The following is a 144179-nucleotide window of genomic DNA, read 5'->3' as shown; positions in this document are numbered from 1 at the left end:
AAAGTTCAAAAGGCTGTGTTTCTGTAGTCAATCAGGTGCTCAAAGTTGGCTGCCTCGCACTTTGGCATCATCTCCCGCTACACAGAGCATCCAAACACAGATGGAGTCACATGGAAGCAGAGTTGGCGGTTACAGATACCATGTGACAGAGTGTCATCACTGTGCATGTGTCACACTCGCAGTTCTGGCTCCTGATGCCCTCACCTGTGTTTTTTGTTTGCCAAATTGGAAATTAGGTGTATACATCTGTTTCACTGCAGCAACATGGATAGAAAAATCCAAGTGCCCCGTGGACCCATGACCAGCTGAGCACAGAACAAGTGATTAAATGACAACCTTTGCCTCCGAAAATTACCGTGAATTGTTGAACTAATCCGCAAAGAGTGTACATGTAAATGTAGCTGTGTGTCATCATAAGGGATTCAGTCTGAACAAGTGCTGTCCTAACTCACCTTCTGTCCCACAGAATAAATAAAGACCTTCTCATCAATGGCCACACTGTGGTCAAAGATCTCTGCTGTTCTGCCTCATAATGAGGAACAGTTTCCACTGCAGTTCAGCGACAAAGTAGAGTCAAGTGTAGTGGAAATGCTGAAACGGTCTAGGCTGCAGCTGTACAGCGACTCTACAAGCGCCAGCCGAATGCTTAATGCTCAGATCATTTTGGATTTTTCATGGGAGAAACTCAACATGGGAACATGGCGCCATGTGGACAAAGAATGGAGACGGGTTTATTCGTACGGCTGCCTGTTCAAAGTAGGCGCTCTGTGTCGTGAAGACCCGTCAGCAGACGAGGTCCTGCAAGCTGTGAGGACTTGTGACATGGGTTTACTCATGGGTGCAGCCATCATGGATAATATACTTCAGGTTATTGTTCAGATTCTGCAAGATGAAGTAAGAAAGTCCACTAAAGAAGAAGAAGAAAATGACCATGCTGAGGCCAAGGTCAGTGGTCTTTTCATTTAAAACACACACACACACACACACACATGAGTTTGTCACTTTAGTTTATCAAAAGTTATTAGTTACCTCAAAAGTGGTGTAAAAGAATTAAAGTGGGGATAGTAAACTGATGCTTTGGTAAGATTTTTGTTTAATGACACTTTTTTAACATTGTTTTCCTAAAATTCTTGAGGCTTAAAAATAATTGCTGAAGCACATTTATTATCACATTTGCATTATCATTTATTATCATAAAATAGGATGTGAAGTGCTGGTTTTAAGGTGACCTCTGGCACCTTTGTCTTCAAAGGTATGCCGACTTATCCATGGACATAGTAGTTACGTGGTGCAGCCACAGCCTAGATTCTCGATGATTCAAAGTTTGCAACAAACAGTAACTGATTACTTTCAGAATAAGCTTCTCTGAAGTTTAAGAGAAGTATTTCCTTTGTCGTCCTTCATCTTGTTGCACAACATCAGATGCCACTGAAGATAAAGAGCAGCAAACACTCACACGTTAGATCACTTTATTTAGATGCCATCAAATGGAGATGGAGTGTTTTAGAGGACAGTTAGCAGGATCTTTCATGATTACATGTTTTAATTCTCTTGATATCTTCAAATATCTTTTTTTGCCAAACCAACAGTCCAAAACCTAATAATACTGAACATAGAAAGAAAGAAAGAAAGAAAGAAAGAAAGAAAGAAAGAAAGAAAGAAACTCAATCCCCAGTTTGGGCATTTTAGCTTGTCAAAATGACTTAAACAATACATTTTTCAGACAATCGACTCGACGATTTATGGACTTATCATTTCAGCTCTACTATAGTGAAATATAATCACAGACACAGTTTTTCGCTTTATTTACCCCCTTAAAGCTCTTAATTTCAGAACCGAATTAAAGACTTGACAAACCCTTGTTGTTTTGGCATCATTGACAGAGAATAAAGATGGAGAGCCCACGTGTTCCTGTGATCAAAGAAGAGTTGGCAGTTCCCAGGATAAAGTGTCCTTCACTGGAGAGCTTTAACACAAACTACCTGCTCCCCCTCAAACCAGTGATTTTAGAGGGGATCATTGAGCACTGGCCCGCCCTCAACCAACACCCCTGGAGGTTTGTTTTCTTTAGTGTATGTTCTTATTCAATTATAGAGTGCCATTTGTTTTGTCCAGAGGACATCACCATGGCTATTAGGAACCCATTTATCATTGTAAGTGTGTTAAACTCATTTAGTCAAACTCTCTACCAAAGGTCTGCCAGAAAATTATCGATTAGTTTTAAAATCTTAGTCACAAGGTTACAGCTTAAAGTACATTTTCATTTATAAAACAACTCACTGGATTATTATTAGCATGTACGTCAGTAGTCCTCCATCAGGGTTAAACACAAGTCTAGCCATGGAATCGGACTGATTCACACTTGTGACACCAGCTGAGTGCACTCATCTAGCTGAGAGGACAGAAAACCTGCAGGACTCTGCTACTGAAACACCACTGGCATGTAACATACAATTCACATCAGGTTGTTACCAGGCAATATGACATCTAGTGTAAGTTTCAGTCCTAATTGCCTTCAAATGGGGGAACAACACAAATTGAACTGAATTATTTTTTTAGACTTTTACTCGCCAACATCCCTGTCTCTAATGTCTGACACCAGAGTCTGATATATCAGCCTCTCAGTTCAAGATTATCCTTCACTGTCCTCCCTCTCACTGCTGACTTCTGACAGCTGACTATTTGCTCTGACATCTGACATACGTACAGCATACAGCATGTGACGCTCAGCTCTGGACGAGGAGGAGGAGGAGGAGGGCATACAGAAGTGCACACCTGACACATTTTGAGCAGTGCTAGAATTCTAAATGGCCTTTTTTTTTGTGTGTGAATGATGCTGTTGTATAACAGTAATGTTTTTTGTTTTGTTTTTTCACTCCCGCAAAGCATAGAATACTTGAGGTCTGTTGCTGGCTGTCGGACTGTTCCTGTTGAGGTGGGATCCAGGTACACAGATGAGGAATGGTCACAGACACTGCTTACGGTCAATGAATTCATTGATCGATACATTTTGAATAAAGTAAGTGCATCCTCATCAAGTCTTGCTGCATTGTTAACATGAACAAAGAAATATCTCCATGTGATTTCTAACACAGGATTTTGATTTTAATTTTCTCTGTCGATCAAAAATCACCCAGGATGGAGAAAAAGGTGTGGGTTACCTCGCTCAACACCAGCTTTTTGATCAGGTAGGGTATTGTCTTTTCTGTCATAATTATGGATGTAATATTTTTTTATATTGTTAGTTCACTAATTCAGCTTGTATTTTTATTTTTTATGGACAATTTAATTCTCCTTATTTCCAGTTGTCAAACTCACACCGCATTGCTTTGCACAGTATTGACTTTTCATTCCTAATTTTACCGTACAAGTCAATAAATTGTCTGGAATGAACTTTACATAAAGGGCATCTTGTCAAGCTTAAAGTTGGGTATTTCAGGCTGTTTGATAGATCAAAATGAGGCCAAATGCAGATTTTTCACACTACATCCTCATCCTTCAGGAATCACATGCAATCCAGCTCGTCATGTGTTAAATATATGTATCTAGGAACTGATACTAAAATGCTAATTTGAGGTTTTCCTTCAGATAATTAACACATCTTAATTACAATTTGTGATCCTTTCTTATGAATAAGTATTTAATACCTTACTGTTAATAAGAATAATAACCAAAAGTTGTATTGTAATTTCCCTTGCAGGTTTAATAAAGTATAAATTATTATTTAATTAGTATATATATGGATTTATATATTAGTAACGGTATATATTGTTTTATTTAATTTTTCACTTCATTATATTTTAATATAAAATGTTTATATATGTTCTATGTGTGTGTAATGTGAAGAAGACTGTGAAGACTCTAAATGTAATTGTACAACCCTGTGTTATAAAATGACAAATAGGTGAACCTTGTAACTGGCCGGATGATGGCACTGGATGAAAAGTTACAGGCTTCACCAATTTATCCTTAAGGGGACCATAAATGACTGTACCACATTTCATGATCATCCATCCAATAGTTGATATATTTCAGTCTGGCCCAAAGTGATGGACACACTGACAGACCAACATTGCTGTCCATAGAGCCATGCGCTTTAAAGCGTGGCTAAAAATACTTAAAATTCTATGAGCAAAAAGAAACAAAATAATAAGTATTTTAGGTTACTTGCTGGGAAACAACATAGTATAATTTAGTCAGCGAGTCTTAAATGTCCTCCTGATGTGATTTTGTTTGTTTGATGTTACCTTAGATACCAGAGCTGAAGGAAGACATCCGCCCTCCTGATTATTGCTACCTTGGCGAAGGAGATGAAGACGACATTACTGTAAATGCGTGGTTTGGGCCCGGAGGTACTGTGTCTCCTCTTCACCAAGACCCTCAGCAGAACTTCCTGGCTCAGGTAACGATATCCAGGCTGTTTCATGAATCCAGTTAGTGTTAAAGATCTGTCCCGCGATAACAGTTTGTTTACCACGTGGGATTTCCCTCTGTATATACATCAGGTTGTGGGAAGCAAATACATTCGCCTATATTCCCCAGAGGACACAGACAAGCTGTACCCTCATCAATCACAGCTCCTTCATAACACCAGTCAGGTGGGATTGGCAGTCCATAGAGATAGTACATGTTGAGCCTGCAAATATATGCAGCATTTCCAATTTCTGACGCCTTCCATGCAGGTGGAGGTGGAGAATCCAGACACAGAACGCTTCCCCGAGTTTGCCAAGGCTCCGCATCTGGAATGTGTGTTACAGCCTGGAGACGTGCTGTTCATCCCCGTCCGACACTGGCATTATGTTCGATCCCTAGAGCTCAGCTTCTCTGTCAGCTTCTGGTGGTCATGACTGCAGATCCATAATAAAAAGTTATTACAATTTGAGCTTGTTTTCTGCTTCTGTGGAGGGAAATCAATTTGGAGTTTTTAACTAATGCCAAGCTATTTCTCATAAATTTGAGGACAACCGCTGATCACACAAACCTTTGATCCATGAACAATGAACACACACTGCTGAGTGATTAGCTTAATTGTGCTGCTGATGATTGCAACAACATCTATTGTGTGGAAAGCTAACAGCAGGGGGAAAAAAATAAATGAGCAGTTAAAACTGTTTGTGCTCATTTCATCCTGCTTATAATTACGTAGAGTTGTTAGTCATCTAATTTGATAGGATATGTTTCTCTTTTCAAATTGGCATATTTAATTGTGTACTCAACCTTATTCCTACAACTATCCTCAGATGTATGATTTTCATAATTCATGGAAATGAGGCAAGTCTTCAAATTTAATAACCGAGTGAGCTACAGGTACAAAGATGTGGTAATAAACAAGGCTATGTGGTTAAACTGACAGTCGGAGGCAATCAAGCAGGTCACAGATGGAAATTAATAAATTAAATGAATCAATCCCCTGGGACAGGCAGACTTTGAAATTAAAACCGCCTCATTGGTTAAGTACCCTGACAGTAAAACTCTTGTCGAGCACCAAAAACACAACACCTGACTGCAGCACTTCATTTCACATTTCAGACCTCTGACGAGCCCCAGTCATGTATCCGGTAGGTCCATTTCAATCAAGCCCTCTAATTAGAGCCATGAAGTATGTGAGGATGTGACCAAATTAAATAGATCACCGATGTACACATGTGAGCTGCTTTTCAGCCAAATTCACAGTCAGCTGAAGTAGTCAAGGGAAATCAAGGCAGGATACTTCTGAGGAGAAGAGAATTGTGAGTAAGTAAACACAACAGCCCAAGAAAGTGGAATTACATTTTTTTTTTTACATTGATTTAGAAACAATGGGTAAGAGTTTGAGTATGAACAAAGAAAGTAAAGTCTAAAATGGCTCTTTTTTTTAGGGCAAGTACCCCTTAGCTGAGCAACGACCCCCTACTATACCATATAGGCTATTGTATAACATTGAGTGGCATTTTAAACTGGCCTATAGGGCAGCCTAAAGCCTTTACATACAGTACCTTTTTATGATGCATATACTAAGCTATTAAAATAATAATTGACATATTCATATATTTAGACATCATGTTTAAATGTATGTGGCACAGTGAATCATTAAGCTTAACTGTACTGTATCTGTGGATGGCTACATTAGTGGCTTCGTTACAGGCCAGTAAGCCTATTATCACAAATAGGCCGATTTAGCTAATAATATGGGTGATTCATATTTGTTATATTTTCACACATATTTTAATTTTTAAAAAAAATATTTCATAAAATAATCAAACAATAATGTAGTGGTGCCCCCACTGCAGTAAGTCTCAGGACCCTCCTAGGGGTCCCGGACCTCCTGTTGAAGATCTTTGGTTTAAAACTTGAGAAAGTGACTAAAACAAACTCAACAAAACAAATAATGGGTTTAAATAGTCTAAATTCATGAGGAGTTGCTTTGTTGTTTTCTCAAAGTGCTTGTAAATGTGATACTTGTTCTCATAAATGTACATTAATGATGAATAGTTAATAGGTTTACTGATCTTGACAGCTTTCATGATAGTGCTGCAGATACAAGTGTAAAGTTTGTATTTACTTATGTATTACATGTTGTGATTTTTAATTGAGAAACATTGTGGAATAATAGCTGATGCAATAGACCTGCCCGTGTTCAGGTAATAGACTTATCCACAACTAGTTACTTTCCTTATGAGGTTATCTAAACTAATAATATGAAACCTGGCAGAGTTTAATTCTGTGAGTAAATCCTGTATACTTCACTTAGCCCATCAGTGGCTTGTTGTTGTCAAGCATGTGGCACAATTGACTTAAGATCACACAAAACTGCTTACTCTCATTATAATGTAATCAATACTCAATTACCAGTGAAGTAGTGTGGGACCTCTGGGCCTTATAACCCTTTCTCTTCCAACTAGACCTTTTCCTCCTGCTCCTCTTTTGATTAATGGCCTCATGGATTTTCAAATAAATCTGGCAAATCAGGATTCAAACCTGCAGATTCATCTTGTTTTGTGGTGCAATAAACATTGGCTACATTATGGTGAGTAAAACCCCCAATCCGTGGTGTAAAAAGAACGGTTCCAGGTGTTTCCTTTCTGAAGGGAACATTAAAGCTGTTCTGTAACTCAGTTCAGTCAAGGAGCATAACATGTAAGTGTGGACCCTCAAATTGTCTGGTTTACAGGTCAAAGGCAACTTAACCTATAAGCATGACCTCAGGTAATATTCCTCTATATTAATATTTATCCATAGGTTGAACCTTTTGTCAGTTGTTTTCAGTGGCCTTGACTGTGTTTTACAGCTACACCATGGGAACTAAGTGTTTAAATGCTACATAATACAGTATTCAATTCCTGAAAAATGCATGACACTTTATTAATCAAAGATTCACAAAATTAGGAGAACAACACTGACAATATGCAACATTTACAAATCAAGTTAAGAACAATGATTGTCAGGCATTAATTAGTTGATGATACAATATTGCATTATTTTCTCTCATCTATTTTTATCAAACTGTCAATCATTCTGACAAACTATGAACAGCCTTAAAAATAACAGTTTTAGATACATCAGATATTTTCAACAACACTGCCTTAATAACAAACCTGAGCTGGAAGCAATGCAAATAAGTGTGAAATAAGGTGAGTGGTTATTTTTGTGTAGCAGTGCAGTAGAAAAATGATGTTAATGATTAACAATGATACTGTGTAGTGTTGGGTTATTAGAACAGACAGTGCAAGGTACGATCCAGGCTGATTGACAACCATGTAATGCTATTCAATTGTTCTCTTCAGGCAACTCGGTTTCAGTTCTTGCAACAATTCAAATCCTATTTTAAGTGTAAATGTTATCCAGATGTGTATGTATGTATGTATGCATGTATGTATGTGTGTATGTATGTACTATGTGTGTGTGTGTGTGTGTATATGTATGTATGTATGTACTGTGTATGTATGTGTGTGTATATGTATGTATGTATGTATGTATATCTGTATGTATGTGTGTATGTGTGTGTATGTATGTATGAATGACCTACAGTGTGTTATATTAAAAGATTTTAGAATAACCCCTCGTGAAATGAAAAAGACAGGATTGTTTATCTGATGGCTGTAGTTCCTCCCAAGGAACAATCGATGCTGATACACAAATGTCTTCTTTCTAATATTCCTGCAAATCTACCAAGAAGTTCTGCATCCTCTCCACCACGAAGAAGCACAGCGTTCCAGAGAAGCCCAGGGTGACCATCAGCAGGAGCTGCCACTTCAACAGGAGGTAACCGCTGTAGAAGAACGCCACTGCTGCAAAAACTGACTGACAAAGGAGAATAGAATTTAAGAGTTTTAAGTTCAGCCAACAAAACCAATGGTCGTTGGCCAGGAAGTACATGACGTTGACTAGAAGAAATTGTACAAGTTTAATAACTGAACTTGTTTTGTGCAATTCATTAGATTTACAATCGGCAAATGGCATCTTCTGTTTATTAGACAACATGCTTATTGTTATTATTATATATATTGTTATTGTTAGTTAAGTATAAGTAGTAGTAGTAGTAAGTATTATTTGTTTTTATATACTATATCTGAATTACTGTCATGTTTATATGCAACTGAAATCGCATTCCTTTTTGTAGATACAAATTATGTTAAAGAGTATTTTAAATGGAAGAACTTTCTGCTTTATGAAAGACTTGATCTATATAGATAGATACCAGATCGGTATTCAGTCAAATTAATGCAAAACTAGGGAGACATTTTTTTAATCGAGAACACAGGACAAGTGATTTACAAAGCACATGTGCTGTAACAGACAAAAAATACTTCTTAATTTCATTTGGACTTTTAGAAAATACCACAATTTCTAGGGCTTATTTCTTGTTAGAGACACATTTTTCGGCAAACACAAAGGGGAGATTAGGAGGCGTATGTGGGTCTTGTTCTTTTCCTTTTTAATGGGGCTTCAGGTGAATTTATTTCATACTTGACAAGCAACATTTTAGCCCAGCTTTGCTCAGCTCTGATAACAATGCCTGAGAATTGGCAACTCGGGATTACCTGGATGAATTTGAAGATGGCAAAAGCAGGCGTGCTTTGTCCAGCATAAACACAGCCTAATATGCTGTAAAGCTGTGTGTTGAAACAACTGTCCCCAAGTCCAAGCAAGAAGCTGCACAGCAGGGCAATGGATACACTGAGAGAGAAAATATAGTTCTTATTAAAACAAAACAGAATTGGAACTGGCCTTCTTCGTGTTCACTCTTCTTTATTGTTAAAGTTTTGCCTACCTTGGAGTTAGATATGGTTTATGTTGGGTGGTGGTACTAAAGACAACTGGGGCATCGTCTGGGATGTTGAGGAAGATCAAATAGACAGCAACAAAATGGACAACCATTCCCAGAAACACAACAGAGGTCCGTCTGAAGCGATTGTTCTTACACAACAATCCAAACAAGCCTCCACCTGATGATAAAGAACATATTTTTGAATTCAGTGACTTTCAATCACCTAAACAAGCTCTGATCGAGGAATATAAACTTACCCACAATTTCTCCAATGCCTACCACAATCCCAGAGATCCCAATCAAGCCTTTGGCTGCTTCTCCAAATTGTGTAGTTGCTCCGATACATGTCCCATACACTCCGCTGTAGAAAGATAGCTCCAGGCCTGCAGAACAAGAAGGGCACGCTGTAGCTGCAAGCCTTCACTGGAGGCTTAGATATACCATACATTAATGTATTCTCCATGTGACTCACCACTGTATGCCATGCAGGGACTCAGGAGCAGTATCGTTTTAGTCTTCAGAAGTTGCAGAATGGTTTCTGAACAAGAGGACACACAATACACTGATTTGAATTGCTAATAAATACATATTATATATGCCTAACACTTTTATACCTTTTTCACGTGGATTGAGCTCTGATAAAAATGCAGACGTTGTGTGACAATTTCATAAGACTCTAAATAAGCCAAAAAGCCACATCTGAATGCAGGTGGGGGGAAAAAACCAAAGAGAATGTCACCCAGGCGGTTTTAAAAGAAGAAATCCCACTAGGTTTGTTTATATATGCCTGGATGCCCTCTCTTGACATAAATCAGCGTGCATCTTCGATAAACCCGATACCTTTGAGGCAGGTATACACACGTCTACATGCACACAAGATACTCGCAAGACAAAGAACAATCTGATCATCCAAACAACTTCAGACTGCATTGAAGGTGGATGTAAGTGTAGCACAGTTCCCTGTTGACAAACCGAGATATAATCTGAAACAGGCAGTTTCTACGTACTCTCCAGAAGAGTTGTATCCACATGAAAGACATTTTGACCTGAAGAAAAACAAAACTGCCTGTGACTGCCTGCTAGTTTCAGACTAAGAGCAGTGAAGTGTGGAGAACTAGAGCTTACCGGCGGTATGCCAAATAACTGAGACAAGAGGGAAATAACAAACATTTCTGTTACGTATTTTGTGCCTTTTTCTGTTATTTGTATATCAACTGTGAAAAATCTTAGATGATACAAATTTACACTGCAAGGATGAAAATGCAGTATCACCTCTATTGCATGTGCAGTTTTAGCCATGCTAGCAGCTGAAATACAATGTTTTTGATACAGACGTCATCGCTTCGTCTAGCACCACCCACAAGTTAAAGTTTTCACTTATCCAGTGTAACATGTCAACATTTACTGGGTGGAATTTGAAATTTGGTAAACACATTCATGTTCCCCTTTAGGATGAAGTGAAATAACTTTTCCAATTGCTAATTGGAAAATGTTAGCACGTTAACACACTAAGAGCTGCTAGAACAGCTGTCCCAAATCTATTCTACATACTAATTTTATACAGTAAATTCTACATTGCAGGTAGTATACAAGTAAATCAACATACTTTCCATTTTATACTTACATAAGATGATACAATATGTGCAACACAAACTGACTTTGGAACATCAATGCAAGATGAATTTCACAAACACACATCATAATGTTTTTTTCTACAATTTTACAAGTTTTTTAGTTTTCTGAGATCTTTTTGGAGTTGTTTCCCAATGGATTTGGGACACACCATTAGTCTTGTTAATACATATAGTTCTTTTTTTTTATTATATTATTATATATATAAATAATAGGACTTACTGAATTCTGACTTGGCATCCTGCATGGCAGTGTTTGCTCTGTGCTTATACCTAAACAACAGAAAATAAATCAATTTTAACTTTGACAAGGCCGAAATGAATTAATGGAAGTAAACTGCACACACAAACAATGACAGACCTCCCTTATGGTGACAGGTGAAGTGATTTACAAATCAAAGACATTGTAGCTGCATAAAGACCAAAAGGATTCCTGACAATCCCAACACACTGCAAAATAAGGTGTTTTTCACAGTAAATGATGGCTCCCTATAGTATTCTTTGTTATTCTGTTGGAATCATGCACACACTCAAACTCAGCCAATAAGCAAGGATCAAATACCTGCATCTAGGAGATACTACAAACCGTTTCTAAACATAAACTTCTGCCACATGACAGACACAAACAGGCTTAGAGAATGAGTTTGGTCCCAAATGAACACACTAACAAGATTTTGATACAATCTACTAATTTCAGTCATATGTTTTTCACAAAGCTGATTTTCTTAGTGTTAAAATGTCCTGCATATGCCCTTGCATCAGGGCCAGGAAACTTTTTACATGACTTTCAGAAGTCTTTGATGACAGCTATATTTATCTCAAAATGTGTCCATATTCAAGCCATAAAAAAATGAAATAATGTTGAGGATCTTGGTGGAGAATTTGGGGACTTTAACTGCAGTCACTCTCAAAGAAAAGTCTACGTCCCTGCTGCCCCAAATCTGCCTGATTGCACCCTACTTGCTTGGTCCGGTGTTAGCCAGACTACCCTACTTGTATAAAGTGCTATGATTAGGCTTGACTTGAGAGAAAGTGATAGTCATTTTTGTGAAGGACCTCCTGCAGAACTGCAATGGTAAGTCATCATGAAAACTCTTGCAAAATTCAAGGTTGGTTATTCGAAAAAATAATACTTATTTATTATTAATGATAATAATAATAATAACAATAATAATAATAATAATAATAACAATAATAATAATAATAATAATAATGTAATAGTAAATAAATATATATGTGGTTTGGTTATAGCTTATAATTGGATGAAAGGTAAATTCGGTTCACTTTAATATGTTTGTATATGTTGCATAAACATAGTCTACTTTCACTTTTTATTCATCACTTGAGGTTCGTACCCTCTTTGTCCTTTTTCAGTAGTGGTTCAGGCATTTCTATATATTCTAAGTGATTTTAACAGCAGTGAAAAAGGTGTAATTATCTAAAGGGTATTCATTTACATCACAGTAGTTGAGAGCAGCGCCTGCCCTTCCTCTTCAGAGAGCATCTCGTCTTCATGACGGCTCTTTCTCAACACCAGGAAGCTGAGTGTGCCGAGTATGGAGGTGACCAACAGGGACAGAAAAATGTTTTTCCTGCTGCTGTCTGAAATGGGAAGATTAAAATAAGTCGCTTAATTAAAATACACAAGATATATTAACAACATTAAGCTAGGAGCATATTCAGAATAACCAATCACTCATATAATCCTCTTGGTATTTTGCTTTCATCATCATGCTACATTTTGCTATTATAGCCATGACAGTACTTAATACTCAATTTTAAACTGATATCTTACCTGATACCTCTGTTTTTCCATTCCAGTCGAAATAAATGTAAAGATTGCCAAACAGCATGCTGTAAATGAGTTGAAATAGGTTAATCAAGTGATTAAATGACAGACGTCAAGGAAGGGGGAAAAAAGTTTCAAAATTATATTTTTCGATGCCTCGTCAAACCTGTTTTTTTTACTTTTTGGGTAATTTGACAAAACAATTCCACCTAAAGGTCAATTTAGCAGCTAACCTAGAGCTTTCAATCGTCTCGTATTAAGTTGATCACTGTTTACACTGTAAACCCAGATTTAGTTGTAATTAAATGTTTTAATGGTCACTATTTATTCTTTCATGTTTTGTTAAAAACCATATTCATTACTAAATCTCATTAGTTGTTTGTAATATTCAGCTTAAGTATGCATATAAGTAAGTATGTATATATCTATATATTTATCTTTATTTATCTGTAGTTTATTGTTGTTTACTGTTTGTTTACTTTTTGTAAAAAATATTTAGCTAAAAGTTTATTGTCATTGTTATGCTTATACTGTATTTTTTTCTATACTGTATTTTTTTATACCTCTTTATGTAAAGAGTGTTTTGTATGCTGCTGAAATCTGCTGCTGGAAATCTAATTTCCTTGCGGGAGTCATCCCAAAAGGATCAATAAAGAGAAGTCTAAGTCTAAGTGCACAGATCATATTAGTAAGCAGAGATAACTAAGGATGTTAAGTTTCTGTATGGGAGGGTCATTTGAACTGTTCTGCGCTGAAGCAATGCAAAGGCTCATGGGAAAAAATGTATATATGCTCTGAATGTTTTCCTAGTTAAAGTGTGTTTTAATAATGTTCTGGTAATGTTTTGGATGTGCATTGATGTTATCTGGGTTTTGGTTTTGTATGGTTGATTTAGTGTTCATGTTTATCTACATTTCTTATTGTACCATGACCGAGACCCAGGGCGGGGACTGATGGGCTCTGGGCAGTGGCAAATGTTCAATAGCAAGTGCACAGATTGGAATTTCAGTAATTCTGGCTCCTGAGTGAAATTTTCCATGCAGTACAATGCATTGGGAAGTTACAATTTCTGATGTGTGTTGTTATTTTTGTGGTTTTTGGAACAAATGTATTGAATACATTGTTCTTAAAATCAGATTGTCAGAAAGGAAAACATTTTTTATAAAGACAAATTATTTCTGTAGTAGTGATAACTAACTTAATGTTTTATATTTGTTATGTTTCTTTGCATGCTTAAAGCTACAGTGCGTAGTTTCTGTCTCTCCTATGAGGAATTCTAAGTAATGACCACAAAACTGTCTGCGCATCCACATGATACAAGCCTTCCGTGATCGCGCACGACCCCCAACCCTTCTCCACGCAGTTGCTAGTAACCAAGGAGGACACGGAGGTTTAAAAAAAATGATGGACTCTTCAGAAGAGGTAATTATCTTCACTGGATTATCTGCGTGAGAAAGTCGCCGGACGACATAGTCATACTGAGAAATACAGAGAGAGTTTTGTGAAGCTCATAGTCTTAATTAGCTTTGTATAAACTCATTTGGCAATGACTTAAATGTAACGGATGTTCATTAATATAACAAAGTTACACACTAAAGCTTTAACTTGATATGCTTATTTAGAAAATAATTAATGTAATGATTTTTAGTAATGACTACTAATTACTGTTGATTTGTCTACTGCAGCAACTTACCGCTCTGTAATAATACAACTTGACCTGTTAAGTTTCACCTTGTGTAAAAACTTAGATGGTTCAAGGCAACGGTTTTCCACGCAAATTTAAAGTCAAATAATTTGGAATAACAATGTATGATCTTTATCAGCAGACAGAATTTGCTCTGTGTCATGGAATTATAAATGTTCAAATTTCCAATTCTTTTAAGCACTTTAAGGATGAAGATCTTGATTGAAAGCCCAAAGCAGCTACTACTAAACTATAGAACAAATGTTGTTCCCTACAAATGTTGCGGCCACCACAATCGAGGAGCAGATAAATCATTCCTTAAAAGTGTATCTTAATTGGAGCAATAATGTCTGAGATTTTAAGTTCTAGTTAAACGTTCAAACATTTAATTGTAATGCCCTCTGTGCAATTCGTTGTGTAGAACAAGTCTGATGTGAATCACACCTCTGGTGTAGGACTCTGGAGCTTTCACAGCTTCAAAATTTGACCTTTAATTAAAGTGATTGCATTAGGACAACTAGTGGAATTAAAAGAAACAGTGCTTATACAGTGCTATCTGAAATGTCATCTGACAAATCATGTTTGACAGACAGAAAAAGAAGATTGTAAACAAGAAGAAAGAAACAAGGACTGTACTTTTTGGTGGTTGGATCAAACGCTGACTTTCTAAACACAACAATCTGCATTTCTGCCTTTGAGGATGCTTCTTTCATATTTTAAGCTGTTAATTTGTCTTTCATGGTGAACCGGGCAGTCCTGTAAAATGCTGTGATCTATTTTTGTCTTTAATTGCATTTCACCTAAACTTCAAAACGTAGATGAGCAATTAGTCAGTCCCAAAGCCTCAGTGAAGAATAACAGAGTTTATTCATTAAAGATAACAGTAACTGCATTCTGTATGTGTGTGTGTGTGTGTGTGTGTGTGTGTGTGTGTGTGTGTGTGTGCGTGCGTGCGTGCGTGCGTGCGTGCGTGTGTGCGTGCGTGTGTGTGTCGGCAGGCTGAGACGAACTGATTCATAAGTTTACTGTGGCATGGATCACCACTGCAGAGTCAGCTTAGCATTGCCCTTTTGTGCGCTTTGGAGCAGGTGACCCCCAATGTAATTATTATACTAATTAAATTTGCATATTTTAACAGATACCAATTCCGTTGTCCAAGCCAGTGTGCAAGAGCTGTGGGCCAAATTCAAGAGATGAAATGGCCAAAACCTGCAGAATCTCTTAATATGTTTTAACTAATAACTCACTGACAGATATTGTAACATGATTTATTAAATCTATTCTAAATAAAGCGTACATTAATATCTTGTCATGCTAAAAAATACAGACCTGACAGTATTTTGGCTGCTGCAGTGTAGCTATATCACTGATCAACTGAAATACTTGCATCAAACAAAAAGAGGAAGAAAAGATGGTGATGATGAATTGTGTTTTATGCACTGTATGTAATGATGGGAAGAAATAATATAATGCAGGGTACTTTAATAGCAACCTTTGGTTGGTTTAGGAAGCAAATTAGGAGGAGTTTTAGGTTCTCAAATAAAAAAATGAATATTTAATTCACTTAAGGCTTCAGGGAAGTCTTTTTCAGAGAATCACATACAGTATAATCTAAGTATCAAAATGCAGTGTGGTTTAAATGAAGTAATGCCTGGAGGTAATGGTCTTGGGGCAGTGGTGGCCTAAAGGTTAAAGAAGCGAGCTTGTGACCAGGAGGTCGTCGGTTCAATCCCCAGACCGACAGGATAAAAGAAAGAGAGAGCAGTACTGCTTCCAGATATGAATGTGTAACTGTGTGAATGTGATAGGTTGTCGTTGCAAATGAGAATTTGTTCTCAATCGACTTACCTGGATAAATAAAAGTTCAATTAAAAAAATAACATTGTAACATTACTGTGTCAGTACTCAGTAGCTGCATACCTGCACTGTAGGAGAGCCCAGAACATCCCTGTGTTCCTGTTGATGGTGGAAGCCTCAGAGTTTTCCACCAGAAAGTGTCCCTGAGCTGTCCAGAGCACTGTAGGAAAGTAAGTGAGTGAGGTCATTTGAGAGAAAAAAAAAAAAGTTAATTGCCCACACAAAGTGAAAAATTATCTTCATGTGTTGGTAAGTTATGCACCTAAACCCTGGGACATGATAAAAAATCATGACACCACAATGATTTGAGGCCGCTTTGAAAACAGCCCCAAATCATTTTTCTTTATTTTTCCAGTAAATGCTCAACAGAGTGCTGCTTTCTCAGTATTTTCACTAACATCTATGAGCAAACTCAAAGTGCTGCGCGCTATTTACAGAAACAGCTCCTAACCCATTTAAGGTCTAATTTGGGATACTGTTTATACACATCAACACATCCCAGTCATGATAATCCCTGTATGCATGATTAAACACTATTTGTAACACAGAAACTGAGCTTGAATAGGCTGTAAAAACAACAGAAACCAAGTTGAAGTAGCCCATTTATGTGTACTTTTTGGTAAATGGGATGTGAGGGTGCCAAACCAAAAAATGGAAACCTGCCTATTCTGAATAAAAACAGGTATACAAATAAACTGTAAGCTAGAACTGAAACAATGAGTTATATTATTATCACATGATATTTTGATAACTGACTCATTGTTTCTGTACATTTTTAAGAACAAATGTTCAACTTCTCAAATGTGAGGTTTTGATGCTTTTCTTGATAGTCTTCGGGTTTTGGAAACAAAAGAAAACATTTGAAGACGTCACCTTCAGCTCTGGGAAATTATAATCAGCATGTTTTGTTTACTACTTTCTGGCATTTTAAAGACAAAACGGTTAATCGAGAAAATAACCATCGGATAAATCAATAATGAAATAAGCGTTAGTTGCTGTAAGCAACAATAAGCAAAATAAAACTCCAGATTTCTCTTTTTAATTAGAGTAAATGTGACTGATAGGCTATTAATACAATAAAATATCTCCATTAATCATTAGTCATTATAACTCAGGTTTCAGGTCTGGATCATGAGGTAGAGTAGGGACAATAAATGAAAATAGAGAATGCTCCAGAACCAAAAGAGAGTTGTCTAAAATGAATTTACTCCAATTTTTCCTTTAAAGTTTACTGATCACCACCTTAACTATAATGCTGGTGCAAACATTTAAAAAAAAAAGTTACAGTAGTAGCTTCAACATTATTGTAACCAAATATAAAAACTAATTTCAAATCTGGTAAAGGAACTTACTGGCTGCTCCTATGCCGATCAGTACAGAGGTTAGGTAAAAGGACCATGCTGAAGGGATGATGAACACAGCAATGTACCCACTAGACAGAAAACATTTAGAACAGCAATGAGCAACATGTTTCAGCTTCAGCATCTTTGTCAACATCCTGTAGGTAATTACCTCGACAATGTTTACCTGTAAAGAAGGCCACTCAAAAACATAGTCATTTTTGGTCCAATTACTGCAACGACTGTTGGCGCGAGTAAATTGGAGAACGAAAATACCCCATAGATTATTCCAAGACTGTAAAGGAGGCAAAGATAAGTATTATTTAATGTTTTACTTTAAAATGCACATGTTTATTAAAATGAACATGTTATTCTTCATCCTGAGTTGAGGATGTGTACATGCATGACCTACCTGTGGTAGCCACTCCCAGTGAAAGTATCAGTCTGCAGGCTTTTCACTACAGTTTGCTAAAATGAGATGGAAGCACAGGGTTAGACTGGACAAAACGAGGCTTAATTATGTCCTCAAGTCATCCATCTGGTTTGATAATTTCACTGACCATTGAATACAATTAGAAACACGAGGTGCGCCTGACATTGGCTGGTTTCCTGCGCATTATACATCTTCGGTTGGAACTTTTTAGATTAAACGTTTTAATAACAAAATGTGCATACAAAACCAAAAGCAGTAGTTTTATGCTTTATTGTTCTCTGCATAAAGGTATCTAGCAGTCAAATTATTCGGGATAAATTATACAAATAGGCCTAAAGTACACTAAAATAGAATTTTTGTGTGTGTACATTTACAGATATGTGTAAAAGCAGAATGGGGTTATCTTTGAGTTTTAAATGCGTTTTACATAGCTGAGGGACAGGAAATCTGTTCCATTCATTAATAGATCTCAGCTCAGTGTCTTCTGCAGGCTTTCGGAAAATAAGCTTTTCGAGCAACAACAAACACATGTGACTATACAGTAGCTATAAGAAACACAGGTTTGGATGTGTAAAAACTCAGTAATAAAGTTGAACTTACTTCAACGTTCCCACAGGTGGTGAAGGCGGTAAAAATTAACAAAAATCCCACACCCAAAATCACAACGTTGAAAGTCCTTCTGTCTGCCATGGTGTGTTCTTACTCGCCCTAGCAATACATGTATTAAATATAAACTTGCCACTGGTAATGTTGTGCTGTCGACTCATTGGAACTAAACATCTAGGAAAGACTCTCATACGGATTAATTAACGACTGGGATAAACGAAACCCATTTTAACAAAGTCGCGCCACTAAAGTTGACTTTACTAACTGTTAAGTTACAGTTTAATGCGCAAACCGCATGAAGGACAGAAGTGTAGCGGAGAGTGTGGGACACAGATAGCCACAGTGTAGCACTGTTATAAGGGCACTTCCCTTCTATCATACTAAGTACGCATGACAACTTGTGACTTTAATTACAGGCTTTTTTTTGCGATCTTCCTTGTTCTTCTTCGACTTCTTCGTCATGATGGTTTTCCCTCACTCTCTCCTGCTTCTTCTTCTTCTTTGGCAATTTGCGGTCATGTACACTCATTTAGCTGCTGCTGCCTTCCAGAGGTAACCAGGAGGAATATTCTCCCATGAAAAGCAAAACTGTCTTTTAATATCCGCCTGCTGTCAGTGGTGGAAAGTAACTAAGTACTACATTTACTCACGTAGCCTACAACTCACGTAAGTGCAATTTTGAGTCACTGTACTTGACTACTTCCGTTTTCTGCTTCTTTATAGGCCTGCTCCACTACAATTCTGAGGAAAATATTGTAGGCTACTTCTTCCTCCACTACTACTTAGTTAATACATTTAGTATTACATTAATATAAGATAAGACTTTATTGATCCCTTAGTGAAATTCACAAACTATTCTGCTGCTATATAGCTGTTTGTATGTCTGCCATGCCAAACGTCATCAGAGACACCACCATTTTTCACAAGAGCACAAATAAATAAAATAAATTACCAAATGAAGCACTACTATAATCTGTCTATGTTTCCAATTAATACACTGAAAAAAAACCTGCCTAATATAAATCAAACCTTATCTTGAAAAATAGTTATTTTTCCCCTCATCTCTCAGGCTTTCTCCAGGTAAATAGCTGATGATGCATATGTGAACCACCAACTCAATCTTTGTGCATCATCCATATTAACTAAATCAATATCTGTTTTTATCCTATTTAACAAAATAAATCCAGATACAACATGAGCCTCTCATTAAGTAGAACCCAGACTGTGCTCATAAGGCTGATTCCTCTGTAATGTAATGGCATCCTTGGGTCCTCACTGGTGGTTTTTGGTATTAGGTTTATAATAGACAACATATTTTACCAGATTCAAAACATGTTTAAAATAATTTGGGTGATTTTAATATCTCAAGTCCAGTTGCTTTCCCCAGTTTTACTTTATTGATAGCCATTTGAACTTCATTATAATAGTGAGATCCTTATTTAAGGTCCTCACTTACGCAATATTCTCTCTTTAATATTTGGCTTTCTTACCTTTTTCCTTTAACATACTTCTTAATGATACCATTCATCAAAATCTGAAGTATCACTGGAAAATCTCTGAGACAACCAGTCACAGTATTGCCATCTGGCCCCAGCACCTCCATTTTCCTATTTATTAATTTCAGACCAAATTCTCTGTGGACTTGATGTTTGAATTTTCTATCTTTAAATCTTCTTTTTCTTCTTTATTTGTTTAACACCTGTTCTGTTTGAAAGTGCCTTTTGTATTCTGTCAAACATATCTGTTCTTAAAAACTTCTAAGAATGTCTTCTCTTCTACGATTGTCTCCAGCTTTACCATCAACTTCTCTTTCTTCTTTAATCAATTTGCAGAAACTACAATACCAATTATCTAGATTTTCTTGTTCTCTAAGCCATTAGTCATTCTTCAATTTCAGGAAAGATTGTTGTAAATCAGAAGATAAGAAGTTAGCTGGTAAAGTCCTACTGACTTTCTTTTTTGCTGAAGTAATGGAGTTACTGTCCTGAGGGGCCACATAATAAGCCTCAGTCTTTATTAGAAGTTTTAACGAAAGTAAAGAATGATTTGGAACTCTGCATCTTTCTCCAATTAGATCCATACAGTTTGCAAACTTAATTAATTGGTTTGGAGTCAGCTAATACTTCAAAGAAGTCACGTTGTAAGCAGTCATATGATGCAAGTATAAAGTCAACCACAGCTTTAACCCTCACAGATATAGCTGTAATAACCATTCGTGAGGGGGGGGGCACACCCTTCCATTAACAATACATAACTTTAGAAATTCAATCATTGACTATGCTTACAAAAGTCCCCATGTTTACAAAATCATCCAAAGAATCTCCGGAGGGAACCTCATCCACTTCTTTAAAATAATTAAAAGCAGCTATCCTGCTATTGAAATCTGCCTCAGCACCTGAACATAAATAAATTTGACTCAGAAGATGGTTAACGAAAAACGAAGCAACTTTTCCTCATGCTGACGTCATATATATATATATATATATATATATATATATATATATATATATATATATATATATATATTAATACATCAATAAAAGGCTATAATTCAAAATTATTCTGAAATGGGCCATTCTGCATAAAGTATACTTTTACTTTTGGTATAGCTACTTTAAGTGTATTTTGATACTAAAATGTTTGTATTCTTACTTATATTTCTACACTGTGGTATTGCTACTTTTACTTAAGTCGAAGAGCTGAGTATACTTCATCCACCACTGGTTTGTGTTTATTGCACAGGGTATAATGTTAAGAAACATTATTAGGGCCTGAGCGCCAACAGCGGCGAAGGCCCTATTGAAACTGAAAGAATTATTATTCCTTCGTCCGGCAAATGAATCGCCTTTTTGAGGGACTTAACATACTCAGAAACTCACCAAAATTGGCGGACGCATCAATTCTGGTGAAATTGTACGTATTATAAGAGTTTCGGGAATAGGCGCACAAAAATGGCTCACTAGCACCCCCTACAAAACGTAAAAAATTGAGCCCCTGCAGTACATTTAACGTAGACTCACGAAACTTGGTAGACATATGAAGCATATCAAGTCATACAAAAAACGTCATTGGAGCTATACCCTAAACCCAACAGGAAGTCCGCCATTTTTAATTGAATGTTCGAAATTAGTGTGATTTTGGCCATTTCCACGTCATACTTTAACGTACTCCTCCTAGAGATTTCATTCAATCAACTTCAAATTTGGTCTGTGCCATCTTAAGATGTTAAAGATGAAAAGTTGTTAAAAGAAAAACTTTTCGTCATAGGGCATGGCCGTGGCGGGGCAGCCATTTTGTGCGTTTCACCATCGAAACAGGAAGTGGGTGTAACTTGAGTGTACATTGTCCAATTGGCTCAAAACTTTTCAGGATTCATAAAAGTCCAACCCTGACGACATCTAAAGGCCGATATTTACTCAAAGTCATAGCGCCCCCTAGTGGCAACAGGAAGTAGGCCTAAAAGTCAAGGTGCCATACTTTAACAAACTCCTCCTAGAGATTTCATCCGATGGACTTCAAATTCAGTCTGTGTCATCTAAAGACCTTAAAGATGAAAAGTTAATTAAAGAAAAACTTTTTGTCAAACGGTGTGGGCGTGGCGTGGCGGCCATTTTGAGTGTTTAGCGATGAACAAGAAAGTGGCTGTAACTACAGTGTCATATCTGCGATCAACAAGAGTCCAGGCCTGAGGACATATACAGGCCAAAATTGACTTCTAGTCAAAGGAAATCAGCCTTATTTGACAAACATCATCCGATTTACATGAAACTTATAATGTGTGGTCTACATGTGATACTGAGCCGCCCCCTATACGTTAACCACGCCCACTTACTCATACCACGCCCCCTTTCATAACATTTTAACCGTTTAAGGTAAGAGTCTTGTGTGAGGTGTCATTGAACTCAGCAGAGAGTTCCTTCTTCATTGGTGAGGGTTTGGCCCGCCCCCTATGCTTAAGCAACGCCCCCTTTAATAACTGGTGACCCGTTTAAGGTAGAGTCTTGTGGTGTCATTGAACTCAGCAGGGAGTTCCCTTTTCACTGGTGACGATTTGCAGTGTCTGAGTGCCGCGCAAATGCAAGGTCACAAGGAGCAGCGTCCGCCAGTAACCCCGATGCGTGCAGAGGCGCGAGGGCCTGTCCAACGCTGCTTGCAGCTTTAATTTCTATTGCACTGTTGCACAAAGTGCTTCACAATTAATTAAACCACATCTAAGTGATGTCATTTCATGTGTTTTTATTATTAAATTCATTTCAGTCTCATTGATTGACTGGTAATGGAAATTCCATGACCAAGCTTATACTAACTCATTCAAAAGCTGTAATTATAACCACATGCCTGCAGTTCCCATGAGAAGAGACTCATAAAACAATGGTGAATACAATGATCATAAAAAGAGCAATAAGGAAAATCATGCCAAATTAACAGTAAAGTAATTGGAATGAGAGATGAGAAGTTCAGGTCATATGAGTCCATTAACGAATCTGGAATTGTTCAACCTGCATATTATATCATTCTTTTTGGTCTATTTGTCCCCATTTTTCTGGCACAATTATCAGATTCTTATAATTAAGTGTACAAAAAGAGAGCCAGTTTGTTCTCTAGCCCTCCAGTGAATTTGAAGTAGGCTTATAAACTGAGGGAAGGGGGTTACATACAATATAAAGGAAGAAGAAAAACTCAACCAATAGCCATTGAGTAAACTGCCACCTCTCGGTGTCTACTCATGGATGTATTGCTCCATGGATGTATAAAAAAAACTCAGCTCTTGCTGCCACAACAACAAAGACGTTTAGCAAAGCGAGAGGATTAACTACGACTCACTTCCGTGTTTGCCAAAAAAAATCCCGTATGTTGCTACATTACCATCTATGTACATTACACAGTTCGTGTTTTCAATTCTTACAACGAAAACCTTTGTTTTGCGCCAGACTTAATTGATTTGACCACATTATATTGAGACATTATTTGCTTAATCATAAAGACAACTGCATTAGTGAAAAACAACTTTATTTTCACTCTGTCTTCCTGTCCACCGGCTAACTGAAACTACAAATGTTTTAACGTTGTAACGGTAAGTATAGCTATAACGTTACATGTTATGCCATGCTTTGTCTTGTTTGCATTGTTGTCACACGTAAATGTGCGCTTGAACCTTAATATTTACAGTCAATGGCTTGAACACGACTTTCGTTGTAGTCGACTTTTGCTTCCTGAATATCAGACTCATCCTGCTCTCTGTAACGGTACTCTCTTTGCCTCAACCTACAACAGATTGTACACAATCATCATGGCGACCCAGGATGGTGGGTATTGAGAAAATACAGCAGTGTTTCTTTCACATCTTTACATTGAACCTAAACACTGTTGATGGGATAACATATGTTTGGAATTTACATGTTAATATATAACGCTATTAATGCAGTGTAATGTAAATGTACGTCTCTCTGTAACGTTATAATTTAACGTTAAACGTTCACCAGTGTTGTAGCTAGCTAACGTCAACGATTGCTAACAGCAGTCAAATTTAGCTAGATTTGTGGATGACTCAAGTTAATGTTAGAAGATTTAACCACTGTTTTGTTTTAACTGGTTTACTTTTGCTGTTAAGGAGCTAACTAAATATGGTTAGGTTATGAATTGTAACGACGAAGGAACGATACCAACAAACAGTTTGTTACGTTAACGTGACCAGTTTAACGTTAAGGCCAACCGTCTTAGCTAGCTACAACATACAGCTAGCTACAACATACAGTAAAAGTATTTTTATTCAAGAACCATGTCTGTTTTAGGATTAGACGTGGTTCGCTTTTATTTATTCCTTCACTCAACACACAAGTAAGAAATGCTACCTAGATAAAAAAATTGTTTTTAAAAAAGTCAGCCATTCATGGAAAGAGCTAGAAAAACGGGGGAGGGAAAAAAAGCGAAACTAGACTTTATTACATACTTTTAAACAGTTTACTTATAGTTACATTTACATGCGTTAGTTATTGTGTGTGAAGGTATATGGGAAAATGCTTATGAAACAAATATAATTTATTTTTTGCTTCGAAAGAGAACCATGAGAATTGTAATTGTGTTGAACGAGCCATCCAGGTCCAGACACATATTGTCTCCTGATCATTTTAATATTTGTTCGTTAGCCACAGTCATTAAATATTGGCATTTGCTGTGTGAAATAGAATTTCTGCTCTAATGTTTTGTTTCATGAAAGAGTATTCATTGTTAAATATGGCAGTGGACTTGGTTATTATTTCTGACAAGGTGGTCCACCTCCAGTATAAAATGCTGCAGAAAACACTTGTGAGTACCAATATAAGAAATCATTGTATTTCAGTTAAAGGGGTGAATTGATGGAACGTGATGAACTGAAAAGTTGTAGCACACTTTTGTGTGTGTGTGTGTGTGTGTCTCTCTCATTACTGTTTCACAGTTTAAATTCAACCGTCACTTAATTTGGCTGTATTTTATTGTGATTGCTAAACAAAAGAAAGAACAGATAGGATTCTTAGAAACACAGATATTAGTCTTGTATTTCAGAATATCTGCATCTATGTGGGACATACTATTTTGAGAACTAATAACTTTGCACTGAAGTTCATTGAATGGATCCAAATCAATGTTTTCATACTCTTCCAGGAAGTGAAGAAGTCATAATGGAAACTGAGGCAAAGCCAAAAGAAGCCGAGCCACTCTGTGAGGATGCTGAAAAAGTTGACACAGAAACTACGTCATACACAGATGCGGGAGACGCCACAACTCAGGACTCTAGTATTAGCAATGGGGACGACGCAGACGGTGAACAGGAGATGGTAGACTTGAAGATTATCTGGAACAAGAATAAATATGATCTGAAAATTCCTGTTGATAACACCGGAGCCCAACTAAAAGAGAGGATTCACTCACTCACTGGTAAGAACACACAGTAGTTCACCTTCAATTCAAAGTGAAAGAAGCTGTCTAGAGTGAAGAGCAAAGCTTAAAAATAAATGCTCTCCTATGTATTCCTAGGTCTTCCACCTGCAATGCAGAAAGTGATGTACAAAGGATTGCTTCCAGAGGACAAGACACTACGTGAAATAAAGATTACAAATGGTGCAAAAATAATGGTGGTAGGATCTACAATAAATGATGTATTAGCTGTGAATACACCCAAAGAGGCTGTTCAGCAGGAAGTTAAGGCTGAAGAAAACAAGAAAGAGCCTTTATGCAGTCAAAAGGTAAGATTAATGGCATTCTTGCAAAGTAGAGTAAAATATGTATGGAGTTTTGTGATATTAACCTGGCACTGTTATTTCAGCAACACAGGAAAGTTTTGGACAAAGGTAAACCTGATGACATAATGCCATCTATTAAAGGAACAAAGGTAAGATCAGACAAGGGAGGTCAGTCCCTGTTTTTGTTTGTCTTGTGTTGACTGCCACAGCAGTTCAAAGCTGTTTTCACAGATGTATGTCAACTATATGATTTTAATACGAGGCATGAAGACTCACTTTTTTTTTTTTTCTTCCCGCTAACAGGAACGATTACCAACAGTGCCTTTATCCGGAATGTTTAACAAGTCCGGAGGAAAAGTTAGACTCACATTCAAACTGGAGCAGGATCAGCTGTGGATCGGAACAAAGGGTAGGATTACAGTCGGCCTTATTTTTTGCTAAATTCACTGCAACACAAAGATAACGACTATTAAAAATGTCTTCATTTTTGTGTGTGTTCATCTCTACAGAGAGAACAGAGAAAGTCCCAATGGGCTCCATTAAAAACGTAGTGTCTGAACCCATCGAAGGCCATGAGGACTATCACATGATGGTGAGTGTTCTTGCTGCTACTTGCATGTCAGACTTATCTGTTTTATGAAAGGTTGTAATGCCACATGCTAAGGTAATAAGGTGAGGTGTCTAGGGAACAGCTAAAGAACAGACTCGATATGTTTGTTGTGGTGTGAAATGTTTAGTTTGGTTATTTTTGTCTATAAAAGGTGTTTTTATTGTTGAGTGAATAGTGCATGTTGAGTGAGTGTCGCTGTAGTATGTGTGCATCTGAGTGATGGGGCTCGTCGTTTGCTGTTTTGGGCTCTGCCGTGGAGCGGGAAATGTCAGCACTTTCTCTAGATTAACCTTTCTCTCAGGGGCGGACTGGGACCAAAATTCAGCCCTGGCACTGTAGTCACTCCAGCCCACATTACCATACAGCCCCACCCACGGACACGTGCATTCACTAATTCAATTTGTGTGCAGATGGTGAAATAATATAAGCAGTACCTTATGTAACAGATTTTTAAACATTTAATATAAGTAACTGGCAAACAATGCTTACTACTTTTTAAAGAGCACACGTTTCTAACAAATGTACACATACTGTCTGTTGATGCCGTTTGTGCTCAGAATTGGCCTTTGGGGGAACACATAAAGCAGGGGGGTCTGGGGGTCTTCCCCCAGGACATTTTGAGGGTAAAAGACTTCAATTCCTGCATTCTAATACATTTTTGGGCACCAATTTATGGTAACAATGTCTATATTTATGGCAGGGAAATCACAAAATTCTGGTGGCAGGTAACAACTTAAAATACTAAATATAATGGAATATTATTATATTCAGTAGTTCAGTAAGGGGGCTTTCACATCCGGAACATGGGCAGGATACAACAACATTTGACCCCAAGGTCCAGTTGTTTAATTAGCATGAACAGGGCTTTATGGTCATTTTTTTTCCCCAAGGAGCACGTTTGAAAAATGTAGGATTGACTTACATAGGCTACTGCTAAATTGTACAATAACACAATCATGTTATGGATACAAAAAGTGTAATGTTTTCTATATTCTATTGCTCAAAAATGATCAGTGATGTTGAGACTACAGTGTAACGGACCACCACAGTTCATGCATACATGTGAACCGCGGATTAATTGCAGAGTTTAACCTACATAGTGTAAAACGTGACACTACGTGAATGGGGGCACAGCAGAAAGACGGAGCAGAACAACGCTGCTTGTTCAGGGTTTTCATGTGTACTCCTATAGGCCTACACATCAGGCGTTAAAACCAACTGTACCAAAACACTGAACTGGACTACTATTTAACGCGCCAACGAGACGTTTTTAACCAGTAATGAAACTGTCTCAATTTAATACGGATGCCGTCAGACGGCCGCGCAGACGGACAGCAGTCAGAGCTCTGGGTGAGCTCTCTGCCCGTCAGCAGCGGCTTCTCACTGCTGCAGCCGGTCCCCCAGAGCAAGTGCTTGATTTTGACTGAATGTCCCAATTTGAGTAACTTCTGATTGGGTTGGTCGGCCCATCTCGGGACCAGCCCGGCCGTTGCCGACTGGCCAAATGCTTAATATTTATTATTATTAATATTATTATTATAACCATAGTGAAATGGTGCAAGCGATAAAAACCCATCCTCTGCGCTGTCGGCCTGTAAAGACAATTTATTTGTGTATTAAAAAAAAATAAAAAATCTGACCGGCCCACATTAAAAAAAATGGTCCGGCCCCTCTGGCATTTGCCAGAGTTGCCAGATGGCCAATCCGCCCCTGCTTTCTCTCTAAAGGAAGCGGTGTCCTTCTTTGTCAGTGAAATGGAAATCCCAGAGATCTCTTTTTAAGAGAACTAAATAAAGTGTCATTATAACAGCATAAAGACTATAAGGTTAAGGAGAATGTAGTAAAGCTCAGTGGATGATTCTGTCAGTTGAATAACTCATGTGTTTTTGAACTTGATGTTTTGATGAATGGGAGGTAAACAAGACCAGAAAGTCATCTGATAACTTTAAATGTAGTAAAAGCTGACAGTATAATGCTGTGGATGTCATGTCAATGTCAAGTGCATTTAAGCAAAAAGGCTGATCATGAAATTTTAAATGTGAGATAATTTCCATTTGTCCTTGCTTCCTTGTTGTTGAGGTGTTCTACCACCCCACACTGACTTAAACGTATACATTAGAGAGATCGGCCTGTGGAGCCAAATAAAAATGTGTGAGAGTTTATTCCTGCACAGTTCAGCTGTCTTTCATGGTCACAGTGCACACACTGGACCGATACAGTCCAAGTGCAGAATAGTGGAATTACAATGACATTGATTTGTGTTGTAGAATGACATTTGATGCCAGCTATTTGCTCAAATCATGTTCCTGCATCACTGAGGAGTTGATAATGTACAGTATGAGGAGGAGTAGATGGAAGAGGAGCTTTTCCTCTAAAACGGCAAGCCCATAATTGATATCAATGATCCACCCTGTTTACTTTAACTTTTCAAATTGAAAAGAATGAGGTATGAAGTAATTCATTATTTTTTGCATTTCAGAATGGCTTTTGGAGTGATTAGGTGGGCTGTAATATACTGCAAAGGAATGTGTCTTTTTAATTGAAAGGTGTTATTAGAGGCAGTATATTACACACAGCTATCTGGTCTTTGGATGTTTGATTTGTTTGTAGAATATGTGAGCATCTGTAAAATCATTAAATGTGCTTAACATTTTTTTTTTCCCACTTTCGTAGGCTTTTCAGTTAGGTCCAACAGAAGCGTCTCAATATTGGGTCTACTGGGTGCCTGTCCAGTTTGTCGATGCAATCAAAGACACAGTCCTTGGAAAATGGCAGTATTTCTAATGTGCCTCTTTTTTTGAACTGGGATTGAGAGGAGGAGCCAATGAAAATGAAACTGGAGTCAACAGTGAGGCTTAAGGAACTTCTTGGAATTCATTCGAAGGAAACGGACAGATGCCTGTGGACTAATCATATTGTTTTTAGGCTAAAAGTGCACTATGTGGCAGCACATTTCTCAGCCCTGTTGATCATTCAAGGTTTTCAGCAAATCCAAGGGAAAATGATGAAACAATTGTACAGAAATTGCTAACACTTTTCTTCAGTTATTCTTAAAGAAATAAAACTTATTTAATGAAATGAATGCACTAGAGCATTGATGTTGTCTGTCTGTGTTCAGTGTTGTATCCTCCCAAACGTTGTCAACATTTATTTTTTTTATTTACTTTGTTAGAGACCAACGTTTTGCACATTTGAACAATGCCGGTCTTCCCCGTCTCTAGTCTAGTCTCAGCTCAAACTCTAGTAGTATGGGGTCTTTGAGTGAACAGCAACAGGTCCTCCCACAAATAGTGGATTAGATTGAGGTCTGGACTTGGCCACCCCAGGACTTTAACATTGGCCTTTTAACGGGTTGTTGTTGCCCAAGTAGCAGTTCCCTTGCAGACTGCAGCATATTTTCCTGCAGGGTTTCTCTCTATTTAAAGGGCCTTCCAATCCTGCTGTGATGTGGTGTTGGGCTAATATTAAACATAGCTTTTAGTATGATGGGCAAAATGCTTTATCTTAGTCCATAGAACTGTTTCCATATACCCTACATTAAATTATTTTTTTCAGCAGAACACCTAAACTTAGGAAATGATAATGGCTAAAAAAAAAAGAAGAATAAGCATATACACGTTTTTATTTTTTTCATATAAACTAAACTGTTTCCCTGTTCATTACTGAGGTAAGTAAAAAAAATCCTGTATCACAAGCTGCAGACTGATGGGAATTAACCAATAACAGTTCAATATGTTCCTATTTCTCTAAACACATGGATTAAAACTAATTTTAATAAAAATAATTGTATTGAAGTCAAAATCAAACATGAATTCAAAATGTAAAGCCATGGGTTGTAACGGTTGTTATCGTTGAATTTGCATGTCATATATGGCAATGGTTGAAAATGATAGAACTGTAGGAAGTAAAAAAAAAACGTGTTTATAAGCCTGACCTTCCTACACTAAAACGGTCAGTGTGTGTGATTCTTAATGCACAACTTATCCAAAAATACTCCTGTATCATTCACAAAATGATTCTCAAAAAGGAATTGTACCGTGGGCAGCTCCACGGTGTATGTTTGACAGTCAGAGACTGAGAGAATGCTTTTACTCTGAAGGATCATAGACCGGAAGTGAATGTATTGCTTCCGTGGAACACGCCCACAACTTCCAGTATAACATTAGTGGCGGGACCAGAGAGAGACGCTGACGCGGGTAACGCAAACTTTCCCGTACTTGGACAACCGTTAAACGGTAGCATTTGGTAATGTACAAAACGGCGACAACAACCGTAGAAAGGAAACGCCCACCTCCGGTTAAAATATTGTCCGGTCAGCTGAGGACGGCAGAGAGCCGGGGGACAGCCGACATCGGGGATGGGTGTGTTATCAAGCTGGGCAGGGGCCGCTTTCTGCTGGTCTCACTGGTGTGGATGCAGGGAACTGTACTGGAGGTCCAGCTGGACGGAAACACCGTGCTGCTGATGGATGAGACGGGAACCTTTGCTGTTCAAGGCGTCAACAACATCCCCAAAGGGAAACCATGTTTGTCCCAAGGTAAAGTTGGTTTCTGATTTGATCAATAAATCAGATTAAGACAGTTGTATGTTTCAGGTGTGTTATATGCAGGGTTCAAAATTAGCACCATTTACTAGCCAAATGCTGGTAAAATATGCAAGTGGCTGGTAGATTCGCTTCACTCACCAGCCAAAAAAAACAATGGTAATCTATTAAAGTGGCTGGTCAAACTTGAACATTCACTAGCCATTTGGCTGGTGGATGAAAAAGTAAATTTTGAACCCTCGTTATATGTGTTTCACTTTTCTACAAAAATACACCAGGCTCAGATTGAGGAAAAAAAAAAAAAATACAAAGGTCACGTCTTCGAATGTAATGTTTTGTCTAACCAACAATCCCAAACCTAAAAATAATTAAATTTTTAATAAAACAAAATAGAAAAAGCCTTACAAATCAGCTAGAAGCAGAGAATATTTGGCATTGTTTTCTTGAAAAATGACTTGATCATTATCAAAATAGTTGATTATTTTTCTATCCATACCAATTGATTAATCGACTGATGTTGCAGCTCTAAAATATCTTTATCTTAAAAATTGCACCGGGCCTATGACTATCTGGATGTGCCTGGTTCTTATGTAAGGATCATGTTTTTTTATTTTTTTATTTAACACCATCCAGCCCCTCATACTGAGAGACAAGCTCGTAAGTATAGGGGTGGCCCCCTCCTTGACCACCTGGATAGTGGACTACTTAACATCAAGGCTGCAGTTTGTCAAGTTGGGGAAGTGTGTTTCTGGGTCGCTAGAATGCAGTACGGGGGCTCCACAGGGGACGGTTCTGGCTCCATTTCTGTTCACTTTGTGTACATTTGACTTTAAGTACAACTCTTCCAGTCCTGCCACATCCAGAAGTACTCGGATGATACGGCCACTGTTGTGGCATGTGTGCGAGGTGGCCGGGAGGAGGAGTACAGGGACCTTGTGGAGGACTTTTGTGACTGGAGCAATAGGAACTGCCTCCTGAACACCACCAAGACTAAAGAGATGGTGGTGGATTTTAGGAAGTCAAAGCCAACCTGCCAGCCGGTCTGCATAAAGGGGGAGGCCATTGAGGTTGTGCAGGACCTACAAGTACTTGGGTGTACTCCTGGACAGCAGGCTTGACTGGTCCGTTAATACAGATGCTCTGTATAAAAAGGGGCAGAGCCGTCTCTTCTTCCTCAGATGGCTCGGATCTTTTGACATTTGTAGCGACTTGCTGCACGTTTGCACGTGCATGTTTTATCAGACTGTGGTGGCGAGTGTCCTGTTTTGTGGTGCAGTTTGTTGGGGAGGCAACGTGACGGACAAGAACAGCAGATCACTCGACAAGCTGGTCAAAAAGGTAAGCTCAGTGCTGGGCAGAAGACTGGACTCGCTGAGAACTGTATTAGAGGGGCGTGCATGCAACAAACTGTATGCCATAATAGGTAATGACAACCACCCCCTCTACAACATCCTGGCTGGACAGAGGAGCAGTTACAGTGATCGACTGCTCTCGCTGCACTGTAGGACAGAGAGGTTCAGGAGATCCTTTGTCTCCACAGGCATCAGCCTTTTAACACCAACTAAACACGCGTGTGTGATGTATGGGGATGTGTGTTTATGTGTGAGCTGCTGGACACTCAAATTTCCCCACTGAGATGAATAAAGTATCTATCTATCAACTGACATAATACGTATGTTTTTGTGTATAGCGGGCCTGTGTCAAAAACATGGGGTGTCAATCGGTGCTTGAATTCGTCTTTCTTTTTGGCCCAGGGTAAAACACAAACGACTTCACTGATTTTCCTCTTTCCAGATCTTGTAAAACGAGATAAATCCAGGTCTAGATAAAAGCTGTACTTGGACCAGTTGAACATAAATGAAATATCCAATTTATTTATTAAAAAAATGTGATCTGTCATCCAGAACACATTGGACCTAGATCTGGATTTGGAACGCAGCCATTGTTCGTGTTACACCTCCACTAAACAAGCAAAATCGTCTGCTTTGAGAAAGGTCTGTTAGGCCTCATGGATGGTATAACACTGCAAATTCATAAGCTTAAAATACGACGCATCAGGTGGTTTGTTTAGTTGAAATGTTTTTACCTTCCACCACTACAAATTCTGTATGGTTTATCTTACTATTTAGTGTTAGAATCAGACCAATGTCTATTATTTAAGAATTCTTTTTTTTCCTGTTATATCTATATGGATCTCTACCACACTCAGACATGAGAATTGCAAATTGTGTGCTTAAAGCAGGAACAGTAATCTTAAAAAACAATGAGTGCACATGAATACCTCTCTGAAAAACAGCCACGTCTCCCCATATCACCGTCCTTGTTTCCTTGAATCTATTGTCACTGAACAATTGGCCTCCTGCTGCTGTTTTTACAGGCAAATATGTCATGGTGATGGGCGTCATCCAGGCCATCTCCCCGGAGCCAGTCATCCGTGCAGTGAAGATGGCAGACCTCTCTGAGCTCGCTGCGCATCACAGGCAGATGTGGAAGCTGGAGGTGGAGGACCTGCAGCAGGTGCTGGCCTGAATGCAAAACTGTTGGTGCAAACATCGCCTCGCTGGTGGCAGGATGACCTGCTCCTGTCATATCCAGCTGGACCATTCTAGTGATTCTTGACAAATGGAGAAAGGAAAAAAAAAAAACTACCTCACAGGACTGAACAGCGGATTCTGACTGGAAGATATTAATGCAATAGTGACAAAGACTTAGACATGCGAAAACTGACTTGTATTTTTGCATACAGTATTTACACAGTGAAGTAAATAAGAGAAGTTGTTTTTCCACTTGGCTCCTACTCAAGGAGTCTTATAGAAAAGAAGTGGAGCTGCAGGCCTCTTATTGCCTCTAAAAATGATCTGCCGTCACTCGGGGAGAAAAATGACATCCAGATAAGGGGGCATCTTGGATTGTTAACTTAATGTAGGAAGCGTCTTGTCAGATTATACCACTAGCATCATCTGTTATAATTTGGCATTTAATTAGCGTAGATATAAGATGGTTATACAAATATTAAATAAAGATGACTTAGATTTTCAAGTACTCCACCTACTTTTCTCTACTAAAAACATATAGATCATTATGCGTACTGTAACAGGATTAACAAATTAAGATTGTTGTTAAAACATGTTTTTCAAGAACAACATATTAAACTCCATCTTGATTTCAGCAGAAAACAATTAAATCACATTGCAAAAATGTTATCAAAGTTAATTTCTGCCTGTGACAGACTGTGGTGGAATGTAACAAAGTGAATTTACTCAAGTACAACTTGAGTTATTTGTACTGTACTAGAGTACTTCCATTTCATTGTACTTTATTCTTACACTTAGGGCTGGGTATCGCAAAAAAATGTTTGATACTGGCACCGATACCAATACCGTGATTTTTGATACCGGTTCCTGAACAATACTTTTTTTGATACCAATTTTATCAAATCCATTTCAACAAAAAGAAATTACATTACACATTATGGCAAAAATCTTATTTTTCAGTACCTACTACGTGAGTCCCGTTTCTGTGCGTAACGTAGTCTTTTCGTGCATGCCTCTACAACGTAACGTTAGACAGCCAATCAGCAGCATTTTTAGAGCTTGGTAGAAGCATGCTGCATTCTTATTGGCTCCCTGACAATGATTAGATTTACTCCCTAGGTTTTGAAATTTGCTATTGAATGATGAGGCATTTTTAGGTTACTCGATACTAAGGCAATTCGGTCAGTGCCTTAAATTCATTCTTTACCCAGCCCTACTTACACTTGTGGAAAATGTACTTTTTACTCAAATACAATTGACAGCTGTAGTTACTTTAAAGATTTTACATACAAAATGAGCTCATAAAATAGGAACGGTTATAAACTGTGTATAAAATTAGCTTCACCCCCACCAACTACAAGTTAAACGCTGCTTACGTGTTATTTTATGTCAATTTTCTCAGTGATAAATTAACAGTCACAGAATACTTTATAATTTAAGTACTTTGCTAATCCCTATATCAAGGTGTTAAATACAGGACTTTTCCTTGTAATGAAGAATGTCTACAGTTTGGTATTACTTTAAATTACCTAGAAGATCTGAATACTTACCCCCACTGGTTACAGATGTGTAAATAATAAAACAGCAGTTTAACGCAGATTAAGAAAAGAAGCTTTATTTGGTGTGGTGCCCGTTACACTGGTAACACTATTAGATAAATGGAAAGGGAAAATGACCTATGCTGACCGATTAAAATAAGAGTCAACTGAACTCTCAATTTAAGTATTCCATACTTAAAACATATTTAAAGTAAAAGGTCATTAACATATACAAACTGCTTATGAGACGAAATTACTTTGTCAACTGTATCTGAACACATCTCTGATCAAGGTTCACACATGCTATTTTCAGCACCATTTTCAGATATTCTAATGAATGGCGCATAGCAAAGCTTACAAGTGTCTCCCACTCATTTAGTTGTTAACAACACTTCTGTAGTTCAGATGAGCGTAATCCAGCAGCCAATCAGAGGGCCGGTCCTGAACCCGCTCTTTAAAATCATGCTGTGATCAGGCAGTTTCCTGTGCACCTAGGTGGCCCTCAGGGATCACCTGACTCTAGACTGTTTGAATACTGCATTATTTGCAACTGAGCGTGAATATTGTCATCACATCATTATATAATGTCTTTAAGCAGAAAACTGTATTTTCCAAAGTCATTGTCATTTGGTGCTATAAGATGGTCTTTTCTGGCTTTGGCAAGTTTCATCAAAAGGAATTCCCGGCGCTCCATCCACTCTTTTAGTTCCTGCTCCCCGTGTGCCAGCTTACACAACTCATCCTCTGTGCATGTGCCTTTGAGGAACCTATCAGAATACAAAATGAAAAGGTCAACCATAAAAAACCACTGGACTCCCGACTGGTAACCAGAGACATAGTGTGTTCCGTGGCTAATAATCTTACCTCTCACAAACTTTGAAAGTTCCTGTGGGAAACCGATACTGCCAGCAGTTCTGATCATCCTCAGAGTTGAAAACTCTGTCTTTGTGTTTTTCTGACGTTATATGCTGCTGCCACTGCTTCTCACTGTTGCAGTTTTTACCACACAGCCAACAGTGATTCCCAGCCTACGAAAACACATGGAGCCATCTCATGTAAACAAATGACTTATCACCATCCGTTTGTTAATCATTTAAAGTAGGGCTGGGCGATATGGAGAAAATCAAACATCACGATATTAAGACGATATTGTAGGGTTGACTATTGGTGCTTTCACAATATATTTACATAATGAAATTTCTGATAAACAATCACTAATGTGGATATAATGACTAAGTGGGTAAAGACAAGACCTAGGGAGAACTTGGAAAGGTCTGGCAAGTTCAGAAAATGGAATTACTTTACTGTTATGCAGCCATTAAAACCAGAAAAAGACAGCACTTATGCCATATTGCGATATCCAAAATCTAAGATGACGATAGATATATTATTGAGATACTGCCCAGCCCAAATTCAAAGTTGTCGCATCCACAGATTCCAACTACTAAATGATTAGCTACCACAAAAAAGCAATGCACCACCGCAGCTTAGGAGTCTGTTTGTGTCACCAGATAAAAACAGTGGGTCATGTTTGCTGGGCTTTTAAACTCACCACTTCTTCAGCGTAGTCTGTTGGCATGTGGATCTGTTTGCCATTCTCTCTGACAGAGTTATTGGAGGTCTCCTCACCCCAGCCAGGCTTCTGGGACTGCAGCCACTGCTCATAAAGCTGATCCATATCTGGAACTAAACAAGGGGATAAACACGCGTGATTACTGTTGGTGGATCACACACCAATTACGTTCTACTAATTAATTACTACCAAGTTAAGAGAGCCCATCTCCTCGACATAACTCACTGTTGTTTTCCTTCATGTAGGTCCAAAGGTCTCTTTCTTCTACACTGTGGGCAAATGTGCAATTGCCAATGTACTGACACTTTTTGCCAGCCGTCACGTGCATGCAAATCTAAAAGGAAAAATAACATTTGGTGACCATTGCAGGAGATTAGTTTGATTCAGAAACGCACAGAACAAAACGACCATGGAGCAGAAAAATGTTTGGCACGTACCTCAAATTGAGATGGGATGGGTTTTTTGGTTGGAAGTGGTCTAACTGTTGTCCACTTTTTCCTTTCATGGGAACTTACAAGCACCACACGCCTGTCTTTTGCCCACCTGAGACAGAAAGACGGAGAGTGTGTGGTGATGTATTGGATGGCACCGGTTCACTTATCAATTCACCTCCGGTCTACAGGTCATGTGTTCAAGTCTTAGTAATACTCACGTGTGTCTCGCCTTGGCTGAGCAATACTTCTTGTTTTTGTCAGCTTCACTTAGTTGGCCATTTCTCCAACACTGGCCACAAACAAACATCATCTTCAGATTCGGAGGCCCGAACCTCCTCTGTGCACTGGAAAGCTGCTGATGAAATATGAAGGACTGGTTGAAATCTTTGTGATTAACACAAAGCAACAGTGAGACAACTAGAGGATTTAGCCAGAATATACACCAATTAACCCTCCTGTTGTCTTCGGGTCAAATTTGACCCGTTTTCAAAGTTTCTATATCAGAACATTTGGGTTTCTTTCAAGCAAATTGCCCAAAAGTAACAGAAGGTTCCATGAAACGCTCTTCACAAGTCAAATTTAGGAATCAGTTCACTACTTTTATTGAATTTTGGGTGTTTCATTTAATTTGACAGCATTATTCTGACTTAACTTTGACACTCTGTGATTATCCATTACACCCTCTGATCTTAATTAGTCAATAATTCATACTTCCTGCTTTTTTAACTCAAGTTAGATATAATTTTATATAGGCTACAAGAGGTTTGACTATAATTAAAAAAAAAAAAAAAAAGAATAAATAGCGATAATAAATTGTTGTTAGTGTATACTGGTGGTAGTGGGAAAAAGCACAGAAAATGTTGAGGAAAAAAAAACACTGAAGAAGAGACAAAAAAAGTTTTTAAAAAGCGGCAAAATAAGTGACAAAAAAAGTGTTACTTTTAAAATTTGAGCCGGAAGGAGGACAAGGGTTAAGTGATTTTGTTTTAACCCAGGCAAAATCAAATCCGAGGAAACGGCTTGATAAATGTATATAATCAGACCTTTCTACAAATACACAATACCACTAACAAACAACACTATATTTAATTTAATCAGATCAGAAAAATATATACATTACTGAAGTCAAAGCCAACTGAAGGTAACCTCAGAGCGACAAGAAATTAGGACATGCTAGCAGCAAGCAAACATGAGAAATCAGTGAACAGAGTCCTGGTGTTGGGCTTACCTGGGCTCCCTGCAACGAAGCTGTTGCATTCCAAAACTTCTTCGCCTCTTGGACAATACTTTCATGAGTGATACCTATATGATAAAAAAAATAAACCAAGGGTAAATAATATTAAATTCATTGACAAAGGTGTTGTTTTGGAAGAACTGTGTTCCTAGGTACAAAGCCATCCAGTCCTTGGGAGAGTACTTTAAAAAGCTTACCGAGCTCGTGCTGCATCATCCAGACCTTCAGCTCGATGAGGCTATGGGCGTAGAAGCAGTCGTCCTCTCTCACGCAGCCGTAGCGCACTTCATGGCGACACAGATCCAGCTGGCACTGAGGACTCAACGGTCTGATTTTGGAATAACGGACTGTGTTCTCCTTCAAAATGTGGACCAGGCACCTAAGAGACAGACAATGTCCAGACGTTTAGTTTATCCTGCTCTTATTCCCTCATATTTGCACAAGGTCTTGTGTGCTTTGGTAGATAACTTATACACTATAAATTCATAAGCTAAATGAGGGTGAAATGACTTACTTATGATCCTCAAAGTCATGCTTAGTCACTGGATGAGAGCAAAGTGATGAGTCATCTTTGTTGGTTTTGCTGATTATTCTGGGTTTATGGTCAAAGCACACCTGCAAATTGAAGGTTTTTAATATTCTATAAAAACAGCAGATTTACTACAGCAATGGCTACATTTGCTGCAAAATAACAAGAATATTCCATCAAATATCACTCTAAAACTAACAATAGATCAAAGTATACCAGCTACTAATGAGCAAGAAAGCAAGAAACAACAACAGAAGCAAACAATTAAACTCCAATGAAAAGCACAGCATTGCATTCATTACATTAACATTTTTGTATTTATTGGCCTTATATTTCAATTTTGCTCTGGGTAAAGTGAAACCAGTGACTATAAATGTACATATGTATAAATGTAAGAAACATCTTTGAAGGTAAATATCTATTTACAATGAGACAAGCATATTTTCTCTTCTCCTCACACTGGAATAAAAAAAAACAATGCTGCCAATGGGCGTCATTGACAAAAACAGGTTCCAGCAGCGGCAGCACTATACAGTTATTGTTATAAATTAAATGCACGCCACCACAACACTCTGAGGTCATTAGTTTTGAAATTAAATAAATACTCACTCCACAGAGAAACATGAATATCCCATGATGCTCCTGTAAGATCTTGGGGACAGTCAACCTGATGTTGGAGTTGGGCCCATAAGGATCGAAGAGTAGCTCTCTAGAGATGAACCCTTTCCGCTCCAGAGTCCAAACATCAATCTCTTCCTGGCAGTATGCAAATGTGCAGTGGCCAGGGTACAGGCACTCTTTTCCAATAGCCACCTCTGAAACAGCACATGTAACATTTTGCTATCAGCAGATATCCACACACGACTTGTGTGTGCAACAGCGTAAGTGTAAAAAGTACCATAAACTAAGTGACAGCAGCTCTGCAAATGCTCCTCAAATAATGTGAATATTTACGTGTATGCTTAACACATAAGGTTATGTAGGGAAATATAAACCAAAGAGGAAGTCATGGGGAAAATGTAGCCATGCTTAGGGAACTATTTTTTTTTAAACCAATAACCTGTATTACAAAAAAAATGCCATCTATTTTTTTTCTCCAGGAAAATCAAACTAATGGGATTTGTAGTTTCATATAACAAAAAAAATAAAATATAAAAGGCAAAAGCAGGAAAGCGAGGAAATTTACAGATATATAAAGGTTACCTTTGCAAATGTAATAAGGTCCAACATATTGGGTTTTTGTTGGTCTGGGCCGAATGAGCTTCCACGATTTGTCTGGTGAATGTTTGATTCTGCCAAGTAAAGCGTCCTTTCTGCATTTATGCTCTTCTGTATGAAGTGTGTAATCCAACACACCGGGCCCTGTGGATATAAAAATAGATACCGGTAAACAAACAGATTCTCTCTCACACACACACACTCACTCTCTCTCACACACACACACACCTCACCAGTTTTAATGTAGCAGGCTGAGCACGCTTGTTTGAATTCATGTGTTTCAGCTAAGGGGTTCTTTGCCAAGTCTACAGCAGCAGGAAGACCCTTCACTTCAGGCATACCCACAGCCATTCCCATTGGGGTTTCATTATTGTTCAGCTGGTTAAGATGAAATATGAATTATGACAAAGTAAAAGCCTGTAACAATATCTAGGCTGGCAATAATAAATACAAAACAATTACCTGTGGAATGAATGAATTCTGAGCATAATCTGTCAGTTTAACAGAGGGGAGAAAAAGGGTAATGTATTGGTCAGCTGATATTTATGTATCGATACTGATCAACTCTTATTTGAAACAAAGTAAAGCCCTGTGATTAAGCAGGCCAGGTAACAAAGTAGCCTACCTGTTTTATAGTCGTTCATGGTGAGACTATCCAGGGAGTCCAGTGCTGGGGAGAGGGCGTCAAAAGTGTCCATACCAAAATATGTACTTGACCCCGACTTGTGATACAGCGGGGGCAGAGTTACGGTGCACTGCTGGGTACTGCTGTGGAGAAATGGGTTGATGTGAGATGGCATCAGGAATGAACTCGACATGGAACTGCCCGAGGCAATACTGGTTGGCAGAGGGAGAGGCCCCTTCATTGTGGGTATAACCTGAAGGAAGAGACAAACAAGAGTCACACTTGAGCTCAGATATCGACACATTGTCACATCGCCGTATCCGTTCACTAACCATGGCTGACTCCGGGCCAGCTTGGTCCAGTAGATCATCTAGGTCGTCCCCAATGATGTCTGCGTCAAAATCTTGACTTGTTTCAAGCATCATACAAGGCTTGCTGGTTCTGCACCCATTAACAAATGTGGGCACGGGAAGGGGGACCGACGTGGATACAGATACAGGCTTGGGAACGGACTCGAAGCCTGGCGGCTCAGACAGGGACACAGACGAGATACTGTTTTTGGGAAGAAGTTCATCCACCACTGCTTCATTTAGAGCTGGGTGCACTGCCACTGGAGCTTGGCTTGGAGCTGGGGCAAGAGCCAAAACACTGCTATCCTGGGTTAGCTGAGGCACTTCTGAAAACACATCAGGGAGAAAATATAAGGAGCCACTTTTTTTCTTTTCTTAAATTGACAAATCAAAGCTGTATTAAGCCTTAAACTTACCAATTTCTATATCTTCAACTGAAGGCGAGCCATGGGAAAACTGAATGCAGAAGAAATGTATTAAACAATGTATTATAGGTGAGTATAGATATATATTTTGTCATATACATTTTAGATCGCTTTGATTACCTTGTCACATGATGCATCCTGATAATTTGATCCTCGCAAAACGTTCAAGGCAGGCTGTTAAAACAGAATTAGCTTCATTAAATCATGACTTTCTTCTTTTTATAGCAAGACAGCCCTCGATGTATGTGCAAAAACGGTCAAAATTTTCCGAAAGCCATAAATCTGAGAGTCAGACTATAACATATGTAAAAAAAGAAAAAAACAGGGTGGGCGGGGGACGACTTCCAACTCACTTTGACACTTGTCTATTTTTTTTTCAGTAAATAAGCCAAGTCTCATGACGATATGAGACGGTTCCTGAGACACACGTACCTTACTCCTTACATAAGCTTTACGGATTTTCAATCCCAAAAGTTTGGCAAGGTCCTGAGTCAGCTGTGTGACACTGGTATCCTGGGGAAACAATACAAATTGACAGTGTTTATTCAAACACAATCACTGCCTTTGATCGTTGTTCATTTTCATTAACGGATTATTTTCTGCTTTCCTTAATATATTGTATCAAAAGTATTTTTTTTCTTTTTCATCTGCAAGGATTTTATTTTGCGCATACGTATTTTTGTGAAACTTGCTTTTATGAATCAAGACTTGTGCATGCATTTCAGCAACCTTTTAAAAAGGTGCAACACACCCCTAAAGTGCGGTTGTTGGCTGCCTTTGAAACAGCAGTATTTTATCATATTGGAGATGAAGAGAGGTCGTCTAAGTTGTCGTTCCTGCAACAACATATCCAGGATGATACTCCTCTCCATATATAGTATCATAAAGTGTGCATATATAGTATAATTCAGTGTTTTTTTGCAAAAAGAATTAAAAAAAATTGGCCAGTGCAACAGCAGAAAAGTCTCTTAAACCTTAAATTAAATGTGGCTGCTTATTACACTGAAGTTGGACTGACATCAGTTTTACTTAAATTTGTCTGAAAATGTCTCAATTTAAACTAAAGATAGCGCACTAACAGTCACACAAATATGAACACTCACACAACAATGAACTGAGTGTCAGGCAACACGCCAGAAACATCAAGACTCCACTGGACGTGCTGTTCCTTCAGGCAGCCTGGTCAGCATTTCAATTTGCTTAATTTTTGTCAAATTTGCAGAGACATAAAAGTGAGTGGCTCTCCTGCACATGTGGATAGTCAACATACAACACGCAGATGTTACACCTTACCTGAGGCACTGCTAGAGAGCATTTGGCAACAGCCTCATAGGCCTCTTGATGTCTCCCCATCTCCTTCAAGGATTTTGCTTTTCTGTACAGCGCTTTGTAGTTCCCCTCGTTCAACTGGAGAGCCTTTTCACAGTCTTCTAATGCTTGGTCATACAGTCCCTAAAAACAAGATATGTCCCAGAGTTAGGAAAGCCATATTTAACCATTGTGTTGTAGTGAACAGAGAACATAGAAACCGCAGTTTGATCATAAATTGACTTCACATGTTCAGTGAGTTGAGTCAGGTATGGGTGTGTTTTCCCTGAAGAAAGTAGAATGTTTCTTGTATTGCCATGTAACATGACGAACACCGACATGAAAGAGGAACTGAATTTTGCTGTGAAAGCATTAATCATTCCCAAATGGGGATTTTCTAAGTGGATCTTGAGTTTCTAGACTGATTTTTAGATTTCTGAAGAACAGCGTACAAAGTGAAATATGCCAGCGGCTTGGTCATATGGCGCCAAAAGATACAGAATTTATCACGAGAACATGCGTCGTGGTATGTTTTTTTTTTTTTTGAGACCTGCAGAGTATGCTGTAATTCACCACCTTTGATTCAATGATTTACAGTACTTCACATGACACCATTTCCTGTTCTGTCTAGAAGTGAAGTCTAGCAGAATGTGTAAGGCGTCACTGTGCATCCCATGATATTGAATTTTATTATACTACAGGTATCATGAGTGTAGTACAAGTCATTTCATTGTGCATGCAACTCACACCCTTCAGGTGGATCATTATTTGACGCATTCATAAATAACATCAATTCATCAAACCTTATTGATGCATTTTTTTAAAATGATCCAGTTTTGTATGACAACCGAATTATTGTGCACCTCAAGGGACCTCAAAGCATCTCATCATGTTGTCAAACTAGGGTTATTGCAACCGATTTCGGATTACAATCCTAAATTCTGTGTAATAAGAGGCTAGTAAATAAACTGGTGAATGTAAACACCAGTTAATAGGGCATAAGATAGGGCTTTTTTGTTGTCGTTTGGTTCCGTTTTCCGACCGACCCTGTCAATTTATGTGCGACCCAAATTTATTTTATGAGCTTGGGGAAGAAATAACACAAATTAAATACACAAATAAAAAGTTTGAGGCGAACTATAAATAGTCATCAGTCGTGCATGAATACCTGCAGCAGTATTTAACACTGAAAACACACAGCTCAGTTCAGCGTTTACTTGCAGCTCTGCTACAGTAGCGGATAACCTTTAACGTTACCTGCCGGTCACGTCGTCTCTAAACAGTCCGCTCACAGTGAAGTCCTGCACGGATCAACGCATGTTAGAGCCCGGCGGCTGCTCGCTCTGTTTGTTATAAGACGCACACCGGAGCAGATTAATGCGCTCACAGATCCAATCTTTGCAGACGTTACCGCTCGGTGTTTGGCTAGCTAATAAGCCGTTAGCCTGTTAGCTTGAGCTTTGTCCTCTGCTCAGTTTAACCGCTAACCCCCCCGGTACCGGTCAGAGAGGCATGTTTACTTTGTGTCTCGGTCCTCAGGTGCGTCCAGCGACGGGCTCCGGTCAGTTTTTAATTAGCCTACATTAGTAACATTTAATATTGTGTGTGTGTGTGTGTGTGTGTGTAAAACATGCTGGGACACACAAGGTGGTAGAGTACATGTAGGCTATGTTATGAAGAAATAGAGTACCCATCGCTACTATAAAGGAAAATTAAATTTTTAAATGTCCCTACCGACCTCAACTGACAACCAACCGGAACCAAACACACTTTTTTTTTTATATTATTTTGACATTTTGGGAAGTGTATTTGCTTTCTTCACCAGAGTTGGATGAAAAGATTGTATGTCTTTGTCATGGAGTCTTGTCACCATGGGGTTGCCAGGCAACCAGCGAAACTCCAGGAGGTGACTGCGCCTGGCCGCATTATGTTCCCGTTCAATGAAGTTGCCCGCACTCAGCACAAACATTAATTAAAAGGAGGTCAGCCCTACGCCACTAGTTAAAAACTAAAATATGCCTCATGCACCTTCCCTGCCATTCTCTCCACAACCTCTGAAGTATTGTTTTGTGCTTTCATATGAACAGTTAGCAAGCTCAAAAAGTAATGCTGGTGAAGAAAAGATCCTCTTTTTGGTCTTATCATGATGCCAAGTGTGTGAAATGAAGTAAAACAAATACATTTTTAACCAAAAATGTGACGGTCCTATTAATACATAGCAAACTATTACATGAGACCAAAACGGCTTGTTGTATTTTGGACTTTAATTGTACTATTTAAATGTAGAAAAAAACAATAACATTTGGTAGAGTCAAAGTGTAAGGCACTTCAAAGTGATTGTGATGGAAACTGAAGCGAAACTCAAGTGTGATGGTCACCACCTACTTACCGGAACAATGTTTAGGTACGCGGCAGCTCGATTTGCATACAGCTTTTCCAGTAATCGTGTTGGAACACAGATATCTTCCGAGTCAGCATACTCTGCTATACTCAAGGCTTCGGTGTACATCTCGATGGATTTTGTCCACTCCCCTTCTTTAAACACATCATTTCCTTCTCCAAAAAGATTCCACACAAGATCCTTAATGAACACCTGAAATATTAAGAGAACCAGATCAGTACAAAATATACATAGTGCAGCCGATTTGTCCTTTCATTCAGACCCAGTTATTTTTTTTATTTTTTTTGGGGGGGGGGGGGAAATCACAAGTTGCCTTTCATGTGAGCCTGTCATTATCCCTAAATCAGTTCAGCTCTATACAAATGTTTATACAAAATGGCAGTGTATCAAAATTTACAGAGCTTACCTCATACTGCTCTTGACTTCCAGGAAATGGAAGGGTTGATCTTAAAGCAAAAAAGGAGTTCATGTTATAAACCTTTAAAGTGTCAGCAGAACAAGAAGAACATACATTGGAGTGAGAAGTAACCGTGGTGGTTAGAGTTCAATTGCATTCAAAGCTCATAATGTTTCATTCAGTACAAAGTAGGACTGCAAGTAACGTCTAATTAATCATTTGGTCATCCTTTACATCTTATTCTTCGAGTAAACAAGGCTGTATATACTCTAGATCTCTCAACATGGTTCAAAGACATTGATACGGATCTGTCACGATTTTTGTACAAGGGTACAATAATACACACCTGCATGCTGACACAGAACTAAAGGTACTGCCGAGATTAATATCAGCAACAGTTCTTAATCATCTTGTGCATTGTAAAGTTGGGCAGATGAATTGTTTCACTTGAAACTAGCTATATAAATAAAAGGTTGTGTTATTAAATGTCATGGAGCATTTTGCAATAATCATTGGGAGGTTTTTGGTTATGCTGCTTTCCAGGTCAGCTGCTGTCTGAAATTTAAAGGCATCTCTCCCCTTTCTGTGTAGCAGTCTCAGACAACTTAACACATCGTGACATTAATTAAAATTCACGTTTGACTGCACAGCGATGACGAGCAGAGTAGTATTTTAAGTATCACTTTTGTTTTACAAATCAAAGGCTTTGCCAGATTAGAAAAAAATGCAACACTGCGCTGCCTGACGTCGCTCTAAAAACAATATGGGCATACTGCGAGTCTGCCTGATGCATGAATACAAAGCTCAGATCAGGAGAACATCCAACATTAATAACAAAACTAACATGAAGCCAGTAATCAGCTGTCACACTGACACCCAGCTGATCTGAACAACAATGCATAAAGGCAAAGCTGACAAATCATTGTTGCATCATGCAGTCTACAGAGGTACCCACACTTTTTCATTTAAAAAGGACCCGCAAACACAGGCAGACGAGTACTTGTAGCTGGTAAGAGTCTTCATCTGGTTATCCTCTGCAATATTTCCAAGATAGGATGACAAAAAAAGACTAGTGGGCATGGCAACATCAGCAAGTGTCAATCAAAGGATCAGAACAGTCATTACACACGTCTGCTTACTTATTAGGCCTTGAAGTATTATATTAGTAAAATTCAGTTACGCTCCGACTTTAACAACCAGTGATCTAAACCATGACACTTACTGGATGAACTGTAGGCCTTTCTGAATCTCCTGCCAGCGACTCCTTCTGTCCTGACATGGTCCAGACATGTTTGTATTAATATTCACTCCTCTGTCAGCACCTGAAATTATAGGATACATACATTATATTATCTGGTAAAAGTCACTGGCAAAAAACAGCAACAAGACAATATAAAAGCACTCCTTGCTCATCATAAATCACCATCAGCAGGTTGTCCAACTGGTTTACTCACACAGTTAAATACGCTCTGCGTTCACAGCCATTATATTACTTAAAGGCTTATTGCTTTCAATGTTTATAGCTTCCGCATTTATCGTAGTAATGACGACACACGTATAGTTCCGGAAATCAAAGCTAACAAACATTTTTGTTAGCTTGCGAGCTGATAACGTTACCAAAACAGCTCAGTTTAATCAACCTTGAACTGAAAAGCTGTGGACGATAAAAGGTAAATTTGCTGGCCCGGGAAAACTGTTTAAACATAGCATCTGAAAGCAAGCGGTCCATTATCGGACATCATTTCGACAGCACTGACTAATATTTCAGCTTTCAAACAAATGCAAGTGTTTCACATGACAGGAATATAGGCCTAAAACATGTAGCTTTGGTGTCCCGAATAGTTTGTATTGGAGCATATGACGTTATTGTCAGACATTCATCATTATTATTAACATGGTTTAGATATGACTATTTGCTGTCACGTCGCATAATACCGCCAACCTGTCAACCCTGTCCAATCATAGCTAATATACATGATGTTTTTTTTACTTTACGTTTCTTCTAAACTAGTTGCTAATCAAATGAGCATATTTGTTACAGGAAGAGACAGGAAGCTGGTAAAAGGCTTTAGAAGGGTGCTCCTGTCCTGTTTCGGTCAGCACAGCCAAAATTCACTTTATTCTAGGAACATGTTAGTGTATAGAAGCGTTCATTGCTTAACATCGTGTCTATTTCAAGACGACGGGTTCACTGTGGAGAAAGACATCATTTAGAGTAAAGTTTTCACGAGTGATGAAGCACCTCGTACTGGGGTTGTCCGATATTGGACGCATGGCATTTAGCGCACGTGTGTTACCAGCGGTCGAGGAACCGCCGAGAGTAGACTTGTAGTTAGCAATCATCATCTGCTAGCAAAGGATATCAATGTGTAGCCTACATAGTTTAAGCGCTGCCAACAAATCTGAACCGATTAAACACAACAGTGTTCTGCGGTGCTGGAAACACACCGGCATAACCAGCTAACGTTACATGGCGTTACCAGACTAAGTTTCTAGGAAGTACACTGAACCTAACAAAGCATAGGCATGCCCAAGTTGAACTAACGTTAGTTCCCCAACGCAAACAATAGCGAGCAGTTAGATGTTTAGCTCCCGCCTGAGACCTGGTAAATATCACATGAATTAACCAACAATGCCTGCTGTTCATACTTACATGAATGGATCTTTATTCCAAACAACCCTTATGTCGGTTATCTAAAAGGAGGGAAAGTGATTTCTCGGTTCTAGCTAAAATACTTGGCTAGATGTGCTGTATCGCTGAAGGCCGCCCTTTGCTTCTTCTTCTTCTACTTTGACTCGAGGTAGAGCGAACATCGACACCAGCGCAGTGCTGCCCCCCCCCCGACTGACAGTGGAAGGACACGGCAACATTTCACATAGAAAATAGCAATGCAACTTCAACAAGCATGGATCAATAAGCCAATAAGTACATCATAATATTAATAATAATTTAATAATAAATATAATAATACATGACATGGATATATAAATCACACATTACATTAATTACATAGCTGTTTTTTTTTTTTTTTTATATACATTTAAGTTATTTGTTACATTTCATATGCTGATGTGGATAATTTCCTTGTGGGTAATAACTCACTGACAACTGTTTGGATGTGTGGATCAAATGTCTTTGTTTTCAGCCCCTTTATCTGCAAACAAAACTAGCCAGTGAGTGAGTATACAAGTGATGGCTTTTTCTTCAGGCAAATGACAGAGAACTGCACATCAAGGGAATGGAGCTGAGAGTCATGCCTTTTTATTGAAGAAGCATATCAAGTCCAAAATAATGTAATATATTATTTTAGGAATTGCACATATGACTGATTTCCTCATTTTGTTTTGCCAATATATTTAAATTGAAAATCCATACAGAGGACTCCATCTTGAGTCTAACATTGTCAATCCTTCAGGCCTTTTGCTAATATGCTGCCAAGACGCTGTTGCCTGCACCGTTGCTGTTTCCAACCCTTCAAATCTAAAACACACATCACAGTTCAGACTGTTAATGCTGAAGCAATGCTAATTCCTCTCACCCTCAACTCTCCTTCCTGCAAATATTCCTCTGAGAGTTCCTGGTTATTTCCTCTTTGAATTAATCAACACATTAGGTCTCTGTGAGTGTTTCTATAAATGTGGAACTGTGGTTCACAAAGTAGACCCTATAAGAAAAACACAAGGAGTGAGTGAGCTTGAGTTTCAGCTTCAAGTAAAATAAATGTCTCACTTATTCTTAGTTTTAATTTGATGCGTTATTGTGTTGCTAGAGCTGTACCGGGTTTTAGCAGCACGTCATCCAGTGCTAAAAATGTTTTTGATGGAAGTAACTGGAAAAAAAACTATAGAGTATTATAATACTATTGTAATAAATGACTTGTAATAGTATTAGTGTTGGGAATAAGATGAGCAATTAACCTTCCTTCAAACCCCCTCTTATTTCTGGAATCAGTTAAACTCATATTTTCCATATTTGTTTTTTAAATTCGGTTATATTTTGTCACGTACAAATTAGGTTTGCACGTTGTTCAATGAGTTATCAAAGCAAGTAGAGCAGCAACTGTGTATCAATAGGCTCTGTGTGAGGAGGCAGACAGCCAACTACTTGCCTTCGTCTTACTTTTCATCATTTCCTGACTTGTTTTTCTTTCCCCAAATTAGGTCGGAGCTATTGTCTGATCCTCATTCAGGACGAATTTCATGATGATGAATTTCATCATCAGACGCACAGCTGGACTGAACACGGCTTTCCCCAAAAACACTCGGTTTGCTCTTTACTCAACATAACATAATAAAATAATTTTCCCAGCTAAATATTTGAATGGTTTCTCCCTCTCTTTCTCACCCATGTACCTGTGCACTTATCTTGATATAAGTGTTTATTGTTTTCTGTGTAGTATTTCAAATTGTATTCTATGTAATTTCTAAACTGTATGTATTTCTAATGTATTTATTTTCTAGCCCTTCTTCCCTTTCCCTAAGTGGCTATGCCACTTCTCAGGCCACCATTGTAAATAAGAATCTGTTCTTAATGACTTGCCTGCAAAAAAATAAAGGTGAAATGAAATAAATAAAAATAAAATAAACATCATAATTCTCTGGATGTTTCTCAGGCTGGTGCTCAGCTTGTCCAGTGTTTCTCATTTAATCTGAAATATGTATTTTTGGATCGTTTGTTTAGGGGCTATCTCATCATCTCTCATGCAGTATCTCACCCTCAGCTAATGTCAAGAAAACAAGTATTAAACACCATACATTGTCTGGGATTCTGCTTTCTGTTCAGTTCATTGCACATTTGCAGGTTATTCAGGCTTTTCTGTCGGGTGTGTTCAGCTCGATATGATCTAACTGTTGACTGGATGTTTTGTAGCGATGGATAGAACTGAAAATAATCAGATATACAGGGATCAGAGGGATGTGTCTCCTCTCAGAAAGGGCAGTCATCCTGGCAGCTACAATAACTGCCAGGAGGAGGCGCTTATCTCACGTTGTGCAGAAGCATTGCTGAGGAATTGAATCACAAAACACTTTGAATATGTCCCCTGTTATCAAAACCCAAAGTGTGTGTCTTTTATGATTTAGCTGCCCTGACATTACCACAGTATGAATGCCTATAGAGTCCAGTACAAGAGAGCTGAAAATATACTTTCAGAAAACACAATAAAAAGATGAAACCCAAAGATATGACACAATTTTCGCCATCTTCATATCAGGTCTGCAATTTGTCAAATAAACAATCTCAGCTGTTAAATTTAGACACTGGGGGTGCTGCTCAGTAAATCATCCTGACAATAATGATAGCTATTTGCTTTATGGAGAGAAGGTCTGTTGTACTCACCCTGCTGACATGTTTATGTGGAAGGGGAAGGAGAGGGATGGAGTTTTTATGATTATGGATGGGAAACTATATTATTAGAGTATAATTATCATAATTTGCATGTCTCTGTGCATTTGTTGTGAGGAAGTGGAACTATATATTGTGTTGCTTACAGAAATTAAAAATGTGCTGCATTAGCAACAATGAACCCTGAATCTCATTGACATCTGTACGTCAACTCGCATAGTGTTTTCTATACTCTAAGTTTATTTGTATTTAGTTTAATTAATTTCCCATGACTTGATGTATATGAACATAGGATACTTGGAAAGCTCAAAATGACTTGAGTTTTATGTGTAAACCAAATAATCTAGAATTAAAATGATCAAATAAAAGTGTTGGATTTGTTTTTTGTCTTCCTTCAATTAAGTCTTTTTTTTATTGAATATTGTCATGCAGGATCGGTGCAACATCCCATAAGTAGTCTGTCTGGCATTTTAGAGACAAAGACAAAAATTACATTAAGACAAGAAATAAGAATATAAAAAGTCTTAATTGATAGATACATATGTTTTTATTGCTACCTGTGTATATTTCATTTTAATATACATCCCAAATGTGTTGCATCTCTAGAAAAGTAAAAATAATCTATTTCATCTGGTACAAAACATAATTGCAGCATGAAATCTGGCGATGCAGAGATGCAAACACTGGTCAGAGCTGAGAAGAAGCAGAAATAATCTGCAGGCTGTTTCCTCTAGGGGGCTTACAAGTACAAAAACATTGGATTAGCCTCTGGCCAATGAGATTATTCAAACAGCAACCTAAAAACAGCTCTCCACTCAATGCTACACTCACTTAGTGTCAGTGAACGACACTTGGTGTGGAGTTCAGCCGCTTGTTGCATGCCATGACTGCGTTTTACCGAATACTACTCCTGTTATCTGGTAAGTTGACTATTTACTTTGTAGTGGAGCTCCAACTATGAAATGCTAAGACATTAGTTATTGTAAAGACACAAAGGGGCACTCCCTTGGTGTCTTTACAATAACTTCAAGGTAACAGCCTTGAAGGAAACTACCTGTTTACATATGCAGAGGTATTCAGTGAAAGTGTTATTCTAAGATAGCAAACACATTTCTGGTGTTCATGAGGTGTGAGTAAGTGGAAAGTCAATCCTCTGACTCCTATATACTTTGTACTGAGGCTCTGTGCAGAAACACAGGCATGTAGAAAGAAACAGACTGAAAATGTGCATGTACCTTTCCAGACTTCTTAGATGCTGTAGCCACTTAGAAGTGGAACACAGCTCAGTTGCCAGTTTATTAGGAACACCAAGTTAAAACTGTCCTGCAATAAGTTAAAATGTTCAGTTTTTGTTCAAACTGTTTTAGTGAGGCAATTTACCCTACCCTCATTGAGATACATGGGGTGGGCAAAATAATAGAAACACCCCTGTAACACAATACACTTCAACAAACTACATCCTCACCCTCTAAAATGATCATAAAGTTGAATCAACACCTCTCTTCAACAAAAACGGAACATTATAACCTTCATGAAGGTAAGATTTGTTGCAAGAGTGTTGTAGACTGCATTAGGTTTAATTAGGTCAGAAACTCTCAGGTTCTGAACCCAAATACAGACCAGGACAAGGTCGGTGGTGAAAGAGGTAAGTGTTTATTGAAGACAAAAATATACTTGAAAAGGTAATGCCAGGCATGTAGACAGGTGAGTCTGGGTGATGTAATGCTGATGGTGGTGACGAAGGTGTTGGGAGGTGAGTAGCCTACTGGTGAACATTTTTAGTCTTGAAGGAACGATGAAGTTGATGGCTTTGGTTGTCAGACCGGGGTGAAGGGAATTCCAGGGTGAAGGTAGCCTACTGAAGACAGAGGAACAGGAAACAGTTTAGCGAACAAAGCAAACAGAAATTGACTAGCAAATAATTTGGCTGGCACGCAAACACACACACGGCTAACGATCCGGCAGGGACTGGGTGTCAGGTCACAGCTTAAGTAGTGTAGTGATGATGATCAGGAACAGGTGTGTAGATTGCTGAAGAGAAAGAGGTGAGAGCAGGTTCAGGTGTTCCTGGAATTCCATCCTTGCACTCGTTGCCCGGCAACCGGAACATGATTTCTTTTCCCACTATGGCCACGCCAAGACCCACTCTTCAATAGGTACTATTGGCCAGGCGTCCATGCTTACGCAAGGTAACATAACCTGATTTGTTCAGGTCCTATCCCCTGACCAATCGGCTATCCTAACCTTAACCACTCGAGGTCAAATGCCTAACCCCAACCAATCGACCACTATGGCCACGCCAAGTGGGTCCTCGCCATTGACATATATAAAATGGACCAACAGATCCCGTTGCTCTGGATGGAGACCAGTGAAGGATATTAGAAGCACTTTTCCGGTGATGGCTGAGCGTTACTTCGCATCCTCCAACTGAGAGAGATTACGTAAATGTGACGTGAGCAACCTGTCTGAAAGTTGTAAGTCTTCTGGTAGCTGTGCCAAGAGAAATCTCAATCATTCTGAATCTTGCAGAGACGGAGAGCGTAGGTATATGTAAGGAGAAAACAGACACAGGCTAATTATTGCTAACTAAAATGCTAGATAACATTAGTAATTCATCTTGAACAGCTAATGTAAGTCGAACCTGCCTGTGAGCTTCTCCTGTACTGTACAGTAATTCCTCTACTGAGCGACAGTAAGTCGCGTGGTTATGACACAATCGTTAGCCTATTTTTACAAAAACGTCTGCTACGGAGCCATAATGTGAGATACAAGGTAATGGAGCCTTTTATGCATTGTCGTGTTTCTTTAGAAATAAACAATGGACAAAAACAAAAAGTCTTTAAACGCTTCAGATGTAAAGTTATTTGCTGTCAAAGTGGCGCCAAAATGAAAATGAATGGCAGTCAATGGAATGCTGACGGGAGGTGATGGCTTGTTAGTATCAAAATGGCGCCATAGGAGGTAAGCGTTCCGAGGAGAAGCTTACTCCCTTGGTCCTGGCGTGGCCATAGTGGGATTCGTAATTTTGCAACCGGAACAGGGTACGTTCTAGCCTGGATGCCAGCCAAACTTAGCCTCGCTCCCAACATTTGAGGTTGGGAAGTATGACGATGTCAGGCTAGGTTCGTTAAGGAATGTCACACAAAACACAAAACAAACCAGACAGACAGGTAAACCATGCTCAGGGGGATGGTTTCGTGACAGGTGTACCTAATAATAAACGGGCAACTTTTTTTTCCATTTAAGTGTGTTGCAACACACTTATTGTGTTTTTATATTTTTTTTATTTTCTTTTGAAATACAATAAATAAAATAAAAAAAAAAAAAAAAAAAAAAAGAGTGTGTAGAGGGTGGACAAAAGAAAAGGAACACTTTAACACTTTTGTGTTAATTGTATCGCAGAGGCAGCAGTTTCTATTATTGTGTCCAACCCCTGAATATCACACAATATAGGCCTATCAAAACCTTACTGCAAAAAATGTCTAAAGACACTACGATGTGTTTACAAGATGGGGGATGAATTTATTTCTCCTCTTTGGTTCTTTATTTTCCTTTGCAGTGGTTGTGGCCTCTACGGCGACACGCAGGTCCCAACGGACAAAAAGAGGCTTGCTGGAGTTGGCGGGAGCCATCAAATGCAGCACAGGAAGATCTGCCTTGGCTTACATGATGTACGGATGCTACTGTGGACTGGGTGGTCAAGGCTGGCCAAGAGACAAGGCAGACTGGTGAGGCAACCAGCTTTAATCACACTCTTCTCAAGCAAATATGACACTGTCAAGTCTGTTTTCATTTTCAAGAATATCTGGACACATGATGACAGTGTGTGCCAAAATGTAAACATTCAGCTTGCACTATATATGGCCCACCTATACATTATGTGATGCAAAAGATATAATTCAGCATGCAATGGTGATGTTTAGCCCTCCACTCCACAGATCATGCAGACACATTATTTCCTCCTCCCTCCATCCTGCTTGTGTACACACAGTTTCCGTTTCTGAATGAGTCAACTGAACCACAGATGCTGTCCAATGGGATGGAAGGAGGGAATGGTGTCCAAATTCAGCAGACTCACATACTCCAATGGGTACCTCAAAATGGGTCCAAACATTCCACACCCAAATCCTAATTGCCGTCTCCTTCTTTTCCTTCTTTTCCTTCTTCGCCGCAAGACATTGAAACCCCTCAAACCATTTAACTGCTAATTATCTGTTGTGAAAACCCATGAGGTGATCCTTCCCTGTCTTAAAAATAGCCGTGGTGTGAGTCAAACCACAGTGCTGTGACTACCCACTTACTGCTTTCTTGACCCTGCCTTGTGTAGTCTGGAGTTCAGCCTTCAAAATAAAACATTCATTGTGTTGTTAATCTCTCTGTGTAGGTGTTGCCACAGACATGATTGCTGTTATGGAGATGCAGAACGTCTTGGCTGCCAAACCAAAACAGACCAGTATCAGTGGACGTGTGAGGACAAGAAAGCTGAGTGTGGTATTGCATTTTTAATGCTTATGTATACATAATATTTTGTGATTTTGAAAGTAAGACTTCTTCTGCTTTCTTTCTTTTAGTGGTTCCACATGTAAATATGATGCTTCGTGTACCATGTAACACACCATCATGGGTAAACCTGAAAGTGAGACACAGATCAGGCTGTGTGATCTACAAATATCCATGAAAAGAGCAAGCAGGAAGTTTATTGGAGGGGAAATACAGGATATTTACAACATATATTTATTGGTATTTTAAGCCTCCATAAACCACAGGAATTTCTGTACATAAATAGCAACAGACTTAATGAGGTTTACACATTTAAGTACCAAAACATAGTGGGTTGTTTATGATATTTTATAAATAAATCAATGTAAAATGAATTCATAGTATCCACAACTACTATTCAGTAGCCAGATGTCTCTCAATTTCAGATACATCACACCAAATTAACCATTAGGAGGCAAAATGACAAAAGCTAGACTTTGCAAGCTTTAGAACAAGTATTCACGGTCAGTGTAACGCTTATCAGTTCAATTTTCTAAGCACAAACGGACATTTGGAAAAACAGAAAAATCTGTTCCAATATCCAATTTTTCATTTTTTTCCACCTTGACAAATTAAAAAATTGGATCTTTAACCTGTTTGTTTTAACCAATTTTTACAAAATTGCATCTGAGCTCCGATTATTCAATACTGCAATGGTATTCTCTCCCTCGTTCCGCCTAGCTACGCCCCGCCTCCCACTCGAAACCATCAGTTGCAAGCACCTCTGACCCCAAAGTCTATCAATTTTTAGTTTGTTTTGGTCCATATACAGTTAATGACCTGCATATTCCGCAAAGTAGAGGGAGAGAATACCATTGCAGTATTGAATAATTGGAGCCCAGATGCAATTTTGTAATTTTCAAAATTTCTGATCTTCTGAATAAAAACAGAAAATTGGAAAAACAGGTTAAAGATCCAAATTTTTAATTTGTCAAGGTGGAAAAAAATGAAAAATTGGATATTTTAATCCATTTTTCTGTTTTTCCAAATGTCTGTTTGTGCTTAGAAAATTGAACTGATAAGCATTACACTGACCATTCACGACAAATGACATAATCCTCTTTTTAGCTTGTCACTGAAGAAAGGCATTTGTGTTCTTCATTGCAGATGATTTGAAGGACAAATGTGAAAAGCTGCTGTGCAAGTGTGACAGAGACGCTGCCAAATGTTTGAGAAAAGCACCTTTTATCCGGAAATATGCCCTATGGCCAGATTTCCTCTGTGGTCATGAACATCCAATGTGTAATATTTACTGACACAATAAATGCATGTCCTGGTGTGCCTTTTGGAAATATATCATGTTACAAGGCATTGCTCTAAAATACTCAAATACACAAAAACACAAATATTTGGCTTATACTGTGTGTGTGTTTTTTTTTTTATTTTTTACTGTTTTTCATTTTCATTTTTAGGCTCTTTTAATTAAATTGTGAAAGAACATAATGAGATGTGTGAGGAGTAAAACAATGTTGTGTCTTTGCAGATACCTTTATATTGAATATGTTGTTTTAATAAATGACAGAACTACTATTAAAAGAGTTTACAGTTAATTAATATACATTTTGACACACACACACACACACACACACACACACACACACACACACACACACACACACACACACACACACACACACACTCATACACACAGGTTTGTGGCACTATCTTTGTGGGGACCCATCATTGACATAATGCATTCCCTAGCCCCTTACCCTAACCTTAACCATCACAACTAAATGCCTAACCTTAACCCTTACCCTCACCCTAACCATAACCTAATTCTATCCCTAATCCTACAACCAAGTCTTAACCCTCAAACAGCCCTTTAAACTTGTGGGGTCCAGCATTTTGGCCCCACAAAGCTGTCGGGACCACACAAGTATACTGGACTCCCGGTTTTTGGACCCCACGAATATAGTTAAACAAACGCACACACACACACACACACACACACACACACACACACACACACACACACACACACACACACACACACACACACACACACACACACACACACACACACACACACACACACACACACACACACACACACACACAGTATTCCTCTGTTGAAACTCAGTCAATACTCAGCCAGAAGGTAAATGTTAATCAGCAAGATCAGATAGCCGGACCTTACAACAGTCCTTTTATTTGTTTAAAACATGTGCAGGGCATTGCCTGCCTTTTAACTCTGAAGTTGACTCCCTTTGCTTTGAGGTTGTTTCTGACTACACTTCATTCATTGGGGTTTTAAAAAAACACTTTTAGAAATGTTGTGCCCTAATAGGCAAACTGAGGTTTTCCTGCTTTTCTATTTTGAAGTCTGCGGACACTTTCTTTTCTCCTCCCCCAATCTATGTGTTAAATATTCCAGCTGCATTGACACTGCTTTTTCAACCAGATGCAAACTTACTTACTCATTCATGTCCTTTTAAGGCTTTGATAGTATCCCAGATTGTTGTGCTTAAAGGGACTTTCTCATGAAGTCAACAGAAAAAAGTTAGAGTCACTAAATAGCTATTAAGTGATCTCATATAGACTTAATATTATAACAAATTGTGATCCCATTGGCTGTTTGCTCTTTTCATCACAGTACTAAAAGAGAAGCATTTTCAAATGCATAGTGGGATGCCTCTACAGGAAAATGGTCCATCAAACCAGCAGGACGTCACCTGGTTTTGGCCAACAGATGGTGCCATATTCACATATACTAAACTTGAAACACAGACACAGCAGGAACCAAGCATTCATGTGTACACGCCCAAACAATGAGAGAATTTGCACTTAATAATGATCACGGATACTATTATTTAGATTTGTAAAAAATAATAATTATGTATTGAAGTTCCTAGTAACCTGTTATGACTGTGGGTTTGGATGTTTTACCTGCAGTAAATGACTCTATTTTGGTTTACCACTGTTGGTTTTGGGTTTGGCTTGGGAACCTCTTTCAGATCAAACTGGTAAAAGTCCCGCTGTCAAGTCAAAACCTTCGTTTCCCCTCTGACACCCAGTAAACGGTATCACCACCATGGCTATAATCACAGTAAACACAGCCTTCCCAGACACTCAAGTGAGCTTTTACACTTGAGTTCACACGGAAAACACAATTTCTTTGTTTAATGAGTGCACCGCTCGTGAGTGTGGACTGAAATGGGAGATGATGCCGTGGTCCAGTGTCCAAAGTCCAGGACTGGAAATAAGTATCTGGGTCATGGCCCACAAACACTTGCCCGATTGTGTCCAACCTTCAGCGGCTATGAGCTCTGACGTTATGGAAGCCTTACGCCTTCATCCAAGACGGTTGCTCAAAGTCCCACTTTCCTGTTTGGGTACGTTGTTCTACCTCTAATCTATGCAAATGAAGAAAAAAAAAATTTAATGATACAATTAAGGCTAAAATGATATGTCATGCATTTAATTTAAAGTATTTAGATGGAAACACACTGTGTTACATAAGCATAACAAGACACAAATACATATGCCTTGTAAACTTTTTAATTTTTCTAAGCACAGAATGAAACAGTACAGCATCTGTTTGAATTCATGAGATCAGAAACTTGAAACAGTTGCAGTACCCTCAATTCAGCACCCCTGATGGTGTAACAGGCTGGCTTTCTCAAGCAAAAATATTTTGATATTGAATGTTTTAAAAGTAACATTTTGGGTTTGCAGTGGGAAAACAGAGTACAGTTTAATTCATCAGGGCTTCTGAGGGATAGACATTAATCTTCTGAAGGTTTATTTGCATCACACAAGGTCTGTCTGATTCAATTTTGCCCAGGAAGCTGTCTTGTGAACCCATGAGACTTTCTTTTCCCTGCTGCCTGTGAAGGTTGATGAGGATGTTCCTCAGAGTGGTTTTCTGCCAGCACACTCCTCTGTCTTGCCCCTGCTGTCTGGGAGTGGCCTTTCAAGGATTTCAGCTCTTGACTTTGTGTACTTTTGCCAAGTGCCATCCTCACACAGCCTGTGACTGCGTCAGCATCTTGTTTACACCTTTATGGGACTGGACCTTGCTCTGTCTATTGCTGACGTTAAAAGTTGTAAAAAATTCACACTGGCTGCAGCTGACATACACATCCTGGTTAACAACTGGCCTTGTATTAATATTTCTGGAGCAGTGTGGCACTCTTAAGGAAATCCTGTGATAGAAGAAACGCCTATTCCACATATGCATGACAGCGTGGTTGTCGCAATGAATTAGTCCATTCTTTAATCTTTAATCCCTGCCAAAGGTAGAAATACTTGGACTGAAGGTAATTGACATCTAAATGTACATAGTTTTTAAAGTATTGTACAAATGAATGATAATGTAGTTTTATCTATACATATTCTAAGAACATTTCAAGAGTGATGTTTAGAATTGATCAACGACAAAGTTTAGGAAGTGTAAAAACTATGCAGCTCATTAACATGCCAATATATATAGGCCTGTTCTTTATGCTGATATACAAAGTTGTTTTATACAAAATGATGTGGGCATCATCCATCAAGTATGTACAGTCTTTCATGAGTTAAGCAGCCAAAATAGGATGAGAAATATGGGAAATATGGTCAAAAAGAGTGCCTAATATTTTGAGAATTAAGACTAATGTGAAGTCTAAACTTTTGCTTGTAGTGACCCCCTCTAGCCAATTAGCTCCAGCTTTCGAGGCATATGTTGTTTTGCTTATGGCTGAACATTTCATGCATTGTGTCGTTCCCTAATTGGAAACGCAGCTCTTATTCTTTTTTTAACCAGCTTGGGGAAGTAAGAGAGACTCAATGATGATACATGTTAAATGTTTTTCTGCAAGCCGTGCACCACACAGCCCCCACCTGTGCCACAAAAACACCGGGAAAAGGCAGTCAAGGTTCAGCCAACATAAGGAATGCACACACTTATTATGTTGCTATATCAGGAGTTTAAATAGCAGCTGTGAAAGGTGAAGCTATTTAGAAGGGTCCTGATAAATGCTTTCCTAATCTTGTTGAAGAAAATGTTATGTGACACACTCATTTCCAGTACTATGTCATATGCTTACATAGGTAGGTACACATTATGGTAAACATTCTTTTTAGATGACATTCTTCTCCAATTTTAACTGTCTCTAGATCTGTTTAACCAACTATGTATAACTGCATAATAATATCAGCTAAGGTTGGTGGATTTTAAAATATATTACACTATTTTTTCTCTCACCGTCTGTCAAGTCATCTATGAAAAGCTTAATGGCAGCAAATCATCCTGGGGAAAAGAAAAGAAACAAACAAATCTCATATTACTTTCATGGATTATAGGATCAGTTTTTTTTTTATTGTTATTGACACTGTTCACAAGAAATCATACAGGTTACCATGGAAATTAGCTGCTGGCACTGCATCATGAGCTTAATAATGATAATAATAATAATAATAATAATAATAATAATAATAATAATAATAATAATAACAATACATTTTATTTGTAGAGCACTTTTCATTGTTAAAATCAATCCCAAAATGGGAGGGAATAGATCAATCATGATGGTATTGACTGCACAATGCATATGAGGCATTTTTTTAGCGCTCACCTGACAAAAATCTGTTTGTTTTTCATGATAAGGCTGCTCATAGTGTCATAAAGGACAATCTCTTTTTGCACGTCATGATGAATACACTTCAGAACCAGCAAGTTTGCCATCTGGATGTTATTTTCAATGACCAAGGTACTCATCTGTGTGCTAAATGCAGCATTTCATTTTACACTGATGGTAGTTGGAGGTTGGACATTATCCAGCAGTGATGTGCTGTGCATGTTGCTGACTAAGGTTTTTCTAAAAATCACTGCAGCAGCTTCCAGTTGTTTTCTTTCTATCAGCATGCGTAAGTTTACAAAGGGTCACTTTAGCAGATGGAACGTGATGATACGCTGCTGCAGCATATATGAATCATTGATGCTGCAACATGGAGCTTTACCCAGGAAACTGTAGTCTGATTAGTGTGAGCTGAGTATATGCGTGATTATAGTGACATTGTCACAATGTGATGTGAAAAGATATTTGCATAGGAGACTTAATGGAAAATTGTGGAAAAAAACAGCATTAAATTACATTTGCTAACATTCTGAAAAATGCACACACAAACTACTGATTGTTGCAGACTGGGCAAAAATGAGAGCAGATGGGTTTTTATTATAAACATAACCACTGTGTTTCGAGAAATATACTTTCATATTCAACTCAGAAGATCTCTGCAGGAGCAACAACAATTTTCTGAAACGCATATGTGCTCATTCTGCCTATAGGATATACTATAATAAAACTCTGTTATATGTAAAAGTACTAAGGCTTTACAAGGCCTTTGTATGCAGTGTTCATTTGTGTGCCAAAACCTCTCCACAATGGCTAAAATGTTCTTTTCAATATTTCAAGAAATAATGCTTCTTCTGTTTTATAAAAGATAATCTCTTTGAGCTAACGACAAACATATTTACAAGTGCTAACAACCATAAAATGAGGAAATTTCAATTTGGTATAGAAAATAGAGAGATAGATATGCAAGTGTTCAACAACCTATATCCAAAATATATCCAACCCTCTTCAAACAACAATATGAAGCAATATTGTCCATTTGCAGCATATTACTTTTTGTTTGGGTGACTTCCCAACTATTTTTCAAGTCATTTTATTTATATAGCCCAATTTTGCAAATTTGCCACAAGGGGCTTTACAATCTGTACAGCATATCTGTCCTTTTACCCTCGATTCAAACTTAAACTATTCTCATCATCAGCCTGACATGGCTGAAATTCAGTTCTCAGTTCAGTTATAAATAAAACGTATGTCTCATTTTGTGTTAAATGACTGCACTTGGCCTTTCTGTGCATCAGGCTCATCCTCAGTGGGTGAGGCCCACACTGCCTCCTGTGGACCACAGCTGAATTTCTTTGTTTTGACTACTGTACATTTATTATGTAATAGCCTATGTATACAAATGGTTGATTGGCTATACAGACCCCAAACAAGTGAGTAAAAACATTGCTGGTAAAACATGAATTAAAATAAACAGATGTAATGAAACTGAATTTAAAGGAATATGTAGGCAGTTTGTCTTTCAGGTAGGCTATTTAATGCCAAATGTAAGCACACATTCTTGATATAGCATAGTTAGCGCTTTTTTTTTTTGTTATAATATATTGGTACTCACATAATTTAGAGGTTGTCAGTGGCGCGTTGAAGACAGTCGGTGTGTTTATGCACATACATTCAAAAGGCACGGACGGGGTTCGAACCCGCGATCTTCGGTTTACGAGACCGACGCCTTACCACTTGGCCACCGCGCCTGCGCTGAAAAAATCTGTCTCGAACCCTTTTGTAGAGCGAATACCCGGTTATGGGTTTATCATATCAGTGGACTAACTGTTGTCCTTTACATACCACCGAGGCTAGCTTTCCCCTCATCATGAGCTGCTAAGATACGCTACCCTTCTAAATGTATTGTCGTCATTCGGCCACAAGGGGAGGCTGTTATCTTCCATGTGTGAACAACATGTGTCTATCTTTTGCAATTTTCAGCAAGCAGAGGTCTCTGCTCTCCATCTTCCAGTGTTAACAACAAAGGAGGTGAGAGCTTGCTCTTTACAGTCTTTACTCTTCATTGTTTTGTTAAACATTAACTGATAGAAGTGCTTACGTTGCTACAGCCAATTTGCATGACCTTGAACTTTTGGAGAAACAAACCATTGTAGGTAACACTACCCGCAGGCTGTAGCCTAATGATTATATTACACTCACATTACAAAAGTGTAGGATGGGCTGGACAGAATAACATTGTGCTATTCTTGAAATCTTAGATGTAGTGCCATGAGGTTGGTAATAAAAGAAAAGCCACTGGAGCATTATGCTCAGCAAATTTCACTGCAGCCAACTGCACATGTTACAAAACAGAACATGTGCAAAGAGTTCATCTCCTTGGGATATTCACGTCAATCTACCCATTAGATTTCAACGTGTCTTGTCTACAAGGCTGATAGTGGATGGAAAGGTCCGAGGAGTTAGCCAATGAAGTGATATACCATTGGTTTTTAAGAATACCATAATGTATGACGACAATCACAAAACAATATGTCAACATTTGGTCAAATTTTGGTCTAACAGTGGTGCTAGAGAAAAGGTCAGTGGGTGACCATAATCACCAATCTTCCTTGGACCTAACATCCGAACTAAATTGAATGGCAATCTGTGCCTTACTGTCAAGAAATGTTGTTCTGAATCAGTGTTGAACAGACTGAGACTGAGCTTGCATAACTAACATGATAACCAGTAGGCTGCTTGTAATTCTTCTCTAAGCAATACAATATGCATGAAGCACAGACTGCAGCTTTTCACTGTCTTTCTTTTCAAAACATCAAAGATGAATGCTGCCTGAGGGGCTTTTTTCTCTCTTTTTTGGATCAGATATCCTAGAGGCTGTTTGAAAAATGAATAAGACTCATTTCCATTGGGAATGAGTTAGCAGTGAAAATCACAGATGTGGAGAGTTTACCTTGACCTGCTTATAAGAGGTCGTCAGAGCACAGACCAAAAGAGGAGGTTTCTCTTAAATAAATTAAATAAACCACATAGGTAGATTTAATTCAGACCACCTTGAAATGTGACAGTTTCTCTGAAAGCCCAGCCATGCTTTGTTTCATCTGTTTGAAATATTTACCTAAAATAATATTTAGATAGCATTTATGTTTATTGCACCCACAAGTCAGCAATGATAATTTGCAGACACATGCCACATCTCCAAGTCCCAAGGTTTTTGGTGGAAGTGTGAATGCTGACTGTTGATCTGTAATCCTTTGAAGTATTGAATATTTATTTTTTCTCTGTTATTTAGGATGTATGCCCTTCATGCCCTTAACATGAAGCTTTATCTAGCAAGTTGATAAAAACAGGATAAGCATCCTGAGTAAAATCTAAATGATTTGAACTTGCTTGAGGGGGTTAGAGTTTATTTTATAATGTCAAGTAAAAGTGATTCATTTTAGCAGCTCTGCCCTTTTCTCATAAACCCCTGAAACATCACAACCTGAGAGATACAGTATGTTCCAGTCAGAGATCACATGGATCTGGGGCATTTTTTGTTCATGTGGGGAACACTGAGCAGCTCACTCCCTGAGAGAATAAAAAGTATTACTCCAGCATTCTATTTAATTATTTATCAGTTTATTGCTTTAAAAAAATCATCTTATTTTGCTGTGCTTGTTCAGGAATACCCCTGTGCCCTGAATGTGTGAGAACATTTTCTGTTTAACAGGCACACTTTGTTCTGAACAGAGCTTGCTCTTCTTTTATGTAAACAAGAGTGAGACTCAAGTACATTGCCTATGTCTGAATTCTGATAACTGACCAGCAAAATGGTATGCTGCACTAATCTAGCAAGCCTCCTCTGGCTGCTTCATATTTCCCTAAGCATGTGAGTTGATATGATTGTTAAACATGCTAAAACACTATGGAACACATCACAAATATGAATTGGCGGCTAATGAGGACATGACCACACGTTTCATAGCTCATAACATGACATCATCAGCCACACCATAACTAGCCTACATGAACAGCCTATTGAGATTGCTCTATATCAGAGAAATTGTATTCCTTGCTGCCTGAGAGATCCACAGAAATGTCTGCATTCATTTAAAATTACAGCAGTAGTTGTCTTTTTGTAAGGCTCCTTCTCTTAGCACCATGTAAAAAATATGTTAATATTTTAATTTCAATTTTAGCAGCCACTAATTCAACTGAGGGACCAGTAACAGCTAACTTCCTGGAGTTTCCGCTGGTTGCTGGGCAACCGGCAAGAAATTTGGCCTATAACCCCCAGTAAACCCACAAATTGTCAGTTTTTACACTTAGGTTTTTGTACAGATTAACAAGATACAACATGCTAATTCATGAGCTTTAGAGGTGCTGGTAAGTGGACTTTTGTTACCTTTGGATATAGTCAGGCTAGCTATTCGCCTTGTTTTCAGTCTGCACTAAGCTAACCTGCTGGTGGTAGCCTAAATTCTGAAAGTGGTATCAATCATCTCTCAACAAAAAAAGCGAATAAACATATTTCCCATACCTTTTAAAATGTGTAAAGACTATACGGTTGTGTATACACAATATAGTGGTTTCCATATTTTGATACAGATTAGTTAGCTTCAGTTACTTGTAATTTGTAACGTTAGCTAGTTTAGTTCTGTATTGAGTGGGACGTTAGCTAGCTATTAATGTTACAGTTATGTTCCAATTACCTCACCTGTTCTTCCTTGTCTTACACCACGCTGTGAACTGAACACACTGCTGACGAACAAACTATGATTGTAGCAAATGCAGAATTGTGTTGATAGAATTTAGAAAGTTAAGAGTTTTCGTTTAGCATTAATAAAAAATGCTGATGTTAGCTAAATGCTAACATTAGCATTACTTTATCTTCAGATGTTGTTTGTTAAGAATTTTAGTGTTAGAACAAGCTGAACAATTTTCTTGGACCACCCTAAGGCAAACGAATAACACCTCATCTTAAACTTTCTATGGAGTATTATCTATTTATATAGACTGGGATTCTGTTCTGTGGAAAGTTTTGCTACCATGCCACAGAACTTGAGGTTAGCTAATTTTCTGTATACAGTAGCCTATGCCCACTACCTTAACTAAAATCAAGGATTTATAAAATAAAATAAAAGTATGTAAAGCCATAGCTAGACATATGTTATGATACTGCACAGCATACAATATGTCCCTTTTCTGAACAACATATCAGACATCCTGAGTTTTTTCAAATCATTCAAGAAGTTCAATCTGATATATCTGTGTTTATCTTGTGATGTCTTATAATCTCATTCCTACTAGTCTTTTGCAACTTGTTTTATTTTGGCAAAATGCCAATATTAATTCACCTGCATGTTTGTACAGAGCAATGACAAGTTAAAATCTGGAAATAAAATGTGTTTAAATGCATCACAATCCAGACAAATGCAGGTGGCAGCCAACACAGTGAGTCTTTGCTGGTGCAGTGTGAGGAGAAAATTGGTCATTGTGAGAAGGGTATGCTGGATCTGACCCTGGCTACAACTAGACATGCAAGTGTGAAATCCAGTTGAAAGGTAAGCAGCTGATAAAGCTACATAACAAAGGCAATATTATCTATCCCCCTCTCTCCAAAATGTCTTTTCATCTATATTTCTCCTCCTTTCTTTGCATTCATCTCCTTATTCACTGGGCTATTTTCACAACTTCATACAGCAGATAGATGCAAGTTTTAACAAAATATCACATTGTGATGCAGTTCATTATAAAAAGGCTTGGAGTCTGAAATGTCTAATGTCTAAGAAACCAATTTGATTTGACTCAACAATTTATGTTTTTCTTTTTTCTGTTGCTTAATGTGTACGGAACAATTAGGTGCACATCACTCATGCCTGTTGGATCTGTTACCATAGCTACAATACGATCATGCAGACAATCATCTGGTCCTTGTTTCCTCCAATAGGGTCGCACGGCTGAAGCTGCAATATAAAGTAAAGATGCTCATTTTTCAGGAACACACTAGTAAGAATCAGAAACAGGTTCATGAGTATGAGAAAGTATTGCAGAGTGGCAGGCAGGGGACTGCGCCCAGTCATGGCGGACCATAGAAACAAGATCCGACGAGCCACCCAGCAGGAGAGGAAGGTGAGAGCATCTACCATTTTGAAATTCAACTTCTGTTATTGATCATTGAAAGAGTTTGGCGGAACAAAACAGTGACAGTAAACAAGATATGCCTTTGCATTCAGGCATGAACGCAAAGAGGGACGATAGGGAACAAAAAGGATGTATCACTTTAAATGAAATGCATTAGTTGACTGCCTGATTATACTTATAAATGTAGTCGGGGCTGCTCAGGTCTCATTTACTTCCAATTGGTGAGAATGAGATCAAAGAATTCCAGCTGAGCTTTGTTAAAAAGGAAGATGTAATTTCTACGTTACATATGATGGAACAGCTGGAAATGTAAAAACATGTCAAAACAGTGTTTTGGTTTAAATGATCAGAATCAGAGTCGTAAATGAATACACACATTTGAAAGTAGTTATTATACAGATGTGGTCTCAATCAAAGAGAGCTCTAAATCCCGTCAATCCGAACATCTGAGTAAAAGATGCGTTCAGGGACAATCATGGAGGAGCTTTGAGACCAGGCTTGTTGAAATCAAAGGCCTGAGAGCCGAAATCATTTTTTGCAGGCTATCTGTATCCTCCTGAGAAAAATAAATGTGGTCAGTTAATCTGCGGCTTTAGAAAAGGACAACAGCCAATGCAGCATGTTCAAGCTGGCCCCCTACTGGGCGGCCCATGAGCCTGTCGATATGGTGGTTTGATGTTGGATGGAAAATAAGAACCCCCCACAACAAACAGACAGGGCTGGAACAGAGAGACTGGAACAGAGAAAGAGAGGGTAGAAAGGGAAGAACCATCGACAGATGGACTCTGTTGTGATTAAAGATGGCGGCAGTCTTTACTGCAGACTACGAAGGACTATACTCGATCCATAGAAAAGCGGTGGGAGTAGTCTGCGATTCAACACAACAAAACCAAGAACGACACAATAAGGTAACCAGCAGATATGATGTCTGCTTTTGAATCTCTTGAGGATGAAAACTATGGTTACCAGTAACTTTCCATTGTATTGTTTATCATTCTTTTATGTCTGTTATCGTTTTTCATGTCAGTGCCATACTGGGTTTGTTGTGTCCTCCCTCTCATCAAAACCGAAGCACATCATTTGATTTGACCAGTGAATGTGCATCCCATGACCAGACTACCGAAGACCCCGATAGACTTAACCCTTAAATTAATTTGAATTTTTTTTCAAGCCAGCAGATGTCTGACAATGTACTTTTAACATTTGGTACATGGTTACGGATGTTTGTCTTTGGTATTACATCACCATTGGAAATATGGGCCTTTTTAATAAAATGTTTTCCCTTCTTGTGGGAATATAGGGCTCTGTGAGCTATAATATCCAGCAAAATAAACTCAAGTCTGAAAATTGCTCAATCCTCTGTGCCTAATCCACTCCAAGGCTTGTTAGTCATGATATATTCAGCCAGGACAAAGGACATCAGCAGGACTCCAGAATACATTTTCTGACAGTCTTTTGATATTACTCTTTCATTTCAGAACTTATAACAGACATTGAATAACTTTAATATGCCTGACACATTTTTATTAAAACCCTCTTATCTATAATAACTTGGTTAATCATATTAATGGTTTCGAGTCTCTCAGTTTAGTCTGTAAGCCCTGCATGTGTATGTTTTCTATTTTTAGTTTTGAGGGTTTTGAAAGACGTATTGTCCTGTTTGTTGTTTCTTTTGTTAATCTTAACTTTTTTGAATTCTTTGAACACAGCCAATTTGAAAAATAGAAATCTCTATTGTGTGCGCTCAGAATGGGAGCATTCATTTACATGTCTTAATGGGCTTTTGTTCATCAGAGAATCTTCAACAGAGATAAGCCTATTTCAAGGCCTACTAGTGAGTCTAAATCCACACTGACAGGTGGAACAAAAGACAAACTGAAAGCACTGAATTGGGAAACATGAAGTTGTCCTCTGGTAACACTTAACTGCAGCAGGAAAAATCTTTTTAAATCATCAGTATAATTTCGAACAGCTTTCTTTACAAGCCATGATTATAATTACTTTTGACAAACTACAGAATTTGCATTTTTCTGTAATCAGAAATTAATACTACTGATCAGTGAACACATACAACATTAACAAATAACTCAATAACTCTCATTGAAGGCTTTTAACAACTACATTTTCTTCAACAATTCTGACACAATATACTACTTTTACATGAGCTTAGCTGATTTCTTTAATAACCTGGTTCATACACTGTCACAGAACTGAACAGAGAAGCATCTTCTATTGTTCCTCTGTCTGCTGAGCAGCTTCACTGGGCCAGTTGCTTAAGGGCTTCTTGTTTGTAGTTGCTGAGGAAGAGTCATTTTTTATCCACCCTCTACACACAGCCGTTTCTAGATATTCAAGGGATTTCATTTATAAACCTTCTGGTCACACAACCTTTTGCTCTTCACTCAATCACTTACTCATCTTCAACTGCTGCACAAAACACATGTAGACCGGATGGGCATACTCCTAGGCCCCCTTCAGGATCCTGGAGTAGTGACGAGCTGGTCCGTTGTTCCATGACCAAGATGGAATCCGCATTGTTCCTCTACAATCTGAGGTTTGATTATCGGCCGATCCCTCCTTTCCCGCACCTTGGAGTAGACTTTACCAGGAAGGCTGAGAAGTGTGAAACCCTTGTAATTGGCACACAGTGTCTGGTCCCCCTTTTTGAACAAGGAAACCACCACCCCAATCTGCCACTCCTTGGGCACTGTCCCAGACTTCCACGCAATGTTAAATAGGTGTGTCATCTAAGACAGCCCCTCCACACCCAAAGCTTTCAGCATTTTTGGACGGATCTCATCATTTCCCGGGGCTTTGCTACTGTGGAGTTGTTTGACTAACTCAGTTACTTCCACCAGGGAAATTGACGACCATCCCCTATCAGCCTCCCTTTCTGCCTCTACCATAGAGGGTGTATTAGTTGGATTCCTCAAAGTGCTCCTTCCACCACCCAATTACCTCCTCAGTTGAGGTCAACAGCATCCCATCCTTACTGTACATAGCATGGATGGTTCCCCATTTCCCCCTCCTGAAGTGGCAGACGGTTTTTCAGAAACACCTTGGTGCTAACTGAAGTCCATCCCCATGGCTTCTCCGAATTTCTCCCACACCCGCTGCTTTGCCTCTTTCCCGGCAGAGGTTGCAGCCCTTCGGGCCTGTCAGTACCTTGCAGCCACTTCTGGAGTCTTCCGGGATAACATATCCCAGAAGGATTCCTTTTTTAGTTAGATTCTTCCCTGACCACCGGTGTTCACCACAGTGTTTGAGGGTAACCGCCCCTTGTGGCACCTATTCCTTGAGACCACAGCACCCCACCGCAGCTTCAGCTATGGAAGCTTTGAACATTGCCTGTTCAACGGCCCTAACCTGAACAGGGATGCCAGAAAAGCTCCGCCAGAGGTGTGAGTTAAAGATCTTTCTGACAGGGGCCTCCTCCAGTCTTCCTCCACCCCCTGACCCAACTCACTACCATAAGGTGATCCGCTGACAGCTCCGCCCCACTCTTTACTCAAGTGTCCAAAACATGCAGCCTCAGGTCAGAAGATACGATCACAAAATCGATCATCGACCTTCGACCTAAGGTGCTCTGGTACCACGTACACTTATGAGCATTCCTCCCAATCACACTTCTCCAGGTGTCTCCATCATTGCCCACATACGCGTTGAAGTCTCCCATTGAGCCCCATGCAGGAGTCCATTCAGGGTCTCCAAAAAGACTGAATACTCCGAGCTGCTGTTCGGTACATATGCACAAACAACAATCAGAGTTTCCCCCACCACAACCCGTAGACGTAGGGAGGCGACACTCTCGTCCACCAGGGTAAACTCCAACATAGCGGTGCTTAGCCAGGTGCTTGTGAGTATCCCCGGTGCCTCATACCCTGGACAACTCCAGAGAAGAATAGAGTAGGGTGACCAGACGTCCCCGGTTTCCGGGGACAGTCCCCGGTTTCGGTGACCTGTCCCCAGCTGGAGCTGTCCCCGGAAATGTCCCCGTTTTTCACTGTGACTGACAGACCCGAGGAATTAAGTCGTCGTGCACCCTACACGTGCAGGCTCAAGACACCCAGTGCAAGTGCTTCTCAGAGCTCAGAGATGTTACTGGGGAAAATTACTGGGGTTATTTTGAGTCTGGTGGGTTAAGCGAACGCAATTTCGCGAGAAAGGTCGACCTCTTTAGAAATCCTTTCCATAATGTTGTCAAACACTTAGAATATTAATCTGAGCCTGTCAGTGGTAAAACGAGCACTTTTATGAACGTAAATACAAGCTAGACAATTGACGTCCTATTAACTTACATTGTAGCTTGTTTCGCCGTTGCCGACTGCAGCGATCTCGGTTAATACTGAACCAATGTCAAAGGAAAATATTTCCTCAATAGTTTTAATTTTATCCAATACTCAATGAGCTGTTGCAGAAAGAAGCCCAACGTGAAGCAATAAAGCAAAAGCTGTCAGGTAAATGTAGTGCAGTAAACATTACATTTCCCTCTGAGGTGTAGTGGACTACAAGTATGAAGTAGCAGCAGGTGCGATTCTAGGATTAGACCTTTAGGGGGGCTCAGCCCCTAATGAGAATGTGACACAGATATAGTGCATGCAAAAGTGTTAATCTGTGCCATGAAATTACCAACTTCTTCACAACCACACTCCTGCTCTCCCTCTGACAGAGACTCAGCCAAAGGGCCAAAATCATAATGTATTCTCATATAAACTATTTCTGTCAGCACAGACTTTTTTGTAAATTGCTTATCCAATGTATCCCACCATAATGGTTATCTTGCCAGATTCCAGACAATCCCACTTACTTATATATATCCCCCAAATAGTTCAGGCTACAGCACAAATATTTCCATCCATATATAAGAATAATCAAGTCTAACCTCTGAATTTCTTTTCAAAGTGCACCAGATTGATGCATTTAAACGTTAAAATAGACAACATTTTCTTACAGGGGAGCATGCCCATGGATCCCCCTAAGGGGGGCTTGTGCCCCAGTGCAGCTCTAGGTCTAGTGATGCCCCTGGGGCAGTGTCTGTTTTAAGTTTTACAAAGATAAAAACATTACCTTTTTTGGAGGTATTTACGCTTCTGAGCTGAAAATGTCCCCGGATTTTGTCTCAGAAATCTGGTCACCTTAGAATAGAGTCCATCCCCTATCCAGGAGTACTGTAAGAGGACTGTGCATAGAGGTAAGCGCTCCACCACCTGCACAAGTTCCGGCTCCTTTTCCCATGTTCCATGTCCCCAGAGCCAGCCTCTTCCACCCAGGTCTGGTCCGTTGAGGCCCCTGACCTCCACTGCGTTTTTCCATAGGGGTCTTTATAAACCAATTGTTAGTCTGGCCCCGCACCTGAGACCACTTTGCCATGGGAGACCCTACCAGGAGCACCAGGCTCTCTTTAGGTTCATAGGGACCCACAAACCTCTCCACCAGCGCCGACGCATGTGCACAGGCATACTAGGCAATGGTCTAGAGCAGCACTTTGGCAAGGCGGTAAAATGTGGGCTTATAAAACATTTCAACTGTTTTGTTTGGCCCTCATTTTGTTGGCCTCTTGTAGTCCATTGGTGAGGAATGTGTGCCTGTAATCAAATCACCAATAAGTGTCCCTGCCCCCCATCCCCAGTTTCTCACAGGTCAGAGGTCAGAACACTGTACAACCATGTCTAGTGACTACAAAAAAAAGAAAAATAGCAAAGGAGTAAGCGCTCCAAAAACAAAATAATTCTTTATTGAAATATTTTATTTTGATCCTGGTGGGAGTCTAAAGTAGGATGCTGGCCCTTCCAGAGCCCCGGAGAACGGCGTAATCAGCGCTGCCGCCGTTGCTAGCTTCCCGGCCCGTGATGCCTCCGCTACCATTGAAGACCGATGGAGCCACAAGCGCTGCCGGGAGCGACAGTGACATTGAGGCTGCTTAACATACAGCGTCGCTATTTGTACACGGAGGGTGCCAAAGAAAGATCCCAGCAAATAGCCAACAACAATAACGCAAGAATTAGACATTTTGACAGAGAGAGGACCAAATCAGGTCAAATGAATTGATTTCCCCAGGGATGATGCGCATTAGTTTTCTCTAGCGGTTTTGATTATTTAGAAAATAAATGTGCTGTCGTTACTTGTTATGTTCAGGGGGAAATAGGTGGACCCAAATGCAGAGGCAAGGCAAGCAGGCAGGCAGGCAGGGGAAGGATTGAGCTCGAGAGTTTATTTAAACACAAAAAAAAAGGAGATCCAAAAAATGAGGCAGACAAAAACAACAAAAGGAATCCAAAGGAAGCAGGCAAAAACTAAAGTCCAAAAAATATGAAAACACGAGGAACAAACTAAAGGGAAGAATCCAAACCTGGTACACTTGATGCAAACACGCTGGGCACAGACACAAACTGACTGGAAAGAACACAAACCCAAACAATGATCTGACACAGGACAAGGGGAACACAAAGACTAAATACACAGGGTAACGAGGTAACAAGAGGCAGGTGACACAAGGGCTGGGAAACAGGTGGAAAACATCAGGCAATCACAAGAGCGGGAAAACACAGGGAGTAAAACTAGACAAGACAAGACAGAGAACAGACTATCAAAATAAAACAGGAAACAGAACATAAAACAAGACAAGACCGAAAATCACACAAACGGAAGGAAACACGACATGACAGAAAACCAGGCTACCACAATGACAGGAAAACAAACTACCATAAGACAAGACAAAACACCAAAACCATAACATTACTCTGCTGTAAAGGCATTTGGAACCTATTGGATTGTTTATGCTGCAGACGTGTTGGTGCTGTTGTTATAGCGTCGTCGGCCTACTTTAATAACTGTTGACAATTTGTACGTTGCACTTGTCTATTTGACTGTGATTGGCGTTTGTGTTGTTGCTGTTTTTTGCTTATGGCTTATATTGGCTGCGTGTATTGTACGTTGCAAATCGAGGGGCGGCACAATTGTGTGCACCACTCCTGCTCTCCACCACGATTAGGTGATGGTTCCCGGAGAGGACTTCTATTGCAGTTTACTGTAAACATGTTTGTGAAGGTTGTTTTTCTTAAATAGGATGCCAGTAGAAGTCAAAATGCATTATCATTTGACATTGTGATACAAGGGGAAAAAAGTTCATCTTCGTGGTGCAAATAAAGCTTTATAGAATGGATTAATGTATTACTTTTGATGATTATTTGATAATTAGCTATTATTAAATATGTACGCTATTATAATTTAAGTCTGTGTGCTCACAGCTGTGTCTGTACTGAAAAGGTTATTTGTGATAATCCTGGTAGATCAGTGATGTAAAATGTATATGTACAAGATTCACAATATCCTTGGTTTCTCACATCCTGTATGGATAGCATTACCTTCATGGTTGGATGGCAAAAGCCCAAATGCCTTAAAAGTAATCTTAATGTAAAATGTATCATTCAGTATGGTCCAGTTTTGAAACAAAAGAAGTTGAGCTAATTAGTAGTAATTTAGAGTTCAGTAGATGCTATATAGACCACAGAAAAAACCGTTAGAAGAGATAAAAGATTACGTATGAGTGAGTGTGGGGTGTTTTAATGGAAATCCACACAAGTCCATGTACCTTCATATTTTTCTGCTGTACATGAGTATATCATTAGGGATGTATCCTTGAACCTCTGATTGTGAGAAGTCTATCAACATCAGACACAGCTTTTGATCAGGGTTGACTGATGTGTAGTCCCATCAGGCTTCTTAAGCCGCATCAGTTATCAGGTTGCGTTTGTAGTTTGTGTTGAAGTTTTCATGCTCCTCCTCTTTTGATTAACTAAAAAATTGTAGCTGCTGGTGTAGGGACTGATCTGAAAACCCACACCAGCTGTCTGCAGCACTCATTCATGATAAATCAGCATTGCTCAAGCTCACAGAAAAACTGGGATGGGCTAGAGGGGGTGCTGTGTAAACTTTAATTTGATATGTAATTTTCCTGGCTGCTGAGGCTTCATGACACAGAGGTGTCTGTGTCATAGAAGTAATGGCTGATTCTCAAAGCTGTAAACTGTGAATAGTGGAACTTCATGTGATATGTCTTATCAGATATTACGTCTAAAGTAGTGGTATTAAGCGGTATATTTTGTTTCCATCAGTGTGTTGTTAAACAGAAAATGTACTGTCATGCAATAAAATCATCCTGGTTTGATTCTGTCTAGATTTGTGTGTGTTTAACAACAGTGTCCCATGCTTGGGCTATAAAAAGAGAATAAAGCAAACATTTTCAGTAGGGGCATATAAGGTGGGAGCTTTCCTTATGTTACTGGTATAATGATAAAATGTTATTCCCAAATTAAGAAGTAGACTTTTAAAATTAATTTATATTGAAGAAATATTGAAGCATATGGAGTATAATATGTACAGAAATGTCATTAACATTGCAAAAATAAAATCATATAGTAGTTCCTCAATATTCTTTCTTTCTGCTGTGTGCAATGCAGACTTAACACATATTTATTCTTCTACAGGAACAAATGGATGGAAAAGACAATCTATTATGGCGACATTCTGCTTTGGCCAGGCCTTCTCGGGTCAAGGTGATGAGAGTGATGCTACCATTACTGCAGCCCGATGTGTTAAATAATCGTGCAATGGAATTCTCAGTAAATGGATGTACTGCTGGAGGATGTGTGAGGAAGACAATTAAACTCAAGGTAAAACATGTTGATTTGAATGTTAATCAGCATTTTCTCAATCATCTTCATGTGATATGTTTTAAAGGGCCATCATATATTCATTCTAAAACATTGTCAAGATTTTCTAGTGGAAAAAGTCCTGGCTTTTTGATATCTATGATGTGGGAACATTGAAATGCTATTGAAAATAACAATAATAGAAATAGTGTTAGAAAAGAGTGTTTGAGTATCATGATGCTTCGATATTGTTGCCCAAAATCAATTTTGCCTCAAGGAAGCTGAAGTGTGCTGAGTCTTTTTCATGTTTTATCTTGCTGGCATAAATATTGTAAGCACTGTGTACACTGCACACTTTAACCTCTAGGTTTCTGGGTTTGAGCTGGCAATTCAGGTGATGTGATGAGACAGGGTGTGAAATATATATTGTATGTTCTGCTCTTTCTCGTGCGCCCAAATGGTTTGATGTAATTACATAATCAAATGCATTTATGTTTTGATGGTGTCCCATTAGCCTTTCATCTTAGGCTCAGTAAAACCGTGTGACTGCTCAATGATTGCCTGGCATGAAAGCATGGCGACTGACAACAGCCTTTATTGCTGCGTTTAGTCTATTATTTAGTCTTTGCATTGTAAAGTCATAAGGTAATGACATGATCAAGTGTATCTAACAGTGCTGCTGCTGATGCTGCTGCAACAGCACTAGTTGTTACAACTTATAAACGCACATTATTGCAGTTCTTTGGGCTCACTGTGTGACATTCTCAGCCAGAACAGTAAAATACATTTTGTCTAATGGTGCAAACTGGCATGTTGATGGCTCTTTGTAACACCAAAGTGTTTATACAGAAGATGTAAGTCACTTAGAAGTTTGAATTAGGTTTCTCAAAAGATCAGCCAATATGGCATACTATTTTCGATTTTTGTAAGATATCAAATATTTTTTAAATGTTGATCCATTTTTCAGCAGATTGTAAGCTAAGAAGCAAGAAAGGAAATGTTACAACCTAATTTTCAAGATATTTATTTTAGTTCTTAAGAGAGGGAGACAAAAATTAGTGTAGCCTACCACATATGTAGCAAAACTAAATTCTGGCAATTTGTGTATTGAACGGGCGAGGCGCTGTGCATCATCTGCTGTGTAGTTTCGGCTCCGCACAGACAGTGGGAGACAGTCATGGAGAGGTGGAGAGCGGACTGTTTTCTTTGTTATTTTTAAAGACTTGCAATTCGCAACTATGACACTGTTGGCGGTGACTTGTGCCGGCCCAAATGCCCGATGCACTCGAAAGCAGCAAGAAGATTTTCACCGGTTAAGTATATGTCACTTTTTTCTCTCCCCCAGCTCAGAGATTGTGATTGCGGTAGTCGGGAGATATGTGCCATCGCTTTGCTGGTTGTAAATCTATTCGGAAATTGGTGTGGGATTCCCTCTGTGTCCTCTGACGGTAGGGGAAATGTTTGCGGTCGTCCTGTTGTTCGTTTAGTTTAGCAGCTGTTAGCGGAACAGTAGCTACAGATATTAATAGGTGAATAGTGTGACAAAGTTGTGCACTTGTCGATCGGCTGCTGACAGGCCTGGCGGTGTGTGTGTGTGTGTGTGTGTGTGTGTGTGTGTGTGTGTGTGTGTACGGAGTTTGTTTCTGGCTCCCCTCCCCCACACACCGCTGCTGTGCTGCTCATTCTGGAGAGGCCAAGACATGAATGTGATGAGAGGCTCACTTCAAAACGAACAACAAACGGATACAGTTTCAGAAAAAAAAGGGGCTCTGACCGGTTGAAATCACGCCTAACCCATTTGTAAATATTCCTGTCAAGCCACACACCTGTGAACCGCATAACCGTTAATTTCAATAGCCTGTGAATGCGCTGAAATATCTGTGCCGATCATAGACTGTTACAGTCTATGGTGCCAATGCATCATTACACACAGGTAGCAAGATGACTGCTGGTTTGACCCGAAGATTAATTCCTCAGCATTGATCAACCAGGCATGGAATGTGCTTGTATTTAAACTGCCCACATTTTTCTGGTTATGATTTGCACAATTGCACGTGCTGCTCACACTTCAGGATTGTGCAGAGAACGGCATTGTTGCCAATTTTGTCTTTACTGTCTTTTGTTCTATCAGCAAAATGATTTGTATCTGTATTGGAAAAGACAGAGAGTGGGTGTGCCCTAAAGGTAACGTGATGGCAACTATCAAAAAAATATTTCTTTTGAAATCACAGCTAGAGTAAACGTCAGCCGTTTTTTAAATTATAAATCTACTTTTTTCAAGATTTATTTTTAATCCCAAAACCATTAGAGTTAAGGACACAGAGCTATAAATAGGATTTTGATTGGTCAGAGCCATTACTGGTCACCACGATTTTGTCCTGCCCTCATCTGTTAAAAAAAATATTGGCTGCTGCACAGATGTTTGAATTTAAACAGAGAATTTTTTTCTCTCTAGCTGTTGTTGCATTAGGGAATCGGCCCTAAAATGATTTCTGACACTGTATCTGGGAAGCTTAATCATAAGCTGTATGTACAGTGAATAGAGGTGGAGATATACACACACTACTGTGTCTAACTCTTTGCTCAGCAAGAAAGCTCAGGGACAACACATGAGGACCAGGACGTGTCCTTGAACAAGACATTGAATCCCTAAAATCATTTGGTACGCTATTCTGCAGCTGACCCTGTACTATGATAGCAGGGAAATGAAATAAGGAGAGAATATGATACAAGGATCAATAAAGTATATTTTCAGTGCGGCTCATTTCAGCTAATAGTAGAGAGACTGCTTCATTATTGAGTTCATACTGTAAATCTCAAGTGAATTTATCATTGTGGTGATACACTAATACTAATTTGGCTGTAACTGGAGTAGCTGTGTAAAGTAATTGCATGCTCATGCATATAAATCAGAGAATATTGCTGCAAACTACATAACACTACACCATATTCATACTACTGCGTAGTAGATGCCTTCAGGGCCAGACGGCAGTGAAGCCACGACTCATGGCTTGAATTACCACAACACTCCCACATAACTCTCAATGTGACTCAGTATGGCACAATTATAGACCATCAAACCACTTAATAGACTATGAAACCACATTACAAGCCAAATGACTTAAGCTTTCAGTTTCTGCTTAGGTTTGCAGATGTTATGCAGATTTTACGTTTACAGATCAGGTGCATAGAATTCTATTTCAGTGTATCCTTGTATTGTTTTCTGGGTTTCCACAGTTTCTCAATTCCACAGTTATTCTATTGTATTGATTCCGTAATTCAAATGTAAATACACTGTACTGTAGTTGCGAAAGAATGTAATCATTAATTCCTCATGTTGGAGTGGTTTTAGGGGTTTTCAGTAGCTTGTCTCACGTTTACAGATCCTCTGGATTTCTGCTGAATTTGCTTTAATTTCAGTGTTCAGCTGGAAACTGGCCACATGATGAGTTTTTCATGAAAATCTGATAAAAATGCAAACTGTGGAAAATTTGAAAAATTCCCCATGAGGTATTAGTCTTCTTCTAACCAGGCATATGGCAAATATGGCACATAATTAATCAACCTTTTCTCAGTAGATCTGCTAATATGACTTTTTTTTTTCATTAATCTGAGAATGAGTATTAGAATATCTTCTCATAGCAGTGCCCTGTCAAGGCTAGCACTACTCTTCATTTTAATGATGTGATGAAGCTGCGTCTCATTATATATTTTTCCTCCTTGCAGGAGTTTTTTTGCAGTGGCATAAGTAGAGGTCTGGATCTACTAGTTGTGCAGTGTGGGCTCTACGGGGACGTGGTTTATGGATGCTGGGACTATGAGCATAAGCGACAAAAGGGACTACTTAGCAGACCTGGGAGGCAGCTTCACTGAGGATGCTCCGAGACCTCCAGTCCCAGGGGAAGAAGGTGAGCTGGTGTGCAGTGATGGACGCCAGTACAGCAACCTTGGCTTCTCCTCAAAGAACGAGAGCCTCAAATGTGAGGCGTCTGTGGCTACACCCAGGCGACCTGACTTGGACCTGGGTTATGAGCCGGAGGGAAGTGCTTCCCCTACACCACCCTACTTAAAGTGGGCAGACTCTCTTCACTCCCTCCTGGATGATCAAGATGGCATCCATCTGTTTAGGACGTTCCTCAAGCAGGAAGGGTGTGCAGATATGTTGGACTTCTGGTTTGCGTGCAGTGGCTTCCGCAAACTTGAAGCTAATGAGGGTAATGAGGAGAAGAAGGTCAAACTGGCAAAAGCTATCTATAAGAAATACATCCTGGACAACAATGGGATTGTTTCCCGACAGATTAAACCAGCTACCAAGTCCTTCATCAAAGACTGTGTCATGAAGCTTCACATTGATCCTGCAATGTTTGACCAGGCTCAGACTGAGATACAGACTATGATGGAGGAAAACACCTATCCCTTATTTCTTAAGTCTGACATATATTTGGAATATACACGGACAGGAGGAGAGAGCCCTAAGCTGTACAGCGATCAGAGCTCTGTTTCTGGGAATGGAAAGGGGCTGTCCGGTTATTTACCGACTTTAAACGAGGATGAGGAATGGAGATGTGACCAGGAGCCGGAGGAGCAGCCCGAGTGTGACCCCACACCGAGCAACCGGCTCACTCAGAAGCTGCTAATGGAGACGGCACCACATCGTGTTGCCAACAGCGCGAGATTCCAGGACAGTCACGAGTACAGGTAAATCCTCCCAGCAATCTAGAAGGCTTCTCTACAGCCCTAACTACACAGCTTGTCTCTGCAAACTGCTGAATTAGAAATAAGCCTGAAACCCCACAATACCATGAACGCTGCTTGAAGTTTGAGATGAAAACAGAGTCTGAGTGTAGCTGAGATGAGAGGAAGGTGGTGTGTTACACCAGTGGTGTTGAGGAAATGTCAGAGGCTGCAGAAGTTAATTTGTTGTTAGAAGGTTGAAGTAGTGTTCTTGGTTTTTCTTGTGCAGGTACTGTGGGACTTGTTTTTTTCCCATTGGACAGGGTTTTGTAGTAAAAGTTCAACATGATTTTGTTTTACGAAGGAGCTTTCTGAAATCTTACCCTGGCAACTGTCATCTTAACCTCCCTCTTTTTAATATTAAGACTGCATTTATGGGAAAACTAAATGTATTAGGTTGGACTATTCAATCTAGAGATCGCAAACTTTTCTTATAATGTTGACTAGTCACAGCCATGGATTTTGATTTGATTTGATTTTTAGGCCACAAAAATAATATAAACTCTTGGGACGACCTCTAGCTCAACTAGTAAGAGTGTGCGCCCCATGTGGGCTGAGGCCTTTGCAGCGGCCCGGGTTCGAATCCAACCTGCGGCCCTTTGCTGCTGTGTCATCCCCCATCTCTCCCACCTTTCCTTTCTACCCACTGTAACTCTGAAATAAAGCAAAAAAAGCCCCAAAAAATTATCTTAAAAAAAAGATATAATCTCAGAATTACAAATCTTGTCAAACACACCCAAAAACATGGCAAAAGTGAAACATTGTAGAGCACACGCTCTTCTTGACATCATTTACATTAATATGCACATTTGCTGTGAACTTCCTATTGCACAAACATATATTAAATCCAAGACAATGTGCTCCTTAAAAGTGGAAATATGTTATATTTAATACCCTTTGTATCAATACAAAACTAATGTTTAATTTGTCCTAAATTGAAGTAGAGCACTCATCTCAATACCCAGATTCAGTTTAGCAACCTATCAATACAAGTAGGTAGTCGAGGATGTTAGCAATTGTTTACTGCAGTGCAAAGGGTGACTGTGTTTGCCACCTATGTATGCGTGTGTGCAACAACAGCTTTGAAATAATGGCCCCTCAGCTTTGAAATGCTTTTCATTCTTAATGTGAGAGGTCAAAGTAGATTCACCCAGATGTTCTAATCTGTGCAGTACCAAACCTGCTGATGGCCTGCTGATTGATTATGAGAAACATTAGCTTTTAGCCATAATTACAGAGCTGTACTCAGATTAAAATTTAATGTTCAGTTTTTTTAAATCAGTGGCATAAATGCTGAGGTTGCTCCTTTTCTGTTTTTTTTTTTTATTACTGACTTGACTGCATTTTAAGTTAATGATTCTTGCAGATTCAGTTAGACTTCTTTTTTTACCTAATGTTGGTGCTTTGCATACATTTCACATTTTCTGACTGTGGCACTTTGTTTGGCTTGAACATGCTCTTCTTTTTACTCTTAGGTACTCAGTACATCATGCATACACAACAGATTTGAATGTGTTTACTAATTATCACATGGGACAGTTAGTTAAGAACAAAAAGCCTGCTTTGTTTATTTATACATTTTTTTTCATTTGGATGTAGTAAAATGTGCAAAGTGTTTTCATGGAAGACATTTTGACATGTCACAGTAGGAAAACGAGACCAGACGAGATTTTAACATTAAATCTAAAGTCACAAAATGAAAAGTGTGTAAGGTTTAGCCTTAGCCACAAACTCAAATGGCTTTTCTCCTGTATAACTGACCTCTTCAGACCCAATAACTGCAGCGTGAGCTTCTAATTCAAATTGAAGCGTTGTGTGACCTTCTAACTGAACTACTTTAGTTCCCTCAAATTAAAGAGTAAAAATAACAGAAATAAATGACTGAAATTAAGTTGGTTTTTTTGTCTTTGTTTTTAAGTGCAAACCATAATCAAAGTAACACTCTCTCAATAAGTGCAAACAGAGACTGACCAATGTTTTTCTTTAAGCATGATATGCTGCTCAGCCTAAGATATGGTCATGTTCTTATTCAGTAATATGAGCATGTCCACGTTCTCTGTCGTATCGAGACTATCTATCTACTGTTATATTCTATATGTATGGTGGAGAGATAGTCTCTTCACTCAGAGAACCAAGGTTACAACGTAACCAAGCGTTTTCTGGCAGTAGTTGAGACCAGTTGTTTGTACTTGAATTTGTCATTGTACAGTGGAGAGAGAGAAATAAAGCTTATTTTACGATTGTTTCACAGTGATTACGTTCTAAAGTACAAATAAATAACCATCAAACACTCAACAGGCGATTTTGTGGTGACATATGCTCTTTTCTCCTCTGCATTTTACTCATTGCAGCAGTAAACAAGGAAGTAGCTACTCTTGTATACGTTTATGACCATTTTAAGACGAGGGGAGAACATTTGTTTTTTTTGTTTGATATCATTAAAAGTAAAGTTAGGCTTTGCTGGCCGCTTCCCGACTAATTTTAAAAAAGACAGAGAGATAAAAAGAGATTGACCCCTAATTTCCACCGGGCACGTCTGCGCTGCATTCAGGATGTGACGCGGCGCCCACGAGCAATTGCAGTCATTCAAGTCAATACTTGATATTCCACCAGCTGCGCCACGACGCGTCCCAGAAGCGTGCGTGAAGCGGCTCTCCACTCCGTTGAAGATACGAACCAGGTCTATTTTCACAGAAAAGAGAAACAAGAAATATCGCTTTAATATCGCGAGATCTCGTCACACCTCGAGTAAATAATCAAATGACCGATGGTTGAATTACCTTCAGCTGCTTCAGTTTCAGGGTCCTGGTACTGTGCATGCTGACACACTGTCATGACACTTATATTAAATATAGATATATATAACTGAGCCATCGTTGCTATTAGTAACACCTGTATGAGTGAAGCAGGTTGATGCTAAAAAAGAGTGTTCATGGCAAATCATCCCTGGAAAAAAGGAACCAAGCCAAAACTTAATTTTTGTTTAATCTGGCTTTTGTTAACAAAGTTGCTGGTAAAGTTTGCCTTAATGTTATGACAGCTCCAAATATATTACTGTAAAAATGATCTATAGCTTTAGTCTGCCAAGAGTGAGATTGTATGAGGGAAAACAATACTTGTTGATTGTACTGGATAGCGGTTTGTTGTGACTGTTATGGGCATTTGCTTTGAATCTGTCTAAAGCTAAGCCGACAGTGTGCATTTTTGTTGATCTTGTATGTTTTGTTAACCCAACGCCACAGTCAGTCATGTCCAGTAACAATTACAATAAAGTTTATTCAAACAAGGTGGCTGCATCCTCAACAATGTCAACTAAAAAAAAGAAAGGCTTACTTTTTTTTATTACTTTGTGCAATTCTACTGTGAGTGGAACGTTAGAAGAAAAAAAGAAAAATATGGAGCCACAGATGTCTGGAAGATGCAGACAATATGATGAGGTTCAGTTTTATATCAAAGCAGTCTCAAGACTACAGTTTTAGCCACAATGTGTAAAATAGTACTCCGATAACATTAAAACAAGCTAACTACAGTTTATAATGGATCTTTTGACAGTAGCCATGTGGGAAATCAGACAGCCAACCAAAATTCTGACATGCTAGAAATCCATCCGCTCAGCGAAATTAATCAAGTGTTATGACCCCCCTCAAACTGCCCGTCAAATGACCAATCTGGCAGAAATTCAGCCCGATTCTAAAATTAGTTGGGTTCTACCAACTCGGGGCTAAAATTGGGCTTAATCCGTACGGTGTCTGCCCGGCTTAATACCCAGCAGCCCGTAGAATGACAGAGAGAACAGACACTGATTGACTCTAAAAGACTCTGACTGAAGAGTAATCTGACTGTGTTTACATACTAGTGATCCTCCGGCATAAGAAAATGTAATCATGTTAAACAAATGAAAAGTGGCTCAGCATTAGTTACATGCTTACGATTTACTGTAAGTGTGTTTGCAAATGAAAGTGTGACAGTTAAAGATCGAATGAATACATAAGTAATTGCTTGCTACCACAACTTAACTAATGTCACTGCTGATTGAACCTTGTAAAGCTCATCATGTAATACGGTTACATCTTCAACTGAGGATTAAGGCCACTTGCAGTAAAAAATAAAAAGTCAACATGTTAGGTCGGAAGGACCAACATGTTCTGTCAGTGTTGCAAACTAAACCCAAAACAAGGATGTTAATACTAAAAATTTGAGCCAGGAGATATGGAGAAAATCAAATATCACGATATTTTGGACCAAACACCTCAATATCGATACTGTAGGGTTGACTATTGGTGCTTTAACAAAATATTTACACAATGAGATTCAATGACAAATACTCATCAGTAATGTGGATATAACAACTAAGTGGGTAAAGGCAAATAATAAAACAGATAGAACAGCCTGCCACATTCAGAAAAGTACATCACTTTACTGTAATGCAGCCTTTAAAAACAGGAAAAGACAACACTTATGCCATATGATGATATAATGATATCCAAAATCTAAGACGGCATCTAATCTTGGTATCACGATATCGATATAATATCGATATATTGCCCAGCCCTACTAAAGATTAAGATTCTAATGTGCATGTTGTTGCTATTGTTGATCTCAACAGAATAATTAAAAATTTGATCTCTACTGCTGCAGCACCCGAGGAGGAGCAGGAATTCACATCAGCTGACACTCAGACAATACCTTCCAGATAAGATCCTCTCTGTGACTAAAACACTGGTCACAATGCAGTAGTAGTAGATTGGCCAGTTCAAACTAAACTAAAATAAGACCTGCCATAGACTGGGCAGTTGCAGACTTCTGCTGCTTTTTTTTGTTTATGTGTGCAGCTTTTCTGGTTGATATCTGCAGAACGCAAGATGAACCAAATGCTTGATTGTGTTTGATTTTTGGCAGTTTTCATTGGAGATCAATACTTTCTTCGAAGTCTCCTAAAAAAATATAAGAGAAAAATACAGTTTTAATTAGAGAGTGAACACACAGTTTTGGGCATATTTTCACATCATTATTTCAGCAATCAAGCATTTGGCTGGAATTACATAAGGACACGCTTCATTTTTAAAAAGTCTTTTAGTAGCACCCGTTGGGTTTTTATGAAACTAAATTTTACATCAGTTGTGTCTGATCGCTAAAGAGACAGGCAACAAAAGACATTAAATAGTCTTTCAGATCAGCTTTTTGAAATAAAATGACTTGAAAGAGAATGACCTATACATTAATTAATGTTTGGGGAGATTGTTTTGAAGTGAACAGCTCAGTTTTGTTCTCGTTCAAGTAAGTTGTGTACTTCAAAGGCGAGACTTCATCGTCTCAATGTGTCACTGCTCAGTGTTTCACTCAAATCAACATTATTATGTGTCATATCTCACATAAAGAATCTGTAATCAGTGTTTGGAGTCGAGGGGTATTAGTACGATATGATATACTTTATTGTCCCCTTAGGGAAATTCTGTTTTGGACTCCAAGCTACACACATAAATAATATCTTGGCAGTTAGAAACAAAACAATACAGCACCAGTAGCAGTCACAACAATAAATTGCATATAAAGTAGGCCTATTGCACACATCCCTTGGTAAAAACATATTGCACGTAACACATATTTCCCTCACCCCAGAGTAAAACACCATGAAACTATAATATAGTAACATAGTCAAAGTAATATTTTTGAGTTTGGAGTCTGACCTTTTTTTTCTTAAAGAAAGGGAATTGATACATTTTCTTTTGTATACGATTTCGTTGGCCTTTGCATGTATTTAACAGTTGACATGAGAAGGGAGAATGGCATTTGGGCGTTTTGATTACACATGGAGGGCAACTGAGGACACTTTCAAAAACGTGTGTATAAAATATATTTGACAAAACACAGTTATTTCTTAAACATTCTTTTTATTGCAAGTTAATTAAATGAAATCCACATAGTGTGACCAACAAAAGACAGTATGTGAGCAATTTCCCCAAATATCAAAAGCAATAAATGTTGAATAGATTGTTTTTAAATGAGTAGTACTCTATGGTCTACCTGCCTGATGAGAAAATGTCTTCAGGCTCTCTATATGATAGTAAACCGGACATTTGTATTGTGTCTTTATTGCTGTTTTATTTTTTATCAGTTGGAATTTGCTGGAATTATTAAGATATATATCTTTTTTGTGTGTTTCCAAGTTTGATATTATGCAAAAATAAGAATTAGTGCAACATAGAGAATTAGTTTGGAATAAAATCCAGCACTGAACCTTTTTTTAAGCGATTGTCCAGAGATGTTATATGATGGCAGAAACCATCCTGCACCGTTGTTATCATTAATTTGTGGCAATGAGAAATACATGTTTCCAAAATGGAAACGCAACTGTGATCAGTGTTGTAGAACAGTTCTGCTCAAGGAATCATCTCATCTGTTTTTTACCAAATGACGTTTGTTTGTTAATGTTTCTTTTCCTAGTCATGTCCTTAACTTTCTCATCATCAGAAATGTTTCCACATATAATCACAACTTGAAACTCATTTTCTGTACACTGCACTTTTTATTTGTCCCAGCTCTTCCACCAACCTGGCACTGTAATTATTCACTGTTGCTGAATGTAAATGCTAATGAAAATCAGTCGGTCACAAAGGTTTCATTTTGAACTCTGGGTACTTCTGTATTCCAAACAGGGAGAAAGCTTCAGGGAATTCCAATTTGAATAAAAAGAGATGATGCCTAACATCTTTAATTCATGTGTACAAAGCCCTGCAAGGAGTGTGTTCAGCAAAGTCAATGACTGAGAATGTAGAAGGTTGACAAATTAAGCTTTCCCATATATCTGTAGATGCTCTTGAAGGGTGTGCCATAGAATAAGACTTGCGGTTATACTCCACCGTTCAATTCTCTGGTATTGATTTTAGTGTGTTCACAAAGGCTGTTGCAATACAATCAAATATGGTGTTCCTAGTGGAGATGCACCGATAGACCGGCCGGTGACCGTAATTGGCCGGTTTTCACGTGCTCGGCCATGACCGGCGACCGGCAGCTCAGTCTGACATATGCCGATTTCATGCCGGTCAATGCTACAATTAACTGACAACATAAGTTATACCAGTTACAGTTCTCAAGGACGGACGCGACAGAACGGTCTCTTTTTCCTTTCTCTCAACTTTTCCTCCGTGTGTCGCGCGTACCCGCTCGCGGTGTGAAGCGCGTGTCCGCGCTATTCTCGCACATGTATGGAACCTCGTGAATTAACCTGCAACATGTCAGCTGTTCGGAAATTCTTCAGCGTGTGTGCAGAAGATAACGAGTTTGCAATATGCAACACCTGCAAGGAAAAAGTAGGGCGTGGAGGGATGACACCAAAAACCAAAATCAAATTTTTTTAGTTGGATATTGGATGTGAAAAGAAGGAAATAGTTCTAACATTGCACTTCAGATGTGTGTGAATTTCCCACACCAGGAGTAATTTATATAGTTCTATTTTATAGTGATCCATTATCTGTTCAAAAAATGTTCTATGTTCTGTGCAAAATGTTCTATTAAAGAAAAGATAGAAAATAAATATTTGTGTGTGCTGTAAAGAGGTAAGAAAAAATGAAATCGGAATCGGCTAAAATCAGTATCGGCTGGCCTAACTCAAAGAAAATCGGAAATCGGAATCGGCCTAGAAAATTGTAATCGGTGCATCTCTAGTTCCAGCATCTCTAGCAAACGCAGTATACTTTCTCTGGCTGTAGGTGTGTTTGGATTACGCTAAACCAAAGCAAGAGGAGTTGCAGGAAGTGTCAGAGCCTGAATGGTTGACAAAATATATCGGCTCATTCATATCATGTTTTTTTTAACTAAGCATACATGTTGCATACATGGTACTGTAGTTTTCATGGCTTTAATGTGTGTTGTCTAAAATCCATTATGTCTAGAGCATCAACTCTCTAACTAAACCAAAAGGATGACATTTGGCTGTTCTTAAATCACAACCAAAGTGAATAATCTTCTGGTATAGCGCTGAACTTTGGTGTTCTTTTATAGAATGTTAACTGTGAACGGACAAACCTTTGGCTTCTGGACAGATTTTTTATTACAATATCTAACCATTCATAATAAAACAATACTGTGTGTTCTTCATTTAGGATTATACCAGAGAGCTGTGTACCGTTGTTTATAAATGCATTTTCACGAGCATGTCTATAACATTATGAATTATTGCAGTAAAGCTTTTTTTTGCCCTGAGCATATTTCTTCATTTTTCCAGGCATGCACCATGTCGGGAGCCCATCAACCCGTACTATGTCAACACTGGTTATGCTATGGCTCCTGCCACCAGCGCCAATGATAGTGAGCAGCAGAGTATGTCCAGCGACACAGACACGATTTCCCTTACCGACAGCAGTGTGTATGTATTTTCTCATCACAGACACACACACACACACAAACGCGCACACATTTCATGCTTAAAGTTTGGCATACCAACTCATAAAGACAGAACCCAATACTAGTATTTCCAGTTGTTGTTTAAAAGGAAGACATGTCATATAAGTTAGCATTGCTCAGAGACAGGATTAAGAGTTTAATTGGTTTCAAAATTGCACTTCTTGCCTGTTTTTACATGCGCTGTGATTAAGTATCTAGCAGCAACCAACATCTGCTTGTTAAGGTAGCAGACATAAAACCATGTCTGATAGAATGTACACAAATGAAAACCTACTGACCTCTTTTATAAATGTGACACACCAACTGATTTTAAATGTTGTATTTAATGTAACTTTGTTTGGGCACCAGCATGAGACCAAAGGCAATGTTTTGTACCATTTGGGATCGCTTGTGAGCAGGACTTGTATTTCAGTGGAGTGTGCTGGTGAAAGACGATTTTAGAAATAATGTTTTCTAGGTGCAGATATGGCACCGGGGATTTAATTCCAAAGAAACTTCAAAGCTTGCACCACTGGACAAAAATGTGTTTGAAGCTGAATGGATTAGAGACAGTTATCAGCTAATTGTTCCAGCGCTTCCAGCAAAGGAAAGGAGTGTGAAACCCAGCATGACCAATAAATACCACAAGGAATTGCAGACTGATGGATGTGTTAACGTGTAACTGTAATCTGCCAGACCACGTGTGGTGCAGTGGACACAAGCTTGTGAGAATGCCTGCCCTGCTGTACTGATTAATAGTAAGAATTACAAGGTGTTCATTTTAGGCAACAACAAAAAATGCAGCGGAAAGCTTTCAACTTCAAAGCTGCCTATGTTGTTTATTGATGAGGATGTTTTATGAAAATGTCTTTGTTGTTAATTCCAGAGATGGGGTTCCACCCTACAGATACCGCAAACAGCATCGCCGGGAGATGCACGAAAGTGCCAAAGCAAATGGGCGAGTGCCACTACCTCATATTCCAGTGAGTTATTCATGAGTTCTCTCCCTTCTCTCTCACTTTCCGCCTCTACACCTCTCTTTAACTGTCTGCCCCTGCCTTATTTTTCTCCGCTGCACCATTGGAGATGTGCATATTTAAGCTCTGCTGTGTCGCAGGGCCTGTGATGGCGTGTAAGAATAGCTGATGGTGAAAGAGAAGGCTGTCTAAATGTAGCTTGATGCTTTCCTAAGCTGTAAGCACTGAAGCCTGGTAGACATGAATCCTCCCCTGTGACAGCCTGATGCCTCCCTCTGCAGCTTGTGCTGTCTTTTGGTAGGAAAACCCTGGCCCTAATTAGGCCTCGGAGTAAAGAGTCAAATTAAAACTCCACACGTAGCATCCTATTAGGATCCATGAATTGACTGTATAGTAGAGCACAAATCCCCAAAGCCTAAACCTCACGTTTCCCTGCCCCAACAAATTAATCATGACTTCACTTCATTGGCAATAAGAAAATTGACAGGGCTTGTAGGTGTGTTTTTTTTTTTAATGTCACTTTGTTTTCCAACTTTCTTGTATAAACTGGTGCCATATCAGGATGATTGCAATGCAATGACTCGTGCTATTATGTGAGGAAATGAGATTACTTGTGTCATTTAAAATTACAGTAAACTTGTTATCCTACCTAGTTTATGTTCCCAAAAGGATTTTAAAATGTAAAATAAATCAAAACTATCAAATCGAAGTTTAAATCTTTTTTTCTGTAGACACGCTTATCAAATGGATGTAGTTATGTTATTAAAACTTGCAAAGTGATGTGTTTTTGATGGGAGGTCTAGCTCCAACCTCTATTTCAAAATCACACAGGAGGCATGGGAATGTCACTGCGCCCTAATTTTTATAACGGTGGTTAATCATTATATATTATAGTCATATTATAATCATTATATATGGTTATTCATACATTCTCCATAATGTGGAAATAAAAAAAACCCTCACTATATCAGAAAGGATCCGCTTTAGTAGGATTCAGTGTAGAGGTGCAACGATGAATCGATTAGTTGTCAACTGTTAAATTAATCGCCAACTATTTTGATAATCGATTAATCGTTTGAGTCATTTTTTTTATAAAAAAAAAAAAAAAGATTTCTCTGATTCCAGCTTGTTAAATGTGAATATCTTCTAGTTTCTTCTCGCCTTTGTGACAGTAAACTGAATATATTTGAGTTTTGGACAAAACAAGACATTTGAGGACGTCCTCTTAGGCTTTGGGAAGCACTGATCCACATTTTTCACCATGTTTTGACATTTTTATAGATCAAACAATTAATCGATTAATCGAGAAAATAATCGACAGATTAATCGACTATGAAAATAAGTTAGTTGCAGCCCTAATTCAGTGATGAAGTCTCATTGTTAAATTTAAATGTAAATTATCCCTTCTGATGTTTAACACTCGACACTGTCTACTTGAATGTTTCCTGCTTATGTTTCCTATATTTGGTCACTGACAGGATGTAAAAGGTCAGGGTGGTAAAACTGCCCATATGGTGCTGACAGTAATGCAGTGACAATCCACGGAGTGCTTTACAGTTTGAAAATGTTCCCCCCAGCGCACAAACCGGATTCCAAAGGATATACATGTGGAGCCGGAAAGGTTTGCTGCAGAGCTGATCAGCAGACTGGAGGGCGTACTGAGGGAGAGGGAGGCTCAAGAGAAGCTAGAGGAGCGACTGAAGAGAGTGCGATTGGTAGGTTTAATTATTTTTTTTCTCAACCAATGTCTACTGTTTAAAGCACAAGCAGATCCACTGTTTTGTTAATTTGGTGTAACGCGTCAGAGTTTCTGCAGAGGTTTACACTGAAGAGCATCGTCTGTAGACTAAATGACCTCTAACATTATACGATTGAAGCAGTGCAGGGATATTTTGATTCTAGTGATTCTGAGCTGCTTTCCACTCAGACTCTGACTGAATAATATTATTGGCCAGATGGAAAAGAAAATTGTATTAAAGTATGGATCCCTAACAACTATTTTTTATCAGATTTATCAGATTAGTCTGACAATTATTTTCTAGATTATATCATCAATAAAATGTCAGAAAATAGTGAAACATGCCTTTTCTATTTTCCAGGCGCCCATGGTATCTTCAAATTCCTTATTTTATATTACCAACAGTACAAAATCTTAAAGATATTCAGTTTACCATCATATATAACAAAGAAAGAAGCAGCAAATCTGCAATGTTTGGCTGAAAAATGACAACCGATTATCCAAATAGTTGGTTGGTTAATTAAGCAATAGTTTAAGCAGTAACAGTTAACTCCAGAGCGTTTGAGTCGTTTTACCCGATGAATCACTGAATATGTTGGAGGGAGTGTGTTCCCCTGTGTTTCCTGATTTATTTTCATTAATACAAAATGACAAATGTTTCAAACACAGTTTTATTAATTCATCTCTGTAATGTTGACACGGAAATGGCGGAGAGATATTTGAGCATGTTCTAAATGTCTAGTTGACCAATCAGATTGCCTGGTCGGATTTACTTGTTGTGTAATTTTCTTTCACCCAACTAATCAATTCATTGAGTAATTAACATATACCTAGAGCAGTCTTATATTGGCAATGTTTATATTGAATATTAAATTTAACTTTTTTGTATTCTCAGGTTTAAGCTGTTTTGAGTGATCATGTTTCGGTCATGAGAATCTCATTTAAATCCTCATTCCACAAATATTGATTTCAAAGGACTCTTTTTTTCCCCACCTGAATACCTTTGATATACTGTAATAAAAGAATACATTGTGACCATAGATGGTGTATTGAAAAGCAGACCAGGAGTATCAGTATCAGTAATGTGCACGAAATACCACCAAAGCCCATTTCTGAGCCAGAAAGCGAGATGTGTGTCTGGCCAGTGGGCTTCAAGTGTTCAGTAACAAAGGAGACTTAAATCCGTCTGGCCTTAATGAAATTAATGAGGCCAGCCATTTGAATAGAGAATAAAAAAAACATAAAGAATCACTTGGAGATTTCCATCCTTGGCCTGTCAGCAGTCTGGCTTCTTCGATGAATCAGATGGCGCACCTGCACACTCGGCCATTTGTAAGTCTGGAACAGCGTGCCGCCTGTTTGATGTCACTTGAACGGTGATGAAATGGTTGCTGCTACCACAAATGAAGTCTCCCTCAGTACGCAGACCCAAGTACTTAGTCTCAAGGCAGACATTGTATGTGTTTTGGCCCTGGAAGGAGAAAGGCTGCCATCACACTGTTTAAGGTTTGCTTTATTAAACCTGGAGGCAAGCATGAAATGACTGCCTTCATCAAGTGATACTCTGAGCATCTAGAAGAGGAAATGTGAGCTTAGCTTTTTATCCATAATATCAAAAAATGATAGTTTTTATGCATGGATTTCTGGTTAATAATTGATGTTATCATTGTATTGCTGTGAGGAGAAGGTCCACATGACTCCATGAGAATGTGAGTAAGTTATTGCCACAGCTCTGTCACACAGTCTGCTAAAAATGTAATTATGGCTTCACTTAACGTAATTTTTTGGAACAATGGACCGTGTGGCCCAGCTATGCACAGGATAATTGACATGCACAAGCAGCAGCATTCTGTTCATGACAATAAACCAATGGCAAAAAGACTCATGTGAGCTGCTGTAGACTGTTATCAGTAAATCGCCATCCACTACAAGCTGACTTGTAGAATGTCAAATATATCTGCTGTTGTTTGCCAAGGAATTTCATTTTCAAATAGAAAAGATAGCGCCCGTGGGAAAGTGTGATAAAATGAAGATTTCATGGTTTCATGAGTGGGCTCAGCTAACACATATCTGAATCTGATGCAGAGATACGAAGACTCATCAATTATTAAAACATGCCATGAGTGGGTACAGGGAACTTGCGTTTATGTAGGCGCAGGAAGAGACACTCTTAATGGTTTCTTTTATACGGTTATAAGAAATGGATGGTGAGCACTGGGCAATAGCAAACTCAGTTTGGCGTGTTTACAAGTGAAGGTTTGTTCAATTATTAACATATTAGCATGGGCAGGCTAAACATTTACAGTGAAACCCCTACCTACTGTTGTCCTACTGTACCACAATATATCTTTGTTCAAGTCTTGATGGGGAATGCTGCTGAATATAATTTGTGCTTGCAGATTTTGTTATCTCCAGTAAGAAAGTATTAGGTTTAGGATTTCATTTATTTAAAATGTTTCTAGTAATAGTGGTGTGAGGTCCTTGTGCCATAAGATTTAGATAGATAGATAGATAGATAGATAGATAGATACTTTATTGAGGGAAATGTAGACATCCAGTAGCTTCTTCAACATTTTATTTTTACGATATATGTCTTCGCTGCACATCCTCCACTCCATACAGTGCCTGCTTATCAAAATATATTGTGAATGCCTGCAGCATTCAAAAAATTCTAATTCGTGTCAGCTGTGTTAAAAAATTATTTTAAAAGAAAAAATACATAAAGATATAAGTATTTTATATGGCTAGTGTTGGACATAATGCTTCAGATATTCATACCCAATCTTTATAACCAGAATTCATTTTTTTCAGATTGTTATTCCAGATTAAATTTTTTTCCTCTAAATGATGTTTTCTTTTGTGTGTATTTTTGCTCTAAAGGAAGAGGAAGGTGATGAAGTCATGTCCGCAGCCACAGCATTATCCAGTCACAGGTTCCCCCCTGGTGCTTATCTGCAGAATTACAACTCGCGCTATGCTGACAACACCTACAGCGGTCTTATGCTGAGAGATGCTCATGAGGAGAACCCCGAAAGCATCCTGGACGACCACGTCCAGCGGGTCATGAAGACTCCCGGGTGCCAGTCACCAGGAACAGGCCGTCACTCTCCCAAGTCACGCTCACCAGACGCTGTCCCAGGGGGCAAAGGGACAGGACTTGGAACGGCACAGGTTAAACATTCATCCAGGCACGGTTTCAAAGGAGACACCAGCCACCTGTACCACCACAAACATGCGCACCACATCCACCACGCAGGCGTCGGCAAGCCCAAAGAGCAGTCAGAAGCTGAGGCGGCCGTTCGTGTACACGGCAGCTTTCCATGGAGCACAGAGACAAGTCATTATGGATCAAAGTCTCGCACCTATGCAGATGGCATGGGATCCAACCTCATGGAGCATACAGGGTATAGGTACGTACCAAACTCAAGCATTAGTTTCCTCTTTCTCAATAATGCACTGTTAACGCTTTTGTGATTTAGAATTGAGGCACTTGTTAATTATCTGGCGACTGGACCAGGGATAGGTATGTTGTTTGATTAGTCAAGATGGATTAGGACGTTTTTTTGTTTCTTTTAGGTAAAGTTAGTAGTAGCTTTCATTTAAAGAGTCCTCTTTTGGTTAGGCCTTCCCTTTCTCCTCTCCGTAGTTTGCCTCTTCATTTGTATTTGTAAATTGTTAAGTTCCTTGTCAATAAATAACTTTATTTTACCATTTCCAACTGCTTTTATGTTGCTTTTTCCTTCCCCCTAGCGAGCTGGCTCGTAACATGCATCTGAAATGCTTTTTACTTACCAGTTGTTTTCTTGAATTATTCAGTAGCAAAGGTGGCACACAGTTTAAAAGGGCGTTCAAGAAAGGTGAGGAAGTGCGGCCTCATGACATGCCAGTGCCTTCAGAGGAGATGGAGAAAAACCAGAAGATCCTATTGTGGCTGATGGAAGGACAGAAAGAAATGGTTCAACATAAAAGGAGCCCATATGGGTCAGTGAGGACAGTTAACTCAGTGCAAGCATTTTTTTGTTAAGAGTTGTTAAGAGTAAGCAGCACGGACTAACAATGGACTAAGAGGAAAAAAGGCACGTTCTTTGAATACTCTTGCTTTGTTTCGTTTGATTGTTGATGTTCAAAAATTCATGACTTTACATTTCAGGAGTACCACTGTGTCCAAGAGGACCACAGGCCATGAGGCCCAACTGCGGAACAACGTGCAGCCGTCTCACCCTTTCATCCAGGATCCCACCATGCCCCCAAATCCAGCTCCCAGCCCCCTCATCCAGCTGGAGGAGGTGCGCCGACGGCTTGAGGAGGAGAAGATCAAGTCTGGAACTGTACAACTTAAGCAAAGGTAAGTGGACGGACATGTCCCATTACCACAGTTATCTGTCCACTTAATCAGTGCAGCTTTTCAACAGAATCGATTTAACTTGATCCTTTTTCTTTAGTCAAAATGAAAACCTTTTTGTTCTCTAGCCTGTGTGCTCCTTAGGGCGAATGTGTGTCTAACTACTGGGGTTGTTCGGTCCCTCAGGTATGTGATGGAGGTAATCCAGAGGGGTCGCACTGCAGTCAGGCCTGCACTATTCCCTCCGCTCAACGTGGTGCCCGCCGTCTCGGACATCGAGCTCTCCCAGCCCGAGTATGTCCACTGTGTCCTACCAGTAACTTTACCCACTAGCTCCAAATTCCCCATAGGTCACGGCAACCCTCTTTACTTCCCATTCTAATTACTGGTAGTTTAGTTACCCAGGACTGGGTTTTTTGTAGAGCTACTGAAAGAAACCTTTAGAAATCAGTAATGAGCAATCCCTTTCCCTAATTCCCTCTTCTGTGTGCTGTGTCATTACGCAGTGTCCCGCACTCTATGCTTGAGTTTGTTTTAATGTGGTATCTTGTCTAGTTTTTCCTTTGTGGCAAGTATTATTCTGCCTCTATCACTGCCACAAGAACATTTTAAAACATTATGAGGGTAAAAAACCAAAAACACAGGCACTGAACAGCCCAGGGGTTTGTGTAACAGCTGACTGTTTCATGCAACAGCAAAGCACTGTCCCTTCGTCTTTTTTCTTTCTCTTCCTATGTCAAATCAAGCTGCCTTTAAGTGCAGTCGGAAATGTTGAGATCTAATCATAAACGATCTGACGGAAAACAATAATTGTGAAATATAAAGTCTACTTGTGCTACATTGGGGGGTTAAATAACACAACAGGACGTCACCACACAAATCAGCCAGCGCACAGCCTATGGATTCACCTGAACCTGACTCTACGCTGTGACAAGACTGTGTGAATCAAACATTGAGTTGTTAAAATTTACTAGTTTAGTGGTTGGCTGGTTAGTTTGCATCAACCACAGTACAGAGAGGGAGAGGGAGAGAGGTCTACGGTCTTTAAATTAAGTTTTACAGTAAAGGACATAATTGTATTAGTTTATTTCGTAATGTGTAGCTATGCAGATCTTTTAAGACATGTTTATGTTGAAATAAATATATGTAGTAAATATAAGTAGTTATGTATCTCGTACGTTTGCCCTCTTACATACATAATATGCAAAATAGATATTTAAATAGTTGGAACCTCTGTGTTGTTAGGAAGGAACATTCAAACATCATTTTGGGCCAATTTTGACAGCCAATCAAGCTCCACAGTGCTTGTCATTTCCCTTGTTTATTTTGTTATTGTTGTTTTCTATTCATACAAGTTAACCTTAGAGAGCGTCAGTGTTGTTTCCTCCAGAACTGATTATTGAAAAACGCTGTTATGCGTGTGATCCAGAAAACAAGAGGATGTTGGCCCATAGTTTCTCAGTACCTCAGGCCCATAGTCACTCAGTACCTGCAATTGCACATATTGATTAGTGTTCGGCCTTGAAGATGCAAAGTATGGAATGACCTCAGTTGATCTTAAGTTCCTCATTCCCTTTAAGGTTATGTAAACACCTTTCACAAAGTGCAGGACTTCTCTCACTAGAGACATCTGCTTGTTAATGTCAGGAAATTATTATTTATTAAAGTTCAGAATCATGACCCATTTTAAACAACACAATTTACAAGCTATAGGGTCCTTTTTTAGATGTGAAAAATAGTCAACATAACTTTGAAGTGTGGACTTTAATAATGGGAAAGTTTAAAATTTTCTTAACAGTTTTCTGTATTTTCCACTTGCAGACACAAAGCTACTAAAAAGCAGCCATGTGAAAACATTACGGTGGCGTATTACTTCTGTGAGGAGCTGATACCGTACAGGACGTCTGTCAAAGGGAGGGTCGTCACTCTGCGCCAGTTCACAGAACTGCTAACAAAGAAAGGAAATTACAGGTGAGATTTATGGTGCTGTTTGGTGTCTATGGGTATAACTTGAGAGATGTATCACGACTAAAATTAGAATAGAATTCATATTTTAATAATCAGCAAGCAGGATTGCATTACAAGTGTATTGTCTGTAACAAAACTTGCTTTGAGACGGCAAAATAGTCCTTAAACGTTATCAAAGCTATACTTGTCTGGGGGATATATGGGAATAAATACAATTTGAGTAGTACAAATAAAGGTCAGAATTTTCACTGGTGATTTTTACTAAAGAGATGACTATAACACATTTATGATCATCTTTGATTAGATGCAAATTCATTTCAGAATTTCTAACTCTTAAAGGCCATAGTTCTGCATCCCTGATATTCTTGACAAATGATAGGGACATGGTCAGTTATAGCATGATGTACTGATTAAAAATGATATACTTATTGAAGTGAATCTCAAATCTTTAAACTTGAATGTCTCAAACTTGAGTCTATAACACTGCTGGGCACAATGTACAAACATAAGTAAAGGTCACAGCGTTTAACCTGGAGAAGTTAACATTGTTCCTTGCCTTTTTTAGGTATTATTTCAAGAAGGTAAGCGACGAGTTTGACTGTGGGGTGGTGTTTGAAGAGGTACGTGAAGATGACGCTATCTTGCCCATCTTTGAGGAGAAGATTATCGGGAAAGTCGAAAAAATTGATTGAAGGTCATGTTGAAGAGGAAGGTGTCCAAAAGGGGCATCGTGTGATGGACCGAGGAGCGATTGGATGGTGAAGTGGAAGTGTTTTAGGATTGAGACTGGTGGAGCGCAGAAGAAAGCGATACAGTAGAAGTGGATCTAAAGTTGAAGAGCAAAGCAGTGTTCACAGAGGACCACTTGTGACTTTTGAGGCTTGGTAGCACCACTGCAGTGACATTGGACTAGAAGGAAAAAAAAGACCTCATTCACTTCTTTGAAGTGTAATGTAGTATTGTTAAGTTTACTAGATAAATGCAGAACAAAAGTGCTACAAAGCTTCATATTTTTGATATGATGTATCAGAGGATGTCCTTTCTAAAGTAACCACACTTGTCATTTTTATGTATTGGTACCAGATGTGTACAGTTTGCGTTAAAAGATAACATTTTATACATATTTAAGTATTTAAAAAGCTCAATTTCAATCAATTTCCGCCCCTGTTGAAGACGATCAAAATCCTTTTTAGGGCTGATTCTTTTTTCATTGTACGAGCCCTCTGGACTCTAATGTTTGTGCTCTTCTTTGTGCTTTTAACACATCACTTACCAGTACTTTATTTTGTGGCATTCAGTCAGGCTGCACTTTCATTGTATTATATACCACTGACTATGTCTCACTGTAGGCTGCAACATGAATTTCTATGAGTGACCAGATCAATGGAAACCCTGTTCAGTGTGCTGCAATCCAGCACAACAGCCCAATGTTTTAGGCCATTTTTGACACTGCTGGAGAGAATTTATGGCCTTTTTTAGGCTCAAACCTTATGGTGGTGTTGTTATATTGATATAAGAAACACGTTTCATAAAGTTATTATTTATTGTAGGGCTGTTTTATTAGGTTGCATTACTGAATGTTGTACAGAGTGTTTTATTTTTCTGGTAATTTGGTGTATACTGCAGTACTGTACATACTTCTGCTGCATTGCTTTTACTCAACCCAGTTGAAGTTTTAAGTCAATGCCTAACAAAATAACACAGTAGATGCAATAATACTGTAAAAAAAGATATGATTGGAAAGCTAAGGTGAATATCTATGCAAGTTGGTTCCCCAAATCCAAAAACTACATTAGGCATTAATATTAATTAACACAGTAAAAAAAACTTAGAAAAATGTTTAGAACAATTAGAGGCTACCCGTAAGAACAGTCAGGCTATTAAAAGCATTTGTTTAGATGGTACTTCAGTCAATTCATCAGGCTGAAATTTCAGTTGGGTAGAGGCTAACAAGCTTTTGTAAAGGTTTAACCATTCTGATGATGAATTCTGATTGTGGATGAGTAATTTGACCTTTAAAAAAAAAGAAAAGAAATTAGTCCCTGCTTATGAGCATTTGGAAAACAATTATTCTTGGAGGCCACTATTTTCTTTTTAATTATTTCCAGTTTAACACTGAATGACATGGTTTGGGGTTCAGTTTCTAAAGTCAAGTACTGCCTTCAGCTTTCGAGGTTAATGTTGTTCATGAAACAGAAGTGTTCCCACCTGTAGACTTGCACATTCAGGGTCAAGCCTGCAGTGCAGAGGCTCCTTGGACCTGTTCAACGGAGATCGTATTGCAGCATTTGAATGAGAAGGCCAGTGAATGTCATTAGGATACTATCAAATGTTGATAATGTTTGTGCAATGAAGATCACATAAAGGCATATGTAAGTGCTCTACCATTTTACAGACTGTGGAAAAGAAGGCTAACAGACAATGAAATACGCGTTTACTTTAAGTTTTTTTTTTTTTCTCCAGCTTCTAGGTTCGTACTTGTTCATTTCTGTGAACCCCAAGACTTACAGTACCATCTCAAACTTTGAATCTCTTTTTAGTTGATCTATCAGTTAGGAAGGGGCTGATCTCTAATCTGTAGCCTTCTCTAGCTTACCACAGCTACATCTTGTGCCTGGCAGGAATTAATTGTTTAGTGCAAATGATCTACTTTCGATAGATCACGTTACGCCAAAGAGAAAACAAAGTAGATGGTAGGTACTAGGCACGCTCTTGATATATTGACTAATTAATTCTTTTATATTAGAACAGTGAAGCTCTTGTATGGAAGACCAGAATGTTCTTTGCAATAGACAAGGTGTGTATGATTGTAGTTTTCTGATGTGTCTTGTCATGAACATCAGCTTTGAAAGCAGCACATTCATATGGAACACTTCATGAAGCTTGCAGGACATTTAGACCTTTTATTATTATTATTATTATTATTGCAACACTGAAATGCCAATTTGTGTTTCCTGTCCCCTCTGTTTGGCAGTGTGAATGAAACTTTTGCACTGGAATAGCACAAACTAAGATGAAACCACAAATCATGCTGGGGAAGCATCATGACATTAAGATTCAAGGCCACTAGGTTTTTGTTCTTTTCTGTACCTCTTCATTGTGCTGGAGTCCATGTTTTTTTTTTTATTATATATATATATAATTGTGATATAATAAAAGCCCTTTTGTTATGAAATAATAGGCAGAAGGGCAAGTGGACCTTGAAACCAGAGTGCTGTATTGTTTGTGTCGTTGCATAGAAACCCAGTGTAAGGAATATCTCCTTTTTTTGAAATGCTGTTTGCCTTTTTTTTAGATTTCTAACTTAAATCAGTTTAACTTCCAATATATTTACTGCATTTGCCTCTAGTGGTCCTTTTCTCTGTTAAATTATACATGTTTGAGTACATGATCAAGTTAAATACTATAAGTATTATCTTGATTTTCATTGTTTATTTCTTTTGAAATATAAATTATCAAATATGTTATGCTTCTTACCGTGAAAGCCCTTAAAGTGAACTTCCCTTATTAAAGATCAATGAAATGTATATAATAAACATCTCAGTGCCTTTATTACTATGCTAATGATGTCTGCTGTTGTCTGCTGATTTTTAGACATATGTGGGGACATAAATACCAGGGATTTGCTTTATATTTTTGTTAAGACTTTTATTTTATTTTGTCTCACTTGTTTAATGTGTTTCACTATTCCACCTTTTTCTATGTAAATATGTACAACTTAAATGTGTCATCAACCAGCAGCCCAGTCAGCACATTCAGTGTTTCTTTTCACTAACTAGCATGGTTACCATTTAAAGGTACCTGGACAATAAATACATGCAATAAACCAGCGCTTGAGTTCTGAGTATTGACCTATTGACTCAAACTTCATTGTCATTTGCTGCACGCTATCATATATCAGCATGTTTGTGGATGACCTGCCTTTGTATATGTAATGTATTACAACACTAATCTTTCAACATTTCATAGTGAACACACACAAACACACACACACTTGTATAACGTGTGTGTGTATTTTTGTAAATCATAATTTAAAGGACATGTTGAAATCACAAAATGCTACTTACAGTATGTACACCATATGTTTATAGCATAACTGCAGTGTTACGTCATAGACTGAAGAGGGCACTCTAAGTTAACTGGTTCATATTTTGCATCCTGTGTCATCTCACAGGGATTCTTCCACCAAAACTGTTCAGACCAGCATATCGGATGATATACAGAGGATGAATTGTGAATCAATGTGTATTCTGAATGTAAAAATGAGCTGAAAAGCTTTTCCTCCGCATATGAAGCAAACTGTTTCACTTTGAAATCCTTCTTAACAACCAGCAAAGAATTAACACTACAAACACTGCTCTCTCTTTTTTAGGCTTTTTACATATTGATTCATAAATTGGATAAATAATCCTAATCAACTTCCTGCAGATTACCAGTAATTGTGCTGCTTTTACCTTGACTCAAATCAACACTTCAGGGACAGCTGTTTAAATGAAGAGGATGTTTAAGGCTGATGCTTCCATGTTGTGTCAGTTGTGCTCATATTGGAATCATGATTGATTAACCGGTTCAGATTAGAAAACAGAAAACAACCTCTTTGTGATAATCAGCACATGGTTTAGTCAATGCCTTAAAGCACCTTGTGGAGATAAATAAAAAAAATAAAAACCATTAAGATACGTTTTTTTCATGCTACAATAAACTCTTTGTGCACAGCTGCAGCACATGTGCAGTGAACAGGGTCGTACAGCTGCACTACAGGTGTTTTGAAGCAGTTCTTTCACACCTGTCAAAGGCACTGTTTGACTTCATCCTGCTACCTGTTGTTTCTTAATTTTACTATTATTGAGAGCTCTCTGCAACATGCTGACCTCCCTGTACGCACCATTCATTCCACTCACCTCTTCCTTTAAGTCACAGAGTATGGAGTTTGTAAGCTCAATCCAGTGAAGATTCAAGTTGGATATAAAGGAAATGTGCCTGCAATTGATATACTGGTTTATACAATAGAACAAACAAGAGGCTGATCCAGTGACATACACAGAAATGTAAGTCAGGTCAGTTTAACTGTTGTATTAAAAGCTGAAAGTGTTATATTCAAGATATCAAGATAAACTCACCATTAAATCACCCATTGAAGCTACACACAATTATAGTGATTTTAGATCTATATTCCTCTAACAGCACTGTCAAATTGCACATACAGTAAACATGCAATGGCAAAAAACTGAACCATGTTGGATTGATTTCTTTTATGACTGTATAGCAATGAAATGTGTTGTCAAAAGACAGTGAAGCAAACAGAAAATGTCAGTTATTGATTCTCATTGAGCGCACTAAAGTACTTGATATTAACTCTCATGGCCAATGATTGCCTCAACAAACACAGATTATCCAAACAATAATACACTGCATGAGATAGAGGCAGCTGGAGTGACTTAATTGTAATGGTTTTCAGTCGCTCTTTTCGTCTCTGTCTCAGATTTATGTATCTTTGGTAATGCGACTATTTGATTAAGTCAAACCCGATGCTCAAATCATGCACCTCTCACTGCAGCATGATTCTACAAATATTTTAGTCAAAAGTTTTCATATGATTAAAGGAAGTGCTGATGCTTGTAAGAAATCACTGAACACAAAAAATACCATTGATAATATGAAGAAAACCATTTTCCTTCATGTTGTGACTTAGTGGACATATGATTATTAAAACCTATAGAGAACATCAACGCAGCATTTGTAACTCCACTGCGGCTACTGTCTTAAAAGTAGCCAAATGTAACCAAACATAGAACTCTTATTTCCCTTTGGTACCTTGGAGGTACAACTGTTTCTCAAATTGTAAAACGTGAAGAGCTCAATGAATTCTTCTTCTTTGATCCACTCTTCACATCTTTAGTAGATGTTTGTGTCTGTGTGGCATCAATGTGATTTCAGACCGTGAAGCAGCATCTACAAAACTTCTACCAAATAAACAAATACATATATAAACTGATTTCAGACCTTCATTTTTTTTCAGCAAAACTGATTAAAAAAACTGCAGCTGCAAAACTGTCCACAAACTGCAACATGACTATACCCTTACACAATCTCTAAGATTAATTGCAGCGCCGTTTCCAGAGCAACCACAGCATCGGCACAGACTCTGTCAATGTTGTCAGTTACGTAAGTATAAATTTCCTACAATCACCTTCAACCTAACAGGCTTAATTTCCGCAACTACATCACAAAAGGCATTCGCATTCACAAAAAGAATGCCCACTCTGACCCCACTTTTAGTCATCTAAGTGCAAAATGTGTATTTCAGTAAAAGCTTTGTTCCCTCAGCAGTAGTACATCTATCTTAACTGTGATAATGGAGATGATGTTGGTGCAGCTCATTGCGTCGTTTTATGTTATCTGCTGTTTAATCTACGGAAGGCCAAAGAGGCTTTTCTTCCTGGTTGTAGCTTACTTAATCTCGCTGTGAAGAGTTTTGTATGCAAGATGGTTAGTCACCAAGACCCTGACTTGTTTCCATCTTAGATCGCCAGCAGTAAGTAAAAGTAAGTCAAATGTATTGATATAGCATGTTTCTAGACCTGACGTCATAAAGTACTTCACAATAAAAGACAAAAGAAAGACATGAGATAGAGACAAAATACAGAAATATCTTCAAATGACCCACTGATGCATTGAGTTTGAGGTTATATTGCTTGTCTGTTGACTTCGAGACATCGGAGCGGAACAACAGGCTGCTCATAAAGAGGGAAAATGGGTAAGTATAAAAATTAAATAATGTAGTGATTGATCTTAATGTTTTGTGAACTGCAGTAGCGTTTCAGAAAATGTGCTTAAGCAATTAAAAAACACTTGATTCTTACATCACTAAAAAAAAGAGGACATTTATTCCAGTCTCTACTGGTTTGTGGACACATTGATGTCAATGTGTGAGAGAAATGAACATGTGCTGTCTGAAAACATTAGTTAGTAGTTTCACAATAATGAGCCACATCTTATAATAGATGTATTTATTGTAATGGCCCATCTTACACTTCATCTGATGGACCTGTTACATCTCTCAGGTCATCCAGCACATCTGCAACCAAAGCTTTTGTATGAACTGTATTAATTTGTTTGTAACATCACAGGTTATTCATAATTTTCCTCTTTTTTGACCTGCTGTGCAGACAGAAATCCAATATAAAAGAGGAACTTAGCTGAAAAGCGTGGACATCATTAAGTAATGCTAATTAAGTGTGCTTCTTTTACGACAACAACAGCTTAATTTATTAATTAGCGCCTTCTTTGAAATTGCATCGTGGCCTCATGCAGCTCTGCTCTCATCTCCAAGAGATCTCTGCAATCTCTATGGGATCTGCTCTGCTGTGCTCTGCTTGTTAATGTAATCTCTCACTCTTGCAGCAGAAAGCAGCAGTTAAAAGCAGATTGATATTTCCTGTCTTTCTGGAACAGATAAATCCCATTGTTCTAACTTTTCCACACACAGCTATTACATATTTGGCTTCACGTCGTCACTCCAAGCCCCCAAAAATCACACAGATTGATGCACCACCTATTACATAGAGAATTATTATCTTCTATTGGCCTTGTGACCATTTCACAAGCAACCATTAACCATTGCTGGATTGCTGGGAATGTACTAGGTGAACCGATAAATCTAAACCCAGGAATCCATCTGAAATGAAGCAGCAGGTCAAGAGATCGTTGTTATCTTATATAATATAGCATATTTAAATATTGCTTGGAGCAAACAATGATATATGAAATGCTATGTACTGTTCGTAAGCAGCAGATAGCCATCAGTGCATTGATATCTCTAATATATCTAACTACACTGTGAACCTTTGCACATCCCCTGCTAATATATTTTTGCACATACTAGATTTGTAGATAGATAGATAGATAGATAGATAGATAGATAGATAGATAGATAGATAAATAAATAGATAGATGAATAGATAGATAGATAGATAGATAGATAGATAGATAGATAGATAGATAGATAGATAGATAGAAGAATAGCTAGTTAGATAGATAGATAGATAGATAGATAGATAGATAGATAGATAGATAGATAGATAGATAGATAGAAGAATAGCTAGTTAGATAGATAGATAGATAGATAGATAGATAGATAGATAAATAGATAGATGAATAGCTAGTTAGATGAGATAGATAGATAGATAGATAGATAGATAGATAAATAAATAGATAGATGAATAGATAGATAGATAGATAGATAGATAGATAGATAGATAAATAGATAGATGAATAGCTAGATAGATAGATAGATAGATAGATAGAAGAATAGCTAGTTAGATAGATAGATAGATAGATAGATAGATAGATAGATAGATAGATAGATAGATAGATAGAAGAATAGCTAGTTAGATAGATAGATAGATAGATAAATAAATAGATAGATGAATAGATAGATAGATAGATAGATAGATAGATAGATAGACAGATGAATAGCTAGTTAGATAGATAGATAGACTCAGTTCACAGCAGAAAATACTTTATTTGGTTATTTAAGTTTGTATAACATTGATTAGAACATTTATCAAAATGTTGTAAAACATTTTGATAAATATCTATTTAAATATATATTCATACAATCTACAGGCTGTTACGTTTGAAGGTCTAAATGATGAAACAGAACAAACAGAGAAATAATGTATACAAATTACGATGCAACAGGCAAAATCACAGAAAAGAAACTGGAGGAAAATTGGTCAGTGCAAAGGAGAATGTTCTGTCTGGAAATGAGTCTCTCAAGAGGAAAATTGCATTTTACATAATCTGACAGAATACAGCTAAAACACATGTAAGCTTTTCTCTGTACAGTTCTAAAGTAGGACACAACAGAGAGAGATACTGAAGAATATAAATACACAAAATGCACACCTTTAAAATACATAACTCTTATTTGCTTACTGTAAGTGCACTCATTGATAAACATATTCATTTAAGAATATCATATTTTACACCACAGAGAAACATGCCATGACTACAATCATTGCAAAATACAAGTAAAGCAAGAAAATATGTCCAGTTTTCTAGTAGGGGTCCAAAAAGACTTGAGTCTTTTACCAAGGATTGTTTAAATATTTATCAAATACTTATAAAGCTTTTACCAAATATATTTTGACACCTGATTCTTAAACTTTTTCTTACACCAGAATGTATTCCAATCCAAATTTTGAGATTTTAAATGCTGGTACGAGATTGAAATATAACTGAATATCATGTTTGCACACAATTTTCTGAGAGTTTTTTTTATGTTATAACATACAGTATATAATTTAAATATACCAGTAATATCTTGACAAGACAGAACAGCATCTGCATGCAAGATACACGTGAAACGGACCGAATAACATCCTGCTCCAGTTAGAAAATCTACAACCTTAATAATAGACTAGAGGTGCATCTCGTAACCCTTATTTGATAACTCCTCAACTCCTCCGTCCTCGGCTGAACCGGAAGTTGTTCTGTCCCTCCTCGGTAAAGACCGTCTCAAAGCTCTTATTCCTGCCCAAAGGACCGAGGAGCGAGCATCGAGGAGGGATCGCCGAAGGAGCCATGAGCGAGGATACACAAGAGCAGCCTTACCAGAAGCCATGCAGCTGAAGGAGTTGCTAACTCTGCCCAAACAGCTGACGAATTGATGTGACTCTTCAAAAGAAAGGACGTCTCATCTCTCTAAAACACATTTGCTCGTTGCTTCTCTCCTCCCTTGATTTCCTTGCGTCTCTCCCGCGCTTCCTCGGTGGGAGGGACTAAGACACAAGGAAAGGAAAGGAGGCAAGTGGAGGAGTTGAGGAGGCAATTGAAGGGTTATGAGATGCAGCTTAACACTTTCAAAACTAGTCAAAATCTGACTGTGAAGATTACATTTACAGCTGAGTTTATGTGAGGAAAAGACTACATAAGAACATATGAGCTACAGTCAAACACTGGGTTGGAAATACCCCCCCCCCCCAACATTCTGTGCTGCTCTTAAAAAGTGCTGGAATAATGTAGATTCTCAAATGCTTATGAAACTAGAAATAAACACCAAAGTGCAGGCCATGGTTAAGGCAAATGGTGGAAACAGGAAATACTGAGAATTTTTCACTTTAAGCACAACTAACAAACCTTTCTGACTGTGTATATCTGTTTATGGAGCATTAGGGGTGTAAGTACTTGACAAAAATGATGAAACAAACACATTTTTGGTTGTGGACTCACCGTGGACTCACCGTATACACATTAACACTATTTATCTGTGTAACAATGAAGAGTTCATTTGTTAAAAACGGATAAAAGCCATTCTAAAAATAAAAAACAAAAATTAATGAACCAACACTAGTATTGATATTCCCTTGAGTGCACAATAAAAAAAATGTGATTTATGAAAAAATTGAGATCTGTTATCAAAACAACCTGACAACAATTTTGAATGGTATTCCCTGGATTGAAGACAAAATAACATGATTTAGTAAAATAACGAAAAACTGAGATATCTGTTTGCAAATGAACGTTTCATGTTTCATTTGATCTCATCTCCTGTTTGCCACCAAAACTATGAATGTCATGATGAGAAGTTAACACATTTCTAGTAGCTGCAATGTCTTTCGCATAAGGCAATCTGTACTGAGCCTGTCAGCAAAGCTGAATCACTTGTCAAGTCTGCCGTTGAAATGGCAAATTCAGTGTCACTGTGGCTTCTCTTGGCTCTACAATCCGCCTGTTTATCATTTCACACTCATTCTGTCGTATGTTCTCCTCGTTCATCTGCGACACCTCAGTGGAGCCTGCTTCAAACCCGGGCACAGTGTTGGCTACATGAACCACATGGACCTTATTTCTCCCATTTTTACTGAGGATGCAGCTGAACACTTTCTTGAAGCCTTTCCGAAAGTGCTTAGACACCAGAGCGTACACGATAGGGTTGACACAAGAGTTGGCGTAGGCCATGCAGTGAGAGAGAAGCCTGAAGGCATAGGTGGTCTGATTGAAAGGAAAGTCTCCGTACAGGTAGCACAAGATCACCACATGGTACGGCAGCCAGCAGATGCAGAAAAGCACGGTGACAATGATGATCATTTTGGTGACTTTGCGTTTGGCCCTCTTGGATTCTGACATGCCGTCCAGAGGGTCGACAGCCGTCCACAGATACTTGATGGTGCGAGTGTACGAGAGACTCACAATCAGCACGGGGATGACATAGCCGACTAGGAAGGTGCACGTGTCCAGCACCTTCCTGTTCTGCTCCTCCCAGCCAGGGATGCACACAGTACTGTTGGCGTAATCGATAAGGTCGTAGTAGCTGAGATAAGGACCCGCAAAAACCAGAGAGAGACCCCAGATTATCACCATGGCAACCACTGCGTTACACGGGGTCCGTAGCTCTCTGGAGCGCAGTGGGTAACGAATGGCCAGATACCTACAAAGAGAACAAATCACACAATGACATGTGATCCAAACCACATGGAACAAGATAATTAGTGAACATACTGAGCCAGTGTGATAATTATAGGCCGAAAGAGTGCAAGTCGTCATAATTAAAGTGTCGTAATAAAGTCTAAACTTGGGAACAGAAATCTGTATTTACAGAAAGAACATATATATAACAAATATTATTACGCTATAAAGTAATACAGTTTATTAGTTCGGTAGCCATTGAATGCTATGTTTTTAGGCCATGCTGGTGCAGATTGCTCCTCAATCTTTTGACTGGCTGATGGAGAGAGAGAGAGAGAGAGAGAGAGAGAGAGAGAGAGAGAGAGAGAGGTGGCTTCAAGAAACTCTCATGAATCAAAATCCACCATTTTTAGCACTTGTAAATATATTGAAAATTTGGAAATAAATCCATGGGTTTATTAGATTGTTTGTTTTGTTTTACTTTACAACCCATTACAATGTCCTCTTTACATGCGAATACAAATTGTGATTGAGTGAGATATTTTTCGAGGTGTCTACTCTCAGAAGTTAATTTGGGATAAATGAAGCTGTGACTAAATGTGGAAAGTTGAAATGTACATTTCAGTTGTGGATCACATTCCAAACATAATCATTTCTTTCGTACCTCAGGAAAATATGGCATACTGGCTGTTTCATCCGCACAAAAATATTTGTAGGATTTTCAATAGGTTCTGACCGTGCATGCATTGCTTGGTGAAACCATGACAATAGCACAGAACATGACTGTGCCTTGTGCTGTGCTTTCAATGTTGCTGAGAAGGTAGGCGATAAAGGAGCAAATCCCACCACACATCACGTGGTATAATGAAGAAAGAGCCTGATGTTTTTATGGCACCGACCTCTTTTAATAATCTGACACCACACTGCTTTTCATTTATTATTGCTAAAGTTATTGCCTCATCGTCACCTGGTTTGTTCCTCTTTGAACATGTAAAGCTGCATTCACCATATTCAACATGCTGCTTTATGAGCTCATGTTCTCTGATGGACACGGAGTATGTGAGGTATTGCAGCTTCCTTTCCCTGAGGCAGGGATTCTGGGTTAAGCTGCAAATCCATGTCCTCAACATCTGCATTTACTGGACATGTCAGCCATAGCTCTCAAGAATTACAGGCCTCTCTGGTCTTTGAAAAACCTCACTGAAATGAGGCCAAAGACACTTAATGTTCAACATGAAGGGAAAAGAGCGCCTTAAACCTACTTGACAGAAATGGAGGCTCAGTGGCTGGGACAAGTACTCAGACATTACTCAGTTGTTTGTAAGAAAGCATGAGCTGATGAACAGTCTGTTCAAAATGCTTGGCTTTTCATGTTTTTGATTGGATTCTAAATGTTTTGCTGAATTACTCTAAAATGTAGAAAATCAGACTGGGAAACATCTGTTGAACAAAATACAAAATCACCACATTATCTGGGAAATGGAGCCATGGCTGAATTTCAAAGTATCCCCCACTTCACAACCAACTGGCTCAATCCAGATGCTGTTTCAGTATTTTCTTTCCAAATGTAACACTGGCTCAATTTTTTGCCCAAATATAGACATGAACCGCAATGCACAGGTATATACATTTATTCCTGCTGCCATTAGAATTGTGAATGATTTTCTTAAAATGTAACTCTTGTATTTTTTTATGTTGTTTCTCTTAGTGTGCTAGCTGTCTATGTAGCCTACTGTTGGCTGTAAACCGAATTGCCCTTCGGGGATATTACAGATACCTTGTACCTTATATATATATATATACTGCCCTACAAAGGCAAAAGACCTTAACTCGCCAGAGTGTGGAACTGAGAAAAATTACTTTAGTTTTTTTGTTGTCCAACCAAATGAATTATAGGTAGGACACTGGAAATCTGGCAATTAGATGCAATGTATCTTCATAAAAAAATCTTGAGCTCAGACTTGACTTTTGACCTCTATTTTGAAGTTACTGTACTCTGCCTTTGTATTGTCTGCAAAAAGTGAAAGGTCAAGTCAAGGCAAAAGGCAGTAACTTCCAAATTATCAATGATTTGTTGCTGATCACCATTTAAAAAATCATTATAGTAACACGTCTATAAAATGTAGTGATCATGGCCTATATGTCTGATGATTTACAATTACTTTGCCATTGCCATTTACTGTACTTATTGATATCCTGTACCATAATTCAAATTGAGTATTCTAAAACAAAGTCAAAGAGCAGTTACTGGTGTTATGGTGTTCTGCCTTGTCCACATGATAAAGGATGTCTTGAATGTACCAAAAATATCATTAACTCATTTTCGACCAAAAACAAAGTTACTGCCTTTTGCCTTTGCAGGGCAGTATATATATATATATATATATATATATATATATATATATATATATATATATATATATTAATGAGTTCACTCCGAGGGGGTTTAATGATGAGTCAGTCTTGCAACTTCAGATGTATATATATTAACTATAACTGCAGCCTCAACAGATGTGTGTGTAAACACAGAGGTTAAAAATTCTCTCAATACATTTTCTTCATATTTCCAGGAGTTGAAGGCATGAATAACTCTGCATCATATTATCTTGTGCTGTTTTTGTACTGTTACCTCAGTTATATAGTTAAGTATTTGTATAAATTAACCACCTGATTAGAAGCAATAATACCAAATTATTTTGTCTTATATTGAATCATTTTCACATGGGATATTTCTCTGGCATGAAATCACATTAAACGTATTATCTGCCTGTGGGCGGCTCACTGCAGAAGCAAATACTTATAAAAGACTGAGTGTGTGCTGCTGTTCATTCAAGCTGAGCTGTGATTTAATTCCTGCTGGGGATTCCTGGTCTGAAGTGTAACTGTAAGCTGCTGCCTTTTCTTTACTTCTTACACAGGAACTGAGGAGGAAAAAAGCAGAAATCCATTAACATCCCGACTCGGATGTCCCTGCTCTTTTCCAGACCGGGGAGGAAACGTCTGGCTGGCAGGCTGAAAAATCTATTGAATCCTCTAAAGTGTAAACACAGCCAGTGTGAGCAGAGGGTGTCTGCTGCAGAGGGCAGCTGCACACCGATTCTGTCCATATTGACTGAGCTGATGATGTTGCCCAACAACTATAATGATGGCTTAGCGCTTACTCTGTGAAGGATGTCATTTTCAGCCAGGGTAACTGATTCTCTCATAAGATGGTCAATTACAGATGCAGCGTCTCTGTAAGGTCTTACGGGTCTTTGACTAATTTCATTAATGTGTACCTCTGGGGTCTTCCTTTTCTTCATGTTCCCAGAGTTGTTTTTCATCTTCAGATGAGAAAAATAACATTTGTGATGAATTATTAAATGCACCTGAAAGAAGGACTTGAATAAAAGCTTCCTTACAGCCTTCCATATTGATTTTTTGAGGCTTTGCTGTCTTATAAAACCTGTTCATACTAATAAGGAGACACAAATATGATTCCCAGTAACACCATCACTGAGAATACATGCAAGGGTAACACACTTTAAAACCAGACGCACACATCTACATGTTGCTGTATGACCTAATGGTCTTTATGTCACATTTACAAGCTAGAGAAGAGAACATACCTTTTTTATCCTATTATATTTGTTTAACATAAAGTTATTGTTTGAAAATGAGTATCACCGAATTATTTTACCTGAGGGGACAGACTTTAGGTAGGTGACTGTTATCTCGTGTATATAGTAATGTTTTTGTTTGATAGCTGGCTTAGGAAATGATGTGATTATCTCTGCGGGGTGTCGGTCAGAACACAGAAGGCAGGTATTTATTGCTCATATTTATAGCAGGAACTGATATAAAGGTTACAGGAAGATGCATCATCAATAGGTGTGGTTTTATCTTGAAGGAATCACACCAAAGAATATAATGCACCTATAAATCCATATAAGAACTCATTAATCAGAACTCATTAATCAGTTCTGGAGAAGGTGTAAGTATGACGCTTACAGTTTAGTGGGTGCTTCTGTTAAGCTTAAATATGTCTGTCTATTCTTCTGTCAATTGACACCTGCTAGATGTTTTTGGTTTTAAAGCACCATTCTTCTCCGTGCTACACCCCTAGTCTCTCAACAAGAACAAACAAATATAATGAAATAATAATAATAATACATAAGTAAAAACTCATCTCCCATCTAGGGGGATACATGTGACATAAATACTGTTGGGTCATGCAGCAACATGTAGATGTTTGCATTTGACAACAAGTTTTATTTTTTTCATTTCTATGATAATATCTGGTTAATGTTCTGCTTTCAGAGAGGCTGATCAAAGATTTCATCATAGCCAAAGCTTGTGAGAGTATCAAGAAGACAGCAATTGTTCTACTATTAGTAGTACCCCTTGGGAATCACTGGATTAAAAAATTAATTGCAAAAATGACTGACAGATGAATTAATAATGGAAATTATCATCACGATAGTTGCAGCCCTAGCAACAATGTTTTGCAACAGGAAGCAAAGGGTGTTTATCATATCACATATGAGACTGGTAGGTAGGCTATACGTGGAATAATGTTGGTTTTTTTAAAGTAAGTATTTGCTGTGTTGTATAATATGCTGTTGTGTATTTATGTGCACAATTAAATATTTTCTCTTCTGGGAATGACAGATACTACATACCTGTCAACAGAGACAGCAGCGAGTGTGAAGCTGCTGGCATACATGGTGAGGTTGATGAAGAAGTGGACCACTTTGCACATAAATGAACCAAACACCCAGCCCTCCAGAGAGTAGATGGTGGCTTGGAAAGGAACGCAGAAGATGATGAAGAAGAAGTCGGCCACGCTCAGGTTGAGTATGAACAGATTGGTTGTGTTGTATCCCAACTGCCCGCTCCGCAGAAGCACAGCGAGCACCAGGCTGTTGCCAATGGTGCCCAGCAGGAAGATGAGGGAGAAGACCACTGACACAATCACACTGGTGGGGTTCAGCTGGTAGCTTTCAGATACATTTGCCTGCCCTCCTGGCTTGCTGAAATCCTCAAAGTCAGACATTTTGCAATTCTGAAATAAGAGAAGAGAGAAGATACATGTATCAAACAAATTATAATCACTGTCCTATAGCTTTTTTTTTTTACCAGGTCTTCTTGGAAATCTTAAATCACATCAACTATGAATAATGTTATATTTCTTACCCTTCTCTTAAAGACATGGCTCATGCGCTGGTGGTTAATGTTAATACAATGACAAATTAGTTCACCCTGAGGGGGTTTAATGATGAGTCAGTCATTGCAACTTCTAAAATCATACAAAAAAAACTGCATGCACCAGAAGATTTCTTTGTCCAATTAATCCCCAGTTGAGTATTGATAAAACAAGAATGTGAGGCTGGTTTTAATTGGCTGGTGGCGTATTGTCGGATGTGTCCTGGGAATAAGTAAGGTTGCAATGCAGTTCAATTTCCCAAGCCATCTATTCCCCTAGCTCTTAGTAGTGACGACTTCATGAGTTTCTTTAATGATAAAATTATAACAATTAGGGATGGAATTCATCACCTTTTGCCCTTAACTTCAAAAGGTTCACTTTTGAGTGCAGGAGTGCTAGAAAGAACGACAGGACCTGACATATACTTAGACTGCTTTTTTCCAATAGACCATCAACAATTAATGCTAAAGGTCTTTTCAGCAAAGCCATCTACCTGTTTATTAGACCCCATCCCAACAAGGCTACTTAAAGAAGCGTTATCTGTGGTTAACACTTCATTACTAGATATGATCAATATGTCTTTATTAACAGGTTATGTACCACAGTCATTTAAAGTAGCTGTGATAAAACCTCTTCTGAAAAAACCCACCCTCGATCCTGACGTCTTAGCCAACTATAGACCTATATCTAACCTTCCCTTTCTCTCCAAGATCCTTGAGAAAGTAGTCGCTAATCAGTTATGTGATTTTCTACACAGCAATAGTCTATTTGAGGACTTTCAGTCAGGATTTAGAAAGCATCATAGCACAGAGATGGCACTGGTGAAAATTACTAACGACCTTCTAATTGCTGCTGACAAAGGACTTGTCTTATTAGATCTTAGTGCTGCATTCAACACTATTGACCATACCATCCTTTTACAGAGACTGGAACATTTAGTTGGCATTAAAGGAATCGCACTAAGCTGGTTTAAGTCCCATTTCTCTGATCGATCTCAATTTGTTAATATCAATGATAAATCCTCCAAGTACGCTAAAGTCAGCCATGGCTTCCTCAAGGCTCGGTGCTTGGACCAATTCTTTTCTCCTTGTATATGCTTCCTCTAGGCAATATTATTAGGAAACATTCAATTAACTTTCACTGTTATGTGGATGACACCCAATTATACCTATCAATCAAGCCAGACGAGACCAGTCAGTTAGCCAAACTTCAAGTATGCATTAGAGATATCAAATCATGGATGACCTATAATTTCCTGATGTTAAACTCAAACAAAACTGAGGTTATTGTGCTGGGCCCTAAACACCTCCGAACATCTTTATCCCAAGATATAATTACTCTAGATGGCATTGCCATGGCCTCCAGCACTACTGTCAGAAATCTAGGAGTTATTTTTGATCAGGATATATCCTTTAACGCCCACTTAAAACAAACCTCAAGAACAGCCTTTTTTCACCTTCGTAACATTGCCAAAATTAGGAACATCCTGTCTCAAAACGATGCTGAAAAACTAGTACATGCATTTGTTACTTCCAGGCTGGATTATTGTAACTCCCTATTATCAGGATGCCCAAATAAAACTCTTAGGACTCTCCAGCTGATCCAGAATGCTGCAGCGCTGTTCTGACAAGAACTAAGAGGGGAGATCACTTTTCTCCTGTGTTGGCTTCTCTGCATTGGCTTCCTGTAAAATCCAGGATTGAATTTAAAATACTTCTCCTGACCTACAAGGCTCTAAATGGTCAAGCACCATCATATCTTGAAGAGCTCATAGTACCTTATTGTCCCACTAGAGCACTGCGCTCCCAGAATGCAGAGTTACTTGTGGTTCCTAGAGTCTCTAAAAGTAGAATGGGAGCCAGAGCCTTTAGCTATCAGGCTCCTCTCCTGTGGAACCAGCTCCCAGTCTGGGTTCGGGGGGCAGACACCGTCACCACCTTTAAGAGTAAACTTAAAACTCTCCTCTTCGATAAAGCTTACAGTTAGGGAGTAAGGACTTGCAGTGTTCGCCTAGACCGGCGAGGGAAGGTGTGTAGGGGGAAGGTGTGTAGCCACAGTCACGACGCACCGCCTCCCTACCTCGGCTTCTCTTCATAGAAAGCCTACTATATTTAGGGTATGAGGAGTTGCAGCGTACGCCTAGACCGGCGAGGATGGGTGTGTAGCCACAATCATGGCGCACCCCCACCCATCTCTGCTTCTCCCCATAGAAAGCTTACATATACTTAGGGAGTAATGAGTCGCAGCGTTAGCCTAGACCCGCGGGGGGAAGGAGTGTAGCCACAATCACGGAACACAGCCTCGCTATCTCCCCTTCTCTGCAGCTCTTAGTTATGCATTTATAGTTCTAGACTACCGGGGTACCTCCTTGGACACACTGAGCTTTCTCTCCTCTCTCATTCCATCTGTGTGTATTCGTGTCACAGAAATGCTTGTTACTAACATAGCTCCGGGGAGCTTATTCCCCGGAGTCCTTATGTTCTTTTTCCGCCCAGCATCAACATCTTGGATCATGATGGCACCTACTTCATGGTGGCAGCTGTCGCCGTGGTCCTGCCCTATGCCCTGCTGTGCCCTATTACACCCTGCTACGCAATGCAATGCCCGGCTCCGACTTGCTATGTCCAGCCAACGCCCTGCCACACGACCTGCTGTGCTCTACAACACCATGAACTATTATAACTATTACAATATCCTCATTGTGCCTATTATTGCCATTGTTCATCATACCCCCAACCGGCACCGTCAGACACCGCCTACCAAGAGCCTGGGTCTGTCCGAGGTTTCTTCCTAAAAGGGAGTTTTTCCTCGCCACTGTCGCACTTACGCATTCATGCATGCTCTTGGGGGAATCACTGGAATTGTTGGGTCCTTGTAAATTATAGAGTGTGGTCTAGACCTACTCTGTCTGTAAAGTGTCCTGAGATAATTCCTGTTATGATTTGACACTATAAATAAAATTGAATTGAATTGAATTGAATTGAATTTAACTGGAGATGTTACTGGATTAATAAAATTGGTAACGCTAAATTCACACTTTTTTTCAAAAGGCATGATGTTATATTAACACCATGAGAAAAGATAATCTACTTTAAAGATGTAATGCTTTTCTGATATTTAGTCATGTATACACTGCAGAGATTTGTTGGCTTTAAATATGAACTACAAGGTGGACTAAGCCACTATCATGACAGTGGTTGGTCCACTTACCATTCACTCTGAAAAGAAGAAGAGCAGAAGTCCATCTCAGCTGGGGGATATTTGCTTTCAGCCAAGAACACATCATCCATGCACGTTGAGCAGTGATTCATCTCAATGGTCAATATCTGACCAGTAATAACATCACGTTAGAGCTACAGGCGTGTTGTAGTTTCATGAAAGGGATGTCTCTAATGACGTCAGCATGCACTCTCAGACTGGCAAGTGGTGCAAAATTGAGGCTTGAAAGTAAAGAGGTGCTCTTGATGGTGAACGTGATGAGCCACAGTGGAGAGAATGACACACAAGCCCATCTTTAATGAGCAGCTGACCCTTTGTGTTTGGATATGTTCCACATTGTTCATCAGTGTGTTGTTTGTTAAGAATTGGTATCTATGGAACTGAACCATATCTGAATTAGGACATTGCATGACAAAACTATTTAGTACTATATGATTTGATCAATTGGATTGGATTGGATGTTAATAATATATTTTTTCAAAATGTTCACATCTCACATTATAACTGCTTTCATTTCTTAAGGGTTGTGAAAAGCAAGCTCCTGCACACCGTAAATTACAATACAGACCAACTGCCATTCAGAAGCTTTTGAAGTAATGATGGGCAGCTGGTAGCAGATGCAGCGTATCTGGTTCAAGTGTAGACTCCTATATCGAAAGAACTTCACGTTACATCACCTTCAAACAGTGGCCTTCGTTTAGAAAAGGCACCTTTGTCTGAGACTTTTCGTGTGGAAGCAAAACCCAAATTGAGCAGCAGTAGAGAAAACGGCAATCCAATTCTGATATATTATTGGTTAACACCAGGTATTTTGTGTTGTGCTTGCGATTTCCTTTCATGAAAAAAGGAAACAACCCACATATTTGATAACACCATGTATGCCAAGCTCAGGCTACAACCATCAAATTATGTTTCAAGGAATCACCCTAAAGCAAGAATGTAGCTTGATCCGAATTGAACTAAAGAAGCATGAATGAAGGTTGGTAATTATACCTAAATTAACAGCCTTACATAAAGACATGCCGCATGCATGATTAATTAATGCCCCATCACATACAAATGTGATGATTAATAAAACTCATGAAGCTGAATTGACATAGCAACACTGAGAAGCTCAGACTGCAGCAAAGCAACTTGTAGATGGACAGAGTAGATTTTATTTTGGAAGTTTGGAGTCTTGCCAGAAATGATGAAAGAAATCAATCACATGTGTTGTCTTTTTACGACAGTAAAGCCAAATTAAAAGGGAATTAAACTTAGGTAAATATGGACCATTAAAAACTGATATGTAGTGAAGTCATCATTAGGCTTTCATACTTTTTCATACTCATTCCTCAAATCTCAGCAATAACCAGCCTAAAATGAATTATTAAACATTATTACATTTTCAACATCCTTTGAGTACACTCTGCTGCCGATCTATCGGTAAAATCAGAATCAGGACAGAACAAAATTAAGAGGTAACACTGATCCCAGTCAATGGCAAATAAATGACACTCTAAAGTGGAGATGGTGGGAATGTGCTCTTATTAACCCTGTAAAGAGGCAGGGTTATAGCATCGGGTGGTTGATGCTGCAGAGAAATCTCCTCTGTGTCAATGCATGACTTCAGCAGCTTCTTTCATGTTGAGGCTTCTTCCCCGTTCTTCCCACTAGGGAAGACACTCTGAATTGATATTACATTTTGACTGCAATGGGATATCAGGGCTATGACTCCAGCCAGAACATGCGCATAAGTCTCAGGATGGATCAGAGCAAACAGGGATAGACATACAGGAGCTTTGTAAACTGGTAATAGAGCATGTGGGACCTGACAGGTGGTGGAATTTACAGACTTTGGCTGAGCTCAGTGTGACGTTTGTGAGGGTACAATTAGAGTTATTGGAAATCAATCAATATGTAATGAAAACAGCAAAACCAGAGAGGAGGAGGAGGAGGGTGATGGGGATGTACAGTTGCACAGCCTTAACCAGACTCTGTGGGAAAACATCTCTATTTTCACAGGAGAGTGTTCAGCATTAAAATATGACGAGCATGGCACAGATAAGACAACAAACATGACCATATGTCGCATCTTTATCAACAAGCAAGATAATAAGACTCATGATGTTAAAGCTTCATCTGGCAGGTGTTAACTTTAGATATCAGTCAACCAGCTTATGCATCTTACAATAAAATGATTACAAGGAAAATGCTGATTTTGTGTCATAAATTTGAATTGCAAATGTTCTTTCCAGCATTTCTATTCCAGCAGAATCAGCATGCAGATCAGGAAGATGCACTATGATAAACCTACCAGGCTGATGATGGGTGGACAGTATCCAAAGCTTCCTCTCAGATTAGGAGCGAGACTCCCAGCAGACCTGCTCTGTTAAGATGCTCATACTCTTTACACCGAAGCCTCTCTTCTCCCAGTGTATACCTCGCTATCTGCCTGTGTTACTGGTATCTTACTCTTTCTACACCTCCCCCTCCTCTCTTCCGCCCCCCACCTCTCTCCCCCTAGTGAGGACTCCTCCTCCACATTCACTTTAATGTTCACTCTTCACTGCAGAAAAAAAAGATTGCAGAGCCAAGGTATGGAGGGAGGCTGCAGCGCCTGGTAATCTATTCCCAATCTGTGCATAATCAGGATGATCCCTGACAAATAAACCTAAAGCAACATTGATCACTGCACATGCATCCAAATCAGCCTTCAAATAAAGCAGTGACCTTTGCATTTGCATTAATCTTTACCATGGCTTGATATGTAGTGAGTGAAACCATTGTCTGCTGAGAGAGATAATAATCAAATCAAATTTAGCCAATGAGTTCAGGAGGGACACTGAAAAAATACTAATGTTTCTGTGGACATTGTTGGAACTTTAATTTGTAAGTAAAGCAATTCCAAACATGTTTTCTTATTTTCTTATTTATTAACCCACTAACTAACTTTTAGGATCAGATGAATCACTTGGGGAATTTGATAACAGTTCGGGAATTTTTGATGTATGTATTACAATTTATTTTCATATTTAATATATAACACATCCTCAAGCTAAACAGTAATACAGTAATACATCTCAATGGTTAAGAGCTTTGGAGGGTTTATATATAATAATAGAACTGCTTTGGCCTTCAGGGAAGGTTATCATGAATGCGTGCATGAAAGTCTCTCCTATGTTAAAAGCAGATTACTGTATTTTGCTTTTATCAGAAATATCACAATCACAAAGACCCCATACATCTTGTACAAAATGTAACTTTTTAGTGTTGATGCACATAACGAGTTTACTAGACATGCAGCATATACTGTATTGTGGTGAATATTGCCCAAAGCAATGTACTGTCTAATATTGAGTAATGTATGAATAGAATTCCCTCCGTCGACAGAATGCTCAAGAAAATGTCCTGTTTTAAACTATTATTGAAAAAGCATCCAGTGAAAAGAGGATATTTTGTACATGCACCCCAGGAAGAATTAATGCCATGATACACAACATAATAAACAAATGATCAAAACCAAAGAATAAAAATTGCAGCATGGCAGAGGTAAATTAAAAGGTCACAAGAATCAATAAAGTGTCAATCTGACTCTTTTTTGACAATTCAAGAGTAAGCGGTGGACAAGAATGAATCGTGCTACAGAGAATAGGCAGGAACAATGTCATTAATTGCTAAATTTGTGCTATGAGTCATATAGTCATGATGACCAATACCATCATCTAAATAACAAATTTTGTAGGTTATGATACAAATGCACGAAACGATGGGTTTGTTATTTTAAACAGTATAATGCATTTTTGTAACGTTGATTTATCTAACTCCGGACACATTTGCAAATTTAGCTTTATATTTCAATTATTGTATTGAGACTGTAATGCTCTAAATGCTTCCTGCTGCTCTTTTTAACCCAGTAATTGTACCTCCACCCACCCACCAATCAAACTATCTTGTGCACACAACATCGCCCGGTGCTTCCTGTCACCTCTAATAAGTCATATCAGTAAATGGAGAGGAGGAGAGGAGGAGAGGAGGAGAGGAGGAGAGGAGGGGCCAAGCTCCTGTTATGGGGAGGCCCTAACAACTTGGTTGTTGAGTGAAGAATTGACTTCCACCTCATTTATTTACTCAGCTGCTTTAATTGCAAACTCAGATGAGTCAGTTTAAAAGCTGGGGGGGTGCCCCTCTAGCAGAAAATATTCTGCCAAATCAACAGGGTCCGACGTGGGCTGCTCTTCCTACGGTGAGTGACTTTGCTCAACATTCAGATGCAACCTTACAACCTTTAGTCTGACACGTTTCTGCCTCCTCCTGTTCCAAACACAAACTCTGACATGCTGTCTGCGCTGCTGTCAGCTATCATCCATCAACGAAGTATGACACCGGTTCAGACAAAACGGAGGACGGAGCATCATGTCCACACTGAGAAACAACCTGTGGGAAACAAAAACATGTTTTTACATACATTACTTCACATGACTATGGTTTATCCTGCTGTCACTGCCATTTATTATTGCACTTAAGTGGTTTTCAATATTTCTGCCCTGCTTCTACAATATGGCAAGTCTGAAATTCTTCCTAATGTTCAACCCCACAAACAAGTATACATGCATGTATTGACAATTACCACTGAAAAGTTACCAGGCTGATTCCAGTTGAGATATCATTTCCAGTGGTTCCTTATATAACAGGACCACCCTTCTTTAAAAAGGTGAGGAATTTGGCCGCTGCAAACAGCTTACTTTGGACAATGATGGATTCTGTCCTCAGTGTAAGGCAAATTAACATTCAGAAATACCTCTGGGTGTTGTTCATGTGAGAGTTTCCATAGCAACCGCAGATAGATTACTTTGAAAGGAAGGCGAAAACACAGGATTGATTTCCACCCAGAGCAAAAGATGTAGCACAACATCTTACAGAGTAGTCTGCATAGAAAAGCAGTGAATTGGTGAATTATTAAAAGGCAGCTTCAGGCCAACAGTGTCAAAAACATTTCTTCTTCTAACTCAACATAACAATGGTATCTGAAGAGTAGCCATTCTTTTACTGGTTGCCAACAATAACAAAAAGGATCAATCCACACTCCCCTAATGAATGTAGGCACAAGACAACACTCATCAGTTGTTTATCTCCACTTAACGTAGAAAGAGCATGTGCCAAGACAGCATCCCTCTATGATACTGCTATACAAATATTTATTTTTCATTATGGATTCATTGTTTCTAGAGATGCGCTATCAGAAAATGCAGAACATTCTGCAGTCTAAAAGTGACAAGCAATGACACTGTTTCTGAGCTGATAAAAGCAGAATGAAATGAAACCGTTGAGCACATGGCCTGTGTGAATAACACAACAGCAATCAAATAACTCCTAAAGTAAAGGTGTGACAAAAATACTGATAGAATCATTAACTTTAACATCTCTAAAATAATGACATGTTCTCAACTCAATTACTTTGGAGAGACCATCTTTTTAATTAGTCTTCTGTCGAGGTGTAAAAGCTGGCATTCAGTCTTGCCGTTTTAGAGTAGAAATCTATTACATTATAAGTGAACGGTTCATTTGCTGCATGTGGATATTTGCTTTATTGGTCCCCTCTCAGAGCAGAAGACTAATCACAGCAACAGCCTCAGCGGTGTGTATGGAGAGGTGAAGTGTTACCTCACATGCACACACCATGAATACTGGAGCATTTCCATGAAGAAGTGCCTGCACTGTGCTGATGGATCAATGAGTCCAGTGGTGGAAGAGTATTCTGATCTTTTACTTTACTTGTGTAAAAATACCAACACAACAATTTAAAAACACGCCATTACAAAAAGGGGTTCTGCATTCAAAATCCAAGCAAAAGCACAAAAGTAATGTACTTAAAGTATCAAAATTAATTCTCATTCTGCAGAAAAATGGCCGCTGTGACTATGTGTGTGATTATTTTATATTGTATTATTGTTAATATGTATCAATATAAGTAGTATTTTAATGTTGTAGTTGTTTCCCAACCTATAGGTCCGAACCCCTCAACATCACAAGATAAAACTTCGGGGGGGTTGTGAGATAATTAAAAGGTTGGGAAGAGAAAAAAAACAAAGTTCAGCAATACAAATTTGCATTCATTTCTTTTGACATTTCTCTTATCTTAGCTTTTTTTGTGAAATAAGTATAGACATCTGAAACATGACTAGACTAAAGGGATCACAAGCAAAAAAAAAGGGTTGGGACCCTCAGGTTTAATCTACATTGGCTATATTTTATGGTTATCTGGTTATCTAATGTTTTTATGTAAAATTATAATCTGAAAAGTAACTAACTTTAGCTGTCAAATAAATGTAATGATCAAAAGTACAATATTTACCTCTGAAGTGTAGTGGAATACGCAAGTAAAATACAAGTACCTCAAAAGTACTTTTACAGTACTTGAGTAAATGTACCTACCTTTACACCACTCTAAATCAGACTTATATTTAATCTCTCAATGTATTCCTTTCTGCAGAGGTCAATACTATCTAACCCTAAGTCCTCTTAGTCCTGCTGCATGATTCTTAACTTCATTATTTCTGAAAATGCACCACTCTCAATGAATTTTACACCAATAAAAAAGAAGAGGAGCATTAACCATGAACGTTTGTGTAAAACCAAAGCTTTGAAGAACTTGCCAGCACATCTATTCAGACTTTGTGGGAAGCCTTCAAGGCTACGTGCACATGTTGAATCATGACTCACTCATTATACACAAATTAATGTTAGAAAGAAAAACGGTACGAGCTGATGCTGAAGTACTTACTCATGAAAAGACATGAATGGTAAAAATATCAGAATAAATGAAAGAAGGCACGATGCTGACATGCGAAAGTTTTTTTTCAGTGGTTCCCAACAGATAATTAATGCTATCCTTTAGATATTTCTAGAAGTGAATGCACTGAATCAGGAAAAATCTGTTTTTCAGATAAAGACATGCTACAATGTCTCATTAATAAATTAGTAAGGCTCCAGGACAAGATGATTAAATCACTGTATGGCAGGGTTTATGGATTAAATTACCTTTTTTATATGAAAGCTAAACTAAAAATGAGGGTTTTTAGTACATTTTTAAAGCAAATCTCGGAGCAAATCTCTTTTCAAAGGCAGTTTGATTTCATAGGTGCACAAACACTAAAAGAAGTCCGACATATTACACCAGCTTTGCAGTGGGCTCTGGGAGTGTGAGTCAGAGCATTGTTTGATGAGAAAAGAAATTGAAAGCAAGATACTGGTTTAGCCTAATCACAAGACTCATCACAATAGCCCAATGAGGTTTGATTGCAGACTGAAAAAATGACAGTTTTGCATTGCAAAATGCCACCATGGGTCAGTCCAAAGACTCAGCTACATACTGTACCTCATTATCCCGGTTGTCATAGAAACCAATGCAGATTATGTTGTGTATGCACTTAATGTATGACAGATTTGTCTTGGGTTGTGATTCCACTGGGGTTGTTTTTCAGTGTGCCAGTGGCTTTTTTAGTTTCATTATAAAAAAAGAAGCAATTGAGGCTGAGAACAGTCTCAGTAAGCAGCAGACATATTCTCCGAGGCACTTTTTGCTTTTCTCTGCAGCTTCTGAAGGAGCCTGAAGTTGACAATATTTCAACTTTTCAGAATTTTGGCAGTGCCACTCTTCTGAAAACTGACAGTTTAGAGGTATTAGATGGCATTAACTCACATTGTTCTCACTCCATGGTGATCACACTGAGCATTGAGAAATTCCACCATCGAGCCAAGAGGCAGCAGTGGCCATTACGATTCTAGGTTTATTGGTGAGTTTATGAACTGTATTTAGTCCCCTCGCTGCAATAAAACACTTATTTCAAGCACTTTCCACTGCCCCCTAGCATTTTCCTTCATTCACCAAACACGATTACTGTTTTCTCTTTAAGCATCCAGCTTCACATTTAACTCCACCTTACTGTGATCCAGACTTACAGTGGTGTGAAAAAGTGTTTGCCCCCTTCCTCATTTCCTGTTCCTTTGCATGTTTGTCACACTTAAGTGTTTCGGAACATCAAACCAATTTAAACAAAAGTCAAGGACAACACAAGTAAACACAAAATGCAATTTGTAAATGAAGGTGTTTATTATTAAAGGAGAAAAAAAATCCAAACCATCATGGCCCTGTGTGAAAAAGTGATTGCCCCCCTTGTTAAAACATACTATAACTGTGGTTGTCCACACCTGAGTTCAATTTCTCTAGCTACACCCAGGCCTGATTATTGCCACACCTGTTCACAATCAAGGCATCACTTAAATAGGAGCTGCTTGACACAGTAAGGTCCACCAGAAGATCCTTAAAAGCTACACATCATGCCGAGACCCAAAGAAATTCAGGAACAATTGAGAAAGAAAGTAATTGAGATCTATCAGTCTGGAAAGGGTTATAAAGCCATTTCCAAAGCTTTGGGAATCCAGCGAACCACAGTGAGAGCCATTATCCACAAATGGCGAAGACATGGAACAGTGGTGAACCTTCCCAGGAGTGGCTGGCCGCCCAAAATTACCCCAAGAGCGCAGCGACGACTCATCCAAGAGGTCACAAAAGACCCCACAACAACGTCCAAAGAACTGCAGGCCTCACTTGCCTCAGTTAAGGTCAGCGTTCATGCCTCCACCATCAGGAAAAAGACTGGGCAAAAAATGGCCTGCATGGCAGAGTTCCAAGGAGAAAACCACTGCTGAGCAAAAAGAACATCAAAGCTTGTCTCAATTTCTCCAGAACACATCTTGATGATCCCCAAGACTTTTGGGACAACATTCTGTGGACCGATGAGACAAAAGTGGAACTCTTTGGAAGGTGTGTGTCCAAGTATATCTGGCGTAGAAGGAACACTGCATTTCATAAAAAGAACATTATACCAACTGTAAAATATGGTGGTGGTAGTGTGATGGTCTGGGGGCTGTTTTTGCTGCTTCAGGACCTGGAAGACTTGCCGTGATAAAAGGAACTATGAATTCTGCTGTCTACCAAGAGATCCTGAAGGAGAATGTCCGACCATCTGTTCGTGTACTCAAGCTGAAACGAACTTGGGTTCTGCAGCAGGACAATGATCCTAAACACACCAGCAAGTCCACCACCGAATGGCTGAAGAAAAACTAAATGAAGACTTTGGAGTGGCCTAGCCAAAGTCCTGACCTGAATCCTATTGAGATGTTGTGGTATGACCTTAAAAAAGGCCGTTCATGCTCGAAAACCCTCTAATGTAACTGAATTAGGACAATTCTGCAAAGATGAGTGGGCCAAAATTCCTCCAGGACGCTGTAAAAGCCTCATTGCACGTTATCGCAAACGCTTGGTTGCAGTTGTTGCTGCTAAGGGTGGCCCAACCAGTTATTAGGTTTAGGGGGCAATCACTTTTTCACACAGGGCCATGATGGTTTGGATTTTTTTTCACCTTTTAATAATTAACACCTTCATTTACAAATTGCATTTTGTGTTTACTTGTGTTGTCCTTGACTATTGTTTAAATTGGTTTGATGTTCCGAAACACTTAAGTGTGACAAACATGCAAAGGAACAGGAAATGAGGAAGGGGGCAAACACTTTTTCACACCACTGTAGTTTGATAATGACACTAAAGCCATGACTGTATGGATTTGTTGGCGGTGCCTTTCGAAAAGCCTCAATTAGAAAACAGACAGTACATGCCTGCTATTAATTCAGGTATGAATAGGTTTGTTTTGACCCCAACCTGTACTGTCACACTGATACTGCAGGATTACTGAACAAAGGATGATTTGCTTCAGCATACCCCACTGGCTGACTGACATAACTGATCGGCAGGAGAAGAAGTGTTCATTAGCCTCAGAAACACCACTTCAAAGAAAACATCATTAAAACAACAGATGGACAAGCGCTCACAGTGCCCTGAACAAATTATTTATTTAGCATAATTAACAGACTGGAAGAAGCAAGAACCAACTAAGGAAAGTTAAAGGGTGTGTGCAGTTGTTTGGTTTGAATTCAAAGCAGACACCTTCGTCGTAGAAGAAGAAGCCATGTGATTATTGCTAAAATACTGTTTATATATCATATTATAGATGTTACTTCTTGAAAACATTTGAATGTATTTTGTTGTATAAATCTTAACTTTTTGCTTCAGAGCTGCTTTCCCTGGCTTTTCAGACATCTGTAGTCTGCAGCTGCTGAGAACATCGTGAACCCACAAATGGCTCTGAAACCATTGAATTCTGCCCTTTGACTCAGACAGAAGAACACAATGTATCTAATGGGGAATGCTCCAGCCTCAGCACACCACAGCCTCAGCTGTTCACTTGAAAACAAAAATCGGATTCATTATTAAAACCAAGAAAAACCTGACTGAAGAAATGCTGCTTACAACATTGCTAAAATGAAATGTCCATGTGTGTAATTACTGTGAAGAAGGTTTACTGTGTGCAGATGCAGGAAAGAATCATGTGATGAGCATCAATGAATCAGATGAGCATCCATTTTTCCAACAATTTCTCTGTATTTATTTACAGGTACACTTAAGCCCTTGCGTTTAGGTTGCAAAAAAGACTACAAACAAATGTAGCGAATGTGATGTTTGCCTATATTTTGATTATCAATCAGCCAATACAAGCACAATGTCGCGCTTGTATTGGCTGATTGGCATCAGCTGTTTGCAGTGTGCTTCAGAGTGATTGGCTCATTCACAGCTTGTAGCTGGTAACGTCCAATCATATTCAGGCAGGTGTGCAGCCCGGACATTTGAACCTGTTACCGATTTGCTGCCACGGGTGATATGACACTATGCTTTTCGCGTGTCTTCTGCTGCCTGCTGTCCGCGTGGTCAGTTGGTTGTCACACAGCCGTTGGTTCAGATGTCAGGACAGACGTTTTCATGTGTTTGCCGACCGCAACCACTCTATTCGGGGCCATTCACCGGATTTCGACCGCCATCATTAAAAGGTAGTCTGCTTGTGTTGCGCTGCTTGTGCGTTCATTCAGTGACACTGCGTTTTGGCTCAGTACAGGGTACGTTCGCTTGGCAGTGCAGCTTAAGCTTTGGCTTGGTTGTTGGACTTTTTTTCTGGAGCAGTCTGACAGCCTATACCTGCTATTGGATCAGTTCCATGCACACACAGTGCAGGCATCAGTGGCTTATTTCACTGTTGTACTAGTCATGGTGACTGGTCAGTGTGTTGGCGTTTGTTTTATGTGTTTATGACCAATTGTCTGAGGGGGTTAGATGATGGTATCTCTTTTTAAACATGTTTTTTTTTCCAGATTTCTAGAGAGCTAATTTTGTTCACTTAACTTGATGGTTTAGCTTAGCCTACTGATGAATGATTTAACTGGATATTTTCCCAAAACACTTTAACAGCCTGAATGATGCCAGAGAAATTCTGCACCATTAAATACTTTATTTATTTTTATGATGCAGAAAATGGGAAATAAAATTCTCAAAGTTTTTGGTGGAAAACTTTTTGGGGTTAAGTAGGTCCATTTATCAACAACTATAGAATGCATTGCAATGACATTTTGTAGCCCTACATGCATTCATGGTTCTCAGAGGAGGCATCCTAATGACTTTGGTGATCCCCTGACTTTTCCTCTAGTGCCAACATGAGGTTGACATTTTGTGGGTTTGATTGAAATGTTGGTACAACTACTGGATGGATTGTAATACATTTCCCTAATTTTAGTTTATGACCAAAATCTTGCAAAACTACATTCCGCCTCAGCCGTACTTCACATTTAGTGCTAATTGGCAAATGTTGGCATGCTACACGCTTAACTAAGATGGTGATTGTGGTAAATATTATACCTGCTAAACATTAGCATGTTCGCATTGTCATTTTGTGCTTGTTTGCATGCTGATGTGGCATTGGGCACATGTATAGTCTGCAGAGTCCCTAACATGGCTGTAGACTCTTGTTTTCGGATGTGTCACTGAGTATCAGGCCCTCTTTGACTGACAGTCAAACATTTAAAACAACAGTTTAGTTTTTGCTCTTTAACACCTATGAGTTGAAAGGGTTACTGTAGATGGACAGAGGTCTTAATGCTCAGCTGTGCATATGGCTGGAAGACATGCTTTATCCCTGCGTGCCACACCATTGCTTTAACAAATCCATGGTTCATTAGATATGTCTCTGAGGAACATGCATGACTTGCTGAAATAACATGCATGACTTGCTGAAATAACTTACCCTCTGATATAAATTGATTGTGCCCAGAAGAGCGCCTCACCCCTGACTGACCTGGACTGGCTACTTATTGATAGTGATTGTGGTGCAGACGCTCCCATGTGTCCTTGGTCTTGTTGAAGTATGAATCTGGTTAGAAATGAGAAGCGGAGATAATTGCAAGCAGGAGCACAGAGCCACAGTACTAAATAATGACAACTTGATTAATGGAAGCTGAAGTGGGAAATGGGCAGTACTCAGACATACTATAATGGTATTTCAGTCTTCTCCTGATGTTCATCTACATCCTCAGACTTGACAAGTATAGGAACATTATATATGATCCAACTGGCAAAGAAAATTACCTCTGACAACTAAAACTAACCACAACCCTGAATGCAAAAATAATCTAATCCATCCAATCTTTGAATAGTGTCTTTTTGTGAGGCATCATCATGTTTGGTATAGGCCTACTGCATTTTTTTATATTTTTTTATTTACTTTTGATACACATTTTATAAATGAAACCTTGACTTCTTTATTTCAATACATGGTATACTTTGTTTTCCAGCAATCATGAAACATTAACATTTGTGTAACATCTTAAAGCTAAAATATCTAGCATTTGGACATTTCCATCTTTAGCACCACCCAGTGACAAACGCTGGCAGACGGATGCAAATAGGCTACGTTTCCCTTTTTCTTCACAGCTGTATCATATTTAACCTTTTTTCATGTGGGTGACAGTACACACTAGCCAAAGACTCTAGCAGTGTCCCAATTACATACCACATACAAGGGCTGCGATTGAATAGTCAAAAATATTACCTCCTTGGTCTTTTACTGACCACTTTTCCTTAATCCCGATATTGGGGGGGGGGGGGAGTCAGTCATGTAAAGATGTGAAGGAGAATTCGTAAGGACTTAGGAAAAGACAACCACTGTGCTCAGAGAATCGGACCGCACTCGGCTACGTAATTATGCGATGGCGGATGTTGTTGACGTGGGTCTGCTGTGGTGAACGGCAATGTTTTGAAGGTGAACTACAGAAACTCACCTGGCTGCTTGGCCCTGTGTGTTTCTTACCATGTTGTGTCATTCAGGCTCTATAAAAATGGACAACCTGGTGGAAAATATTACTTCCATTACCATCTATTTTCCATTAAATTTTCTGTTCATGTGAAGCGCTCTGCATATAATTTCGTTATTGTAAAGCACCGACTTGTAGACTATTTCTTCTACGAAAGGTGTTGTGCGAAATAAAAAAATGTATTGGTTGCTTACCCTCCTGTCCACTCATATTCGTCAGCATGAATCCCAATTAGTATGATTGTATGCAAATTATAGTAACATTTCTGCAAGATAAGCAAAACGTGTTAGGCCTACAAATCTACTGTATAGGTGTATTAGTGAATACCCGAATTGCAGTTAGATAGTTGCGGGTGGGTGAAATAATACATAATTAATGAGGACAATATTGATTACATTCAACTGTAAACTATGCGCATTTATGCACGAGGTCAGCAGTTACTAAAAATTTAGAGTGGTAAATGGTGCCATGGTTATTGGAAACTGCTGTGCGAGAATGAAAAGCTCAACAGGTGTACTTAGCAACAGTAGCTAAGGGGGGTGGGGCTTACCGACCGGTGGGTTGGTAGTTGTAAGTGTTGTCAGCAGTTGTTGCTGTTTGATTCTAGTTGTTGCTGAGTGGTCTGCTCAATGCTTTCACCAACAGCAGTTTGGGGAACACATAACGTTTATATTTAGTACATGCATCAATAGTTTGCATAAATCGATCGTCATTGTATCGAGACTGTACGGAGTTAAGCAGAGTTAGGGTGATGTCGATCTCTGCTCCCTTTTACTCATCTGTCCACTTCTACTCACTTTGTGAAAAGGTTGATTTAATCAATCGATTCAAACTCAAGGCCCATTTACTTCAACACTGTACTCGTGTGTGAGTATTTTACACAAGAGCTTACAATCAGCTTTTACTGTGTCCCATACTCTGACCTGCTTTATGCTTGTACACCACTCATCTGTTCAATGACTGAATATTTTCCAGTGGGGGGAAATTACACTCAGCCAGAGCTATTCCTGTCCAGTCCGTTCTACTTTCACACCCCAATGAGTGTCAAGTATACTTAATACTTAGAATAAAATCACACCCACTAAGAGCTCTTACTGTCAGCCTCTGGCTTCCTGTGTTTAATTGGCTGCAATTAATGTGTTTTTTCCCACTGTGATCTAATCAGGTTTTCATCCATAATATCCAAAGACAGAAATTACACTTTTGGTCGTAGAGCTGCATATGCAACAAAATCATTGTTTTCCGTTTGTTGCTGATGATGCAAAACAGTTTTATTTATTTTTTTCTGTTCTGCAGCTAGTGGTGAAATAATTAATAGTGCCAAGTAATAAGTATGGTGGTGCCAATAGTGTCAGCCGTGTGAGGTTTATGGCCTATTTGTGCCAGGTGCTGCTGGAGAAACAGTTGGACATCTTGAATAAAAATGATGCACGTTTTAGCTGAGTTTCTCCTTATTCACTCACCATCTGGTCAGCTAAAGTGAAATGATGTATCATATGAGCTCTCTGCAGTAGTATATCCATTACATACATACATACATACATACATACATAGCAATCAAAAACCCTTATGAAAATGTGCATTTTGAAATGAATAAACCTTTTCAGCAGAGATTTTCTGCTGTTGTTAGCCTGCATCTCAAAACCTTCTCCATAACAGTCTGGTCCACTCTCCAGTCTTCCTGCTGTGATGTGAAATGACATTTGTGATACTAGGAAGTTGAGCCTTGTTAGAACTCGTGTGTTCTTCGCCTCCGGGTCATAAATCTCTAGCTGGGAAACTTATCTTCGTCTGCAAAACCCACACTTGTTGCATGCGTGTGAACAAATGATTTCACTTTGCAGTTTTTACAGAAACATTTTGAAAATGTATTAAATATGTAGCCATTTGGGCCTTCAAACTCTCCATACATGGGCCTTTAGATATACTGTGATATAAAAATATATTTTTAAATGTAGTAAATTCTGTCACATTCTGGTGTTAACATGTTTCTACAATAGTCTCAAGCAAGGAAGTGTGTAATAAATCAAAACAAATAAGTGTTCAGTGTTTTATTGGCTTTTTTTCATCGGATTGGTTATTATGACGTGAAGGATTTCTGCACTAACAAAATACAGCCGGCAAGGACGTGTGGAACTAGTAACTGTAAAGAAAGCCACTGGATTCATGGCCAAAAGGGACTAGTTATTTTCTCCCCGTTCAAAAGATTAATTGACTTATGGAGAAACCAATTTCTCCATTTGCCAAAGCAGCAGTCGGAAAGCCTTCAAGTGAGCTGAAACACCCAAACAAAGGAAGAGGGGTCGTGTACCCATTCATCACTGAGATTAAAAAGATATGTTGTTTGGCTCGCTGAGTGGATGCTTACGTGTCACAGGGATCAGGTGCATTAAGCTTATGCCTCAACGAGTTTCGTCACCAGCTTGACTAAAATTTTCAGAGACAAGAAGCAACACAGGCGAAAAGCATTGGCCTTAAACCATATCAGAGGCTCAATGTTTTCTACAACCAAAGAAATGACATTTTCAGCAATCACAGCGAGAATTTATTAAATGTAGTTTCCTATTTTGATCTTCTTTAATCTTGTCTCTATAAACCCTTTTTCATTTAGAATTTCTTTTAGCCTGCGTGCAGGATTGGTCTGCTTTTATGGCAATAATTGTTTAACCCTCCTGTTATCTGGGGTCAATTTGACCCTATTCAGTGTTTGTCTCTAAATAAGTGCTGATTTATTTTTTTTGCTTCACATTGAATGACTTTTCCTATTTAAATAATATATTTTCAAAGTCAAATTGACCCCAAGCTGTTTTTAGATGCATAAAACATATGAAATGTGTAAACATTTTATACACATTTGTGTGTTTTGGCTGTTAAGTCTCTAACACATGCAATTTTATAATCTTTAGGGCCCTAACTTGCCATAACCATACCTGTAGTGTGAGAACCCCTGATATGCCCCACACTGTGAAGGACATTGATAGTTCACACATCATAGGGGAGGGACAAACGTATAAAAGCAAAAAACTGGAAGTTATTGCAATAAAAAAAAAAAAACTTTTAAAATATTAGTATCTGCTGAAATGAACATTCATCAAAATCTTCCAGAAGTGCAGTGATAAACATGAGCAGATCGGATGGATCACTCACATATCAACGATATGTCTTCTTAAAAAGTTATAAATAAGGGACTGTTCGTTTGTTAAAAGTAGTGTGAAGAAATTTACTTTCCTCATGAATATGTAAATGTATGCTGCAATTGATTGGATAATGCAAAGCATCATTTTGTTTGAATTTTTTTTAATGAACTGTATACAAAAAACAAACTGTCACTTCACAAAACCAGCGATGTATACTTGGATATATTCTAAGTGTGTTATAGTTATCAGATGTAGTTGCATCACTGGCATCTGATAATGGTGATAGGGTATCTTGTGACACATGCTAACTGCAGCAGGTTGAAGAGGTCTTGTCCAGCAGCTGTACGCCCTTCAGCCATGCTTATTACATATGGAGTTACAACGCTCTGCTTTCCAGAACAGCATTTCAGCTGCTTGCATCGTTGGTCACATCAAACAACTAAGTACACCTCGACAATGTTTCTCTCTTGATCATGTAAATGCCAGCAGAACCAAAGGAGCAGTCACCTGATTTAACATGAGAATTTAGACTTATTGCTCTCTGTTAGAACAATAAATAGCAGAGGTCTTTTCCAACAAACGGCTGTGAAGTAACCATCCAAGCCTGCTGTGAAATATTAAATATATATGGAATATTGCTGCCCTCTGCTGTACAAACCCCTGAATAACTCAGTGCATTGTCAATGAATTATTTATTTTTTTTAAGCGGTGGTTAAGAAAATGGCCAAAAATGTTCCCATAATCAATATTCAAATTGCTTGTTTTGTCCAATCAACAGTCCCAAACTCAATGATTCCATTTACGATGATGTAAAACATAGAAGCAGATCTTCAAGTTTTGCTTGATGAATGACATGATTACCATAGTTGCACACATCTGTATTGAACTAACTTCATCTAACCATTTGTAAATAATAATCCACAATTTAATTACAAAACTACATCTACCGCTATAAACTGTCAAAAGTTGCTCCCTCTCATATGAAATATCAAATTCCATGTTTAATCTGTCAAGGCTATTGCATGTTAATCCACAACAGTTCTGTTAGAAGTCCTGAGTTTGAGGTTTGGGAAACAATTGCTGCAAAGTTCAACATAAGAATGGATTTAAGACCGGTGCATCCGATCAAAAACTGTCCAAATGAAATCCTGTACACAGTTTCACTTGTACGGTCTTTATTTACAATGTTTCAGTCCTGAGACCTTCGAGATGAAGTTTACCTGATGAATGACAGAAGCGTAAATAAACAATAGTTCAGTGTTCTTGCTCTCATGTGGTCATCACAGTTGATGTACTTTGTTGAATAAAACTCACCCAAGTTTATCAGAAACTACCTGAATATTCTGAGCAGTGCTATGTAAACAATGAGCTGAAAAAGTTATTCCACTTCACACTTGCCGATATGGCTAAATGGCAGGCCTCAGAGTTAAGGGTCTTGAAATCGGAATCAACGGTTCACAATTCAGAGTGGATCTTTTAAATAATTTATTCATATATGGTAATATAATGGTTTTATCATGGTAAGCATATAAAATATGTACAAAGCATTAGTAAAAATCAGATCCTGCTGGGAAAGTATGTGCTTATATTGTAGAAGGCGGTAATATCAGCAACTTCCAACAGGATTTCTTCATTTAACAATCATTTATTCTGGATATTGATATCCCAGATGTGCAGGTTCTAGTAGATAATTAGCAAAGCTCGAAGTCTAAATGGTGGTCTGAGATTAAGAGAGGCTGCAGCTGGACTGTTTGGACTCCCTCCCCTAAACAAAGAGAAAATACAGTTAGAAAAAGACCATCTACACACATTCCATATAGTAATTAAACGTTTACAAGAGGCAAATTAGTCTTCTGCTAATAAAGAATGGACTGGCCATGACAACAGTGTACCTACATGTGTTCCTGTATGCATGCTACTGACGGCTAAGCTTTCCGGGTACCTGTTGTCTCTGCTGCTGACGTCTGTATTCTTCTTCACTAGCAGCGAGAGCCTGAGCGAGAGCCAGATCCTCCTGCTCCTGAGGGCTGAGACACAAAGAAAGAGAGAGAAAGCTTAAGAACCATAATTAGAAGAAAAAAAATAACTCGAGCACTGGGGAAACTAGGGACAAAACATACAACGGTATCAAGAAGATGAGCTTCATGTGTCTTTGAATGTTTGAGTTATTGTTGTGCAAATTTAATAAAAAAGCACTTTTGTTTATGTAATCAGATTCTCACACACACTTTTCAAGTTAAAGGTCAGTGAGAAAAACACATTCCACTCCAGAGCAGCACACTGACACGAGTGTGTTACGAGTCATGTCGAACTGATAAGTTTACTCACGTAAGGGCCGGCTGAACAGTCGGCCTCGATTCAGCCAGAGACATCTCCAGAGCCCTTTGTAAAGCCTGCTCCTCCGTCTGCAATGACAGCACCAGAGCAGCTCACTCATGTTCATTTTCCTCTCATTTTGGAATTATTTAATCAGGTCGACATCATGTAAACAATGTCCATACCATTCCAGCCTGAAATGATGCTGATGGTGGGATTACATTCTGTGCTGAAATGGAAGTAGGAATCCGCTGGGTAGTGCTGAGAAGATAAAAACGGGACAACAAAAGTGATTTATCATTTTAGGAGTCTATTTGAAAAAGTGATTAGGTTGTTCTGACACATTTAAAAATCAATACAAAGTCAAAGTTTACCCAGTGCTGTGGCCTCTGTTTGCACTCACACCATTAGAAACCGGTCTCGAGCGCCCTGAAGTGGATGAACTAGAACCGGAGGAGGAGGAAGCACCTTGGGCCCTCATTACAGCAGCATTTCTACGACAAAATAAATAAAACAAGTCAGCAATACTCAGATGAATGCACAACATTATATGAAGATCTAGTGCAACTGTACCCACCCTGATTTGGAAAGAGGATTCCCATCAGTCTTACAGTCATGGTCTAGTGGGTGCCGGTGTTTAAGACAGTAATTTAAATGACACTGGTCACAGGTCACTCGCATCATTTCCTTCTGCTTACAGCCTCCTTTAGAACACTTATTTGTGAAAATCTAAAAAGAAGAAAAAATGTGTGTCTTAGTGTTTAGATTTGTATTCATTGTAAGGTGAAACACCTCAATTTTATATTTACCTTTCTTTTTCTCTGCGCAGGGTCCGATTTGCAATCCCGATCAATGTGTTCACCAACTTTAATGTCAGGCATCTCTCCTCTCTTGATGGGAATGGGGATATTGCACAAAGGACATACTGGGACCTGGATGTCCTACAAGAATAAAATGAAAATTAAAGACATTAAACAACAACAGTATTACAGATCTTTGTAAGGCAAAGATATTACTATGACTACTCTGACCTTAACAGTATAAAGTAATGCAATATCAGGACAGAGAAGCAGGATATATCCATTTTTACTTCTACTTTTTTGTAGCCTCTAATGTAACATTGTAAACATAGTACAAACGTGGCACTGTGCTGCACCCAGTCCAATTACCTTTTTGTAGGATGACATGCATTTGTGAGTTGCATAGGTTATGTGGTCCTTGCAGAAAATCTCTTGACAGGCGTCACATTTCATAGGAAGAAAATCTGTAATCAAGTAAGGTTTTAAAATTCGGGTTCATATCAAACTTGGCTGGATAAACAAACAGACATTTCGATCTTTCCCAAAAGGCACTCACCTAAACGTTTGCAGGACTTCTCAGAGCAGTGCTCTCCTAAATCTGGAAACTCCATCACATAGAAATACCTCGACAACCTGAAGGACGAAGTGAAGAAAATGTTTATCGTTGTGACACGTTACTGTGTGAACACTGAAAAGGGTCCCAGTGAATGCTAGCAAATGGTTAGCTAGCTAGCTATGGAATTAGCCATGTCATTCGTATGCTAGTTTCTGCTAGTATCGTAGCCATCTAACGTTAGCTAGATGGCTTAGCTATCTTTTTAACGTTGGCAACGCAATTTATTGGATGCTGGTTTTGGCTTTCAGTAACGTTAGCTAACGTTAGTTGTCTTTGTCCAGAAAACAGTGGGGAACAAGCTAAACGTTAGGAGTCCTAACAAATAGGTCGCTTGCTTGCTTGCTAGATAGGCCAGGCTAACATGCGATTAGGTCGGTTAACGTCTTACATAACTAACGTTAGCTAACGTTACAGCTCAAATTATGTCTGCCATACGATCGTAACCAACGTAACAGCAAACAGAAATAATTAGCTGACGTTACTGTGACCAACTCATGATAATACGATGTATTCAAATTGCCATCACAATCCTTGTTTAATAACCACACTAATGCTAGCAGCTAGCCTGTGTGTTGTTAAGCAATACGTCAATGTATCTCACGTTAATGTTAGTCTAAACGCATTATTGAAGTGGGTGAAGACAAACTACAGTATGCGCTTCACTTTCTCCCTATCTAGACTAAACCCCCCGAATAAACACAGTAAACATCATTAGATAACATAGCTAGTTGTTTTTCAACGTTAATCGAAATGTAACGTTACTTTTAACGTTAGCTGACTAAAATAGCGTTACTAGAATCTGACGTTAATCTTAGCTGTCTTTTAATTTTCACTTACCAAATCCCGTTTTCTTGTCGGTCTGTTCTGTTAAAGTTAGAGGCAACGATGTTTTCTTGAATAATCCTGGTTCATTCCGATGTTACCGAGCCTTTCTGACAGCACTTCAACCACAGATCTCTGAGCACCACTGCCTGTTTTGTCTGTTTTCGTCAAGTTTTGATGTGTCACGCACGACTCTCCTCCCACGAGAATGACGTAACCTGACGTCAGGAAAATCCTATGTTACCTCAGGTGTGGTTATAGACCATCAATAGAAATGACAGGTAAATTCTAGAAAGATCCAGACGTTTACATCTAATTTAATGTCATTTGGCGGGCAGTCGGCGCTTGTTGCTGTGCTTTTCTTGTGAGGGCAACTACAACTCCTATCCTTGTCTCCTCTCCGTGTCTTGTCCATTTTATGTTGTTTATTAGGTTTACATATCCTACGTTATACACAGATTAGAAAAGTAAAGCATTATTTTTTTTTATTTTGAAAGCTCATACAGGAGGTGTTTTATATCGTGTCTGCGTTGACGTTATCTTGAATCGACAGGCAACCCATATGTCTATGTAGAATAATGAGAATGAGGGTCTGCTGTTCTCTTAACACATCCATGCCCTCGAGTGGTCGAGGCTGAGGGCTGCAACACATTAAATTAGTCAAATCAGCACCATGAACACATGATAGCATACCAATACATCCTGTGAATACTTTCTAAATAAAGTAAGTAACCAAACTTAGTTATTTGGCTACAGAAAATATGCTTGTCTTCTAGTAAGAGTATTATTGGTTTGGCTCATTTTAATCTTAATGTGGTTTGTGCATATCACTGTTCTCCCTTTGGTGAGCAAGATAACCTTTTTTCAGCCATAATGCAAGACTGGCACAGTGGCTGGAAAAACGTAGCCTATATCTGTTAAACCTATGCAGATGCAAATCAATAGCTGGGTGAGTAAGCATTGCTGAAGTGCAGGACTGTTTTGATTAGGGCAGTAGGCCTACTTTACCTCACCTTTACACATCTGCAAGCTGGGGCGGAGTTAGATGCAGCCATGGGGAAAGGCAGTTCAACATTAGGTAGTAGAACTGGGAAAGTTATATAGCAAATCTAAATCACTAAATGCTTTGACTTGTTGTACATTAACAAACATCACTGCACTTTATTACCTGAATTACAGAAAGCATACAATATATTCTACTGTATTTTATATGTTGTCGTGTATGCAATATTCTGCTACATACGAGTTGAATAATTAATATATTTTGTATTCACTTATATCAATGTAACTTTAACAATAAGTCTATCTATCTATCTGATTCTCAATTAACTCTACCTCAAAGAAGCCTGCAAAGTTGCAATACTTGACTTTGCTTTTGCACATATATATATTTGCACAGCTTTATACACAATTTTGAAGTCATGTATTTGGCCTGGAGTAGCCCAAGTATTGTGATGTATCGATGCATAGATGAGATATATATATATATATATATATATATATATATATATATATATATATTTTTTTATTATATTATTATTTTTTTACTTCATTGTCTTACTTGTATTTATCATTTTAAACAGCTTAATCTATTTCCTACCTCTTCAGACGTTTTCTATACCGCTGTAACGTGAATTTCCCATCAGGGGATCAATAATATAACATCTTATCTTAAATATGCACACCAGTTTCTTTATTTTACTAATTAGCCAAGTTGAGAGTTGATTTAGACTTAATAGTCATCATAAATTCATTCTTGGAAATATAAGGTTCTCTCCAGTGGGTCGACAGCAGCTCTGATAAACTGATCATTGAAGATTTGGAAAGCCAGATAGAAAAATAGTTATGTGCTTTCTATCTTTTTAAAATATTAAACCCCAAAAGAGTCTTTGAAAAGGCCTAAAGTAATATTCATTATTCATGAAAATGTGTGTAACTCAGTTTTATTAAAAAGTGAGAGAGAGCCGTATAATTCTAATATCACAATTTGACATCAATTTTTTGAACTTAAAGTCTAATCATCCAATCTTTTGACAATTTACCGAGAATGGTTTTTAAATGATGTTCCTGAATTTGAGTTTGGGCCGTTTTCTCAGATGAGTGGGAATAATGGAGTGAAATCGACCCCAACGTTGTTTTAGATGGCACACAGGCTAAATCTCTTGCAAACTGATAGCTTAACGTGTATTTATTAGAGCATAGTGCTTCTTTGTTTGATGTGACCAGGCTGAGTGGTGTCTTTGCAGGTTTTACCAGTTGATGGCAGCATGAGTCCTTTAAAAACCACTGAGCTGAGGAGGAACCATGAATAGAGATGGATCCCAAAAGATTTAGTGACTACACATTGCAAATACATCATATCTGCCAGTAAATTGCCACCACATGGTGAAAATCTTGTCTGAGATGGAAGTTTTCTTATTTTTACATTTAATTTTTCACCATGACAGCAGTCAACACTCTATTTACTGCTTTGAAAGGTTCTTCAATACATAGTAATTGATTAAAAGTCCCAACAGACGGAATTTGAATTAATATTGCATTTATTCCAATGTTATATTATTGCATTCTATATAATATATATCAATATTTAAAGAGGATAGTCATGACTTTTTCAGTGTTGCAATCACACACATTATTATGACGGGAACCACATTATTATGAAGGGATCAATAAAGTAACCGATTTAAATTACATAAATGGAACATATTCCTACTTTTAAGATGTCAAATATAATGTAAGAGTGCATCACCAGGAACTGACAGAAGCCATTACAGAGAGCATAAATTGCTCTTCTGTTCTGCAACACCTGCCTTATAAGCTGCTAACGCTGCATCCAGATGGCACCGCTCTGAAAACACCTGGCCCTCCACAAACAGCCCCACAGCTCTCTCACACACTGTAGACCCTCACACCTCTGCTTTAATTGTTGTTAAATACAGATTATCAGTCATATTTGAGGATTGCAGAATCTCTCAGCAGTGCAGTTGAATAATGTCTAAAGTATATTTTATTCTCAGGGACAGTGCACATTGATCACAATCACTGTAAATGTGCCAGTGTTAGCCAAAATGCTCATTTTCAACTTTTCATCCACTTGGGTTCTCAAGGAAGGTGCTGACAAAAAACACTTTTAAAATATGTTTCCAGTACAGTGTAACATGTATTTAAATTTTTGTTTTTAGCTTTGACTTTAGATCTGTGGGGTTTACACTCGGTGAGTATGAAACAACTTCATGACAATATTAGAAAGTTAGAATGTTTTACTGTAACGTCTGTATATGATAGTAATAATAAAATAATGTTTTGCATTGATCGCTGTGGGAAAATCAAGAGCAAGAGTTTAGAAGTAAGCCCTTACTCAAGAACGCTTTGGCAAACTGGATGTTTCAGACACAAAATCACGTGTTGTTTGTCCTCTCTCACAATTTGTCCACCCTGCTACATATTAATTATTGGTCCTGATGTGGTAAACCCCACATTTGTTTGTTTGTGTCTATGTGTCTGTCAATACTTGTTTGTGGCACACCATATAAACACTGGAAAGCAAACAGCCACTAGAGGGCACAACAGGTCTTTTTATGCACATGAGGTGTTTGTCTGCATGAGGTCTTTTGAGGTTTGGGTTGGATGAAGAGGTCAAGGAGGCTTAAAGGTCTTTAGGTATACTAGTGCGACTATATTTATAAGGTGTGAGTGACTGATTCATGACAAAATGCAGAATGAGAGCGTGATTGTGTTCCTGCAGAATGTGACAGTAAAGTCGACTGGTTGATCAAGACAACAACCAATGATGTCCAAAATATACATTATTTGCCACCGTTTTCTGTGGGAAAGAGCAGCAATAGCAACATAAGCCTCAAGTTTGTTGAGCGTGCATCTGAAAAGTTCACATTAAGCTTCAATCTGTCTTTTTGTGTTAGAACATGTTGTCTTGCTTTGCTGCAGTGTAGTTCTACAGTAAATATCTCTCGGGTATATGGTATTTTCTGTACAGCAGCAGATGGCCGGGCTGCAGAGTACAGTCACCGCTCTCTCTACCAGATCTTTTGTAATGTGAGGAAACGGCGAGGGACTGCTAGCTATCCTGCCATCACTTCCAATTTGGCTGCAGTCAGAATAAACTACACAAGCAGAGCAACTAGTTAGTATTTGACGATGATAATAAATAGCTACATTTCTCAGGCCTTGTCTCAACTTTATCCTAAGATTTTTGGACTTGGATTAGTCTCCAAAGTTTTGGCGATGTAAGTTTTGTGAAAGAAGCATCATCATCATTCAGTGCAGATGCATCACATAGTTTATACACCTGCATAATGTGTAGGTGGAAGGTGACATGTAGGGAATTATTACATATCTGTCTCAAGAAACTGTTTTGGGATGTTTGATGCTGTCCAAGATGCTTACAATCAAACAAGCCCATAGTTTGCAAGTCTTTCTTATAAACACAGAGCCATGCACAGCAGTTATATGAGCTATAATAACAGACACCCACAGTGACAGGCAGACTATATGCCTATATAATAACCGACACCCATAGTGACTATATGCCTATATGCACCTATTCATATTTTCACCCATCCAAAACCATTTGGGATTATATGGAGGATGGCTTAAAATGTGGATAGGCTACACTTTTTTTTTTTTTTTTAAATTCCTGTAGAGTTGAATTATTATATTGAAGTTGAATAATAAGCACTGAGTCAAACAGCACACCCTTCATCTGCGGAACTGTAATTAACGGGGGCAAAATGCAGGCGGTGGCGAAGGAGAGAAAAAAAATGCAAATTATTCTGCACAAAGGCTCCTCACAAATTGGCGTCACCATTTCTCAAATTATATCATTACTATATTTTGAAAATGTTAATCTGTTGAGCGGATTTCCCGGGGGAGTTGAGTAAATTAGTTCTATTTCCGAGACTGCCTCTCTGCAAAGGCACGGCAGCGACAAGCACCTCTGATTTGCTGATTACAATTAGACTCCCCAGTTTGGGCTCCTTCAAGCATTGATAATTTTCGGCATATTAAGCACGTTTTAGCAAAGGTGATAAGTCAGTTTTAATTGAAATGAAATTATTATTCTAATGGAAGTTTGGTTATTATTATTAGGAGGCACTAGTCATTCTAGCTTCATTTTTAATATATAAATGCTGGGGAGTAAAAAAAGATTTTGAAGGGCATTAGGGTGTCAGGATTGAATGAGGTAATTTGAAGGGAATTACTTTCTCTTCTATCAGAAATGAACTGAATTAAAAGTCCAAATCAATCGCTTTCACTTCTCCATTCTACTTTGACAGCGGCACAATTACAGATAATTAGATGGGAGGAAACTTTTAATTGTGGGATTAGAGGGAGAGAGAATTTGTAGGATCAGAGGAAAATTTCGAGGCAGAGTTTCTTGCTTAAAATCGAATCAAAGGATTTGCGAGCTTAAAATGGCATCCAGGTTTTTTTCCTACTGTTTAATTGGAATTGCATCTAGTTCATCCAAATCATCCAAAACAATTAATTTAGATTTAATTCTATAATTATCATCAAATCGAATAATGTGCAACCT

The 144179-nt window shown here is 38.7% G+C and overlaps 9 protein-coding genes and 1 non-coding gene across 19 annotated transcripts in view; 5 read left to right on the top strand and 5 right to left on the bottom strand.

The window, feature by feature from the left end:
• The window catches only part of kdm8 (lysine (K)-specific demethylase 8), a 6802-nt gene extending 1920 nt beyond the window's left edge, over positions 1-4882 (top strand). For 2 of the 3 annotated variants that reach the window (XM_078270137.1, XM_078270138.1), the window contains exons 2-8: positions 467-945; positions 1884-2056; positions 2887-3019; positions 3138-3188; positions 4253-4402; positions 4506-4598; positions 4683-4882. In XM_078270137.1, coding sequence (XP_078126263.1) covers positions 490-945; positions 1884-2056; positions 2887-3019; positions 3138-3188; positions 4253-4402; positions 4506-4598; positions 4683-4847 — 1221 coding nt within the window. In that variant the 5' untranslated portion in view covers positions 467-489 and the 3' untranslated portion in view covers positions 4848-4882. Of the gene's footprint in view, positions 1-267; positions 321-466; positions 946-1883; positions 2057-2886; positions 3020-3137; positions 3189-4252; positions 4403-4505; positions 4599-4682 lie in introns of those variants that run through there. The other variant, XM_078270139.1, reaches the window with a different exon arrangement.
• A 3088-nt stretch (positions 4883-7970) lies between these two features.
• Positions 7971-19128, bottom strand: LOC144530494 (UNC93-like protein MFSD11). 2 transcript variants are annotated; one of them, XM_078270081.1, is made up of 13 exons: positions 18582-19125; positions 17961-18016; positions 17736-17843; positions 17561-17640; positions 16272-16368; positions 12674-12732; positions 12336-12480; positions 11102-11151; positions 9720-9785; positions 9505-9630; positions 9251-9425; positions 9021-9156; positions 7971-8280 (listed from the first exon to the last, which is right to left on the bottom strand). In XM_078270081.1, the coding sequence occupies exons 1-13, from the start codon at positions 18669-18671 to the stop codon at positions 8128-8130; spliced, it is 1341 nt and encodes a 446-aa protein (XP_078126207.1). In that variant the 5' UTR covers positions 18672-19125; the 3' UTR covers positions 7971-8127. The 2 variants fall into 2 exon arrangements, with proteins under 2 accessions (XP_078126207.1, XP_078126208.1); XM_078270082.1 differs by having other exon boundaries at positions 8135-8276; positions 18582-19128.
• Positions 19129-23493: 4365 nt separating this feature from the next.
• ubfd1 (ubiquitin family domain containing 1) lies at positions 23494-29503 on the top strand. 2 transcript variants are annotated; one of them, XM_078269997.1, is made up of 8 exons: positions 23494-23661; positions 23862-23893; positions 25230-25502; positions 25602-25810; positions 25891-25956; positions 26111-26216; positions 26317-26399; positions 29091-29503. In XM_078269997.1, exons 2-8 carry the CDS (start codon positions 23878-23880, stop codon positions 29199-29201), a joined length of 864 nt encoding a protein of 287 aa, XP_078126123.1. In that variant the 5' UTR covers positions 23494-23661; positions 23862-23877; the 3' UTR covers positions 29202-29503. The 2 variants fall into 2 exon arrangements, with proteins under 2 accessions (XP_078126123.1, XP_078126124.1); XM_078269998.1 differs by lacking the exons at positions 23494-23661; positions 23862-23893 and adding an exon at positions 24491-24893.
• A 1054-nt stretch (positions 29504-30557) lies between these two features.
• Positions 30558-33999, top strand: rmi2 (RecQ mediated genome instability 2). The gene is made up of 2 exons (XM_078269198.1): positions 30558-30954; positions 33338-33999. Exons 1-2 carry the CDS (start codon positions 30666-30668, stop codon positions 33487-33489), a joined length of 441 nt encoding a protein of 146 aa, XP_078125324.1. The 5' UTR covers positions 30558-30665; the 3' UTR covers positions 33490-33999.
• A 1094-nt stretch (positions 34000-35093) lies between these two features.
• zc3h7a (zinc finger CCCH-type containing 7A) lies at positions 35094-48319 on the bottom strand. Of its 3 annotated transcripts, none has more exons than XM_078269194.1 (23): positions 48180-48319; positions 46749-46848; positions 45536-45575; positions 45118-45321; positions 42714-42872; positions 41853-41933; positions 41541-41594; positions 41412-41451; positions 40978-41321; positions 40646-40898; positions 40483-40511; positions 40254-40398; positions 40006-40164; positions 39412-39617; positions 38788-38888; positions 38471-38652; positions 38268-38341; positions 37258-37394; positions 37043-37148; positions 36831-36939; positions 36585-36718; positions 35897-36060; positions 35094-35799 (listed from the first exon to the last, which is right to left on the bottom strand). In XM_078269194.1, the coding sequence occupies exons 2-23, from the start codon at positions 46814-46816 to the stop codon at positions 35610-35612; spliced, it is 2979 nt and encodes a 992-aa protein (XP_078125320.1). In that variant the 5' UTR covers positions 46817-46848; positions 48180-48319; the 3' UTR covers positions 35094-35609. The 3 variants fall into 3 exon arrangements, with proteins under 3 accessions (XP_078125320.1, XP_078125322.1, XP_078125321.1); XM_078269196.1 differs by having other exon boundaries at positions 37258-37391; XM_078269195.1 differs by lacking the exon at positions 48180-48319 and adding an exon at positions 46981-47053.
• A 3367-nt stretch (positions 48320-51686) lies between these two features.
• On the top strand, positions 51687-56891 carry pla2g10 (phospholipase A2 group X). Its single transcript, XM_078269507.1, has 4 exons — positions 51687-51790; positions 54430-54598; positions 55255-55361; positions 56517-56891. The coding sequence occupies exons 1-4, from the start codon at positions 51754-51756 to the stop codon at positions 56663-56665; spliced, it is 462 nt and encodes a 153-aa protein (XP_078125633.1). The 5' UTR covers positions 51687-51753; the 3' UTR covers positions 56666-56891.
• Positions 56892-62646: 5755 nt separating this feature from the next.
• Positions 62647-62718, bottom strand: trnat-cgu (transfer RNA threonine (anticodon CGU)). Its single transcript has one exon. It is a non-coding gene; the product is annotated as a tRNA-Thr (tRNA).
• Positions 62719-76894: 14176 nt separating this feature from the next.
• On the top strand, positions 76895-99434 carry axin1 (axin 1). 3 transcript variants are annotated; one of them, XM_078270099.1, is made up of 11 exons: positions 76895-77056; positions 79471-80442; positions 88703-88843; positions 89747-89843; positions 91415-91552; positions 94456-94985; positions 95392-95556; positions 95726-95920; positions 96104-96211; positions 97739-97888; positions 98451-99434. In XM_078270099.1, exons 2-11 carry the CDS (start codon positions 79547-79549, stop codon positions 98575-98577), a joined length of 2547 nt encoding a protein of 848 aa, XP_078126225.1. In that variant the 5' UTR covers positions 76895-77056; positions 79471-79546; the 3' UTR covers positions 98578-99434. The 3 variants fall into 3 exon arrangements, with proteins under 3 accessions (XP_078126225.1, XP_078126227.1, XP_078126226.1); XM_078270101.1 differs by lacking the exon at positions 95392-95556; XM_078270100.1 differs by lacking the exon at positions 96104-96211.
• A 9122-nt stretch (positions 99435-108556) lies between these two features.
• Positions 108557-114332, bottom strand: galr2b (galanin receptor 2b). Its single transcript, XM_078270089.1, has 2 exons — positions 113959-114332; positions 108557-109319 (listed from the first exon to the last, which is right to left on the bottom strand). Exons 1-2 carry the CDS (start codon positions 114330-114332, stop codon positions 108557-108559), a joined length of 1137 nt encoding a protein of 378 aa, XP_078126215.1.
• A 21209-nt stretch (positions 114333-135541) lies between these two features.
• Positions 135542-138798, bottom strand: zfand2a (zinc finger, AN1-type domain 2A). 2 transcript variants are annotated; one of them, XM_078270113.1, is made up of 10 exons: positions 138641-138798; positions 137744-137820; positions 137557-137651; positions 137197-137328; positions 136965-137116; positions 136762-136881; positions 136573-136648; positions 136400-136476; positions 136014-136098; positions 135542-135836 (listed from the first exon to the last, which is right to left on the bottom strand). In XM_078270113.1, the coding sequence occupies exons 2-10, from the start codon at positions 137796-137798 to the stop codon at positions 135798-135800; spliced, it is 831 nt and encodes a 276-aa protein (XP_078126239.1). In that variant the 5' UTR covers positions 137799-137820; positions 138641-138798; the 3' UTR covers positions 135542-135797. The 2 variants fall into 2 exon arrangements, with proteins under 2 accessions (XP_078126239.1, XP_078126240.1); XM_078270114.1 differs by having other exon boundaries at positions 135745-135836; positions 135968-136098.
• Between the last annotated feature and the right edge of the window lie 5381 nt (positions 138799-144179).

The sequence above is a fragment of the Sander vitreus genome, chromosome 15, assembly GCF_031162955.1.
Source record: "Sander vitreus isolate 19-12246 chromosome 15, sanVit1, whole genome shotgun sequence".
Classification (NCBI taxonomy): domain Eukaryota; kingdom Metazoa; phylum Chordata; class Actinopteri; order Perciformes; family Percidae; genus Sander; species Sander vitreus.
Note: the sequence above shows the minus strand (reverse complement) of the source record. Positions and strands in the feature narration are given on the sequence as shown.

What these genes read in the sequence shown, in the direction of transcription:
- galr2b (XM_078270089.1), bottom strand. Translation starts at nt 114,332, where the DNA reads ATGTCTGACTTTGAGGATTTCAGCAAGCCAGGAGGGCAGGCAAATGTA. An exon ending in GCTGCTGTCTCTGTTGACAG is followed by an intron (nt 109,320 to 113,958) that starts GTATGTAGTATC and finishes TTCTCTTTGTAG; the next exon opens with GTATCTGGCCATTCGTTACC.
- zc3h7a (XM_078269194.1), bottom strand. Translation starts at nt 46,816, where the DNA reads ATGTCTGGACCATGTCAGGACAGAAGGAGTCGCTGGCAGGAGATTCAG. An exon ending in CTGGCCCGGAGTCAGCCATG is followed by an intron (nt 40,899 to 40,977) that starts GTTAGTGAACGG and finishes CTCTTCCTTCAG; the next exon opens with GTTATACCCACAATGAAGGG. An exon ending in TATTCATGTTTCTCTGTGGA is followed by an intron (nt 38,889 to 39,411) that starts GTGAGTATTTAT and finishes TTCAATTTGCAG; the next exon opens with GTGTGCTTTGACCATAAACC.
- zfand2a (XM_078270113.1), bottom strand. Translation starts at nt 137,798, where the DNA reads ATGGAGTTTCCAGATTTAGGAGAGCACTGCTCTGAGAAGTCCTGCAAA. An exon ending in GAAGTCCTGCAAACGTTTAG is followed by an intron (nt 137,652 to 137,743) that starts GTGAGTGCCTTT and finishes ACTTGATTACAG; the next exon opens with ATTTTCTTCCTATGAAATGT. An exon ending in AACAGAGGCCACAGCACTGG is followed by an intron (nt 136,649 to 136,761) that starts GTAAACTTTGAC and finishes TTATCTTCTCAG; the next exon opens with CACTACCCAGCGGATTCCTA.
- ubfd1 (XM_078269997.1), top strand. An exon ending in AGCCTTTATGCAGTCAAAAG is followed by an intron (nt 25,811 to 25,890) that starts GTAAGATTAATG and finishes CTGTTATTTCAG; the next exon opens with CAACACAGGAAAGTTTTGGA. An exon ending in CATCTATTAAAGGAACAAAG is followed by an intron (nt 25,957 to 26,110) that starts GTAAGATCAGAC and finishes TCCCGCTAACAG; the next exon opens with GAACGATTACCAACAGTGCC.
- rmi2 (XM_078269198.1), top strand. Translation starts at nt 30,666, where the DNA reads ATGTACAAAACGGCGACAACAACCGTAGAAAGGAAACGCCCACCTCCG. An exon ending in GAAACCATGTTTGTCCCAAG is followed by an intron (nt 30,955 to 33,337) that starts GTAAAGTTGGTT and finishes CTGTTTTTACAG; the next exon opens with GCAAATATGTCATGGTGATG.
- pla2g10 (XM_078269507.1), top strand. Translation starts at nt 51,754, where the DNA reads ATGACTGCGTTTTACCGAATACTACTCCTGTTATCTG. An exon ending in AATACTACTCCTGTTATCTG is followed by an intron (nt 51,791 to 54,429) that starts GTAAGTTGACTA and finishes TTTCCTTTGCAG; the next exon opens with TGGTTGTGGCCTCTACGGCG. An exon ending in CCAAGAGACAAGGCAGACTG is followed by an intron (nt 54,599 to 55,254) that starts GTGAGGCAACCA and finishes CTCTCTGTGTAG; the next exon opens with GTGTTGCCACAGACATGATT.
- axin1 (XM_078270099.1), top strand. Translation starts at nt 79,547, where the DNA reads ATGGATGCTGGGACTATGAGCATAAGCGACAAAAGGGACTACTTAGCA. An exon ending in ACTGTACAACTTAAGCAAAG is followed by an intron (nt 95,921 to 96,103) that starts GTAAGTGGACGG and finishes TCGGTCCCTCAG; the next exon opens with GTATGTGATGGAGGTAATCC. An exon ending in ACAAAGAAAGGAAATTACAG is followed by an intron (nt 97,889 to 98,450) that starts GTGAGATTTATG and finishes TGCCTTTTTTAG; the next exon opens with GTATTATTTCAAGAAGGTAA.
- LOC144530494 (XM_078270081.1), bottom strand. Translation starts at nt 18,671, where the DNA reads ATGGCAGACAGAAGGACTTTCAACGTTGTGATTTTGGGTGTGGGATTT. An exon ending in TGGGCTCTCCTACAGTGCAG is followed by an intron (nt 12,733 to 16,271) that starts GTATGCAGCTAC and finishes ACTCATTTACAG; the next exon opens with CATGCTGTTTGGCAATCTTT. An exon ending in TCCCTGCATGGCATACAGTG is followed by an intron (nt 9,631 to 9,719) that starts GTGAGTCACATG and finishes CTTGTTCTGCAG; the next exon opens with GCCTGGAGCTATCTTTCTAC.